We start from the raw sequence: 140,521 nt of genomic DNA, 5'->3' as shown, positions 1-140,521 counted from the left end.
AAAAGCATCCCGATATGACAATGGATTGAAAAACTTGAAAAGTGTCGCAAAGATGGACAAAAGACGCAAATGATGACTCATATAGGCCCGGACTGAAACCGACACCCCTGTGCAGCCACATTAGGACCGTATGACTTGCACAGCATGACAAGACTTGGTAAAAGCCCCTTGAATGAGATTCGAGGTGCTTTGAATTTGAAATGTACTCCCGAGGGTCTAAAAATCTTTGTTAGGCGTGGTGGTTGCCTACTGCTGTCTGACGCAGGGATTGAAGAAGCGCGCGCAGGCTTGAGACCAACGCGCATCACTTTTGTACGAGTGCGTGTGAGCCTCAAACTAGCGCGCGAGATTGCAAAGCTGCTGCAGACGCTTAAAATAAACGTTTGCTGAACTTAGAATAAACTGTGAGCCGTTAGGCCTCATAAGCATTTCGTTCTGTTTTTTATGCTTCAAAATATTTTAAGGCTTTTGCTCAGCTTTAAAATTGAAATAGCAGTTTGCATTAAACTTGAAAGACGAATGGCTTCCCCCTTCTGATTCTCCAATGAATCAATGGACTTCAGCCTACCAGTCAGCACTTCGGCTTGTCTTGTTCTCAACCTTTCTTGACCCTTGATGTGCACCAAAACGTCAACCTTGGATCCAATTGATAAAGTATGACCGAGCCTCGAAGAGAGACTGCCTACGTATCCCTTTCTGAGAATCAGGTCAAAACGTAGTTCAGGCAAAGGTTCACTCGTGTGTTCCACCTCTCTTTTTATGCTCTAACTTTTGCCTAGTACCACCCTTTCAGGTTTTCGGTCTAGCGAGCTTTCGACTTTTTGCCAATTCATTTTTGCCTAGACCACCTTCATAGGTTTTCGGTCTAGCAGGCTGCTCTAACTTTTGCTTGGAATCGCCCACCCTTGTGATTTTCGATCCAACGAGCATCTCTCAGGGGTAATAATGCTTGAGTTGATCTGGGTTGACCGAGGTATTGATGTGCTGCCACCGAGGTCGATGATTTTTGATTGTAGCCCCAGATAGAACGGCTTTGATAGTGGAAGGGTCCTGACTGCTACAATTGGAAATGCCTCGCTCCAGGCCACTTTTGCACCCTTGTAATGTGCGCTTGATGGAACGCTGCTGTTACTGTTTTGCGTATGGTACGAGGCCTGGAGCCTTCTGAGCTGCTGCTTTCTGGCTTGGCATCCGGTAGCAGGGAATTTGATATTTCTTTATCCCATGATCAATGCCAGGCGTGTCTTTGTGAGACCATGCCAAGGTATTGTTGAATTCTTTGAACAAGTCTGAACGGGCGCAATACTCTTATGGGGATAGCGTTGAACCAATTTGAACCATCCGGGGGTTTACCCCATCTTTCAAGTTTATTTGAAATTACTTCTTCTTTTTAGAAGCTGAGCAAGCCTTTTTCCCTTTCGGCGAGGGAACACATTTCCTTGGAGATGAACCCATCGAAATCTATCCCTTCGTCGTCGGGGTCGACACAGTTTATTCAAAAGCCAGCAAAGTACTTAAAAGCAGGATAATGCATATCATAAGAACCCTCGGGGTTGCCAAGTACAGCAAAAAGACTCAAATTGAGAACAAAAGCTACGACATGGAGGGCCAAGAGGCACAAACTCCGACTCAGAGCTAGACTTAGATGACTTGATAGACACTGTGTCAGACTCAGACTCGAAAGTGTCAATGCAAAAGAGACGCGATTTGAAAATGCAACTTTTATAGTTACCCTTGACTTCCTCGCAGAAAGGTGTGAGCTAGAGGACAACAGGCTCAAGCAACAGCACTTCGGCTTCTTCAGCTTCTTCGTCCAAACCCACCTGAGAGAACTCCTTGAACAACAGCCCCGAATTCTCATGATTGAAGGATCTCAGCCAGTCCGTTTTCTCCTTTGATTGATTAAATTTCCTCTTGAATTCCTCCTTTATAGGCTCCTCATCACTATCAACCCAAGTATCGGCGATAAGGACCTCGACTGCACTTATGGCCATCAGGTTAACCTCGGGTTCGGATGGGAGAGACAAAATTGGCTCGGTTTGATTTTCTGGGATAATGAAAAAGGTTGGGTTGAATATGGTGGAGCTAGGTTTGATTTGAGTGGAGCTGGAATTGATTTGAGTAGAGCTGATGGGTATTTGGCTAACACATGGGTTGGAACCGTGCTGGGGTATGAAGTTAGATATGACATTGGGCTTTGACGGGAGTGGAGCTTGAATGGTACCATTATCAATGAGATTTTGAATTTCATGTCGAAGGCGGAAGCAAGCATCGGTGGGATGGCCAGGCATTTGGTGGAAAGCACAATAGGCATTTGAATTGTAAGATGCCGGGAATGTTCGAGGTGAAGGAGTTGGAAGGAGTGGCTTGAGGAAGCCAGCTTCGAGGAGCTTCTCATAAACCGAGGACAAAGGTGTGGAGAAGCGGGAGAAGGTCCTTGGTGGGTTTCGACAACCAGATTGAGGAACATGATGCACTCTTTTGCCTTTGGGATTGATTTCTTTGCCGCGCATATCCTCCTTTTCGGCGTTGGCTTTGAACAAGGATCCAACATTCTCCTTCGGGTGAGTCCTGGCTTCATGAAACTTAGCCAGGTCTTTGAACATGTCCTTCGAGCACTGCTTGGTTCCGACCGCAGGAGTGTGGCAGGCCTGAAGAGGTTCTTTGACTAGCCCCTGATCCGGCCTTAACATGACGGAGGCAAAAAGGCCAACCAGCCCCTGGACCATAGCCATTTGTTTGTCCATTTTCTGGTTCATTTCTTGAACAACCCTCTTTAGCTCAGCCAGCTCTGTTCGTGCTGCCATTTTGGATTGATGATTGAGGAGGGTAATATGGCTTTGGAAGTGAGGGTGAAATAGCCCTGGCAGACGCACCTAAGTAGGTTTGGCTCTTTCCCTCGGTGAAATGGCCTAGAGCTTTCGACAGCAAAGTAAATGAGAACTCAGTGGCGTTCCTGCAGTAAGCTTTTGAAAGAATTTGAAGGAATGCAATGCACATGTCATCGTCGCCGGTGTCCTCCTAGACTCTAGAACTAGAGAGAGTTTGCCTTACGACACTCGGACAGTTGCCATAGAATCCTCGGATTTTCTTTTCGACGGTGTATCCTTGATTGAATCGAATGTTACTAAGGGATGCCAAAACAGCCTAAGTCTTTGACTTCCTCCCTTCTCGAAGTTTCAAAGTTTGATTCTGGAACAACTCGGTGTAGATGGCATGATACCGTAACCGAAATGGCGTAAGCAGCACTGTGCCGGAGCCTGGTGTAAGTGATTAGCACTTTTAACCCGAGCGGTGTCTGCATCATGCCATTCTCTCCGTTGCCCCTAGTTTTTGGTTTGAAACCTCGATGGGTTTTTAGACAAGGACTAAGAAAGTATCGACTTCCCGAAGTCTCATTGATTAAGGACTTGAAAATTTTGGTAACGTGTAACATCGAGATGCACGACTCGTCATCTGTCCAAGGCAAATGCCGGATGGGCGCGAGACAGACTCGACAAAAGATGTCCTAAAAGCCGCCCTAGCATGCTCCTATGCAAAAACGGTCATGAATGTATGTACAGGCATGCGATAGGGAAAGCGGTAACACATAAACAGGATATAGGGGTTAGATGCAAATAATCCTACCCTGCGGGTTCCTGTCCTAGGTTGAAAGGTTCTAGTGCTTTATAAGCGCTGTAGAGGCCGGTTTTGGCTTAAGGGGTTCCTCTGACTAGAGCCGCGATATACCTCCCACTGCAACGCGTAGAGCAAAGCAATGGTCGAACGGTAGTACGACTCATCATCGTCCAAGGTTGTTGGGCGTTCGAGGACCCCGGGCTCCAATAAATTGTGCCGGTTACCTAAAACACCTCAACGGGGCTGACCAACCATCGATCGTGAACGAAAAATGCAGAAGAATGATTTGTATGAGAGAAATGCAACGCTTTTGGAAAAAGATGCCTTTTGAAGTTTGGCTCACTTTTGTTAATTGATACTTGGAGAAAATTACACAAGAGAACAGTAGTAAAAGCCCTAGTTCAGATTGGTCGGATGCTAAGATCCTGTTATGTTACCATTCCGTTCTTCAGCAGCGCGAAGCGTACTGTTTTGACAGACTTTTGAAAATTGTTCGATTATGTATTAAACGCCAAATATCAACCAACGCAATGGTCCCCAGCAGAGTCGCCACTGTGGGCACGCGCCCCGGAAATTTTGCTTGTGAAATCGGGCGCTGGCCCTTTTCATGTTTGAAAAAGCGCTGCGAAATACCTTGATTCAGAGTCGCCACTCGGGTTTTAGCAGTGAAAACACCCAAGGAACCGAACTCGAGAACGTTTGCCACGTTTGTTTGATTTTGAAAAAGGCTTGTAGACTGGTCCGTCGTCACCTTCGATATCTGAAGTTCGGGAGCCAGATTACGAGAGGGGAAGGGTTTTATGGCTCCCCTCTCGCCCAATCCGGAGATCGGTCTCTACTCGGGCATTTTATAAAACGTTTGCATTTTTCTCTCATTTGATCATTTTTTAGCCAGTTAGGGCGGGGGAACAGTTAACGGGGGTTAAAACTATAACAAGTTGTGATTTATGTGGCAAAATGTTTATGGATGACTTGATTGCAATGCTAAATATAGATTGAGAACAAGTACTGAGCAAACTGGACAAATTGCAGTACACTGCCCCGCAGGGGCATGAGCAAGTTCTACCAGTATGCACTGGTCGAGCCACTGCATGTTGGTTCGACTTGCGCACGCCACATCAAGATTGGCGTACTCAACTTATCTGGTTTCACAGTCTTTGTTTGCAACCCTTTGGGCTCTGAAAAAGGACCAGCGCACACCCAGGACAAACCATGCAGTTTGATAGAACATAACATATACATTTACAGACAAGAGATAGGGCTTCAAGCCAAGACAAGTAGCATGGTACCCCAAAAATAGTGTGGGGATATAAAAGGGGCCAAGATTAAACTAAGATGCAAAGGCCAGTCACTGGATCCTAGTTTTAACTGCCGTACGCCAGTCATGCACTGCCGTACGCACGTTTGACCCTAATCCAGTGCTTGGCTTTTGCATCATCTGGGCTCTGGAACATGACCAGAAGGATCCCAGAGGCCTTTTGAATAGACAAAGAGTAGACAATAACTACCATATCTAAGCAGTTCTAAATATACAGAAAGCAGTAAACTGGTTACTTAGCATGCAAGGGTGATTGACAGAAAGAAAAAATAAAAAGGAATAACGATCCATGATCCCCACGCCAGTTGTGCTCGTACTGCCATGACTGGCGTACGGCATGTAGAAACTGGCGTGCGCCACGTATCAGCGCATACGATTGTTGTATTTTACCAGTTTAAGGCCCGGACTAGTATTGTTTACTAGCCTGGGCCTTGCTGGTTCCCCTCAGGGGCCGAAAACAGAAAGGAATACAAAGGTGATATACCTTTTTGGGTGTTGAGGTTTGAAGGTGGTTTTGAGCCTAAAGGTGGAAGATGGATGTTGTATAGTGACTAGATATCAGTGGGGGGTATATGGAAGTGGGTTGCTTTCCTTTCTCTTTCAATAGAAGAAAAGAGATGGAGAGCAAGAAAGAAGGAAGAAGAGAGCTTTTTCTTCTTAATAAGGCTAACCCCTTGTGAACTTGGTAACCCTTTGCAAGAGTGTGAGAGGGGAGTATATATAGAGGAGAGAGGGGTGTAACCAGCCAAGTAATGGCTGGTTGGATTGGTTGGTTTTTGGAGGGAAAGCTTGAGAGGGAAGGAAGGGTGATGGGGTAAATGTAGGAGAGTGGGGGAACATCCCTGCCGAGAGTAATCATCTGGGGAGACTGTGGCCGACGTCAGGGTGGCACAAAAGTCTCGTCCATGTGGCTGAATAAAGTTGATTTGACTGGAATTGACCGGCGTGCGCCACATATGGACCGGCGTGCGCCAGTGATAGCTGAGTCAACGGTCGATGACTGACACGTGGCAGCTAACTGGCGTACGTCATCGGGGTACTGGCATAAGCCAGTTGGGTTTTGCTGGGGCTGTTTGGCTCTGGTTTGAAGGGTTTGAAAAGGGGTTTGAAAGAGGTTTGGGACGCTTAGAGCTCAAACACACCATCGTCCTCAAACTGTTCTCGACCAAAATCATCATTGGGGAGATAAAAGATCGACAAATAACGTTATCTGGATAGTCCAGAATGGGGTGTCTACAAATTCGTAGGTTGAAAAATTCGTCCACTCCTCGTAACGTTGAGAACGTTCTCTAGAGAGGGTATCACTTGAAGGTCTTGACTGTCGTTCCAAAGATCAGCAGGGACTTCCCCCAATTTGCGCTTTCCTTTGTCAGAAGGCGGTGGGGCTATAGGTGCTTCCATGCCTAGATCGAGGTCTTGAGCCAAATCGTTGAACAGCAACGACTCCCAAAAATCTAGATCCTTAACAGTTACAGCCTCCTCAATGGGCTCCGTGTTAGCAATAAATGGGACGTCCCAGAGTCCCCCATCGGCAAGAGAGCGGTTGACAGTCCAAACCTCGGACCCAACTTGGATATTAACCACATCATCAACATCCCAGAGGTCAGCCGGCGGAACAAGGTCTGTAACCATAATGCTACGATCTTCCTCGGTCGGATAAGGCGGTGCGGGGCGTGAGAGTTCCTCGCTAATGATGTAAAATGTAGGGTCGTACTCAGTGTTAGTTACAGAGTCAACCAGCCTGTCAAGAGTAGAAGGGAGAAAGAATTCCCCCAAGATGCGAGTTTCCTCCTGAACGAGACCCTCTTCTATGAACTGAATCTCATGATTGGGCAGAGCGTACCCTTGAAGAGGATTGAGGTCAAACTCTAATGGAAACTGCCACGCGGGCTCGAGATCCCAATAGTACTCCTCCTCAGGCAGAACGGGTTCAGGCTGTTGAAATAGCATGCCCAAAGAGAATCCATCCAAAGGGTCAAGCATATCTGCCTCATAATTAGCCATCCAGGCGTCATACCAAGCATGGTTAAATGGGACATATTCGGGTTCTGGGGGAAGCTGTCTAATTCTAGCTCTGTCCATTCATTGATTATGGGGGCTGCATAGTCATCATTATCGGCAATAGCCCAACCCACTGCTTGCATATCAACCTGCTGTTCCGGTAGAAGAGGGACATCAGACCTAAAATGGCTTATCAAATTCGGAGAGGAATTTGGATCCGTCACGTCAAAATACGGGCTGTCCAAGGAAGAAGCGGAGTTGAGCTGCACAGAAGGGATGGACTGGTGAAATAGGTCGCTGATGGAAGCGTTGAACACAAACGTTCCAATTTGCAGGCGTGCGAGGGGCACATTGGGATTGGACGACTGTCCTTCTTCAAGATGGATGTAGAAGATCTCGGCTTCGGGCTGAGAAGGCATGGGCACAACCGGCTTGGGTTGGTCTGTTGAGGTTATATGGTTGGTGGGGTTGAATATAGTGGAGCTAGGGTTGATATAAGTGGAGCTGATGGATATTTGGTTGATACGGGGAGCAGCATTGTGCTTTGGCAGGGAGTTGGAAAGGATGTTTGGTTTTTGGGTTGGTGGAGGTGGAGCGTGGAGAGTCCCTTCATCTATGAGATCCTGGATCGCATGTCGGAGACCGAAACAGGAGTCCGTAAGATGTCCAGCCCCTTGGTGGTAGGCACAATAAAGATTGGCTTTGAAGTTAGGTGAAGGGTTCTTAGGCAGGGGAGTTGGGTCAAGGGGTTTCAGATGCCCTGACCGGATTAACTTCTCCATGACAGATGACAGTGGAGCTTCAAATGCAGAGAAACTGCGAGGCTGACTGCGGGGCCGGTTACTTTGAGGGGTTTGCACCTGGTTAATCTCAGCGGTGCGATTGGTTGCATTGGAAGAGGAGGCGTTAGTGCCGCTGGTTGCTGTGTTGGAAGATCCCCCACTGCCAAACAACGCATTGGTGTTCCCTGAGTAGACCTGAGGCTTTGGTTTCGAAGGGTTAGAGGACTCCCCTCTCGATAGGATCCCACTTTGTAACGCATCCTCGATAGCCATAGCAGATTCGAAGAAAGTATCAAAGTTCGAGGAGGCTTGGACAAGAACCAAATGCCTAGCATAATCAGGCTGAAGATTGCGAGAGATGATTTGGAGCTGATCTCTCTCACTCGGGCGATCGGTCATCTGAGCAGCCTTCGTCCTCCATCTTTTGACAAAATCCGCAAAGGATTCCTTAGCTTCCATTTTCGTGGACTCAAGCTCTCGGGTTGTCATCTTGAGCTGGGAGTTGTAACTATACTGCGAAATAAACGCAGCACCGATGTCCTCCCACGTCCTCCTTTTAGCGATGTCAAGCGACAAAAACCAGTGAAAAGCAGGTCCCGAGAGAGTCTGAGGGAACAGCTGGGACATGGCCTCTGGTTCAACAGCCAAGAGTTTCATGGCGGCATGGTAGCCGTAGAGATGAGTCTTCGGGTCACCACTCCCATCAAACTTGGCGAGGTCAGGCATCTTAAACTTGTCGGGGAGCTTAGCATTGGGATACAAGCAGAGGCGATCTAGGGCAATTCCCCCAGCGCTGATTTTCTCGGACTTGGACACAGATTCCTCCAGCTTGACGATCTTTGCCATGAGAGCAGTCATGTTAGGATCCAGAACGGGCCTTGCCGCAGCGAGATTCAAATTTGCTGCTTCGAGTGAGCCTCTCTTGGGTTGGGCTGAATTATGATCCGCCCTGCATGGTTGGGGTCTTCAACAAAGATTGGCTCCGCATGGTCGTCCTCATCGACCTCGCCTCCCACTTCTGCAGCTGGCGGAAGACGAGTGTTGATAAGGTCATTGAGCCTAGTGAGATTCGCATCAGTCTGAGCACCCCTTTGCTGCATGGTGGCGATGCTGTTCTGGATGTTCATGAGCATGGTTTCGAGACTCAGTGGTTGCGGATGATCTGCCATAATGGAGGTTCCGGATGAACTTGACGAGGACGGGGAGGTTGGTGACGCCGGAGATTCAATTTCCTGGATGACTGACGGTGATCCTGATCGTAAAGCGGCCAACAGGGAACACGGAGAGTCTTCCGTTGTGACTGACTGAGCTTGCAACCTGACTAGCCTTTGAACGGAATTCTGATGCAGACGTTCCCAAATGGGTTTGGCTTTCTGCCTCGATACTTTCCTTGGTGGCGCAATGGTTCAGAATCCTGCCTTGCTTTGCTGTAAAAAAGGTTCGATAAGGGCCCTGCAGCAACCCTACTCTAAACAAAAGACTTAAAGTGATAACACAGCCATCGTCGTCAGTGTCGCCCCTAGACTCTAAGACTACAGACGAGTCTATCTCATGATGTTCGGACGCTGCCAAAATCCTCGTATTTCTTTTCGAGAGTGTATCCTTGTTTGAATCGAATAATACTAAGAGATGTCAAAGATAGTCTAAGCCTTTGACTATTCCGTTCTTGAAGTTTCAACTTTGGAGTCAAAACAACTCGGTATTGATGACATGACACCTTAACCTTGAACACCGCGGTGTATAGTGACAACGCACTTCAACCTGGGTAGTGCCAGTGACACAACATCCATACTTTGTGGTTCCTTATTTTTGGTTGAAACTTCAATTGGGCATGAGCCAAGGACTTAAAAAGGTTTGATTTCCCAAAGTCTCGTTGATCCAAGGACTTTGAAAATTGACAACGTGTTCCATCGAGAAGCACGACTCTTCATCGGGTCTAGCAGTGTCCTAATAAGCATGAGACAGACTCGAAAGAGAGAGAAAACCTAGAAGCCGCCCTAAACATGCTCCTACGCAAAACAGAATGTATGTATGTACAGTTCCAGAGACGAGTTTGCCTCACGAGTTTCAGACGTTGCCGGAATCCTCAGAATTCTTTTTGGCGATGTGTCCTTGAGTAGATCGACAGATCCTAAAGAAGTCAAAATAGACTAAATCTTTGGCTAGTCCCTTTTGAAGATTCAACTTCGAACTTGGAACAACTCGGCGTTGATGGCGCGACACCTAAACCTTGAACACCGCGATGTATAGTGACAACGCACTTCAACCTGGGTGGCGCCAGTGACACGGCATCACTACTTCGTTGTTCCTTATTGTTGGTTGAATCCTTAATCAGGCATGAGCCAAGGATGTAGTAAATTTTGATTTCCCAAAGTCTCATTGAACTAAGGACTTTGCGATTGTTAACGAACATTCGACAGAATGAACGACTCCTCATCGGGTCCAACAACGTCTTTAGACAGCGTAAGACAAACTCGAAAGACAAAACAACCTTAAGCATGCTCCTATGGATGTACAGTACATGCGATAGGGAAAGCAGTAACACGTAGACAGTATATGGGGGTTAGATGCAAGTAGATCTTACCCTGCAGGTACCTGTCCTAGTTTGGAGAGTTCTAGTGCTTTGTACATGAAAAAGGCTGGTTTTGGCTTGTAACGGGTTCCTCGGACTAAGGCCAAAGATATACCTCCCGTTGCCCGCGTAATCGCAGAGCAACAGTCGAACGGTAGAATGACCTATCATCGTCGGAGGTTGTTGGTCATTCGGGGTCCCCGGGCTCCGGTAAACCGTGCCGGATTGCCAAAACGATCCAACGAGGCTTATCCCACATCGATGCAAATGAGAATGCTAAAAGGTTTGATTATTGAAACATAATTGCAAATTCGCAAATGCCCTTTTCAAATTCGGCTCACTTTATTTAGTCAATGCTTAGAAGAAACTACACAAGAGAACAATCGAAAAAGTCCCAGATTGGATTGGCCGGACACGAGGTCCCGTTAAATCACCACTCCAACCTTCGGCAGCGCGAAGCTCACCGTTTTGACAAACTTTTGTGGGATCGTTCTTCGAGTGTATTGAAATCTAAACATAGACCAATATTGGTTCGATCCCCAACAGAGTCGCCACTGTGGGCAGCGTGCCCTTCGGAATTTTCTGTTTCCGAGACGCGAGGGGCCCGGATCGAGGGAGCGCGAGCGGGGAAGCAAGCGCTCGCAAAATACAGAGTCGCCACTCGGGTTTGAAGGTTCGACACCCAAGGAACCGTATTTCGAAGCACTTGTCGCGCTGTTTGATTTGAAAAAGTTTAAGGAACCAGTCCGTCATAACCATATCTGGGTTCGAGAGCCAGGTTACGAGAGGGGAAGGGTTTTATGGCACCCCTCTCGCCCAATCCGGAGATCGGTCTCTACTTAGGCATTTGCGAAAGATGTTCCTTTGCGATTCTGTTCGATTAATCAATTTTTAGCCAATTAGGGCGGGGGAACAGTTAATCGGGGATTAAAACTGTAACAATTTGCAGGATGTGATAAGATATGGCATGGATTAGCGAGATGATAAGTAGTAAATGGAATAAAGTTCAAAACACCGATCATACATCAAAGCAGTGCTGTGTATGATTTTGGCACGAACAAACAGCCAGCTTGCATGCGTGAATCCATCTACATCCAAGCCAACCATCGCGCGACACTCCCATACACTCGCGCGAGTGTTGATGTTCCACCAATGTTTTGGATTTTACCCCCTTCCGGGCTCTGGAAGGACCAGTGCTCACCCAGGTGCAAACCAAGCAGTTTATAAATACTTGAAAGTAAACAATATTATAGCAAGCAGATGGAAATATTATGAAAACTCAACCCCTAAACAATGGGGGTATCTAAACAGAGGCCAAGGCCAAGCTGCTCATGCAAGGGCAGTCCCTGGAAAACCCATAACCATCGCGCGACAGAGTGATACAGACGCGCGATTGTTCAGACTGGACTTCCAGGAATTGCTTTACATACTCAGGGCTCTGAGACATGTTCCAAAGCATCCCAAGAGCATTCCAAACCAAGAGGAGTTATAAACTAAGCTAAACAATGATTTTTAACATGCAAGAGCAGTGAGCTAATACCTTTTAAAAGACTTGAAAATGACTATAAACACAACAAGAAACTTAAAGACCAGCATCCTTTCCCCACGTGGTCCAATCTCACGCAGACATAACTGTCGCGCGAGCCTATGGGACCATCGCGCGAGGGTACTCCTGGTAACGGCTCTTGAAACCTTGCCAGCTTTAGGGCCAGAACTGGTATCGGTTACCAGCCTTGACCCTGCCAGCCCCCCTCAGGGGTTCGAACAGTGAGCAGAAAGATATTATACCTTTGCTTGAGTGTCTTGGAGATGGCTTGAATGAGGTGGTGAGGCTTGGAAGATGATTATGTGGGAGTGTGTGTGGTATGGGATATTTGTGCTTGAGCTTTGCTTCTTCTTTCTTAGAGAGAATTTTGTAACCCTTTGCAATGAAGCATGGGGGGGTATTTATAGAACAAAGGGTTGGTTTGTGGCTAGCCAAGGCCTTGTAACCAGCCAACAAGGCTGGTTAGAATCACTTGGTGGAGAAGTGGGGTGGCAAAGGTGATGGGAGAATGGGGGGTGAGGTGGTGCAAGGGGAGCCCCCCAGAACGCTGTTCAGCCGACGAAAACGGGGTCACATAGGCCTGTAGCCCCCTGACCACCACGCAATCCGGGTGAAAACGACAGGTGTTGACCATCGCGCGATAAAGTGAGAGCATCGCGCGAGGGTCCAGCCAACCCCACGAGGGTCAATGGTCAAAGCTTTGACTTTGACCACCACCTGGCAAATGGACCATCGCGCGAGGATCCCAGTGTGTTGCGCGACTATCAAACCCAAGGTCCAGGTTCTGATTTAAGGGTTTTAGGGCTAAGGACGGGTTCCACACACGCCAAACTCAAGCCATTCCAAATTCTCGAGACTGTTTTCGATCTGATTCATCATCGGGGAAACAAGAAACCGAAAAACGAAGTAAAACGATCGGGAAGTCAGATTGGGGTGTCTACACTAAGCGAACATATTCCGCCAGACACACATAGTACGTATTTGTTGTGCCAATACAAGTAAAATGCTACTTTTTCAGTAATGATGGCTCTCTGAGATCAGAAGTACTAAAAATGGATATAAAATTTGCATAACTCCATGAGTTATCAGAATCCTCAAACGGTGGATCACAAGGGTGATGATCCAGGGCAGCATTAACTTCTGCACCCATACTCGATAGGCTAGTCAGATGAATAACGTCCAGAACAGTGAGGCTCATGGGGCCATTCGAAAAAACAAAAGCGTTGGATGAAACAGACCAAAAACAGGCGGCAGCAGCAATCAAGTTAGGGTTAAATTCGAAGGCCTGTGTAGATAGGTCTATAGCCTCATAAATATCCATTGCATGCCACGAGAGATGTAAATATCTCTTCATACGATCAACCCACTTTGCCCAAGATGGGAAAACGGTGGGCCATGATCGAATTGTTCCTTTGGTATTCCAGCCAGTACGATGGAGACCTGGGAGCGAAAAGGAGCAAAGGCTTGTTGAAATGCACCGGATAGTAAGTCGGTAATGTCCCAGGGGAATTTGGAAAGTAAATAGGACCCAGTACGAATTTGGAGGGATAATTAACTACAGGAATGAAATAGAGAGTTAACTGATGTGCCTCATGTGTCTCCCTTAGATATTGAGGATACCTTGGAAAGTATGACTCTGTTGGGGTTTCAGTTTCTTGAGAACTCGATTCTTTCTTCTTGCTTGACTGAGGAGTCGATGACTTGGAAGGTGCCTTTGAGGCCATAGCTTTGCTTAGTAGAGCTTTCTTGGGCGCCATCGATTCTGAAGTCGATTGTTTGCAACGGTGCCCTAATTTTTACAAACGAAAGGGTATATATACGTTGGAAAAACCCCGTGTGTTGATCACGCCTTTTAACAGGTGAAGAAATTATTTATTCGAGTAAATGATTTTAACTCAAATAAATAAGGGGGGCATTGTTTGTACCATAACTAAGATTTCCTTTTACCCGTCGATCAGGCAACACGTGGCAAGGGTAAATATGGGCAAATAAAAGGATAGAATGGACTCACCTTAATTAATTAAATTAGAATTGAATCGATGATGAAACTATTAAAAGTCTTGTCCGTCGATTGGCCAACACATTGCATATTTTCATGATCGTTTGGTCCGTCGATCAGGTGACAGATGTCAAAGGGAATTACGTCCCATGATGCCACGATTTAAGAGGATGTTAACCACGATTAACTAAACAGTTTTCAGACGTGGGCACGATCGGCAGTTGAAGAAGTTACTTCGCCAGAATTTGAAGAAGTTCCAACTGTTACTTCGGAGGGAAATTTGAATTCAAAAAGTGAAGGCATCTCTATTTATGATCAAAGTGCAAGACGATTTACGGACACACAAACAACGCCAATCAGGCCTTTATCTTTTCTTTTCTAGGAGTAGAATTAACTTGTAATTGTTCACTCAATCTTTTCGATTGATTGTTCTTTTACTTTGAGGGTTAATCAAGTCCATTTTGTTAATCTTCTTCCATATTTCACCCACTTCATTGTTTGTTTCCAAAGAAGTCCTGAAATACGGCAAAGAACCAAACTCCACTTTTCATACCCACATTCCAGCAAACCACAAACACAATTTCCCGTCGATTGAAAAGAAAACAGAAATTTAGATAACAGCGCCCCGACGATGAAAAAGACAACGTGGTGGGATTTGACAAAGCGATAGCAACGCTAATTGATCGGCTCACTGGAAAAACTGAAGACATACAAGTAATCTCGATCATAGGCATGGGCGGGCTAGACAAGAAAACTCTGGCTAACATCTTTTATAACGACCCTAAAGTTTCACATGAATTTTCTACTCTCGCCTGGATTTATGTATCTCCAACTCATAGCAAAGAGAAGTTGTTCCTTTCCATTCTGAAAGATGTTATTCAAGTCACAAGCGACATGTCTAACCAGTGTCGGTCCCGATGTTTGGGTTGTCCAAGTCCAACCTCAAGTTTGGTTGCCTGCTTATTACTTAAGCTACAAAAAATTTAAAAAAAAATCAAGGTCACAAGGTGCTTTTTGTTTGAATTCTATTAAAAAATTAAATTAAAATAGAATTCAGGTTATAGTGCTTTACGATGCATGATACAATTCAAAGAAAAAAATGATGAGTTTCTATTTATTTTAACTTTTATTTTTTTATTTATTATTTTGATCATTGTACAATATTTAATGATACATTGAAAAAAGAAACATTATGGACCAACTTAAAAAAAAAATACAAACCTGCCTTAAAAAATAGTTAATTTTTTCATTGAAGTATTTTAAATTGGTGCATGTGTAATGTATATGGGAATAACCTTTGTGAGTTCTATGTATGCAATATATACATATGCATGTATATTTTTCATATTTGCATACGTCATTATGTGAGTATGCGCAGGGCCGGTCCAAAGATTTTTAGTGCCCAAGGCCTTTTAAAAAAAAGTGTGTCCTTAAAAATTTAATACTTAACAATTTCTACACCAACAATCATATATTGAAATGATGAATTAAGAAATCTAGAGCGATATCAGGGTCTTTCTTTAAAAACTAGAGCAAGTAGAGCTTTAGCAAGCTAAATCATAAGAAACTAGGGCGAGTGGAACTTTAGCCCTCTCACACATGAAGAATGTGAGGATATCATCAGTTAGAATTGGTATGTAATCTATTGGGATTTGTGGTATATTTGTTAAAACCTTATGGTTGCCTTATTCCACATTGGCTAGTTACAAAACACTTTCTACCATAAATGACAATGCACGCACTTAGTGGGCTTGTGAATGTGGCTAGACATAAGGAGAGGTCTCGCGCGCTCGGGGAAATGGGCCAAGGCCGAAGGCAACTTTGAAAAAATTGATCAGGAAATCAATTAACCGAGTGCGCGTCACGAGTTACTCGTGCTCAGGGGGGTGCAAATCCAGGATTTGAGCCTTGTGAACATATAATTAACCCCCTGTTTTGCTAAAAAAACAGAAATATACAGCCCATTATCCATGTTTTTATTTATTTGGGTTTCTTAAAAAGAGTCGTACTCAAACACACTCAAACACAAGCAGTAAAAATATTTGAGTGCCCCTAAAACTTTGGATTTTGGGGATGCCCGGGCATTGGGGGTGGGCCGGCCTTGAGTATGCGAATGCGAGTAGTTGCTTTTTCTTTTCTTTTTTGAGGAGTTTGCCACGTTCTGTTAAGGTTCTTATTTTTATTTTTATGAGACAATTCATTCTTTCACAATACATCACCTTTAATTCAAAAATAAGTACTTATTTTAGTTAGTAAAACACACCATTTTTTATATAGAAGAAGTATCTCCCAAAATTAAAAATTGACACCAACAACAAATGCCCGACAAATAAAAAAACAGACAAGAAAGTGGGTGCACTGCAGTCAACACAAAGAGAAGGAACAGACTAAAAGACCTCACCGTCGGACATGGGAATTGAACCCGGGCACGCCTGCTCGTTAGGGAACTTAAGCATGCCCTACTATCCAACAAACCAGCACCAGCCTTAAAACTTTGCTTGCGTCAAAATACAAATATAGTTCCTCTGTCCTATATTTATTGTCCATTTTCGTTTTTCATGCCGTTCTTTCAACGCTTATATATTCTAATATGAATCTTCAAAAATATTCAATATGGATCTTGTTTGATAGTTCTCGATTAGATCTATAATACAAAGTTTTCAAAATTATGAAAAACATTGTAGATTGGGAGATATAAGCGTTGAAAGAATGGCACGAAAAACGAAAATAGACAATAAAAATGGGATGGAGGGAGTATATTCTTGTATTTACATGGATTTTTTTTTAGTTGCCCTAGCAGGGGATTGTCCAATCCGACGGCCTTGCCCTGGGCCGGCCCTGGGTATCTAAAGTGATGAGTGGAAAAGCTTGAGAGAATTGTAATGAATATTTGGAAATGGAGAATTGAGGATGGAAGTAGATGATAGGTGCCGTGGATTTTCCCTTCGCCAAGCGGAGTGGAGTGGAGTGTGTGTGATGGTGCAAATGCATATTCTTTTGGATTAAAAAGTCATTTATTTAAAAAAATCACATTTGTTAGTTTTACTTCAAATTTTTGTGACTCATTGATTCATCTCAACTAAAGAAATCAAAAAAGTAAAAAATTACAAACGAAACTCATAATTTTTTTACTTATTTTTGTTTTTATTTAAACAATTATGAGTTTCAATAATAATTTTTTACTTGTTCGATTTTTTTCCTGGACGAATCAACCTGTCACAAAACTCTGATGTAAAACTAACAAATACAAAAAATAAAAATAAAAATGAATAAAAACAAAAAAAATAAGTCAAAATAATTTTTTAATCCAAACCTAGCCTTATCATGTGTTCCGTGTTCCAGAATCCAAAATAAGTATTAGTATTTTTTAAGAAGACAATTTCAAGTTCAAAAATAATATGTTTATGCAAATAATTTTTCTAACAATATAAATTTTGTTTGACAGATCTCATTGAGATTTTTTAAACGGTGAAAAAAAATCAAAAAATTATTTTTTATCTATATTATTTAAAAATTTTAAAATATAAATAAAATATTTATTTCTTAAGAAAATTTGTGAAACCAGAGCTTAAAATAGGCAACACATTGAATTGGTTGACTCTCCACACCAAAGTCTCCTTTGGTGTGCTGATCGGATAGGGAGGAATAGAATGAGAGGAGTGGAGTCACTGCGTGGTCCCCAGAGTCATTAATACTCCATTCTTTCCGCAATAACAATCTCACTTTCTCTCTCTTATCTTTTTTCAAATCAAAAAATTAACTTTCTTTTGTGCATAATTTTTTAAATTTTTTTGCACTGTGTTAAAGATCTCTATTAGTACTTTAATTTGGTGTGAAAAAATTTAAAAAATTATACACGAAAATAATTAATTTTTTGATTTGAAAAATAATATGACTTTTCATGGTAGACTCTCAATATGAAACGGAGAGAGTAGGATTATATACTCACCCATGTGAATTGTGAATTATTAGCTAGTCTTTTTTTTTAAAAGTAATTATTCAATAATTTGAAAATATCGTTATATTGTATTTTGAATTAATTTACAATCACATATTCATTCAAAAAAATGTGATATTGTAAAATAGTTTGAAGTATCACGTGGAGGTATTGCTGCCATAATTTCACCTTTCTTTGTCTTGTGCTGGTAAAAATGTTGGGGTCTCCACTCAGGCTCCGTTCCGGAAACCAAATAAGAACTTATATTTTTGTGTAATAAGAAGGCTTGTTCCGGAAAATAAGAAGGTTGGTACTTATTTTGGAAGAATTTGTATAGGTACCGACCGGCTGGGGAGGGAAATCGTACCGGCGGCCTGGCCGGGCAGTCTCCGGCCACCGGATGGCCGATCCGAGCCGTCCAAAAATTCTATAAAAAAAAACAAAGGGGCTAATGCGGGAATCAACGGCATCCGAGGTGTGTAGGGTGCTTGATCCGAGTACCCATTTTCCGTGTAGGGTGCTTGATCATATATACACGGAAAAATGGTGTTCGGATCAAGTACCCTACACACCTCGGATGCTGTTGATTCTCGCGAAGGCCCCCTTGGTTTTTTTTTTAGAATTTTTGGACGGCTCGGATCGGCCGTCCGGTGGCCGGAGACGGCCTTACGCGGCCGCAGGTACGATTTCCCTCTCCGGCGCCCATTATCATAGCAACAGTCTTATTTTTTGTATAAGGCAATTTCAAGCTCAAAAATCATGTGTTTACGCAAATAATTTTCCTACCACTATGGATCTTGTTTAATAGATCTCATTGAGATCTTTAATACGGTGGAAAAAAAATTGAATTTTTTTTTTTTCATTCATATTATTTTTGAGTTTGAAAATATACAATGAACTTTTTAAGACGGGTTTTGTGGAATGTCCCTTCTTATTTTTGAATTAGAAGTGGCAAAATAAGTACTTATTTTTTAAGAAGGTTTCCGGAACGGAGCCTGACCGGAAACCTTCTTAAAAAATAAGTACTTATTTTGCCACTTCTAATTCAAAAATAAGAATGGGCATTCCACAAAATCCAAATAAAAAGTTCATTTCACATTTTTAAGCTCAAAAATAATGTAAATGAAAAAAAAAATTCAATTTTTTTTGCACCGTATTAAAAATCTCAATGAGATCTATCAAACAAGATCCATAGTGGTAGGAAAATTATTTGTGTAAACACATGATTTTTGAGCTTGAAGTTGCCTTATACAAAAAAAAAGACTGTTGCTATGATAATGGGTGCCGGCAGAGAGAAATCGTACCCGCGGCCTCGCTGGGCCGTCTCCGGCCACCGAACAGCTGATCCGAGCCGTCCAAAAATTCTAAAAAAAAAAATCGAGGGGGCTCACGCGAGAATCAATGGCATCCGAGGTGTGTTCTCGCGCGAGCCCCCTCGGTTTTTTTTTTAGAATTTTTGGACGGCTCGGATCAGCCGTCCGGTGGCCGGAGACGGCCCAGCGAGGCCGCGGGTACGATTTTCCTCTCGACGCCCATTGGTACCTATATAAATTCTACCAAAATAATTATCACCCTTTTTATTTTCCGGACCAACCCTTCTTATTCAACAAAAAAATAAGTTCTTTTTCCCTTTCTGGAACACAGCCTCAATCACCCTGTGGGCACGCGCCCCAAAAATGCTCGATTGGGTCCATTTTAAAAGATTGGGCGCGGCCCCTTTTTCGGAGAAAGCGCGGCGAAACGCCTCGATTCAGAGTCGCCACTCGGGTTTTAGCGGTGAAAACACCCAAGGAACCGAACTCGAAAACGTTTGCCACGTTTGTTTGATTTTGAGAAAGGCGTAGACCGGTCCGTCGTCACCTTCGATATTTGAGGTTCGGGAGACAGTTTACGAGAGGGGAAGGGTTTTATGGCACCCCTCTCGCCCAATCCGGAGATCGGTCTCTACTCAGGCATTTTTATAAAACTTTTGTATTTTTCTCTCATTTGATCATCTTTTTTAGCCAGTTAGGGCGGGAGAGTAGTTAATGGGGATTAAAACGGTAACAAGTTGCAATTTATGTGACAAAATGCTTTATGGGTGATTTGCTTGCAATAATAATCATAGATTGAGAACAAGCACCGAGAGCAGTTTGAGTAAGGTGGAGTATGCTGCTCTGAAGGGATGTGAGCAGGTATCGCACCAGTATGCACCGGCCAAGCCACTGCATACTAACGCAACCTGCGCACGCCACCTCATCGCTGGCGTACTCCACTTACCATGAACTCACAGTCTTTGTTTGCAACCCTCTGGGCTCTGGAATGGACCAGCGCACACCCAGGACAAACCACGCAGTCAATATATCAGCAGTTATATAATTACAGACAGATGAAACGGCTTTAAGCCATGAAAATAAACAGAACACCCCATAAACAGTGTGGGAACTTAAAAGAGGCCAAGACTAAGTTAAGATGCAAGGGTCAGCCACTGGATCTTGGCATAACTGCCGTACGCCAATCGTATGAGACCGTACGCCAGTTACACCCCTTACCCAGTGCTTGGCTTTGCATCATTTGGGTTCTGGAACATGACCAGAAAGCATCCCAGAGGCTTTCTAAAACCGATATGGACAAATATTGAATATTACAACTAAACAGTTCTAAATACAAAAAGCAGTAAACTAGTTTTTAGCATGCAATAAGGTGATGAATAGACAGGAAATAAAGCATAAAACAAAGATCTGGACCCCATTTCACAACTGGAGTACGCCAGTTCTGGAGGGCTTGGAACTGGAGTACGCCAGTTCCAGACAGACTCTAAACAGATCAAATTTAAAACTGTACGTTCTGCCACGGACCGACGTACGCGGGCTTATTACCGGCGCACGCCGATTCTAGTCAGAAACGATTTTTTTGTTTTTGAAGCCTTGACAGCGTTAGGGCCAGGACTGGTATTGATTACCAGCCTTGACCCTGTCAGCTCCCCTCAGAGATCAGAACAGGAAAACAGTTCAAAGGTGTATACCTTTTGCTTTTGAGTTTGATGGTGTGTTTTGAGCTTGAGCTTGAGGTTTGAGGGATGGATAATGAATGTTTGGGCTTGGATGATGTATGAAAGGGGCTGCTTGCTTACTCTTTCAAGTGATGGAAGAAGAGAAAGCAAGAAACTAAAGGAGAGAGATAGAAAAAGAGACTTAGGAACTTTTTTTTTTTTTGTAACTCCCTTGCAAGGATGAAGAGATAGGGTTTATATAGGAAGAGAGGGAGAGAGAGGGGCTAAGGCCAGTCAAAGGGACTGGAGCCTTAGCCCTTAAGCCTTCCTTCTCATTGGATGAGACAAGAAAGGTGATGGGATGGGTGTAAGAAAATGTCCCCCGGCGGAGAATGCTTTTTCAGTGGATTGGAAGGTTCTCAAGTGCTGTAGACCCCTACCCATGGCTTCAGCATGCTTAAAAACACAAGTTTGACCGGAAGTTTGACTGGCGTACTCCAGTTAATAACTGGCGTACTCCAGTTCGTGCTTGGTCAACGGTCAAAGTTGACCGATGATTGACACGTGGCAGAGGACCAGCGCACGCCAGTTTATTACCGGCGTATGTAAGTTGGGTTTTGTTGAGGCTTTTTGGTTCTGGTTTAGAGGATATTGAAAGGATTTGAAAGGGTTTTGAAATGCTCAAAGCTCAAACATACTAACATTTTCAGGGTGTTCCTGATCCATTTCATCATCGGGGAATCAAATACTGTAAGTAAACTAATTTGAAAAGTCCAAAATAGGGTGTCTACACACCCCCACAAAGTCTGATTACTCCTAAAACAAACCAACAGTGCTCTCTGTCTCTCTCTCTCTCCGTCTCTAACACACGCACAAACCCAGTTGGGGCTTCCATTCCATCACAAACCCGACGTCCCTCTTTTGGTCTCAATCACAAAGAACTCCTGTTGCCGATGAAATCTCCGACGACGTTCTGCTCTCTCCTGCGGCGATGAAGTAAAGCTGGGTTTTGGAAATTAAGATTTCGAGACCGTCGTCGGCTTGGCCGCCGGTATCAGGTTCGAAACCACTCCCGCTTTCAAGATCGGAGTTGTTTGTGAGTTCGTTTGTGATTTTGTCGAGTTCGTTTTTCGAAACCACTCCCGCTTTCAAGAGAGAGAGAGAGATGTCTGACGCTGCTGTTGGATTTCTCTTGGACAACCTCAAACAGCTTGTACAAGATAATTTTAACTTGATAAAAAATGTGAGGGATGAAGTTGATGGACTTATACGCGATCTTCCATTGTTGAAAGCCTTAATTGAGGTCTCGACAGAGACGGGCAGCGAGGATAAAGTCGTTGAAGCGCTGGTGACTCGCATCAGAGATCTGACTTTTGAGGCAGAAGATGCCATCGATTGCTATACGGCTGTTGAGGCTACCGGCCAAAAGGGAAAAAAATGGTTCCTGAAAGTGTTCGGTGGCCTGGATCATGCTCCTAAGCTTCATAAAGTTGCAAAGAAGGTTCAAGACATAAGGGAAGAAGTGGACAAACTGAACCAGAACCCGATGTTCGTCTTTAAAGCCCTTCAAGCTAAAGACCCTGCTGGCCGAACGGAGAGGAGGCTCCCTGACGTTGAAAAAGACAACGTCGTGGGATTTGACGAAGCCACAACAACGCTAATCGATCGGCTCACTGCAGATACTAAAGAACTACAAGTAATCTCGATCATAGGAATGCCCGGGCTGGGCAAAACAACTCTGGCTAATAAGGTCTTTAACGACCCTAGAGTTTCACATGAATTTTCTACTCTGGCCTGGATTTATGTATCTCAAACTTATACCAAAAGGGACTTGTTGCTTTCCATTCTGAAAGGTGGTAATCAAGTCACAACCGCCATGTCTGACATGGATGAAGGCAGCTTGGTGAAAGAAGTCCGTGGCTATCTGTCTTGGAAATATCTAATTGTTGTGGATGATGTGTGGGAGGAGAAGGACTGGGATAGCATTAAAGAGGCTTTCCCCAACCACAAAAATGGAAGCAGAATCCTGCTAACAAGTCGAAACGAGCCCGTGGCTGTGCATGCCCATCCGCTTAGTCAGCCTTATAAGCTGGATTTTCTAACTTATCCTCAAAGTTGGGAGCTGCTCCAGATCAAGGTTTTTGGTCAAAAAGAATGCCCTCAAGAGAGTCAAGACTTGATTCCTGTCGGAAAGGAGATCGCAGTAAAATGCTGCGGTCTACCACTCGCGGTTGTGATAATTGCCGGAATGCTTCAAACCAAGAAACGCAAAGACTGGTGGGAGACTGTAGCTCAAAGCGTCAACGCATTCCTAGTCATGAACGAAGAGCAATGCTTAAAAGTGCTAGCTCTGAGCTACAATCACTTACCGCCTCACTTGAAAGCATGCTTCCTCTATTTTGGAGTCTTCCCAGAAGGCTACGAGATACCTGCCTGGATACTAATCCGATTATGGATCGCTGAGCGATTTGTACAGAAAATTGGGGATGTATGCTTGGAGAAGATGGCTGAGGACCACTTGGAGGATCTGGCTGCGAGAAACCTAGTGTTGGTGATACAAAGGAGTTTCAGTGGTCGAATCAAAACATGTCGTATTCATGATATGTTGCGCGACTTGTGTCTGAGAAAGGCTCTAGAAGAATCCTTCTTATTGGAGATCAAAGAGGATGGGAGTAATTCATCATCTTACCCAACCCCCGGTGTAAGTGTCATTAATCGTCGCCTTTGCATTCATTCCGGTGTTTCGAAATACATTTCTTCCAAACCTTGTGGCCTCCGTGTCCGCTCTTTCCTGTGTTTTGCCAAGAATCAAGTTAACCTACGACGTGAACATGTAGGATACATCCCTGAAGAGTTTAAATTGCTTAGGGTATATCATATTCAACCCATTAGTTCTCCCCGGTTTCCCAGCGAGATAGAAAAATTAGTTCATCTCACGTATGTAGCCTTCTCCGGTGACTTCACAACTATTCCTGCTGCCATCTCCAACCTTTGGAACCTTCAAACTCTTATTGTTGAAACGTCCTCACGCACCACGCGCACCATTGACATTAAAGCAGACATTTTGAAAATGTCACAGTTTAGGCACCTGCATACAAACAAGGCCAGTCAGTTGCATAGCCCTGTCGCCAAAAAAAGTAAGGATTGTGATAATGCCTCTTTAAATAAAAGCCTACAAACCCTTACCACTATCACACCTAAGAGTTGTACCGAGGATGTCTTAGGCCAGACTACATGCATAAAGAAGCTTGGGATCCGTGGGAAGCTAGACATCCTTGAGGGGAAGGGATGGTCTCTTTTTGATAACCTTACCAAGTTACAACAACTTGTGACATTGAAGTTGTTGAATGATGCGTTCCCTGACCCTCCTTCTGAATCTAAACTACAAGGTCTTCCCCAGTGGAACAAATTCCCACCAAACTTGGAAAGGCTAACCTTGGCCGATACCTTTCTTGACTGGGACCACATGAATGTACTGGGGATGTTGCCAAAACTTGAAGAGCTCAAGTTAAAGGACAACGCATTCACTGGGGTAAGTTGGACTCTAGTCGACAGGGGTTTCAAGAAACTCAAAGCTCTGCAAATTTGGAAGACAGATCTGGTGTACTGGGAGGCCAAAGCTGATCATTTCCCAAGCCTTCAGCACATTGTTCTTAAGGACTGCAGGAGGCTATGGGAGATCCCTCCTAGTCTGGGCAATGTAAAAACACTCCGGACAATTAAGCTTCATGAAACATCACGTTCTGCTGCAACTTCTGCCAGGAAAATCAAAGAGCAGCAACAAGAAAGCAAGGTGTACAATGGGCTAAAGGTTGATATCTTTCCTCCGGATCTTTGACAAGGCTCATCTCCAGGTTGGTAAAGATTTTACCTTTGTAGAATACATATAGTTTCAGATCATGGATTTTCAATATCATTTTGTCAACTTCTTTTTTCTTCTCATCTCCTAATGTAAACCAATTTAAAAGTACCTTACGTTTAAGGTCTTTTGTTTCTCTAACTAGGTTAGCTTTCTTTTGTTGTTTTAATCAGTAGGAGTACTTCTACAAATACAAGGACAATCAACTATTTAAGAAAGTTCAACGCCATATATTGACCAATAAAAACCCCATAATGGAGAGAATTAATTAATGACACCAACCAGATTATTTCTAGTATCCAGATTGGTTTTGACGACTGCATTGTTCATATTTCTAGACGTAATACACTCTCATCTGTTATGAGTTTGCGTATAGGGAACAGTATTTGAGAGTCTTCTCTCTATTGAATGTGCAATGCTAGTAGCTAATAAAGTCAGCTCGTTGAATATAGTTAAACTTTTTTAAAAGTTTTCAGAAACTCTTATCAATAAATGAAAATATAGAGAGCCCATTGCTCAAGAGAAATAAGGAATAGAGTTTGGGTGGCACATATTGTAAACCCAAAATATTGTTTATACAAGCGCTAATTAAGCATACAACTACGATGTAGGGAACAGACGTGAGAAAGAAGATACATAGAAGATACTTCCACAGGTATCTCAATTTCATTCTGCATATATATCACTAAAATGAAGCAACTAAACTTATGGACCTCAACCGTGACTGACTTTGAGATGATAGTAGATTCATTTGAGGTCCATAAATCATAAATATTGCTCAAGATAGTCAACCCCCAATTACAATAATTGTTTAAGATAGTCTGTAAGAGCTTCCATCAATCTTGCATGTTCAAACTATGGAACTGCTTCACTTTTGTATTCAAATTCGATGATAGCAAGTACTAATATACATAGCTAGACTTTTCGTAAGTAATTAACAGATATTCCTACATTTGGGGGAAGCAATGCTGTGAAGCTGTTCCCCTAGAGTAACCTACTCATGGAGCATTCATACGTCCTGTTGCAGGCGGACAGTGTTCCGCTCCTTGTGACTGCTCTAAAACTGGAGCAGCTGGTAGCTAGGTGGGATGGGCTCGCTGTATATATAATACCCCCAGCCTATCTGATTATATGTTTCTTCGGATGATGACACCCCGAGAAAACAATTGGGCATTTTGTGTTTATGGTTCTCATATTACTGTTGGATATCATTCAGACATTATTGCAATTATTTGCTATTATTTGTGAGCTGCTACCACTTGTGTAATACATTGTTGAGATGCGTACTTAGTTCTAGATACCTTATTGAGATACATATTGCGTTTTTTATAGTAACTGTTGAGGCGCATAATTTTCTTCACATTAGCTTCTTTGAAAATAGTAACAGATTATTGTTCCATTTATTCGTATGCCACATTCATATGCACTTACCCTTGGCATGCTAAATTACTCCATGAGTTTTTAGCTGACGAAATTATTCCGCACATTCTTCAGGTGATAATTTGGATGGCAATTGAGGAATTGCAGCACCTTTGGAACCCACCTGTTGGACCTCTAGGGTGTCATTTATCTCGTATTTGTGTTTTGAATAAGTTGTTGTATTTGAATAAATGGTGAATGTGTGTATTCCACTGACACGTGTGGTTGTTGATTTGAACTCTTGCATTTTGGTATATAATTTCACACTCGTTTACAATCTATTGAGTTGTTTGGTTATTTAGGCTTCGTGGCCTATGGCTGAGGCCCACGGCCCGCAGCCGGTCTTGCTTCCTGAAGGGGGGGGGGGGGGGGGGGGAGGTTGTGTGTGTGTGTGTGTGTGTGTGTGACAGTACTATATGCCATGCCTAATCAGATTTTGCTATGCGCTACCATGAGCTGTTTTATTACTTAATCTTCTAAATGACTTTTTATGTTCTTAGCTTAAAAATAATTACTACTATAACATTTAATCATCAGAGGATGATATTGGGTCTGGAACAGGTTGGTAACTACAACCTGGTATACGCTGTATATTAAAATTGTCTACCAAAGCTCTGAGCTCCCTAGTGGCGGCACTTGTGTTGTTCTTGATGGGACCTAGGTTCGAGCCACAATACCCTCTCTTTCTCTCTCCATAAAAACTAACGTCTATTAATTTACTCGCAAATCTCGTACACACACCACACCCTTGCTCCTCTCACGTCCTGATTTAATCGTGTGGTAAGCTACTATACACAAAGTCCACAAAATTTGGAAATAGAAGATGATACAGGCATAGAAGATTGGACCAACCATTTTTTGAAAGGACCAAGTGAATTGAAGATGCTAGAGGGATTTCCGAGGTGCAAAAAAAAACAAAAAACAAAAGATGCTAGAGAAAAAGTCAGGGAGGATGAAGATAAAGCCACCAAAAAAATCATCACCTTGAAATAACTTGTCACATACAGCCCAGAAAGAGGAGCATGGTTGTTTACACAGAGACACACACACACAGAGGAGCATGGTTGTTTACACAGAGACACACAAACACACAGTGGAGCATGGTTGTTTACCATTGCTTAGCTATGGGGATTCTAACCTCAAAAACTAGTACAACCACCTGCAGGGCACACTTACACAGATTGCCAGGCTAAAAATACAGGTTCTGAAATGTTTTCCAATCTAACAAAACAGTGTAATCAGCACCACTAATTTAAACCTCCGGGTACATATTGATCCTCAAAATACAGCACTACTAGAACCAAAGTTCTCATTCAGAATCTAAAACAGCAACAGAAAACGATCAAATCCACATTCAAATGGAGCAAACATCTCTCACCAAATGTTACTCGAAAATAGATACGGTTCAAATTGGTTATTTGGATGTCCGCAAAACACTTGCTAAATGACTTCACTTCTTGTAAGGATGGAACCTTCCGCTTGCACCACCACCATTTCCATATCCTTTATTGCCACCATATCCACTACCACCACCACCGTATCCTCTGCCGCCACCGCCGCCGCCACCATATCCTCTACCACCGCTGCCGCCATACCCACCACCGCCATCATATCCTTTACCCCCACCACCACCATACCCAGCACCACCTCCGTATCCTTTGCCGCCACTGCCGGCTGCCGCCATACCCAGCACCACCACCACCTCCATAACGTTTACCACCACCATACCCAGTGCTACCGCTGCCCCCACCATAACCACCAGGGGTACCATAATCACCACCTCCATAACCACCGGTATTATTATACATAGGCCCCCAAAACCCAAATCCACCATAGCCATATCCACCGTAGCCACCATAGGCTCCACCACCGTAGTTTCCCCCACCATAACTGCCATAACCACCATACCCATCATAGGGACCAGATTGTCTGCTCATTTTCCCACCGTATCCACCACCTCCATATTCAGCTGCACCTCTGCCAAAGCCACCATTGGACTTTGAAGAACTCCCACCATGACGTGTCCTAACATCACAAGTATAGTCACTTCTAGCTCTTTTCGGCACCGCCTTCTTTATTTCCACCTAAAAAATTCCAAATTGAAGTGGCTTAGCCAATTTTGTTTTCCTCAAAAGAAAAAAAAACAAAAAACACTACCAATTTCAATTCCTATTATGCACTTCTTTGACTTACTTGTTTTGCCATCAGAGAAAATCCTCTCAACAGTATCTTCACTCTCTTTTTTCAACAAACCCAAAGCCTCTTGACCGACCGGTGTCACGATCAATCATAATCTGGTGCTCCGCAACATTACCATAAAAAGAAAAATACTCCTTCAGCTCATCTGCAAAGTGAAATCACATATTCAGAGACCAGCAATTGATTTTGTCAAAAGGGAAGGGAAAAGAAGGCTGGAAAGCCTGGAATAAGTTACCTTCAGTAAAAAATGTTGGTATGCCACCAACAAAGATTTTCCTAGTTCTTTGTGCACCTTGTCCCTGCATTTCCTCCCTAGGGACTGTTCTTTTCACTTCCACCTGTTGGAACAAACTAATGAGAATAAACTTTGGCAGCATGCAAAAACTACATTAAGGTGGCGAAATGAAGTAAAAAAGATCGCAAAGTAGTCATCCATTGAATACAGGGTTCTCACCGCTCTTCCATCTATAACATGCTCTTGCTCCAAAACCCTGTCAGCAACTGCTGGGTCAGCAAATGTCACAAATCCAAAACCCCGCGATCTTCCAGTAACTTTATCCACCATAATCACAGAATCTGTGATCTCTCCATACTTGAGGAAGTAATTGGTAAATCTCTCTGGAAATCAAAATTAAAAAAAATTACAGAATGCGGAAACTACATATGGATCTGATACTTAGGAGAACAAAAGCAAGAACATTAAAACTAAAAATAAGTAAAAGGCAGCACAATCCAACATAACAATTCTCATGTCCCACCTATTTGGACTAGAAAAGTGATGAACGAGCTTCCTCTTGGAACATGTAAGTTCTAAATAACCTCATCCACCATTCAGACGAGATCCTTATGCCTAATAGCTACTAAAACATACTTCCACTAGATAAACACAGATCACAGAGGAAGCAGATGATGGGTAGTTCAACATTCCAACAACAACAAAAGAGAGAGAGAGAGGGGGGGGGGGGGGGGGGGGGGGGGGGTCCATTGCTCCACAGCTCATGCAAATTTACTACATTCCCATATGGTATACTACATTTCCCAATAGTCAGAAAAACTAGGACTGAACCTATCAGGACGACGCATTGCACTAAATGTGGATTAACATAGAAAACAACTACTCCAAAGTAAGTGTATTCGTAACAGGATGCTATCTTCAAGTTACACTGAATAAACTCAGTCAGCCAATATAACGAACACCGGCACTGTCCCATATGCAACAATTGTTGATTGTGTAGAGCGTTTGCTGTGGCCATACTAGAAGTTTATCTGACTTCTATGTAAATTCTATATTACAAGTTTAACAGTCGATGCCTACAACTTCAATCACAGCCCGTTGACCAATGTGACAGTGTAATGTGACACACGTAATTTTTAAATTATGCTGAGAGAAATGTCAGCTATCGAGCAGAGCAAACACCAATTAACAATCAGCAACCCACCCCTCAGAAACGGAAATGAAATCCGTAACCTACTAAGTTACAAATGTTGCTTACACACCATGTTGTATTTCACTCATCAACCCACAATAGATTGCATTTTACGACAATCAACATCACTTTGGAATACAAAGTTCATAATAACCTGCTCAAAGAAAATTGAATAACACTGAAAGCTCTGCTATACATGTCCTAATGAAAGCTGTTCACAGTATTTTCTAACATAACAACTGTTAAATTGCGAATATAAATATTTGACCCTCTATAGTGATACATAAAGCAGTAACTTGAGTATGACTCAAGCGGTTGTCAGTTAGTCTTCCAGGGGAAGTTTGGGATTCATTCTTATGGATAAGACACCTAGCTGTGCTAACCTCAACATACCAACCACTAACATCATGCCTGTGCCAACAAATAAAATTGATATACAAAACAAGTAAAAACCCGCAGGCCGAATAGAAATTACTACATGTCTATATCAATGTTGAGCAATGACAATGCACCATCTAGATATGGTTCAGCGAAATTCATGTTAAATGCAATAAGATGAAATTAATTGATTATAATAGGAAGCAAGAAACAAGAAGTACTAAATTGTGCAGGCAATACAATGACAACCATTCAGATACCATTTATTGGCATAAAAAAGATTACCTTCGGATGTCTCCCATGCAACGCCTCCAATAAAGAGTTTTCTACCACAGAAGAAGAAAAAAATCAACAGTTACCATCTATCTCATAACCCTCAGATTTGTCCGTTACGCAGCCAGGACCACTCTCCCGTCATAAACAATACTACAATCAATTCAAAATTTTCCAAAACACTAAATTGCAAATTCTAACACAAACCCTAGCTAGAACCTGTACAAGCAAAAATATAAAATATATAAAATATTATAGATTGTGAGATATAGACCATTTTTTGGGACGTGCCAAAAAGGAAACAGACAGAACAAAGTGGGACAGAGGGAGTATGAAGTTTTGGATCTCATCAAACTAAGAAGTAGCATTCTGAGTCAAGTTCAAATTGGGTTTAGAAGAATAACTTGTGGATCAATTCGTCAACCAGTTTCAAAGTATTGTGGAAGGCTTAGAATATTGCCCTAGTTACAGCCTCAATGACTGGGTTCCAGGTTTTTGGTTTTTTGGTAGAATGTCTTTAGGTAATTCTTACTTAACTGGTAGCTGTCTTAGTCATAACTCATACTTGCAAATTGTTTTTGTCCAAGGAACTATTGGGCATTGGTAGTCATTGAATTTGTCTGTGTACAATATTCATTCACTTCATATCCTTGAAAATCTAATTATCAGGTGAGTTGTTTGACTATATGTATTATTTTAGCAATTTTCAGTTGTAACATTGATTGTGATTAAAAATGTTCCCTCTTCTAGGATAGACTATGAGTAACAGTTGCCAAAGGTTTGATGGATTAGTACTGAACTATCTTTCTTTACGATCAACAGCTACTTGTCACTCTTTTTTTTAATTCTTCTCACACTTGATTCTGATTTGTTCGTGTCATATATAGGGGTGCAAGCCAGTGGATTTGCAATGCCACAAACAAGTAACAGTTGCCAAAGGTTTGATTGATTAGTACTGAACTATCTTTCTTTACAATCAACAGCTACTTGTCACTCTTTTTTATAATTCTTCTCACATTTGATTCTGATTTGTTCGTGTCATATATAGGGGTGCAAGCCAGTGGATTTGCAATGCCACAAACAAGGAAAAGGCAGCATTAAAGTTATGCCTTGAATTTCAAAAAAAAAAGTGCGTTATGCCTTGCATTGCCTTGTGCAGGAGACGAATCCTAGTTCATTCGATTTATGGCAATAGTTGAATTTATTAATATGCAAATGCTTGATGTTAAAATATTATTTGTTGAGCAAAAGAGAAAAATGCATCTTTCTTTGGACAAGCATAGATGAACGTTTATTAATGTGGCTAACTTTTAAGCACTGGATATAGTGTGAGAATTGACCTTGGTCTCTACTCTCTATGACGTGTCCTCTATTTCTAGTATACACCACAGCTTGCAGGCTCTCAAGTGCATACACTGTGTCCCCATTACATTAATTGACTTGTATCTGTGATACTTGGCAAACTAATTAATGGATGGATATGTTTAGCAGGGTACGAAGGTTTTCTTGGATTGAACTTGCTCAATGAAGTGCGAATTGTATTGGTGAGTAAACTTTGTCGTTCAAAAAATATGTTGAACAGATCTCTATTACATGTAAGTTTCCTCAAATTTCTCTTCTTCAAGCATGATATGGAGCCTGGTGAGTATCTTCGATTCAACAGGTATTTTGAGCTTCTAGGAATAACTCCTTTTGTTCGATTTACGATTAGTTCATCACACTTGCCGAATAAGGCTGGCAAGGAGATAAATCTAGAGGGTCTTTCATTGATGAATCTGATTTTGGTTTTGGAAGTTTCCTTCGGGCATTATTGTTTATTACTCAATGGTCCTTCCAATTCTTTTCATGATTAACTGTCTTCTGTGCATGTATAATGCATATTACATCTTGATGAGTGCTTTGATTTGTTTACTGTTGCGTATGGTGATATTGTGGCACTGCAAGCTTGTTTTTTGATAACTTTGGAGTCCGGGTCAGCTTACTCACACCTTGAGTACTAATCCTGGTGCCAAATCCTACCATCCACTTGCAGGGAGCCCAGTTAAAGCTAGAGCAAACCTCCGTATGGACTGGCCTCAAAGAAATCTATAACACCTGACTGGGTTTCGATTCTGAGATCTTAGTTGATAGCACTGCAAGCTTGTTTTCATAGGAAAGGCCGATGAAGTGTTAGGAGATCGTTTTGTTTGGAACGTTTGTAGTTCTCTTTTCAAGGCTTGAGCATTTGTGTTTATTTGACTCAAAACACAATGATAGTAATTAGAATTATTGTTCTAACTGCTAAATATCAAAAAAAAAAAAGAATTATTGTTCTAACTGCTGGAATTATACACATGTATCAGATGTGTAACTAGAGAAATCTAATAAATCAACATATTCACGATGGTACCCCAAAAAGATGCCAAACAACAGTAATGTATAAATCATTAACTTCCGACTCTACATTACTGCAACATTTGTCCTTTGAATTAGGTAGAAGCCTAAAGCCTTCCCAGCCCTCTAGGTTAATGTAGTGAGGAGCAACCTTGATAGGGTGGAATATGCATGAATCCAGTAAAGTCATCTATTTATATGCTCTGAAGAAACTCCAACAAGGTAGAGGTAGACTCTGTCCTGATTTAACCGTGTAGTAAGCTACCATACACAGAGTCCACAAATTTACCTGATTTGGGAATAGAAGATGATACAGGCCTAGAAGATGATGCATTGGACCAAACATTTTTTGAGAGGACCCAGTGATACATGCGTCATAGAACAATTGAAGATGCTAGAGAAAAAGTCTGGAGTGGATGAAGCTAAAACCACCAAAAAAATCGTCACCAATTATTGGAGGTAACCCTACTACAACAATCTTGTCAACTACAAACTTGACTGGCTCAACAATCAAAGCTTCAACCAAAGACACAGTACGTAGTATGAAAAACACCATTCTAAAGTACAGGCAAATAAAACACATACTGTTACAAACATTTATTGCAAAAAGCTTGCGACTGCAGCTGCCTTTTCTCTTCCCGTTGGACTTATAACGGTTGATTTCTATGGTGTTGAGATAGCATAACCCATCTGGCTTGGAAAAGAATTGAGTCCATTTGAGGGATCATTGTAGCACTACAAAATTCACAAATAGCCATTCTTAGAAACAATAGAAATCATTATAAAATAAGGCTATCAACTTATAGAGGTCATCATAGTACATATTTGACAGAAAATATGAGCTTTATCCAAATTCAATTGTGAAATGAAAACAAGTGCTTCTACCGCACAACTAAATCCCATTAAATCGAAGTTCATATAACTGAGATCGATAATGATGCTTCCAATCAAAGTTCATATTCTGTAGATGTTGGGGCATGAAAAATGACACATTGAGACATGAAAATGACATTGAGTATATTTTTGGGGGGAAAATAAGTGTTTTTGAGATCTTCAAAAAAACTTCTACGCAAATATCTCATCGACCACTGGAAACACCCACCATTGACACTTTGACAGTGATGAGAGCAAAGCATAGCCTATATGGTGGTTTAACAAACACCAGTTAGTTAGCAGGCTACGGGCAAGGCCCGCCATGACGCAATTAAACAATGCACTAATTATGTCAGCAATTAAACAACACGTCGATTATTTTAGTCCCACATAGTTGAAATAACATCCAATTTTTACCCATTTCTCTCTCGGGTAGATGAAGAAGGTGTTGTGATATGCATACCTTCGCTTATCTATTGAAATGGAAGCATGGAATTGAATGACGAATCAGCTATGGCATTGAACAAACTAAACCAAGGTCATGCTTTATAACATAGATTGAAAAAAAGATATTTGCGTTCCTGTTCTTTTAGACTTGTTATACCCAACTTCCAAAAAATAAAAATACAAACACAAAAGGGATTTCATAGACCCCAAACCCATAACCTCCATTAATAGTAATCCAGTAAATGGAGAACCATTTCTCCACCATTAGACGTGGCTCCATTTCCACATCCCCAAATGCAAAACTATTTATTGACCCGACTCATCTCCCCCGACCCCAATGACATTTAGCCCCAAGAAAAAGGGGGAATGATTTTAACACTCTCCCTTTTTTACTAACGGCACTCCTTATTTTGTCTTTTTTTAGTTGGTGCATTTACTAAACTACCCCTAGATGCAATAAATTTTCACAAAAAGCATGGATTATTTTGTAAATTCACACACTGAAAGACAAAAAGAAGAGTGTCATTGGTAAAAATGGGAGTGTTAAAATCCTTTTCCAAGAAAAAAAACTTGCTGTAATTAATTACCTCAATCACCATTCATCCTCTTATGTAATAAGGAGATTTAGGCAATCATCATCTCCTTTTGTATCTCTTTGACCTTCCTGAATCTCCCTGGCCGATTCCTCCAAAGATTGACTGGGGCACACCAGGTTAATTTTGCGAAGGTCGTACAGATTAGCAAAATCAATCGGGATCCCCTTCAGCTTTGCGCAATTTTCAATCACTAAGACCTCAAGTCTCGGAAATTGATCAGTGGTAGCATTCCATTCCTCGATATCCGTACTTCGAATCCTCATGTACTTGAGTACTTGAGAGAACCCCTCCTCAAGTTCACTTGTGTTCCAAACTGGTCCCACACAGGCATAGTCTAATTTGAGAACCTCAAGGCTCGGCAGGGTTTGGAGGATTATTGTCAGCTCCTCCCACTTCAAGCCCATACAAGCCAAAGTTAGCCGCTTAAGAGTCGGAGGAAGCTTCAACCCAGTGCTTACCCTGGGCACTAAATCGTTCAATTTTGGGTCTATGTAGAGATCCGAAAATTTTCCATTTTATTTTAATATTTGTAGTAAAAGAAAATAAAAGAAAAGAAAAGGACGAAAATGGTTTAATTATGAATGTGGGGGGTCTTTTGTGTAAGGAGTTGAAAGTTATGGGGTGTTGGTGTAATTTGTGCATGTGTGCACGTGTATACCAGGGAAATGTTTTCTTTTTTTTACTTTCATTTTCCATTTCTTATCTTAGCTCTCTCCCGATCTCTCTCACTCTCTCACCCAACCACCCAAAAATCCATACCAATCAACTCCCAAACCATCTTTAATTTGCATATTCGAGCTTGTATCGTGTTGGACAAAGTTTGGTTCGGAGTATTTTCGCTTGATTTGAATTCCGGAAGCTAGGGTTTGCATAATCTCTTTGATTCCGGTTTGGATACTCGAGGTAGGAAATTCTACCTCTCTTTATATGTTGTTTGAGTGTTTTTATGTATTATTCGAGCTTGTATTGGTTGTCGTTGAGTTTGAATAAAAATCTGTTATCTGATGAAAAATCGCCAAATTCTGGATTCCTACCGGTAGGCCCGTCCTTTCTACCGGTAGAACGTTGTTGTGTTCTTTGAAAATTTGCTTCCTACCGGTAGAACTTTTCTCCTACCGGTAGACTATCTCAAATTTTTCCTCGTGCAAAATGGTGGCCTTTCTGATCAGTTTTTGTACCGGTAGGACTTGATCCCTACCGGTAGAATCTCGGAAATTTTCTCAACACCTACCGGTACAAATTTTTCCTCTACCGGTAGAATTCTTGTGAACCTGAGATTTGTTCCTGCTGTTTCCATGTTGTACCGGTAGACTCCAATTTCCTACCGGTAGGTCACTGGTCAAAAGTTCAATTCTCCTGGGTCAATGCAATCTTACTTTTCTAATGCCTTGGGATATTTTCATGGGTTTAATATTATTGTATGTGATAAGATGTTGGGCAGTCATGCTTGGTTCTCATGGGTGACGTGAGACACATGGGAATTGTTCAAAATAGTGGAACTACGGAAATGAAAGAAATGTGAGCTTTTTGCACGATATTTGTACGAACGATATACTTGAACTTGTGAATGACGCGCGAACATTCAGGGCCCATCGACGGGTGGGTGCCTGGCAGGGGATATCAGGGTCCCATAATTAGCCTGGCAGGAGCTAATGCTCAAAATAATTTTTCAAGGCCTAGCCTTCAAGGTGGGTGCTTGGCAGGGGATATCGGGGTCCCAAAATTAGCCCGGCAGGAGCTTCGGCTCAGACACATAAATGACACGACATGTTGAGACACGATTTGAACGGATATGATTTATGGGTTGAATAAAAGAAAATTTGGAGATTTTGGGACACTTGTTCATGAAAGTTGTGCTTCCTCCGTTGTCTTGTGATCTTTTATCATTTGTTCATTCGTCTCGCTCATTTGCATATAGAGTTTGCGTAGACTTTTCTACTGGGCTAGTGTAGCTCAAGCCTTATATTATTTTCAGGTGCTAACCCGGAACCCTAGCTTGCATTGCTTGGCGTGCTTGGAGTGTGGTCATTATTTTTGAAAGCTAACCGAAGGAGTTACTTATTCATCTTTGTAAATTTATTTTGAAAGATGTATTCGTAACTTAAATTGTAATTCTTTTGATTTGGAATATTGTAACCCTTAATCCTCTTTCGACATTTGATACTTATGTTGATTTGGGGCCGTTGAGCCTATATTGTAATATTTTGGAAACTTTGTGAATTTGGAAGCTTAACTAAGGAAATGAGAACACAGTGATCTTTTGGGGTACCGTACGGATATTTGTGAGTATTTTTATTATGTAAATCATTTATAATTATGTTCAAAATCGAGGACGTGACAACTTGGTATCAGAGCATAGGTTTAGAACACCTAGAGACCGTGGGGAGACGTTTTGTCTCATGGGTTCAAAATGTCGCGCCTTCTAACATAACTTGTGCATGCTTGTGTGACTAACATTTATGTGATTACGTGGCATTGCATTTTTCATTATCGTAGAGTGTCGGAGAGTTATTAACCCGTGTTAGGAAGTTGAGGGCTTCGACCTCATAGTGATAATGTTGTGGTTAATGGTTTCTTTTCTTATATCGTGTAGTAAGATGCCTCCGAAGACCCGTGTCAGACGAGTTGGGGCTGGAACCCGGGGTGGTCGAGGCCGTGGTCGTGGCCGTGGGGTACCTCTTGAGGACGAGGTTAGTCAGCATGGGGAGAACCCAGGTGGGAATTTGGGGGCTGGGATCGGTCGAGGTGCAGGAGTACCTCAAGCTCAAAATCAGTTTGCTAGGGATCTCGTCGCAGCACTTACAGCTGCAAATCTTCTAAACCAAGCACCTAGAGAGAATGTCGAGGATCGAGCTATGGTGGCGATGCGGGAGTTTAGCCGTAGAAACCCTCCAGTGTTCGATGGGACTAGTAGCGACCCTTTGGTAGCGGACCATTGGCTAGCCCAAATCCGTAAACTTTTCAGAGCTCTTAATATCACAGAAGATAACATTAGGGTAGGTATCGTGGCGGTGCAACTAGTTGGGGAGGCCGGTGAATGGTGGGAATCCGTTCTTGAAAGCAGGAAAGACGCAAGGAGAGCGGCAAGGACCGCAGCTCAAATAGATGAGCCAGATGTTGAGAATTTGACATGGGCTGAATTTGAGGCGTTATTTGAGGAGCAGTATTTTCCAGAAACTAGCCGTGAGCAATTGAGGGACCAATTCGAAAAGTTAGAGCAAGGAAGCATGACCGTGTCGGAGTACGCACAAAAATTCCAATCTTTATCTCGCTTTGCGCCAGAGTTGGTGGCGACGGAAGAGAGGAAATGTAGACGCTTTGAGAAAGGACTGCACAACACCGTAAGGAGGATGGTAATGGTACAACGCAAGACAAAATACGCCGAGGTAGTTGAGTGTGCGAGGAGCATTGAGATACCGAAAGAGGCGCAACGTAATAGAGGGGTTTGGGAACCACGACAACCAACCGTGAACACGAGTTCTTCATCGGGGAGCTTTGGAAGCCAAGGGAGGAAAAGGGCAAGGGAACCATCTCAGACACCGCAGGGTAGTTCGTCGAACTTTAGGCCGCCTTCTTCTTTGGGGGCTCGGGGTGTTCTGTCTGAGCCTTTGCCTGTGTGTTTTAAGTGTAATCAACCTGGACACGTTCGTGCTCAGTGTCCACGCCTCGGGGAAACTTGTTATATTTGTGGTAAAACGGATCATTTCGCAAGGAGTTGTCCTCAGGGGTCGGGAGCGCGCAGTGAGTCAGGTTCTGTGCAGCAGCCGGGAACGGGGCGTAATGTGGGCCAACCGTTTAGGGGTACTCAGAGGCAGCAGCAGCCTTACTTTCGTCAGACTACGTCAGCTCAGAGTTCCGGGGTTGATAAGGGAGCGAGTTCTTCCGCGCCTGCTCAGGGTTCTGGTCAGAGAGGGGGTTTTATGCAGGGTCAGGGTACCCAGGGGCGAGTTTTCAACATCACTTCTGCTATCCCACCTACCACTTCTCAGGTTCCGGAAACTTCTGTTGTGAGGGGTACTTTTCTTTTGTTCAACTCATTTGCTAAAGTACTCTTTGATTCTGGAGCATCGCATTCTTTCATTGCTGCATCATTTGTGTGTACTTTGGAATTGGAATCGGAAACTATTAGTCCTCCTTTGTTTGTCGAAACACCTCTAGGGGGTAGAACACCTCTTGACCGTATTTGTCGAGATTGTGAGTTGGTTATCCGTGATTGTCGTTTCATGTTCGACTTCATCGTTTTAGGAATGTCGGGGTTTGATCTTATCTTGGGAATGGATTGGCTATCCAAATTTCATGCTACCATCGATTGTTTTAAGCGTCGAGTTCGTATTTGTCCACCCGAAGGTCCTTGTTTTGAATTCTTTGGGGAGCGTCGAGAACCATTGGAACCTTATTTATGTGGGCCTCGTGAGCTAGGGTCGGTTTATTCATTGTTGGCGAGTTTGACGTTAGATGAGGATGCCTTCATGCGTGGGGAGTTACCCTTAGTGGTTTGCGACTTTCCGGATGTATTCCCGGAAGAGTTACCTGGTTTACCTCCCAAGCGAGAGATTGAGTTCACCATTGATCTACTTCCCGGTACCGCTCCTATCTCCGTACCTCCATATCGTTTCGCACCCGCCGAATTGAGAGAGCTAAAGACTCAGTTACAAGAACTGGAGAACCTAGGATTCATTCGTCCAAGTACGTCTCCGTGGGGAGCACCGGCTCTTTTTGCGCAAAAGAAGGATGGTTCACTCCGTTTGTGTATTGACTACCGTAAGCTAAACCGAGTCACCATTAAGAACAAGTATCCCATGCCTAGAATCGATGATTTGTTCGACCAACTTCGGGGTGCCACTTGTTTTTCTAAAATCGACTTGAGGTCCGGTTATCACCAATTGAGGGTTCGTAGAGAGGACATCCCTAAAACCGCTTTCCGCACTCGTTATGGCCACTATGAGTTCGTTGTTATGCCTTTCGGACTGACGAACGCTCCAGCTACATTCATGGACTTGATGAATCGTATTTTTCGTGCTTATCTTGATCGCTTCGTCGTCGTCTTTGTGGATGATATTTTGATCTATTCGCCTACGGAGGAGGAACACCAAGCCCATCTCACCATTGTTCTTGAACTCTTGAGAGAGCACCAGCTATACGCTAAACTTAGTAAGTGTGAGTTTTGGTTATCCGAAGTTAAATTCTTAGGCCACGTGGTTTCGAAGGGTGGAGTGTCTGTTGATCCCGGAAAGATAGAGTCGATTATGAATTGGCAGCGACCAAAGAACGTATTCGAGATTCGAAGCTTCTTGGGTTTGGCTGGGTACTACCGCCGTTTCGTTTTAGACTTCTCTCGTTTAGCGGCACCAATGACTAGATTGACACGTAAGGGGACCCGATTCGTTTGGAGTGACTCGTGTGAGACAGCCTTTGAGGAGTTAAAGAAGCGATTGACTACCGCGCCGGTTTTGATTGTGCCCGACCGTGGAGTTGGCTACTCTGTGTATTGTGACGCGTCCAAGGAAGGGTTGGGATGCGTGTTGATGCAGGCGGGACGAGTGGTAGCGTATGGGTCACGACAGTTGAAAACACATGAGCGGAATTACCCGACACACGATCTAGAACTTGCAGCCGTCGTATTTGCTTTGAAAAGTTGGCGTCATTACTTGTATGGTGAGAAGTTTGAAGTCTTTTCCGATCATAAAAGTTTGAAATACTTATTCTCTCAAAAGGAACTTAACCTTCGTCAACGCCGTTGGATGGAGCATTTGGAGGATTATGACTTCGAATTACAATACCACCCGGGGAAAGCGAACGTTGTGGCTGACGCATTGAGTAGAAAACCGACACATCTAGCGAGCCTAGCGATTCATGAGTGGAAAGCAATGAACGACTTGGGCTCCTACGCCATGCACTTTGAGGAAGTTCGGGAAGGGGTCACGTTATGCAACTTGACGGTACAATCGACTTTATCGACGAGAGTGATTGAGGCCCAGCAACATGATGAGGAAGCAGAGGAACTCCGTACTAGATTCCTTAGTGGGGACGCTCAAGAAGGGTGGATGATTCACGCCGACCGAAGCTTGCGCTATCAAGGAAAGTTGTTCGTACCCATTTCGTGTCGGGAAGAAATCTTACGAGAGTTTCATCATTCTCCGTTAGCCGTTCACCCGGGAGGAACGAAAATGTATCATGATTTGCGTAGACAATTTTGGTGGTCCGGAATGAAGAGGGACGTTGTGATTTTCGTGTCCAAGTGTCTCACGTGCCAACAAGTGAAAGCCGAACATCAACGACCCGCGGGGGAATTGCAACCATTACCAGTGGCCGAGTGGAAGTGGGAGCATGTGACCATGGATTTCGTTACGGGTTTACCGAGATCGCCAAGGGGGCATGATGCTATTTGGGTAGTTGTGGACCGTTTGACTAAAACCGCTCATTTCCTACCCATTCAAGTCACCGATTCCGTTGATGCGCTTAGCCGTTTGTATATTCGAGAGATCATTCGACTTCATGGGATTCCCGTGTCCATCGTGTCCGATCGAGATCCGAGATTTACCGCACGTTTTTGGCAGAGTTTACAAGCTGCTTTGGGCACTAATCTTCTATTTAGTACCGCGTATCATCCTCAAACCGATGGGCAATCCGAGAGAACGATTCAGATTTTGGAAGACATGCTTCGGGCTTGCGTGATGGATTTCCGGGGTAGTTGGGAGGACCACTTGCCATTAGTTGAGTTCGCGTACAACAATAGCTATCAATCTAGTATTGAAATGGCACCGTATGAGGCTTTGTATGGAAGACCGTGTCGATCGCCTGTGTGTTGGACCGAATTGGGAGAGGCTACGTTTGTAGGACCGGATATGGTTAAGGAGACCTCCGAGAGCTTGAAAGTAATTCGTCGGCGCCTTAAAGAAGCTCAAGAGAGAACGACCGAACAAGTTAAGGTGATTCGCCAAAGATTGTTAACCGCGCAAAGCCGACAAAAGAATTATGCCGATCGTCGTCGTCGCCCGTTGTCTTTTGAAGAAGGGGATCACGTATTCCTTAAAGTATCGCCGCGTAGAGGTTTGTCTCGTTTTGGGAAAAAGGGGAAGCTATCGCCGCGTTATATCGGGCCGTTCGACATTATTGAGAAGATTGGGGAGGTTGCATATCGCTTGGCTTTACCACCGAGGCTGTCGGGTATACATGATGTCTTTCACGTGTCTATGTTGAGAAAGTACGAACCTGATCCGTCGCATGTGTTGGAATGGTCCGAACTCGAGTTAGAGGCCGATGCGTCTTATGGGGAAGAACCGGTCCGTATCCTAGATTCGCGCGATCAAGTGTTGAGGGGTAAGACGATACCGTTAGTACGAGTCTTATGGAGAAGTCAGGGTAGCGATGATCAAACTTGGGAACGAGAAGATGAGGTTAGAGAGAAGTATCCGCATTTATTCCCGGAGTAACCCAAAGTGAGTACTTAAGATTGAAGTATTTTGATGATTTAGCATGTTGCATAATATTTATGATTGAGGTTTTGCGTGCATAGGTGATATGTGTGTTAGCTAGTTTTGGCTTGAAAAATTTCGAGGACGAAATTCTTTTAAGGAGGGTAGGATGTAGAGATCCGAAAATTTTTCATTTTATTTTAATATTTGTAGTAAAAGAAAATAAAAGAAAAGAAAAGGACGAAAATGGTTTAATTATGAATGTGGGGGGTCTTTTGTGTAAGGAGTTGAAAGTTATGGGGTGTTGGTGTAATTTGTGCATGTGTGCACGTGTATACCAGGGAAATGTTTTCTTTTTTTTACTTTCATTTTCCATTTCTTATCTTAGCTCTCTCCCGATCTCTCTCACTCTCTCACCCAACCACCCAAAAATCCATACCAATCAACTCCCAAACCATCTTTAATTTGCATATTCGAGCTTGTATCGTGTTGGACAAAGTTTGGTTCGGAGTATTTTCGCTTGATTTGAATTCCGGAAGCTAGGGTTTGCATAATCTCTTTGATTCCGGTTTGGATACTCGAGGTAGGAAATTCTACCTCTCTTTATATGTTGTTTGAGTGTTTTTATGTATTATTCGAGCTTGTATTGGTTGTCGTTGAGTTTGAATAAAAATCTGTTATCTGATGAAAAATCGCCAAATTCTGGATTCCTACCGGTAGGCCCGTCCTTTCTACCGGTAGAACGTTGTTGTGTTCTTTGAAAATTTGCTTCCTACCGGTAGAACTTTTCTCCTACCGGTAGACTATCTCAAATTTTTCCTCGTGCAAAATGGTGGCCTTTCTGATCAGTTTTTGTACCGGTAGGACTTGATCCCTACCGGTAGAATCTCGGAAATTTTCTCAACACCTACCGGTACAAATTTTTCCTCTACCGGTAGAATTCTTGTGAACCTGAGATTTGTTCCTGCTGTTTCCATGTTGTACCGGTAGACTCCAATTTCCTACCGGTAGGTCACTGGTCAAAAGTTCAATTCTCCTGGGTCAATGCAATCTTACTTTTCTAATGCCTTGGGATATTTTCATGGGTTTAATATTATTGTATGTGATAAGATGTTGGGCAGTCATGCTTGGTTCTCATGGGTGACGTGAGACACATGGGAATTGTTCAAAATAGTGGAACTACGGAAATGAAAGAAATGTGAGCTTTTTGCACGATATTTGTACGAACGATATACTTGAACTTGTGAATGACGCGCGAACATTCAGGGCCCATCGACGGGTGGGTGCCTGGCAGGGGATATCAGGGTCCCATAATTAGCCTGGCAGGAGCTAATGCTCAAAATAATTTTTCAAGGCCTAGCCTTCAAGGTGGGTGCTTGGCAGGGGATATCGGGGTCCCAAAATTAGCCCGGCAGGAGCTTCGGCTCAGACACATAAATGACACGACATGTTGAGACACGATTTGAACGGATATGATTTATGGGTTGAATAAAAGAAAATTTGGAGATTTTGGGACACTTGTTCATGAAAGTTGTGCTTCCTCCGTTGTCTTGTGATCTTTTATCATTTGTTCATTCGTCTCGCTCATTTGCATATAGAGTTTGCGTAGACTTTTCTACTGGGCTAGTGTAGCTCAAGCCTTATATTATTTTCAGGTGCTAACCCGGAACCCTAGCTTGCATTGCTTGGCGTGCTTGGAGTGTGGTCATTATTTTTGAAAGCTAACCGAAGGAGTTACTTATTCATCTTTGTAAATTTATTTTGAAAGATGTATTCGTAACTTAAATTGTAATTCTTTTGATTTGGAATATTGTAACCCTTAATCCTCTTTCGACATTTGATACTTATGTTGATTTGGGGCCGTTGAGCCTATATTGTAATATTTTGGAAACTTTGTGAATTTGGAAGCTTAACTAAGGAAATGAGAACACAGTGATCTTTTGGGGTACCGTACGGATATTTGTGAGTATTTTTATTATGTAAATCATTTATAATTATGTTCAAAATCGAGGACGTGACAGTCTACTTGCATCCACCCACTGACAAAGAGTGTCTCAAGGCATTTTAAGAATTGTAGGTCGGGGAGCATCAAAACATCATCCACATTAATAGCCAGATTTGAAATAAGTCCAAGCTTCCTAAGATTGGGAGTCCTTTCCAAGAAACGTAGGCAATGCGCACACATACACATTCGGTGCAAGGTCCGTAAGCTATCCAACATATTCCCCTCGTCTTCATCATCAAAAACATGATGATATTCAAATATCGCGCATTTACTACATAGATGCCTCAACTTAACCATCTTAACTATATCGCGAGGCAATGAAATCTTAACATGAGTGAACAATTCAAGAGCCGATAAATTGTCGAACGTAATCGCAACTTGGACGTAAAGGGTTTCTAGGTTCGAGAGGTAGAGAAAAGGAATTGGTGCATGGCGAAGTTCTGTTTCTTGTAACGTAAGTGCTAAGTATCTCAAATGAACCAAATCTCCTATTCCTATTTTCCCTAGGCTTTTTTGGGAGATTAAATGCAACACCCTAAGAAGTTCGAAGTCTTTAACAATGACTGATAGATTATGTACGAACGGTTCACATTGGGGGTATAACTTTTCAAACAGTTCACATTCGATGTATGGTTGGCGGTGCAGAAAAGATCGAAGAGCATGAGACCTTGGGAGAAAGTTAGGAATCCACTTACAGTCAATGAAGAGGCGACGGTGCTTATTTGTAGTAGAAGGTGGAAAAGAATCTCCCTCGCAAATTTTCACAAAGAAATTATCTTCCTCTGCTTTTTTCAAGCATAATTCACGCAAAAGATCATGGATACGGCATGTTTTAATTCTTTCGTAGAGTTTACTTTTCCTAGCTACCATTACGAGACTTCTGTCAATAAGACTGATTAAGTAATCTTCTGCTACATCCTCCAAGCTTTTCCCCCCCTCACTTTGATGAATAAATCCCTCCGCGATCCATAACCATATCAACTCGCGTATGGAGATTTCATAATCTTCCGGGTGTGCTCCAATATAAAGAAAACATGCTTTTAAATGAAGAGGCAAGTGATTGTAACTAAGTTCTAGTATCTCCATGCAGCCCTCCTGCTTTTTGGCAATGATCGAACTTAAATGTTTGGCAACTTCCTCCCACACGTCAATTGTCTTGTCTTCCGTTGCCAGAATGCCAGCTATTGCAACAATCCCAAGTGGTAGTCCTTGACATTTTTCAGCAATTTGCTCACCGATGCCCACCAACTCCAGTGGGCAGCATTTCGTCCCAAATACCTGCTCGATTTATGTGGGCCATGTTAGATGTCAATAACTGGAATCACAGACAACTCGATCCAAGTAATAGGGGTTTAATAGTTCATATGAAAAGAATAAGAAATGTTTTAATGTAGAATTCTTGAAGCGAAAGTATAAATAGGAAACATATGGCAACAGTATAACGAAAACATATGTTTAAATCACTATTTTTAGTTATATTATGTACAATAATTCTTTTTTTAAAATCACTACCTTCTTTTGGAACAACTCCCAACTGCAACTTTTTGGTAAGGGAGCCAAATAATGAGGGACGCATCGGACGCTATCTTGTTGTATGAGTTGTCGGCTAGTGAACAACACTTTACTCCCCTTGCGTTCCTTAGGGAATGATCTTTGGACATCATTCCAGGCTTCAATGCCCCATATGTCATCCATGACAATGAGATATTTCCTACCCTTCAAGCATTTGTGTATCTCTTCTCCTAACTTATCCTCACTATCTTCACGTTTTTGGGGGGAAACTAATTCCAAAAATATACGAATCAACAAATCCCTCTTCATAGTCTTGTCATAATTTTGAGAAACATCGACCCATGCACGAATTTCAAAGGTATGCGACGTCAAAGGATTATCATACACTTCTTTGGCCAAAGTGGTTTTGCCGCCTCCACCAGCACCAACAATTGATATAATCTCTAGCTGTCCACCCTCTCCATTGTCGCAAAGCATTTCCATTATTGTGTCTACCTCCTCCTTGAAACCGACAACCACCTTCTCTTCTACTACTTTGGATTTGTTGCTCCCTGTTGATGAACCTTTTGATTGAAATAAAAGGGAAAGGTTATGATCAAGGGAAAAGCCAAAAGTTATGGGGCGGTAGGAAGTGTCACAAAAAAATTAATCTGGTTTTGGAATAGAACAATTACTCATCCCATTTATAAATAGAAGATAGTCTTGAATATGAACAATCTTTAAGCTACTCCCTCCGTCCCTTTTTTTGTGTCCAGTATTCCATTTTGGGCTGTCCTTTAATAAGTGTCCATTTTGTAAAGTTAGGGGCTAAAAGTTGGTGCATTGTCTATTTTGTCCATAAAAGTATATTTCATTTTGAAAAGTTAGTGAATAAAAGTGTAATGATGATGGGTAAGTATGGAAAGTGGAGGAAAAAATTGATGTGGAAGGTGTAATGATGATGCCTTTTTAATAAGTTGGAGTTACGAAGCAGGACACTTAAAAAGGGACGGAAGGAGTATATATTAAGAATCTTATTGTATATTTCAGTGTTTCACCATTCACTCTCATTTGACTAGAAGTATGTGATTGATATAATTGCCGAGTGAAAAGGAAAACAACTATGGTTGTTATTATCAAATCAATTGAATTAAACAACTATGGTTTTTTGGTGTTGGTGTGTGTAGGTTGGGTTATGTGAGATGTAGTAGTTGGTGTGTGGTGTTGCACTGCTGCTCTTCTTATGTGCGTGTATGGGGTTTGGAGGTGTAAGTCTTTGGATTGCCTACCCGCCTGTTCGGCTATTTTCTCCCTTTGAAAGAACATGCCCTATACTGTAAGCTCTTCATTATCAATGGAAGTCCCAAACTTTTGGCCAAAAAAAAAAAAGCACGGGAAATACAAGGTGTGTAGCTAGCAAAGATGTCTGCATGTTTGAAACATATAAATACGCACAATGAATAAGGGGATCAGAAGGTAAAGATTGAAATCAAAAATTTATGAAGGACACTTGCCAAAATGCGAATATGAATAGAGATAAAACAGAGCGGTTTTTGTCTACACATATAAACCCAACATCCTCTGCAACCATTAGATCGTCTTTACATATTGATCCTAGCCATTCGATTGATAAATGTTTCCTTAATACCCAAACTCCCGATGTGAGAGCCAGCCCAACTAACGCAGGCCCAAGAGCCTCGTCGTAAAGAGTGACACCAAGACAGAGGGCCCAAGGGGCCTACACCAGAGGTCAAGCATCCAAACCACAACGGGTGGGCGAGACTTGGTTGTTTTGAATGAGGGCAAAAGGGTAATTTCACATATCAACTCACCAAGGCAATTGTTGACTAGGGAGAGGTATAATGGACCCTTTAAACATACACACATAATACCCAAACTCCCAATATGGGAGCCGATTAGATGAATTCTGTTTAAGCATATTTGAAAATAATACTTTTAGGAGACGTCAATTGGTTGGCAGCGCGGCCAACAACAAAGAAATGAATTCATTTTGTCCCTATTAAGAACATGTTACTTCTCACTAATGAATAGAGAGGGCAAAACAAAAAATTTCGGAGTTCTGTTACTAAACAATTTAGCTTTCCTTGCTTATGTCATACTTATGATATCAGATTATTTTCAAAAGAGCACGACATAGCTGAAACTAAAAACATAAAAATCTAAAGTTCTATGAAATTAACCTAATTTTGAAGTTTAAAATATTGAGAATTTGTTCGAATACCTCCACTGGATCTGGTAAAAGAGTGCTTGAGCTTTTTGACTGCAATTCCGTTAATGTCATACATATTCTCATCGTAAATCTGCTTCACCTTAGTTGTAAGGGTCTTGATCTCCTTTTTGACACTTTCAAGGTCTAGAGTCTTGATCTCGGCACTTTCAAGGTCTAGGGAAAGATGATCTTGAAAACGGTACCAATGGAACAGTTTGCGAAGACTTAATAACCATTCAGAAAACTTTTTCGAACCGGTAAGATGATCCTGATTGTTTAACCGTTGATGACTAAGAGAATAAGCATGAACTAGAAACAATTCAATGGTGTTCTCTGATTCAAATACCACATCTCTGATCCGCATCACCAGATTCATCACTTCTATATGCTCATTGCGTTTCTTCTCCGTAACTTTGAGAAACTCTCTCAGGTACTTTATCTCCATCTCAAGAGATTGAAGTTGATGTTTCTCGCCTATGATTGATGGGAGCTTGGAGTACCTTATAAGTTGTTTCAAGGTCTCCAAAAAAATATCAACAGCAGTGTCACCCATCTGATCTCTCTTGTAGCAGAGGTACGTAGAAGGGATCGAGTTGTAGTAGCTAGATTGATGGTTGCAGATCTAGAGTACTAGAATTGGGTAATGTGATCTCTTTCCGGCTTTAGATTCCCCCCAACAGTTAATAGTATGGGGTTGCCATATGAAACGGCGCAAGACCCGCAGGAGATGCTGGTAGCTAGGAGGAAAATGGACAGAAAATGATCACCTTCTCTATAATATAAATAAAGACTCGAAATGACAGCCAGCCGGGAATTATATATATATGCAGACTTTAACTTTCACTGACTTGCATTAAATAAATCATTGTAATGATCGGTAGCATGTGCAAGTTACAACCCAGGCCCCACTTAACTTAACAATAGAAGGAATAATTATGTCTTGATTCATATAAGTCTTTAACGTAGAGCTGCTCGCCAGCCGCTCGAGACTCGGCTCGGTAAAAGCTCATTCAAACTCGACTTGAGACATAAATAAACAAGCTCAAGCTCAAAATCTTGGCTCGTTTCGTTATCAAGCCAAGCACAATCCAGTAAAGACTCGTTTCGTTATCAAGCTGACCACAAGTCAGTGGAGCAGCGGCATCTAACTTTGGTGGTGGATTGGAGGTGTGGTGGTGATATTATGATGGTGTGTAGGTGATAGTGGTGGTGGACGTGTGGTGTGATAGTGGTGGCGAAGATTCTGAGGTGGTGGTGGTGGTGAAATGATGGCTTTGAGGTGGTGGTAGTGGTCATGGAAGTGGTGGAGATGTGGTGAAACGATCGCGATTGTGGTGAAATGATAATGGTGATGTAGCGGTTGTGGTGACGTGGTTGTAGTAATGGTAAAACAGTGGGGGTGGTTATGCCGTGATATGAAAAACTAAAATTGGTGGATTGGATCTTTGTTTGGGTGGTGACCGTGGTGAGATGGTAGTGGTGGTGGCGGCGGAGAGTTTAGGTGGTGAGATGGTAGTGGTGATGGCAGCGGAAAGGAGGGAGGAAGAGGAGAGGAGGCATTTTTGACAAGGAGTGAGAAAGAGGAGAGGAGGCCGCACTGTGTATGATGCACCTCAGGCGCAGTTACATGCGCCCCGGGCGCATCCAAGCATTCAGTACTGTTCCCCAGGCGCATCCTCGTACCTGTACATAAGGCCAAACTTCGCAGGTTCACCACGTACACTCCCAAACTCCAATTAGTGTGTGGTTTGAACCGTTGAAACTTTCTAACCCCACTAGTTTGTATCCAAAACTATTTTCACGTGAAATGATATGACAATTTTACCCTCTACGAGTAAAAGAACAACTCATTTTGGAAAATTCTCGCATCACCCATATTTTAAATCAGATAAAAACATATTGTATATCAATAAAGAGGGTATTACACGTAGTAAAAGATGGTGGAATCCAACAATAAATTTGTCTATAAAAAATAGGTCGAAAGCAGACCAATTATTCTTCACTTGTGACATTGGGCCTGAATGTCATGTCAATTTATTCTTCACTTGTGACTTTTCTGCTGTTGTGTGGAGGGGCTTGTTGCAGCAAAATGGCGTCTCTAGGTCCCCCCTTGCTTTGATGGATGAGCTTGTTTGGGCTTCGCATAGTCGTGGTGGTCTAAAGCTGGAGCACATTGTCTTTAAATTGTCTTCACTGCTTGATTCAAACTGGTATCAAATTCAGGTTTTTTCAAAATTAACGAGTGCTCAAGTTGAGGAAAACTCTACTGTTTAGTTTATTTTTCTGGCATTCTAATTTTCTGATTTTCCAATAATGAAACTTTTTTATGTAGGCCTATATTCTAGTTTGTCTGTTGGAGTGAATCATGTCAGAAATTATACTCGTATCTGAGCAAAACTTCGAATGTGGTCTCATGGACGGTAGATGGTCCTATGCATGCAATTAAGGCAATTCCATTTAATGGCTTTTTCTGTAGGGGTGTTTGCTGTGGCTTAATGCCACAGCTTGTGGCCTTTTTCCTGTCTTGGAAGCTCTCTTTGGCACCATTTTTTCTTTTTCTTTCAACTTATGAGACAGAAGCTCGAAATGTTTGTGAAAGTTCGGTTTTGAGAAACTCCATTGTGTTCCTTTCAGCTTATGTTTTCAAGTTTTAACTTCTACCACGAGTTCAATGCTCTCTCTGCCTTGTTGTTACTTACTAAGAAAATATGAACACATTCTGAGAATGATTATTGATTAAATTTTTCCCCCACTAACCAATGTTCTGTCTGATCCCCTCCATGCAGGCAAAAATGACCACCATCAGTAAATCCATTGGTTCGATCGTGAAATCCCTGGAGTCTTCCCTCACTTCGGGCAATTTGCAGAAGATGTTGGAGACAATGGACTCTTTTGAGCTCCAATTTGTGTATATGGAGGTGCATGCCGAGTTCATGGAGAGCTCAATGGCTGGATCCACATCACTGTCAACCCCTGAGGGAGATGTCAACAACTTAATGCAACAGGTGGCTGATGATTATGGATTGGAGGTATCGGTGCGGCTGCTGCAGCCGGCAGCTCACGCGGTGGTTGTGAAGAGCACGGAGAAGGTCGATCGACGAGGATGACTTTTATAGGCGCCTTGCCAAGCTCAAGGCATAATCTTATTCCTATTGGCTCGGTGCTGCTGCTTCCGTTTAGGAATCCGTTCTGTGTTTAAAGAACCCTATTATGTAAATTTGAAAGAATTTCTGTCTCATTTTTAAGTCGTACTTTTGTTGTGCCTGTTAACTCAGGATATATGTCTATGCTACACTGCTACTCAATGCCAGTTTCAGAACTACTTGTAATGCCTTGAGAAGTGTTGACATATGAATTGCTATGTAGCTTTCATATGTAAGTGTGTGAGAATCAATAGATGGCTGCTTTCTTATGATATAGGTCAAGTCGGGGCTCGTATTGTTGCGGAGAACGCTGTGAACGCAGCTTGTTTGTGTGCGGTATGCTAGAATTTATGTTTGTTGGGTGCAGACAGGATTTGTTATGCCTTGAGAAGTGTTGGTATTTGATTGCTACGTAATGTAAAATGGATTGGCTGCTTTCTTATGATATAGTTCAAGTCTTGGCTCGTATCGTTGTGGGGGAACGTAGCTTGTTTCTGTGTGGTCTGCCAGAAATATGTTTGTTCAACAAAAGAAAATTTTTATGGATTTGTATAGAAAGCAGCCATCTATTGATTCTCACACACTTACATATGAAAGCTACATAGCAATTCATATGTCAACACTTCTCAAGGCATTACAACGTAACTTTGTTGCATGCAGAATTGAAAATTTTTATGGATTTGTATGGTTTGGTTGCCATTCCTAGATGTCTTTGCTGTGTGCTTGACATCTTAATACAGGCTTGTACACTTGTTGGCAATCGTAAGGTTGGCGTGTTATTTCCTGTCAGATGAAAAATCCTTGGACTTAATGGAGGTCCTGAAGTTCTCCTTTTTAATTGGTAGTGGCAGAGAGATTTTGGAATGAGGACAAGAAAGTAATTCTACATACCAACTCACCTAGGCAATTGCTGACTAGGGAGAGGCATAATGGACCCTTTAAACACACACATACAATACCTAAACTCTCGATGTGGGAGTCAGTCCAACTGACGTAGGCCCAGAGAGATTTGAAGGGCTAATTTTTCAGGGTTTCTTAATTCTTATGAGCTATAAATTTCGCAAGTTCACTGTTGATGGTGCGTTGTCTGGTTTTTGTGGAGCAATGTAAGCAGTTGGTGGCACCAGCGCCACCAAATTTGATGATCTTTTGTTGGTATGCTGTTTTCTTTCTTCACTTGATTTTGTAGAATTCAGTTCTGGACCTTGTAGGTTAATCTAACCTTCTTGATTTTGGGAACTGGTCATATATGCTTAAGTTTTCGGTTCGTGGTTTAGTTTTAGTTTTAGTTTTGTTTTCAATCATTACCCTATTTCTTTCTCTAATCAGTACCCTATTTTTTCAATTATTACTTTCCTATCTCTCTCCAATCATTACCCCTATATTCAATCATTACTCTATTTCTCTCTCCACCCACTACCAAAACTAAACTAAACTAAACTCTTAACCAAACACAACCAGTATTTTTCTAGATGTGAGTTGCAAAATTTCAATGCTTGCTGCAAAATTTCAGTACTTGTGATCTGTGTCGTGAGAGGTAGAGCATTAAACCATTAATAAAGAAATTTGGGAAAGGTTGGGGGCTTACACACACACACACACAGAGAGAGAGAGAGAGAGAGAGAGAGAGAGAGAGAGAGAGAGAGAGAAATTTGGGAAAGGTTGGGGGCTTACTCAGAGAGAGAGAGAGAGAGGAGCATGGTTGTTTACCATTATGGAGATTCTAACCTCAAAAAATAGTACAACCACCTGCAGGGCACTCTTATACAGATTGCCAGGCTAAAAATACAGGTTCTGAAATTTGTTTTCCAATCTAACAAAACAGTGTAATCAGCACCGCTAATTTTAACCTCCGGATACATATTGATCCTCAAAATACAGCACTACTAGAACCAAAGTTCTCATTCAGAATCTGAAACAGCAACAGAAAACAATCAAATCCACATTCAAATGGGGCAAACATCTCTCACCAAATGTTACAAGAAAATAGATACGGTTCGAATTGGTAATTTGGATGTCCGCAAAACGCTAGTTATATTACTTCACTTCTGGTAAGGATGGAACCTTCCGCTTGCACCACCACCATTTCCATATCCTTTATTGCCACCATATCCACTACTACCACCACCACCGTATCCTCTGCCACCACCGCCGCCGCCAACGCCACCATATCCTCTACCACCGCCGCCACCATACCCAGCACCGCCATCATATCCTTTACCTCCACCACCACCATACCCAGCACCACCTCCGAATCCTCTACCGCCGCCGCTGCCACCATACCCAGCACCACCACCTCCATAACCTTTACCACCACCATACCCAGTGCTACCGCTGCCCCCACCATAACCACCAGGGGTACCATAATCACCACCTCCATAACCACTGGTATTATTATACATAGGCCCCCAAAACCCAAATCCACCATAGCCATATCCACCGTAGCCACCATATGCTCCACCACCGTAGTTTCCCCCACCATAACTGCCATAACCACCATACCCATCATAGGGACCAGATTGTCTGCTCATTTTTCCACCGTATCCACCACCTCCATATTCAGCTGCACCTCTGCCAAAGCCACCATAGGACTTTGAAGAACTCCCACCGTGACGTGTCCTAACATCATAAGTATAGTCACTTCCAGCTCTTTTCGGCACGGCCTTCTTTATTTCCACCTAAAAAATTCCAAATTGAAGTGGCTCAGCCCATTTCGTTTTCCTCAAAAGAAACAAGAAAAACCACTACCATTTTCAATTCCTATTATACACTTCTTTGACTTACTTGTTTGCCACCAAGTTCATGAGTTTTGCCATCAGAGAAAATCCTCTCAACAGTATCTTCGCTCTCAAAGGTAACAAACCCAAAGCCTCTTGACCGCCCAGTGTCACGATCAATCATAATCTGGTGCTCTGCAACGCTACCATAGGAAGAAAAATACTCCCTCAGCTCATCTGTGACATGAAATCACAATTCAGAGACCAGCAATTGATTTTGTCAAAAGAGAAGGGAAAAGAAGGCTGGAAAGCCTGGAATTCATTACCTTCAGTCAAAAATGTTGGTATGCCACCAACGAAGATTTTCCTTGTTCTTTGTGCTCCTTGACCCTGCATTTCCTCCCTAGGGACTGTTCTTTTCACTTCCACCTGTTGAAATGAACGAATGAGAATAAAACTTTGGCAGCATGCAAGAATTACATTAAGGTGGTGAAATGAAGCAAAAAAAGAAAATAAAAAATATTTTGTAGTCATCCGTCAAACACAGGGTTCTCACCGCTCTGCCATCTATAACATGTTCTTGCTCCAAAACCCTGTCAGCAACTGCTGGGTCAGCAAATGTCACAAATCCAAATCCCCGTGATCTTCCTGTAAGCTTATCCACCATAATCACAGAATCTGTGATCTCTCCATACTTGAGGAAGTAATTGGTAAATCTCTCTGGAAATCGAAAATTACCAAAATTACAGAATGCAGAAATTAGATATGGAACTGATACTAAGGAAACAGAAGCAACATCATTATGACAAGAACTAACTAAAAGGCAGTAAAATACAAGAAAAAAATTCAGAAGTCCCACCTATTTGGACTAGAAAAGTGATGTACGAGCTTACTCTAGGAATATGAAAATTCTAAATAACCTCATCCACCACTTCAAATGAGATCCTCATGCCTAATAGATACTAAAACATACTTCCACTAGATAAACACTGATCGCTGAGGAAGCAGATGATATGCATTGAGTAGTTCAACATTCCAACAAAAGATAAGAGCAGTCCATTGCTTCACAGCCCATGCAAATTCACTACATTTTCCTAAAAGGTTTGCAAGTTCCACCGAAAAACTCATGGAGTTAACTGATATCTAGACTGTTTTACATCTGGGCAATGACTCGACCTATGATTTTGAAGCAAATGACTTGAGGACAACCCAAGTAATAGTCAGAAAAACAAGGACTGAACCTATCAGGACAATGCATTGCACTAAATGTGGATTAACATAGAAAACAAGTACTTCAAAGTAAGTGTATTTGTAACAAGATGCTATCTTCAAGTTACACTGAATAAGCTAATTCGGCCAATATAACAAAGACAGCACAGTCCCATATGCAACAATTGTTGATTGTAGAGAGCTTTTACAGTGGCCAAACCAGAAGTTCATAAGACTTCTATGTATAAAATTTTGTATTACAAGTTTAACAGTCAATGCCTACACTTCAATCACAGCCCATTGACCATTGTAATGTGACTCATGTATTTTTCACATTATACCAAGAGAAATGTCAGCTATCAAGCAGAGCAAACACCCACCGCTCTGAAACGGAAATGAAATCTGTAACCTACTAAGTTATGAATGTTTTTTTTTTTATCGGCAACTAAGTTATGAATGTTGCTTACGCACCATGTTGTATCTAACACATCAACCCGCAATAGATTGCATTTTACGACAGCAAAAAACACTTTGCAATACAAGTTCATAATAAACTGCTCCAAGAAAAATGAATAATATTGAATGATCCGCTTTACATGTCCTAATGTAAGTTATTCGCAATAATTTATAACCTAACAACTATTAAATTACAAATATAAATATTTGACCCTCCATAGTGATACATAAGATAGGAACTTGAGCATGGCTCAAGTGGTTGTAAGTTAGTCAGTTAGACTTCTAGGGGAAGTTTGGGATTCAAGATTATGGATAAGACAGCAAGCTGTGCTAACCTAACGTACCAACCCACTAACATCATACCTCTGCCAACAAATAAAAGCGATAAACTAAACAAGTAAAAAACCCACAGGCTGAATAGAAATTTATTAAATCAATGTTGAGCAATGACAATGCCCCATCTAGATATAGTTCAACGAAATTCATATTCAATACAAGGAGATGAAATCAATTGAGTATCATAGAAAGCAAGAAACAAGAAGTGCTAAAATTGTGCAGGCAACACAATGACAAGCATTCAGATACCCTTCATTGGCGAGAGAGGATAAAAAAAGATTACCTTCGGATGTCTCCCACGCGACGCCTCCAATAAAGAGTTTTCTACCAGAAGAAGAAAAAAAATCAACAGTTACCATCTGTCCCATAACCCTCAGATATGTCGGTTACGCGGCCAGAACCACTCTCCGGTCATAAACAATACTACAATCAATTGAAATTTTTCCAAAATACTAAATTGCAAATTCTAATACAAACCCTAGCTAGAACCTGTACAAGCTACAATACAAACTAACCCTGAAGAAGAATCACCACCACGATGCCGGTGTCCTATGTCATTGCCTGCACTACCATCTACGTTGTTACCATATGACTCGATCCCACGACGGCCCGATGAGAACTGTTGTTGGGTTTGTTCCTCACCGTATTGTTCATCATCGTATTGTTCTTCTTCTTCCTCTTCTATGCCGTCGTTAAAGGCGACCGAATCATAGTGTTGTTCAGCGAAACCGCCACCACCGTCCATTGTTCAATAAAAATCCTTCTAGTTCTATGTATCTATCTCTACCTAAGAACCTGCACATGAAGAGAAATTGTTGTTTTCAACTAGCCCTAGCTCAGGATTCGAGCTTATGATATCGCAAAACCCTAACAAACACCTGATCTAACCCGTAGTGATCGTAGCTCTAGGGTTTTAGATGATTCCAAGTTTGTTCTTTTCGGAGAGTACGAAACGAAACCCTAGCGCGTAGATGGACGCCGCCGTGCTTGCTCGAGGAGGAGTCGTTTGACTCGTTGGCGTTGTGATGTCAAATTGTTCGTTCGATTTGGGTATTTATTTGAATCTCGCTTGTCCGCATCTCAGTTTTGGACTGCAAAAGTGCGGTCGAAAGCGATCACAACCGGTATTTTTAATAGTTTAGATTTGTTTTCGATTTATAACCGGATTATTACTGATAATAGATTCAGCAAATTTAAATCATTGATTCTCATGATGAATGGTTCAGATTGAATCGCACAATCTTCTTTTCAGTTTGACTATAAAAAAGCCGGATTCTATTTATTTCGGGGCGATGGGCGAAGCCTTCTCCACGACGTCGTATTACTTGCTGACAAATACGCCCCCTTGGATTGACAGATCTGATTAAAAAAAAAAAGGCGAGACTATTTATAACTGCGAATTTGCTATACGTAGGTAATTCATAAAAATGAATCCAAAATAAGAAAAGCAAAGCTACGATATTTCTAGTCAAATCATTCATTTGGATTTAGTATTTTGGTAAGAAATAGAGAAAAATTAAAAAAAATTATAAACTTTTTATCGGTTCTTCACCTTAATTGCCCGATCTCAAGAGCTACCATTTCTTATCTCATCGGTCACCCTTTCTTGCCATCCAAAGAGAGCATTAAGAAGGTGTTCCATTCCAAAATTTGAACTACCACTGGCTACTCGACTCATTTTCCACCCAAGAAAACGAGCTTCAACGTGCATATTATTCTCCTGCTTACGAACGAGTAAAATCTTCCTCTACTTGCATCACCGGAGCCGAGAATGTTGATTTAATGAGTGGCTCAAACGAGCTTCAACGTGCACATTCTCCTCCTGCTTACGAGCTTCACCATTAGGGATGCACATGCACATTTCAAATTCCAGCATCGTTACTGCAGGGAGGTAAGGAAAAGACTAGTAACTCATTGGGATTTCCTCCTTAGAAAGATTTAATTCATCGAAAATAAAAAGCATAACTCAGATTTGGAGTTTCCATACATTTGCATTACTGGGAAAAGAACGCCATATCACCGGAAAATTGAAAATGATTTAAGTCAAGATGGAAGTAGAAGTATGGTACAGGTACACAGTATATTATACGAAACACAAAATAACTTTCCAAGTTTGTATTGTACAAAACATCCATCACCAGAGTATTTACATACCTGCGACAATCTCAAACCCGACAAAGCAACATTCCCATCCCTCCCAGAAAAAATAAAAAACGTTTCCATCCCTCCTAGAAAAAAATAAATGGAACATACTCCACCAATCCCAATCTTCTTCTTAATCTACTTCGTCGTCGTTGTCTTCTCCTTCTTCTTCTTCTTCTTCTTCTTCTTCCTCCTCCTCCTCCTCCTCCTCCTCCTCCATGTCATCATTTTCAACGATAAAGCCTCCCAGGGCATCATCGTCTTTATTTTCCTCATCTTCTTCATTTGTATCGAAAGTTCTCTTTTTGACAGAATGTTTGTTAATTCCTGTGTCCTTAGTAGGTTTGTCATGGTCTTTCGATCTAGTAGAGTATTTTGGGTTCCACACCTTTCTTACTTTTGTAAGTGCTTCCTTGTCCTCTTCACTCTCCCCCGTCCACTCATCATCATCATTGCCTTCATCCTTTTTCCTTTTTCTCCTTAACCCTTTCTTACCTTTCTTGTCAGAAACTTCATCATCATCGCTGTGTTCGTTAGGTTCCTCGAGGAACCAGTTCCAAGTTTTCGTGTGACGGATCATTTGTTTGGGGAAGTGATTGAACTCTTGCCCCATTACAAGAAAGCCAAACTCTGCAATTTCAACACAGCTACTTTGTGAAGAAAGGCAATGTCATCATATCTGAAGCTACATGTGAAATTTCTGTCGGGAAATATGAACTACGAACATTCAGATACAAAGATGCAAATATGCTAAACAACTCCATAGAGAATAATTTATAGCACAAAGTGTGCTAAATATGTGTCTGAATCACAATAATATTTTACCAAAAGAATCAGAAAAGACGAATTTTTCAAAATGTTCATGTTTCACATGAACAATTTCAGGAATATGAAGCCTAAAATAGAAACCACCGTCCAAACTACAAAATAAGGCAAAAGGTAAACAAATGGGGACATGAGTTGTAACTCCATTAATTTCTGCCCCAAAACATAAAAAGAACACGCTATACAGTATACATCAATTAAAAAAAAAGGCAGCATACACTAAGCAAAAGAAGAGGACATAGAAGAGGACATGAGTGGGGTTCCAAGTAAGGACCCAAAAGAAAAGACAATTAAACAAGAACACCAAAACAGGGCACACTAAAGCAAAGTACCATTAAGACCAGTCATAACTGATGGTATATACAATTGTCGTTGCAGTTTTCATAAACCACCCTGCCCACCTGATTTGTTATTCTATATGCACACTGATACCCGAAAATCAGCTTTATAAGGGTAAACCATCTTATGTAGTAATTTCAACCAAAAGGAAAAGCTTTCTCCCTTCCCCTGATTTCCTATTCAGGCAAACAAAATTTTTGTGATGATGAATTTTTCCAGCATAAAACTCAGATGAAGTAAAAGATCACTTCCCTTACTTTATCCACTGAGGGGAAGGATGTTTTTTTGATCTGGCACCACTGCCCTAATGGTACACATATTCAGTTAAATCGGGATACCAGCAAGCCCTTTTTCTTCTCAAGCACAAACACAAGGCCGAACCATCAACTACCATCCACACCCCACTAACCTTTGGCCTTTCATTTGGAACCTCAAAGTCCCTCCAAAAGTCAGACATTCTGGTGGCGAGCATGTTGCAATCTCCTGGCAACAAAGGATAATCTGAGTAAGCGCAACCTAGCCTTCCCCCCTTCCTCTCCCATTTGCCATAAAGAATCAGATTCCGTTCAGCATCTTCTGTTTGGTTGCTCTTGTGTGTCTGCTGTTTGGTTTGGGCGTAATCTTCAATAGTCCATCCCCAAACTATCAGCTCAGACATGAATGGACCACCAGCCTGATGGAATCACGGAATGCATTGCTGACAATAAGGTGGTGACAGAACTGGTTAGTTTCTGTGTTATGTTGAGTTGGGCTGTTTGAAGATCAAGGAATGAATCAGTTTACAACCACGTCCCAGTCTCTCCTGCTGACACCATCAAGAGGGCGTTCCTTTCTTGGGCAGAATTTTTATCCTCTTAAGTCTCAACACTCCTCATCCTACCATCCCAGTCCCAAGTGGTGTCCACTTGCTGAAGGACACTGCAAAATCAACTCCAATGCAAATAACATATTGAATGCAGCTGCGCATTTGATAGGGCTTGTATGGCTTGTCAAACGGCAGAGGGCTTCTATGGCTTGTCAAATGACATAGGGCTTCTATGGCTTGTCAAACGGCTGCTGCCTATAAGATATCACATGTGGAGATATAGAGATAGCCAGTTGGCCATTGATCTGTGGGTTTCTGAGAATGTTCCCCCCTGGGCATCATCTGTTATCTTTGAAGATATTTGGGGAATAGAAAGGGAAGTCAGTCTCAGTTTCAGGTGGACACACGGCGAGGGAATTTCCTCCCTTTGAATTGGCTTTCATGCCTTGACCCCTCCTTTACTTCTATGTTGTATGTTGATGCCTTTGTAGCTTCTTATGCTAATTTCGGATGATCAAAGAAGAAAAAAAGTGATGAGGACTTCTAGGCCGTCATAAGGCACTAAAAGTAAAATTTAAAACCAATCCAAGGAGTCCTTGTAGCTCTCTCTCTCTGAATTTGAGATATTTTTTTTGTGGATGTTTTGGGATTGGCTGTTACTTAACAAGTTCCTCTAAAAGATATAGGCTCTTCTTGTCCCCCATGTTTGTGACAAGAATACATGCAAACGACAAGCAGTCCTTGTTATAATCGTAAAACAGCTATATCCTTTTGTTTGATAATGAATCTCATTTTCATATGGATGGGAATTTCACCTTTTCCATTCTCTTCATTACATGTCTTGTGAAAAGGCAAAAATGTTAGCCGGTTGCCCTTGGCAGTGGTTAAGAAGTCTTAAAATATTGTGCATTCCTCCTAATTGGAATGCTAAAAAGTAATTTTGGGGCACTAACTAGCAATGGCCCTTATTATTAATGTTATATGAAAAGCCATGTAAATGATGTCCTGTCTTCCTGGGGCTGGTGAAGAATTGTAGGGGAAAAGCTTACTGCTGAAAGGTCTTAAGTGATTGGGAATTGTAGGGGAAAAGCTTGTGGTGGTCGTAACTTGGAGCAGGTATTCACAGGGCTTCTCTGGTCTCAGTTCTTTTATCCAGCTGAGGTGGCTCAAAAGATTATGGCGTTGTATGTGCCTATGACAGCTGCGTTATAGTACGTTATGCTAAGTAGGCACTGTTAACTGCACTCCAGTTTTTGTGCTAAACAGTATAAAATTTTCAAAACGGAAACGGACCCTTGCTCCGTATAGTGTTACCTATGAATCAAAAACTATAAATACCTTAGAAAAAGGGAGTAATATTTTACTTGTTGCAATATCAACATAACAATCTGTATATACAGCACATCAGTTAAAAATTAACATGCAAATAGGTACAACAATGGTTCTGTATGTATCTACACACTTATGTATACCAAGAAAGGATATACTATTTGTTAAAGCATCCAACTCAAGACCAATTGGCAATGAGTGGAGAGGCCGCCCAGGCTCATACTAGTTTTGGAGGAGATAATTAACTGATGTGGTACAATTTCCAACAAACCCCATCCCCTCCCACCCCCCCCCCCCCCCCCCCCCATCGTGCAACCCCCGACTCACACGTGGAGTGGTCAACAAAGGATCCGGAACACACAGATCACATCGAAACAAAGTGCAATTATGGCACAAACAAAGGAGAAAAGCCTCCAAAAACCTAGCTCTAATACCATGTGACATAACATATGGGCGAGAGAACTGATCCGTATTACTGAATAATGAGAGTAAATGGCTACAATGCTAAACAAACTTAAATAGAGAAAACCGTAGAAATCTATACCTAAAATAGAAGATTACAAAGAGATATGACTACGATATTATCACGATAAGATTCTATGCCTAAAATACAAGATACGATGAGATCACAATGCATAATACTGTTATAGAAGCCACTCAAGAAGCAACCTTCTAGAGCATGATGTGTTAGATCGACACAGTCTCAAATGAACTCTAATTTTCGAAACAGAAAACCTTGGTCCATACAGTGCAAATGCTACCTACGAATCGAAAACTACAAATGATTTACAGAACAAAGGTGGCAGGTGCAACATTTTTCTCCCTGCATACCAACTTCACTACTTGCACATACTATCAACTTCACTACTTGCGCATACTGCACATCTATTAAAATTAACAAGAACATTTTTGGCTGTGCACGTATCTCCACACCCATGTCTATGTCAATTCACCTATGTACAACAAGAAAGCTACACAGTTATGGATCCAGTTAAGAAGCAAACCTTTTACTGGGTCAATGCCTGAAACATCACCAGAATCCAGCCCCAACTCTCCAACACTTCTCAACCCACATCCACTCTCTATTCCCTCATCCAATTCTCTCTCGTTTCCAGCCGCTCTCTCGTCTTCCCCTTCACCAAGTTCCAATATTTTCGCAGCAAACCAAATGGGTTTCTTCGCAGAAACACAGAACATGTCCCCATCTTCAATTTCACCTCCCTCCCACCTCCTGAAGACCCTAATTTCATCACTCCTGCTGCCTTTTACCCAAATGGGATTCCTTCCAATGACTTCGAAATGAACCCTGCCTGTGTTCTTTGGTTCGAACGACACGTGTCGACGAGAAACGGTTCGGTCTCTTGAATCGAACCCTAATCCTCTTCCGAGCTCTGTTTTCAGTCCCTTCTTCAACTGGGTTTTGGAACCGTTTTCCCCCTCGATTTCCATGGCCCTGATTCACTTGAATTTCGACACCAAAACGTACCTCCCTTTCGCTGGTTTTTTCTACTACTCAATAATCTGTAATTTTCAACACTAAGCCCAGTCGCGTTTGTGAAGTGCGAGTTCTAGCCGATTCAGACTTCTGTTGAACCTGAGAGGTCTAACACAGACAAGCTACATCAGTATCAAATATGAACTTATATTAGGTTTATTTCACATATCTAAATTGTTCATCTCGTAGAAATCATCAAGAGCCCTAACCAGAATAAACATCATACTAATCGAATACAAATCGATATCTTATTGGGAAGTAAAATGAATTTTTGCGTTCCTAATAATGCATTTGGCTTCATTGAATCAAATCCAAAAGAACTCGCGAACGTACGATAAGGGTAAACTTCACTTCCACCCTTATATTTTACTCAAATCATATTGCCTGCCCCTTTATGCTATAAACTCACAATGCGCCTCCTTATATGAGTTATATCTGTGAAATTGTGTTGCACTTTGGACCCACATTTTCGACGATTTTTCCCCCCAAATACCAACTTTGCCCTCATTTTCACTATTTTTTTAATCACCGCACTCATTTTTTCTACTTATGTATATATTCCAAACGTAACAAAAACAAATTTCAAAGACAAAACCCATATCTCTAATTCTATATACATATCTGACGACATAAATATATTGCCAGCCTTCATAACCACTAACATCAAACCAAGAATTAAACACAAAATGATTGTAAAATCAAGCTAAACAACAATTGAATTAAATAAATCAAATATACAAATTCAATTGTATAGGTGGATCAGACCCAACTTATGTATAATCAAACCATAAGCAATAGCATTCCCGAAGTCTCATATTAGATTAAATTTAGTCTAATCATAACATAACAAAATGAATTCACTCATTTTTAAGTAGGTGGCATGGTGATATGGTGATTTTGAGAAGTGGGTACATGATTAATCCATTTTGTCCTTTTTATTTGTTGAAGTTTTTTAAAATTCGGTTCGCACTTTTCATACTTGAACAATACCCCGTAGTTTTTACACAAACTGTTTACACCTTTTATTATTGATTTTTTTTTAGTTGGAGGAGGTTTTGTATTGTTTGGTTCTCTTCATCTCTTGGGATTTCTAGGGTTGTCGGTCTTCATCTTTAGGTCAATGGTTTAATCAAACAAATGGTAAGATGGGTGAACAAAACATAAGTATTTCAAGTTGCGTGCAGAGATATACAAATCTTGTGTGTTTTCATGTGTGTGGACTAATTTTTGGTAACAAATCTTAAGGGGGCCAATTATCTTAAGGGGGCCAATTAACTTGTACCAACTATTAAAGTATCCACAATGAACTAATTAAAATTGAATAGTCAAAAGTTGTTATGTTACCTTTTGGTTTCATTTAGTGCATCGCTAACCATCATTTTCTCTTCCAAATTCATAAAGCTACTACCCAAATAAATACTCCCTCCTTTCGTCCAATTTCCATTGTTTATTTTTGAATTGCGTGTTATTTTTGAATTGTTTATATTTTTCAATCTATAATATTTTTCATAATTTTAAAAATATTGTATTATAGAACTAATTGAGATCTATCAAACAAAATACATATTGCATATTTTTTAAGATCCAAACTAAAAGATATATAAAAAAGATATAAAAGAAACAAATAGAATAATAGACAATAAAATTGGAAGGAAGGGAGTACATGATTAAATATTTTACAATTCATTGGATTTGGAGATGCACATATTTTTTTTCTTTCTGAATCCCACGGAATCAATTTTTAATGCGGACCCAACATAAATATTTTTCCAACAAAGGACATCCAGTAGCAACTAGCAAGTGCCAATCATATTATTTACGAATAGGCGCATTGTTTCTTTTTTGATAACTCAAGTGTCTAGAGACTAGAGTTACATGTACCTCCACTAATCATGGAGACTATAATCTTACTGTTCACTTGCGAATAGGCACACTCAAAATTCATTATTTTTTTACGTCTTTTATTTAGCAAATATATTATGCATACAGATAAAAGTGTATAGATCAAGATACAAATGCGTTTAGCATCATCTGTTGCTTGAATCTTTTATCGACAGTGTGGATCCACTTGCATTAGACATTCCGAGAGACTTATGCATCCAAGCATTTACATGTTCGTCTGTATTCTTAACATTCTCAACACTTATAGTTATGCAACCAGTACCACTCTCTCATACCAATGGATGACATACATCATCAGCCGAAGAGACATTATACATCTAATAATTTTCATTGATTTCATCAATTTTTAATTAAGACTTGTAGCATAATTATTTTCTTTCAACGAAACAACTTTGGAGAGTTATTTTTTTATGGTGTATATAAGTATTTTGTTAGTAGAATATGATTTTCCATGAATAATTTGTTTTACAATTCTCCAACTACTTATGGCACCATACATGTAAATATGACACTATATACATATAAAAGTGCTAGATACGCACACATTTTTTATTTATAAAGAAGAAACTCCACATGTTGTTAGTGTTTGTGAATAATTGTGTGTCCTTTCCTTACTTTTATAAATTGAATTATCAGACCATGTGAAACAATTAATGGAGAGAAAGTGCCCAGTTCCACTAAGAACTTATTTGACTTTCAGGACTTTTTTCTAATTTTTATCATTATTTGAATTTTTTGGCATTTGTTTGTTTTATACCAATTTTTTAAGATTATTTTTACTTTTATCCAAATATTTTGAGAAATAACCATTTTTAAGTAAAAAAAAAAAATCAAAAAATTACTTCTAGCAGCAAAGTTTTGCTCTTGGTTGCGAAGAATTGCTCTTGGCCGCGAAGAATTACTCCTAGCCGCGAGGAATTGCTCTTGGGCGCGAAGTTTTGATCCTAGGCGCAAAGAATTGCTCTTGGCCGCATAGAATTGCTTTTGGCCGCAAAGAATTACTCATAGCCACGAAGAATTGCTTCTTGCAGTGAAGAATTGCTCCTAGTTGTGAAGTTTTGCTCCTAACCGCGAAGAATTATTTCTAGCCGCAAAGAATTACCCTTAACCACAAAGAATTACTCTTGGCTGCAATGTTTTGCTCATGGCTGAGAATAATTGCTTTCGGTTGCAAAGAATTATCCATGGCCGCAAAGAAAGTCGATTTTTTATTTTTTTTGCTTAAAAGTGGTTATTTCCCAAAATATTTGGGAAAAAATAAATTTTTTTTGTATGTGTTAAATTTGCGCTAAACTTATGTGAATTATTGATTCGTTTCGGCTCGACGAGATGAATCTGAAAAGTAATTTTTTTTACTTTTATCCAAATACTATTTTGAAAATATATACCACTTTGTTTAAGCATGAATATTTTCCAAAACATTTAAGATAAAAGTCAATTTTTTTGAATTTTCTGAATCTTTTTGTTGAGATGAATTAATAATTCATAAAAATTTGGCACAAAATTAACACATACAAATTTTTTTTTTGACTAAAAACAAAACTCACTTTTTGCATTTTTGCTAGGTGGAACTCCACCTAAATGTGGGGAGCCGAAAAACCCGTTAAAGTGAGGTGGCAATGACGCGGACGCCAGCTAACCAGTAGACCCCTGGCGTGCTTTTATTCGACAGATCACCGCCTTGCAGAATCATCACACCGCTCCGGGAGCACCGAATAATTGATCTTCTCCCTTTATATAGTTTTCCCCTAATCCCTTTCGCTCGCTTGCCTCTCACCCAAAACCCTGCCGTGTTTCTCTCCACTTCCCTCCTCCTCCTCCTCCTCCTCCTCCTCCCTCTCTCCTCTACGTTCCTCCTTCTCTAGGGTTTTCCTCCTACTCTCTCTCTAGGGTTTCATAAAATGAGCAACACCAACAAAGATCAGCTCGATTTGTCCGATCTCGGCGCGTCCCTCCCCGCCGCCGCCGCCGGTAACCTCCCCGACTAAACCCTTCTCTCCGTCTCTCTCTCTCTCTCTCTCTCTCTCTCTCTCTCTCACTATATACATATACACATATATGTTTATCCTTACCTCATGTTCAATTAAATTTTGAACTTTTGTGTGTCTATTTCTGTTTGCAGCTCTCAGTGCAGAGGATCGTGCCGGTCTTGTTAATGCCCTAAAGGTTAGTTTTTTGGGAAGTTCTTTATTTATCCGATTTTGGTAAGTTAATTTAACGTTCGATTTTTTTGCTTAGTTTGATTTGGTGGTGTGATTATTATTAATATTTTTTGCAGGATAAGCTTCAGAATTTGGCCGGGCAGCACTCGGACGTGCTGGAGACTTTGACGCCGAAAGTTCGCAGGCGGGTTGAGGTTCTAAGAGAGCTGCAGGTTTGCTTTCACATATATAATCTTACTGGTTGACATGAATGTGATGCTATATTTTGTTTCTGATGTGTGTTTTTTTTTTTTTAAACTTTTAGAGTCTAAAGTATGTAATTATGTGGCCGTGATTTAGCTGTGTGAGTTATGTTATTGCTCGTTGTTTAGTGTTGGGAGTCTGGGACTTTGTGTGATTTAGTGAATATTTCTTTTGTAGTCCCCCATTCCTCAAACCCGAAAAACCCCTTGCTTTGTGATGTGTCTAATAAGTCATGCCCCGATTTTGCTGGCCGAGAGAATAGATTCCTTGCTTCGTGATGTGGTTGGCTCATTCCTTGATTCCTTATGTCCTCTCCCCAACTACAAAAGCCAAGGATATATAATAAGCTAAAAATTTGATTCTTTGTGATGTGGTTAAGTCATTCCTTGGTTTATTATGTTTGTAGCTTTGCTGGCCAAGATAACATATTTTTAAATCAGTTCAAAAGTTTGCTTTTCGAAGAAGTTTTCCACAATCATCTGAGTCATTTTAAATCTATTGGAGTTGCATGCTTGACGGCGAGACACTGGCTTTGGTATGGTAGTCCCTTTTGCAACATAAGTTGTTCGTGGGAATGACTTTGATTGAGTGGAAAGTTTCTTGCGCCAGATCATTCTGAAACTCCAAAAGGACAGCGCGTTCAGTTTCTGAGTTCATTGATTGGGTGGATCTATAAGCTCCAGGGTGGTTAGACAAGGTGGCGATTAGATGAGTATTTTTTTTTTGGTTGAGCAACCTTGATTTGGGTCTGTAATGATTTGTTAGTGATGGGATACATGGTGATACACATAGTTATCAAGTTGCGTATTGAATTTTGTACTGTGTGTCGTGTACTATAGACACGGATCAATGCCTGTGTTTCCTAGTTACACAAGACTTTGTTAATGATCAAGCTTGTAGAAATTTGGGATGCTCTGGTGCCAAAGATATTTTAGGATGGATTTTCTAGTTATTCTTTTTGTTTTTCATGGCATCTATTCATTAACAATCTATTGGGTTGAGCTTCTTTTGACCCCCATAGGCCATAAAAATCTAGAAAGGGTTTATAGTTTGTGGAGTAAAGGCCTGACATTTAGGGTGTGCTCTAGTTTGGGCTTAGGGAAAGAAAGGGATGTTAGGTTGCACGGGAAAATATTTCAACGGAAAGTAAGTTGGAAGTTACATCTCACTTTTCGTCTATGATGCACCGACACGGATACCGACACGGACATAGGAATTCTAAAAAAATGGGTACACGGACAAGGCGGGGGACACGCCACGTGTATATTTATTTATTTATAAATAAATAAATAATTATAGTTTGACACCCATAAATTTAAAAAAAATTACAATTTGGCCCCAATTTTTTTTTAAATTACTATTTGACCCCCAATTTTTTTTTAAAATTACAGTTTGGCCCCTGCCGTGCCCCCCTAAAAAAATTTATATTAAATTATGGGATCCCCAAGGTGTCTCCGCCGTGTCCCCGTGTCCGACACTGCGATACTTCAACCTCTAGAGGTGTCGGTGCTTCATAGCTTTTCGTCATTTCAACTGTTGCGTGAGATGTTAGATTAGCAATTGATTTCCTTTCCGTGACTGGACAAAGAGAAGTACTACTTTCTCTAAAATGTCTCCCTTGGGAATGAGCTCACCCACCACTTCTATGTTGGGGTGATAATTTCTGGAAATTATAGTGGCTTGTAGGTGCTAAGAGGTGTCTTAGAACAGTTGGAGTGGCGTTAGGCAGTTGTCTAAGTTATGGGGAAATAAGGATTAATCTGTTTAGGTTTTAGCCATATCTTCGTTGGTGCTAACTGCTAAGTTAGTAGAGGTCAAGATGTAGTATTGCAACAGTTTTCTTTAATCAGCCTTATAGCCAAGTCCATAGAAACTAGAATTGAATTTTCAGATACTGGAACTGGTTCAAATTATTTGGGGACTTGCATGGATTGCAGGATCTCTTTAGTAAACCACCATAACATTGTTTTTCCAACAAACTTAGATTGTTTGAGAGCACCAATTGATTGCTACCCCTTTATTTGATAAAAGGGAATACTGCTTCAGTCTGACTTCATTAGCCTTACCCCTAATACTTGCACATGGATGCAATCTTGTGACCTCATGTGCACTTAAGCTGGTGCTCTCAATCCTGAAATGTCTAAACATCTGATTGTCTTGAGTTTTAGTTCCTATTCATGAAACCCATTAGCGATACTATTGATCTGGCTAGCTGAGTATTATGAGAATGTCCTTGTTGGTAATTGTATTCGATTTGGGGTATTGATTACTTGAAAATGTGATATATCAAACGGTTGCTTAAAGGTTGTATGTTGCTTGGGTGTGTGAAGTGTTGTGATTTACTCTGGCCTTAAATGTTCTAAATGTGCAGAGCCAACACGATGAGTTGGAGGCCAAATTTTTTGAGGAGAGAGCAGCCCTTGAAGCTAAATACCAGAAGCTTTATGAACCACTTTACACCAAGGTTTGAAATACTGTGATCTTAATACAACAGCATTGCTTGTATTAGTTGTAATTGATGTTTTGTCCAAATGTCTGAAATATTATTGCACATATCTTTTTGAGCGACTCATCAATGTTGTTGGACGTGTTACAGAGGTATGAAGTTGTGAATGGTGTTGAAGTTGAAGGTTTTACAGCTGAAGCGACAATGGATGAAGAGGATAAAGAAGTAGAAGGTGACTCACTCATTTGCAAACTGCTGAATTCTTTTCATTTGTTCTGATGTAAAATAGGGCCATGTAACTCTGATGTTAGCAATGTGTCTAATGCAGAGAAAGGTGTTCCCAGTTTCTGGGTCACTGCGATGAAGACAAACGAAGTATTGGCCGAGGAGGTAAGAGAGTAGGACATAACTATTTGCCGCTGCCTATTGTTAATCTTTTATTTTTTTTAATGGTTTGTGGTGAGTTGATTATTTTTCCCCCCTTGTTTAGATCTCAGAGCGAGATGAAGAGGCCCTCAAGTATCTTAAAGATATCAAGTGGTATAGGATTGACAATCCCAAGGGATTCAAGCTTGAATTCTTCTTTGATACCAATCCTTTTTTCAAGAACTCTGTTCTGACAAAAACATATCACATGATTGATGACGATGAGCCTATTTTAGAGAAAGCGATAGGGTAACTTTCTGTTTCCTTGTCCTAGGGTGGAGCTTGAACATTGAGATTCTCCTGGAAAGTTCACATTATGCTTGTTTGGTACTATGTAGGACGGAGATTGAATGGTATCCAGGGAAGTGCTTGACTCAGAAGATCCTTAAGAAAAAGCCAAAGAAGGGATCTAAGAATGCAAAACCCATTACAAAGACTGAAAATTGCGAAAGTTTCTTCAACTTTTTCAATCCTCCACAGGTTCCCGAAGACGATGATGATATTGATGAAGATACTGTAAGCTCGTAGACTACACAACCAAATACTAAATGAAACAGAATTGATTAGTCTGGTTTTCCCTCTCTTATCCATACATTTTATGCATGGACAGGCAGAAGAACTTCAGAATCAAATGGAGCAAGACTATGACATTGGGTGGGTCACACACTACCTTTCAGTAGGGACAGTGCATACAATCTTTAACTGTGATGAACTATTATTCAAGAACTTTGACGTGGGGTTTCTGTTTAGCGGGACAACATTTGACATATTATATGGTGGTTTGAATTCACCCTGATTTGTTTAATACCCCCTTGGTATGTGCATGATCATCAATGCAGAGGTAGTCATGAATGATTTTTTGGGATTTTGGATTATTCTCTCCATGAGGATATCCTTGTGTGAAATCTGGTTTATTGGAACTTCAGTAAGCCCATTGATATATGTAAGTGTATTTTTGTATCATTCACCTAAGCTGAGGGTGTCGGCATGTGCAGGTCAACAATTCGGGACAAAATTATCCCACATGCTGTGTCGTGGTTTACGGGGGAGGCCGTTCAGGGGGATGAGTTTGAAGACATAGAGGTAGATGATGAAGAAGGTGATGAGGATGAAGACGAAGAAGACGAGGATGATGATGAGGAGGACGATGATGATGAAGAAGAAGAGAAGGGTGGCAAAAGTAGGAAGAAGGTAATTCGTAAAATTTTTAGAGCAAAATTCAAAGCTGTATCTCCCTCTGATATAATCACTCTCTGGACTTGCCAACTCTTTGATTTCCTCCCTTTCTCCTTCGGTCTCGGTTTATTAAATTTTCGAGCAGTCATCTGGATCGAAGGTGCTATGAAAAAGCTTTTAAATTTTTCCCTTCCTCTACTTGGTAAAGGTAAATTTTTTTATTCCCATCTAACTGTTTTGTGGAATTAGAGAGAGATTTTGAAATCGGTAATGATTCCCACATATACTTTTGTGCATATATCATGCACATACATTTTTGTGGGGCCCGTATCGAGGTCCCACAAAATGATCCGAACCGCTCATCTTTTTTAAAATATTTTTGGAAGGGTTCCTGTAAAAAATCAGCTCCAACGGATATCGGTAAGAGCTTTCTCAGAAATTGTAGGGCAAAACATTTATATGGGCCCCACAAAAATGAATGTGCATGATATGTGCACAAAAGTATGTGCAAGTAGCGTTGTTGTTTTGAAATTCTGACTGTTTCCATGGACACATACTGCAACATTTATGTCCAATGCATTTGACTGGGTTCAAAACTCACTAACTACAACGCTACTAACTTTTATCGAGCAAGAGAAAAAATGGAACACATACTGCAATGTACCCAAAACATGTCGAATCCTACTAAACATCTCGAAACATTGAGTCGTTTTCACACCTACTAGACACCTGCGAGAAATATCTAACAAAGAATATCAAAATACGATCGGCATTTTGGCTACTTTTTTTTTCCAACTGTTTCCTTTTCCTGGTTAGATTAGGAACATATCAAAATGTAAATTTCCTCCTTGGTGTCATGGATGTGCATGTATGAGCTCTGTGCTTATACTTATCATGTTGCTTGCTGTAAATTTACAGAAGAGTGGAAGAGCACAAGCTGGAGAAGGTCAGCCCGGCGAGCGTCCACCGGAATGCAAGCAACAGTAAGGTATCAAGTTGCAGACAACATCGAATGGGACAGGTTGGGGTGATGGTGACAGTGGTGGGTTTTTTTTTTTTTTTTAATGAAAAAGTTATGGGTCTTTGATTTGCCCCCTTTGTTTATTTAAGGTTGCCTTTTTCTTTTCTATTTTTTTATTTGGGGAAAGATGTGTTCTTATTAGAGGAGGTTTTTATGTGGGGTCTCTTCGTCTCTTGGGATTTCTGGGGTTGTCGTTGGTGTTGTGAATCTTCGATGATACTAGTCGACCATGTATTTATGCATTGGTCTTTTAAACAAATTTGATTGTCCAGTTGAGAATCTACATATTCCTAGAGGCTGAAATAGGAAATAAAGTTTGATTCTAAAGAAGTTGGGTTTTACGGCATCAAATTTTAGATTCTAAGCACTTTGTTGAAATTCAGCTTTTTATCCGGTTGTTTGACTTTAAGGATCTGAAATAAATTGAAACGTGCGTAAACTTGACCGGGACATATCAAAAGAAAATACATCCTCGCTTGCAGTGAGAATTAGGGAGCTTGTTGCCCAATGGAATTTGATAATTCTGTACCGCTTCCGATCTGGCTTAAGCAGAATTGCACATCCATTTTCTATATCTACGTCGGGTGTCGCTTGGAAAATTGTTTTTCTGATTGGTTGTTTGTGTATTTGGATTAATAGTAAAAATCAACACCGACGGGGCAGTGGATAAAGTTGGAAATGCAGCGCCAGGCGGTTTCATTAAAGACCATTTCGGGAATTTTCTGTTATTAAAGACCATCTCTTGGAATTTTCTGTTCCAAGAGACAAACAAGTGCACATATAGATCTTTTAGCAAAGATAGTTTTATGAGTTGTGCTATAAGTACCGACCGGCCGGGAGGGATTTCGTACCGACCGGCAGTCTCCGGCCACCGTACGGCCGATCCGAGCCGTCCAAAAATTCTAAAAAAAAAAACCGAGGGGCCCATCGCGGGAATCAACGGCATCCGAAGTGTGTAGGGTGCTTGATCCGAACACCTCTTTTTTGTGTATATACACGTATAGACATATATACACGAAAAATGGGTGCTCGGATCAAGCACCCTACACACCTGGGATGCCATTGATTTCCATGAGAGGCCCCTCGGTTTTTTTTTTTAGAATTTTTGGACGGCTCGGATCGGCCGTCCGGTGGCCGGAGAGGGTCCGGCGCGACCGGTCGGTACGAAATCCCTCCCCAGCCGTCGGTACCTATATTATTTCTGAAGTTTTATTTACTGTTATTCCTCATGTTTTGTCATTTCAATTGCAAAAAAGATATTATAGGGGCTAAATATCCCGAACTTATTATATTGTAGGGGCTAAATATAATAAGTATTCCGAATTTATTATATTGAAATGACAAAACATGAGGAATATTGTAGGGGCTAAATATCCCGAACTTATTATATTGTAAGGGCTAAATATTGCAAAAAAAATATTTTGCCAAAAAGATATTGTAGAGGCTAAATATCCCGAACTTATTATTTTGTAATCTAATTTTCCGCGGTTATTAGAAAAAGAAGAAGAAAGGACCTCGTTCACGCGTAACTAAACAATTTATCAAATTGAGTGGGGTCCTATGATATCTCAATCATTCAATGAGGGGCCCGATGCCTTTTCCCATTGTCTCCCCGTGAACTCTCTCACCTAATCACCTTGCACAAAATATTCTCTCTCTCTCTCTCTCCCTGCACAAAATATTCTCTCTCTCTCTCTCTCTATCTCTCTCTAAGCCCAACACTCTTTCTCCCTCTCATGCATTGCACAAACTAGAGATGATATCGGTTCGCTTCGGTTGATTTTTTTTCCATATTTTTCACCGAACCAAAACTGTCGGTTTCCTCATATCCCAAACCGACACCGATCAAAACTTTTGCAAAACCGTTCGGTTCGGTTCATCGTTTACCGGTTCGGTCAGTTTAGTCGGTTTTGTCAACAAAAATTATAAAGGAAAAATATTCTATAGAGAAATTTCAGAAATTCCTAATCTATGTAGCAGACAAGCTTGATTTACTGTGAGGCCTTCAAACGAGTTTGATTGTCGATCTGGTTATCGAGGAAAAGAAATGGGGAGAAAGAGAGGGAGACGACGAGAGAGAGGAGGTGACTGAGAGAGATTCGATGAGAGAGAAAAAATTGGGAGAGGGACGAAGAAAGAGGAAGGGAGAGAGAGAGAGAGAGAGATGTCGGTATGGAGGTTCCAACTTCCATGGCTACTTGGTGGAGATATCAGAGAATGGAAGAATTGAGATGTGGCGTGGAGATTGGAGAGGAAAATATTAGGGTTAGGTATATATGACTAGATGAACGGCTAAGATTAAAGGGCTAAAAAATACCCACATAATTATGTTCGGTTTGGTGCATTTCAGTGTTAATTTTGTACAAACCGAAACCGAAACCGAAACCGAAACCGAACCGAACTGAACCGGAAAACTTTAAAAAATGAAAACCGAACCGAACCGAACTCATATTTAGACTGACCGAATCTACTAAAAATCGATCAATTCGATTGATCGGTTCGATTTTTCGGTTAAAATTGTCACTCCTAGCACAAACCCAACTTTAGATTCGGCCATGTTGCATTCACTGCAAAACTGGTAAATTCCCATTAGTTAGACTCAAGTTGCTAGTTAAAGTTGAGAATAAATTCAATAAAATACTAGCTGATGGAAAAAGCTAGTACTACAATTAAAAGAAGTGATACCGTATGAATTATCCTTTATTACGAAATTTTTCAACCGCTCTTAAAAGCCCCGTCGGCCCATGCAATGCTTCATAACCCTTTTTAACCGCACATTGATTTGAAGTGTATAACACATGCATGCAAGTTAAGTGGTAGCTAGCTAGCCTCATTAATTTGTAGGCACTTTCTACTTCCACACATGCAAGCCTTTCGAATTCTTAGTGTCGAATGCATATTCTAATCGGAAAAGGACATTGCAAAAATGTCAATATTTCTGGCCCCTTAAATTGTAATGTAATCTAAGGTGTTTTATTCAACTTTCTGTTGGATGCTTTTCTTTTCCGGAATTTCGAAGCTCTTTATGCTTAGATAGTCTTTTCTCGATGTACCATTTCGAGCTATATAAAATGTTTCGTTTGCTGAGAAAAAAAATATTTCTGGCCCCTTTTTTGTTGCTCAAAAATATTGTTTGCTTTAGTGAAAGTCATGAACTGGACGATAAACAAAAAATAATGTGAAATAAAAGAAGAATTTCCCTTTAGCCATTATCATAGTGTTAGGATTCAATCAACTGATTAATCATGCTATGATGTAAAATATAAAATATAAAAATTGGGAAGGGTCTACATTCTATGATGTAAAATATAAAATTAACATCTCTCTTTAATTATATCTCTCTCTCTCTCTCTCTCTCTCTCTCTCTCTATGGAAAAGTAAATTCTCTTTGCACATAGTAATTGTTTTTCACCTCATGATCATTTCCTTGAGTTCACGTGCAAGTGTACAACCAAAACCCACCGAAAAAAGAAAAGAAAAATTCAGCTTCCAAAATAGTGATTCAAACCATTTATTTCATCGGCCGGCTCATCAAGTTTGTGTTTGCAAAAAAATCACATTGATATCATAAATGAAATTCCTATATCTTTTTAAATATTAAAAAGCTAGTACGATTTTCAAAATAATTTCTTATGACAAAAGCGTCTCCAACAAGTGACAATCGATATCTATTAAATAAAATTTCTCATGATTAACGAGCCGAACATATGAATGGCTCAAATCACTTTTTTTAAAGCCAAAATGTAACCCGTAGGATGGCACAACAGCCCCCAACTCCCCAAAAGTATAAGTAAAGGGAAAAGTATGGCCATTAGAGATGAAAGTGTGTTTTTTAGTAGAAAATTGAACTTTGTATTTGAAAGAAAAGCCAATAAAGAAAAGGCAAAAAAATATTTTTGTAATGGGGATGGGAAAGATAACAAACAAAGGAAAAAGACAGAAAGTGCACGTCAGAGAATTCAGCCGTAGGGTTATGGTCTCATGCCTCTCGGGGTATGATTTTAGACAGGAGGTAGATAAAAAAACACAGTTTATCTTTATCCCTTCTCAATGTTCTCATCCACATCTCTCTCTCTCTCTCTCTCTCTCTCTCTCTCTCTTCCAAGTTAAGTCCAAGTTCCAACTTCTAAGATCTAGGTTTAGTTTGTTTCTTGAGTTTTGTATTGTTGTTATTGGATTTCTTGGTCATCAAACCATGAAAAGGTTGAATAGTTGCTGACTCTCTCTCTCTCTCTCCCCCCTTCCTTTTGTGTTTTGCCAAAACCAAAATTGTCTCTTGGGTTGGTGCCAACAGCCAAATAGCTAGAGTGAAAACAGAAGATTTTGGATTCAAAGATATATACCCCTCGTCAGCTCAAAATTTTAGCTTCTCTCTCACTCTATAATTTTCTCCCACTTTATCAAAAATCATCTAGAATGAGATGATGAACAATTAGATCTTCTAAAAAAAAAAAAAAAAAACTCAGGTGTGGAAGAAGGGAGCTGAGATCGAGCATGTCTAATTTGACTTCTGTCTCTGGTCATGAGTCAAGTTTTCCTTCTGGGAGTAACACCATCTTTCCTCAACAATATTTTTCTCCACCAAGTGCTCAAACTCAACCAGCCCCAAAGAAGAAGAGAAGTCTCCCAGGCAACCCAGGTTAAATTAACTAATTACTAACTAATTGTTTTTGTCTCAAGTCTTAATTCTGCTGGGTTAATTTCAAGTAGCTTCTGATTATTTTTTTGTTTTTATTAATTATTTTTTGGTGATTTTATGGTTGTTTTGTGATGTGGGTTTTCATATTTCTTGTTTTCAAATCAAAACAAAAATGATGCAGCTTTTGTGATCCTTACTGTAATAATTGTAAGCTCACCCACAAATCACCCACTATAGTACTAATAAAATTCTTTTTGCCGATCAAAAAAAAAAATTGAAAATATGTACTCATCGTATTAGTTATTACTATAGTGGGGTACGAGTTTTCATTTATCGATAACGTTGATCGATTATTCTCATCTAAAATTTGAACTTTTGTTGGTTTTGAATTCAGACCCAGAAGCAGAAGTGATATCTCTATCACCCAACTCTCTCTTAGCAACAAACAGATTCACGTGTGACGTATGTAACAAAGGGTTCAAGAGAGATCAAAATCTTCAGCTCCACAGGAGAGGGCATAATTTGCCATGGAAGCTCAAGCAGAGAGTTACAGGCAAAGAAGGCATAGTGCTTATAAGGAAGAAAGTGTATGTGTGCCCAGAATCTAGTTGTGTGCACCATGACCCATCTAGGGCTCTTGGGGATTTGACAGGAATCAAGAAACACTTTTGCAGAAAGCATGGTGAGAAGAAGTGGAAGTGTGAAAAGTGCTCTAAGAAGTATGCTGTTCAATCTGATTGGAAAGCTCATTCCAAGACTTGTGGCACTAGAGAGTACAGATGTGATTGTGGCACCATTTTCTCGAGGTAACTAATCTAACCCACGTTATCTTGGGGGAAACCTCATGAGTTTAAGTGTCGTTGAAACCTCAATGGTTATAGTTTTTTTTTTACGAATATACAATTTTTTCCCTCGGTGAATTAAAGTCAGAAGGATTATTAGTTATAGTTAGTGAGCAGCGGAGTATATGCCTACCAATTGATTTTCGCTCTACTTGCTATTTTACGAATACATATGGGAAGGACCTAGGTACGTAGTGTTAATTACAAACCTCTCGTGTGAAGAACAAAGGTGCAAATTTTGTCAAGGAAAGATGGAATTAAACTCGAGATACTAGATACTCCATTAATAAATTTCCACCATGAATTGATCGATTAGCTAGGTTGTTTAGTTTTTTACAGTAGAGTATGAATATTAGCAACATATATTTGTTTAATTAAATGTATTTATCGGTATGTAGGGTGTCTTAAATTTTGTTAACCATTCCAATGAAGGGTATGAATTATGGTAGTAATTTTCACACTCCCTTTTTTTATAACCACTGTTCTTTTTTATCCTCTTATGATGAATTTACAATATTGTATTTTCAAGTGTAAAAAGGTACTAAAATTAGACATTTGTTTCGTAAAATTACATCACAAAAAAAGGAGGTGTGAATTAAATCAATTACCATGACTTAAAGTATTAAAGTATCAGTATTGTACACTTAGGGCACGAGATTCTATGTCCTTAAACATTTACTTCCATTTGATTTGTCTCAATGCATAGTAATAGCACGAGTCACGATTACATCTCAATGCGCATATTATGTGAATTATGAGAATTTATTTATTTTAGCTAGAGTAGTGTATATATCTCCACATATATTGGTCTGATTTTCATCACAAAGTGTAGACCGGCTCTATTAATGCATATGCCTTAGCTCAAGACCAGCTCTATATTGGGTACTAAAAATAGTTGGGACACCTATTTTCTACACTTTAGGTGGGCTAGCGCCTAGCTGCCTTTTATGCCTTAGCTCAAGACCGGCTCTATTAATGTATATGCCTCAAAAACTACTACTATTAAACTCACCAAACACAACAATGCGAGTAACAAAATAATTTACATACTACTTTTGTTCTGATTAGGGAAGAAATTTTGTTAACCCAATAAAAGTACAACGAGTTGAAGGAAGAGAGCAGACTGCCACACACACAAAAAAATAAAACTACATCCTAACTATATATATATATATTCCGATCAAATCATATGTTAGCCAATATTTTACACACTACTCTAATCCAAATGGTGGATCTAGCTGATCATCCCTAGCTCTCACTTTTGTATACCCAGTTGCACAAAGTTTGTGTAAATCATTTGTCTACATTGATAACATTATTCTTATTCTGGCAAATACCCACATGCACTACTAGGACATTGTGAGGGTGTCTGAGAGGAAGAGGAAATATGGAAAGTTATCATAGCTTAGAGAAAGGCAGGAAATGGTACAATCGAGGAAAAAAGAAACACTACATCTGCATTGTCTCATCACTTTCTCTATATAATGATGGTTTCGATTCTGTCTTCTTGTGTCACTTTTTGTGATTCCTTTTGGTTTGTTTTCTTGATGATGATGATCAGGAGGGATAGTTTCATCACTCACAGAGCCTTCTGTGATGCTTTGGCAGAAGAAAGTGTAAGGGCAATCTCGTCAAACCCACTTCTTAATTACCCCCTGGTCCAATCCCAATTCATCAACAACACAGATCATGACAACACGATGATCAAGAAAGAGCAGCAGAATTTCACTAACCCGAACCCGGATAACACTATCCCAGTGTGGTTATATCAAGATTTCCAGAACCCTAATAGCCCTAGTACTGTGGGACCCTCCCCAAACCTGTCAGCAACTGCGTTGCTACAGAAAGCATCTCAGATGGGTCATCACGTGTATGCGGATCCGTGTAACCAAACAGCTGGTTTTGGGCTGAATTTTTCATCACGTGAAGGGAGGGCAGCTGCTGGGTTTGTCCATAGTCCTTTTGGTGGTGGTAATAGTAATAAAGCTGCAGTTTCTTCTGGGGTACTTAGTAGTATTATTAGAGGGCAGGAATCACCTGCAATGGCTGGTACTGGTGGTGCGGGCACAGGTGCACCTTCTTCTCTGAATATTCAAGATATGGTGGATTCAGTACTCTCTTCTGGACATGGGTTTGAGGGTATGACTAAAGATTTCTTGGGGCTGAGGCCTTTATCACATAGTGAAATTCTCAACATGGGCATGGCTGGATTTAGTAGTCATATTGATGGTCTTAATGAGAATCAGAATCAAACCCAAAAATCATGGCAAGGTAATTAGTTCTAGTTCTTGCATTGGACACTTCTTTTCGATGTGCTTAGTTTTGTAATATTTGTTGTTCTTGAGTTTCTTTCTTCCAAAGGGAAGAAGATACTATATATGTGGAACCCTAAAGGATATGACTTGATCTAGTTACATATGGAGTAGTGCTCTTTAATATTGGTAGCAATTTCCATTGATAATGAGGTTATAATTAATTCCTTTGCGTTTTTGTATAATAAGAGAGAAAAGACAAGCCGTAGTAGTTTTGTCTTTGTAGTACATACACTTGTACACTTACCAAGTTGATTTGCATGGGTTTCACATGCATTTTGTGCGGCCACATGTATTGTACGACTCTACATACATGTGTCCGAGCCATTCTATGCCACTTTAATAAACTCCGAAGTTGTGAAGTTAAGAACTAAACAAATTTTCAAGACAAATCCACAATATTGATTGAAGCATTATTATATTTATTCGTGGAATGTGAGAAAGCGATCAATGTAAGAATTTTTATCTGCTTATAAGGGTGTCATAAATTAGTCAATCATCAGATAAAGTAGCTCCACGTAAAATTAAATACAAAAACTTACAACTAGGGAGAGGTGCGCGCATATATATACGGTATACCCATGTTAGGTGATTAATATTGTAGATTATGGGCTTAATTAACTTCAAAAGTGGTGTTGTTTATTATAAAGATGGAAAAAAGGGAAACTAGAATGACAGGAGATTCCTCTGAAACCCACACGCCACAGCTCTCATCACTCTCTCTCTCATTCTCTTCACAGAGAGAGAGAGAGAGAGAGAGAGAGAGAGAGAGAGAGAGAGAGAGAGAGAGAGAGAGAGAGAGAGAGAGAGAGTTGCCATTATTGATATAGTCATAGAGCAGATGGAGGAGAAATATATCATTTTTGGTACCCGGTTATGTGCTTGCCATGAGGTGCTGAGAGGTTGGTCGTAACAATTTCTTTTCTGTTAAACAAAAAAACTTATGATCTGCTAATTAGTTAAAGTCAACAAAAAAACTTATAATTAATCTGCTAATTAGTTAAAGTCAGAGCAACTGTTTCATGAAATATATATACTTTATGCGGTTAGGCATGCAACTAGGGCGGATAATTTGGGTTAGGCATGCAACTAGGGTGGATAAAGAGCTGTGCTACGTGCACAGCAGCTGTGCACAGCGGCCGTTTTTTCCCGCCTCGGGTCGCACAAAGATGATCGGAGCCGCTCATTTTGTTCAAAATATGTTGTTTAAGGTCTCTGTAAAAAATAAGCTTCATTCGATATCGTTAAAGGCGTTAATAAAACACCCAAAATCACTTCAGAATTTAAGCCTAAATTCTGAAGTGATTTTGGGTGTTTTATTAACGCCTTTAACGATATCGAATGAAGCTTATTTTTTACAGAGACCTTAAACAACATATTTTGAACAAAATGAGCGGCTCCGATCATCTTTGTGCGACCCGAGGCGGGAGAAAACGGCCGCTGTGCACAGCTGCTGTGCACAGCATGCTGTGCACGTAGCTTTTCTGGTGGATAAAGTAGTTTAAAGTGAACTATCCGTACATGGTGAAAGTTTTGTGATTGAAATTCATTTTGATAGGTTCTTCCATTTAATTAGATTATAGATGAAAACTTAAACACTTTATCCGTCTATGGGTCTACTTATTTTTATAGCCATGCCACCACAACATTTCAAGTTATAAAAAGTCATTTCGGCAACACACCTCTAATTAATTTTCTCCCATTGTACTACCGTCATACTTGGGTCATTTAATTGTTGTAATCATAAAATGGGAGTGCGCATAATCTTTTTATCCTTGGCAAATAGAATTTAGTGAAAATTCTATGTAATTATTTCACTAAAAGTAACAAAAAAAGAGTGCAGTTATCCAAAAACAAAAAACAAAAACAAAAAGAGTGTGAAAATTATTTCCCCCGAAATATTTACCAATAAAATCTGTCTACACAGATAATCTGTGCATAGATTGTACATAGATTTTGTTGTGGGGCCCATCACGGATCCCACACAAACGATCCGAGTCATTCATTAAACGTAAAACATTTTTTCAAAGGTTTCCGTAAAAAATTAGCTCAATCCAATACCTATAGATACTTGATCTAATCATCTAATTTTTCATTACTAGAAAATCTGAATGAAAATTTAGATAATTGGATCGAGCACCTATATGTATTAGATTGAGCTTATTTTTTACGGGGACCTTTGAAAAAATATTTTACATCTAATAAACGGCTCAAATTATTTGTGTGGAACCTGTAGTGGACCTCACAACAAAATCTGTGCACAGATGTATGTGTGATTAGCAGAGTTCAATATTTTACTAGTACCACCTGCATATAAGAAAATACATTGGGGGGAAAACGAGATTTTTATAAAAGTTCAGGGTTCTAAACGTAATGCACCCGAAATTCATTCCTCTTGTCTGAATGGCAATTGCGAGGCATAAAATACCGATTCGACACCATACGGTGGAAAAAACCGATTCGATACGAGTCATACGACACGGTTGACGTGAGAACCGGACAGAAGAGCACCGCCACTACCAGTGCCAGTAGTAACAGCAGCGGAGGAGGCCCATCGTTGATCAGCTCCGACGCCAAATTCCCAACCATGGCGGCGGAACCAAGTATCACACCAAAAATCTTCCTCTTCCTTCTCTCTCTACTCGCCTTCGGAGCTTTCTTCGCCCCCGTCTTCGCTCCCCTCCCCTCTGGGCCCTCTCTCTCTTCCTCCTCTCGCTCTTCCCGCCACAAAAAAGTAATCCATCTCTCTCTCTAGAAACTTATTTCGATGATTTATGCGAACTGCAATTGTAGTTATCTCTATAGTTCTGGTTAGCTCTTGATACGGTTTAGATTATTCAGCTACAGTTGTGTTGAAATGTTAAGTAGGAAAAGGATGCGAGGTTGAATTAAGCTTTCTGATTTTTTGGCACTCGAAGAAAGTGGAAATTTTCTCGACTAACCATTTCACAATTGTAATTCTGGACCACATTGTTTGACTCAGTATAATTGAGTTGTGATCTGAGTGTATTTTCAAAATTCAGGGACTATTGTTCTTCACCTGCTGTTCTGAATTTGGAATCGATGGTAAAATAGGACGGGAAAGCAGTTTCCTTTTGCGAAAAGTTATATTTTTTAGTTTTATTTGCTGCAATTGTTTTGAAATGTTAAGTAGGTGAAAATGAAGGAACTTATGATCCTCCGTTGCTGTTTGACCGATCAGCGATAGTAGGGAAGGTTAGGAGGTTAAATTAAGCTTTCTGATTGTTTGGGGCTCGAAGAAGTGGAATTTGCTCGAGTTGACTATTTCACAATTGTAATACTGCACTGCATTGTTTGACTCACTGTAATTGAGTTGTGATCTAGATATATTTTGAACTTCAGAGATTATTTTACTCATCAATCATAATGGGTTCGGATTGTCATGTTTATTTTGCTTGTTCTTCACCAGTTGTTCCGAAGTCGGAATCGGTATCAAATAGAAGAGGAAAACAGTTTCTTTCTACTACAATTGCTTCTTCTTTTTTTTAGTTTTTTTTCCGGCTACAATTGTTTTGAAATGTTAAGTAGGCAAAAATTATGAAGAATGTTCTGATCCTCGGATGACAAGTTGGAAAGTCATAAATTCTGATTTCTCAAGTTGATCAGTCACCATTGCAATCCTGAACCACATTGTTTGACTCAGTGTAATTGAGTTGTGATCTAGGTATATTTTTGAAATGCCTGGATTATTTTGCTAATCCTGACTTTGGATAATCATGTGATATTTGCTTGTTCTTCACCTGTTGTTCCGAATTTGGAATCTGTAGCAAAATAGAAGAAGAAAACAGTTTGTTTCTACTTATCATTTGACTGGTTAATATATAATTATGTAGAAAACCAAAAGAAGTAGTGATGTCTAGAATGAAACAATCCATGATACTGCTATTGTAATATTTTTGTCATGGATATGAACAATGAATGGTGATTTCCTTTGCAGTTATTTTTATTCCCTTGCCTTATCCATGAACCACAGACAGAATGAGTTCCCTTGTCTTTGTTTTGTTGATCAAGTTATGTTCCTGAGATAGGACTTAATCATTGTCTTGCAATGAAATAAACCAAATCAAACCAAACCAAACCGAGCCTTATGTCCCAATCACTTAGGGTCGGCTACACGAATCCTTTTCCTCCATTGAGCTTTGTCAAGGGCCACTTGTTCACACAAACCCATTATACTCATATCTTGGCGCTCAACAGCATCTAATGTCAATTTAGGTCTATCCAAAGCTATCATATCCGCTCTCTTAACTACTGCATCTCCTGGTCTACAGTAGCTCTTATCTTTTTCTTCCAAAAAAGAGTTCAGTAAAATTGTGATATCTTTTGTCTTGTATGTCCCTGAATGGATGGCATTGTTTGGTTGAATCAGGTAAATGCTCGGCAGTTTGGGATTGCCGATGACATGTTCTGGAAGGATGGTAAGCCTGTCCAAATTATTGGTGGGGATTTGCATTATTTCCGGATCCTCCCTGAGGTACTTCCCTTTTGTATTTTGTAAACCTTTTTGTTATAATATATTGCATCGTGTGTTTGACGACGAGCATGATGTATTCTCGGATAATTCTAGGCATAGACAAAAACAAGGTAAATCGCAATACAAATAAGGAAAAATCCAGGATTTCTACTACCCCAGTTTAGTCCTGTCAATCTGGGATCCCCTTTTTTCCATCGGTGGACTCTGGGTACAGAGTCTGCCGAGCCTAGCCTTTGCCGTCCAACATTGCAATATATACTCAAAGGTGGACCTACATATTTTTGTCTTGGGGGTCCCTTAGAGTACATGTCCTTCTAGAACTGTATGCAGAGAATATGCATAACAAGATCTTGATAATTGATAGAAAAACGACTGTTATGTTGGAAATATTTTGTGCTTGAGAGAATCTGTGGTTTGATTTTCTGATTTGGTTTTTGTTTTTGATGATTGAAGTACTGGGAAGATAGGCTGTTGAGGGCAAAGGCATTTGGTTTGAATACTATTCAGACTTATGTTCCTTGGAATTTGCACGAACCAAGTCGGGGGGAGCTTGATTTCGAGGGCATTGCAGATATAGTTTCTTTTTTAAAGCTATGCCAGAAGCTGGATCTCCTAGTTATGCTTCGAGCTGGACCTTATATATGTGCTGGTAAGACAAACTTTCAGTTGTTCAAGGAATTTGAAACAATGCTTTGTGGTATTTGCAAAATTTGTCAATGTTTCGCATCCAGCCTGTACTCAGCTCATGAAGCTTGAATCCAGAATGCCAAGATTGGCTGAGTATTTGATTTTTCGTTCATGCCTTGCCTACATTATCTTGACATAGTGCCCAAGAGTGGATAGGTTGTTTGTTCTACAATAGTGAAACTTTAGAAGTCCACGGGAGTTTATGTAGTGTGTTTGTCTGGCAACAAAATCGGGCAAGAAACTTGCATGATAGTGATATTTCGTACTACTTTATTTCCCCTGCCTTTAATATGTACTCTTAATCTCATTGCTTCCTCTTGAAGAAAGCATTAGCTTTGTTTGAACTTTACGGTGCAACACCATGCATTTGGATTTTCTACCAAAATGATTGTCTCCATCTTTCGTTTTTCGTTTAGTTTCTTCCGTTCATTCTCTTCCTCTTTACTTCGACTCCAATCGGCACTGTTTTGAAGGCTGATAACAGAAAACTGGGAAATTTCCTGGAAGTTTGGCTCTGACATTCTTTTTTTCCCCTTATACTTGAAGCTCATCATTGTAAATAACTTATGTGTATTATGCATATGTATTTTTTGCTTGAAGCCATTGCTACTGGCATTCTTGTACTGTCCAAGTTATATTTTTCACTTCTCTTCCTTTCAAGTTCACCTGGACTCATACCTGTGGCTATATTTCATAGGCACTTCTGAATAAGTGAAATACCCTGATGTGATTCAGATTGGCATGATATTTGTATCAATCTTCTGAACACTTTCCATTGTTTTGTGTTAACTTTCTTTTTGTAAACTCTTGTCACTACTGAAAGTTCTTGGTTGTAATTTTCATGACTCGTGACTATTTGAATTTCCTCTAATTTTCAGTTAAATTGTCCCCATTAATAACATCTGTTTTTTGCAGAGTGGGATTTGGGGGGATTTCCTCCATGGTTACTCGCCGTTGAACCAGCTCTCAGATTGAGATCATCAGACTCTGCTTTCCTTGACTTGGTACATTTTCCATTTGTATAAACTCATATGTTAGATATCCTAGCATATGAAGGTTGTATAAAAAAGTAACTGAGTTCATGTGACTGGTCGAGTTTCAATAGCTAGTGTTGTTCAATAAAGAAGCCATTGTTTGCTCTGTTTTAGAACCTCAGATAATTATGCTTTGGAATCCTTGTTTTGAAGGTTGAAGTAGCCATTTTGTGCGCGTAGTTTGGGATCTTTTTTTTTTTTTTTTTGTCCATTCCTACTAGAACCCTATATTGTCGGTGGGCAGCGCTTAGCACTAGTAATAGTCCTTTCCTACTTCACCTTTCTTGAAAGTGCATTTCTATGAAAGTAGGGGTTAAGATGGCTGAACAGATTCAGTTGCACCGTTAGATATTTCCAACTTCTAAGTATGAAAACGAATTGTGTCAGATCACTATTCTCTAATAATTGTAATCTCTGCTACCAAAGGTTTATGTATCCAGGAAAAGGATGGAATGCTGGTGGTTACATTGCTCTTAAGGTTCTATGCAACCAGTTATCTCACATAATTTACCTCATAAAGTGGATGGGTTAGAATAAAATTTTTCGGGTTTCACCATTTTACTTGCCAAAAAGAAGTCATACTAGTTTTTTTCTGTTTGCATAATTAATCCTGTGTTTGTGTGAGTTCACTAAATGTCCAAAAAGCTTAAGCTATTAGAAAAGGACCAAACAATTCATATGATGCAAACGTCCTAGTTAGAGTGAAACATGTCAAATGGGGCAAAAAAAAAAACCCTAAATGGAGAGATTTGTGACCTCCTCCAATCTGTGCTCTCATACCGTGTTAGAGTACTACTTGCTCCAAAAGCTTAAGCTATTAGGAAGGGTCCAAACTATGCATTTTAAGCTTTCCAACAATATGACGGATACAATAATATCCACCAGGGGAGGAGGTGTTAGCAATTCCTACATAAGATGGATAGTGGGATTTGGATAGCAAGGAATCTGATGGCAACAAGGACATGGGGCATTCCTCATTATGTTCCTTATCTTATCCCAACTCCCAAGCGAGTAAGGTTGAAAATATTCCCAAGATTCGATGTCCCAAGACAAACATTCCTGGACGTCCAATGCCCCTCAATCCTATCTCTAAAACAAAACCAGCCTTATATTTATGACCTTTATCCTTTTTGTTATGATAGTAACTGTAATGGTGGAACTTGACATGCATGTAACTTTTACAGGTTGAAAGGTGGTGGGGAGTATTGCTTCCACTGATAGCCCCTCTTCTTTACGGTAACGGAGGCCCTATTATAATGGTTCAGGTAGTGTTTCGCTGCTTGTTCTTCTTTCCTTTAGATACTTTAAATAATCGTTAAAGGCGAAACCTCGTTAGACCACGAGGGTCTGGGAGAGACATTTGGAGCTGTGTTGGGTGTCCATTTAGGTTGGATTTGGACCATTGAAGCTTAGTTTAGTTTGGTTAATTGGAACCATGGAGTTCAGCTGTTGCCTTTTTAGTATTGTTTGACTTCTTGTACCTAAAGAAGTTTTTGATCTATCATTGGAAAGATTCTAAAACATATATGATATAGTGATATACCTTGAATAGGATTAATATCATTTACAGAAACGTGCAAACTATTCGGCAATGCCCATACTCCATTCTGGTCACGACCAATAGCTAAGGGAACCGAGCAATAATGGCTGCTTCCTCCTTGTCTTGTGAAAAATCCAAGAAAGGGAAATATTTGTATCGAAAAGTGAAAATCAAGATGAGGTGGTCTGGTCTTCTATCCGTGGATGCTTCCTTCTCTAAGTACTTTGACATCCCTTGATTCCATAAAAACAAATCGAAAATGTTTGGACAACATTTATAAGGACTGGATGCCTGTGCCTAATGGCACGTCAGAAAGTAATATAGTCTCAACTCAAATAAACTACCTGCTCTACCGACTGATCTCCGCGACAAGTGTAATTTACACATAGCGTTAGTTACCATTTTGAGATGTTTTCCTATTTTATCATTGAAGGCAACATTTAAAAAGTAAGGAGAGAGATGGTTAGATTCATTACGCGAATATTTTATAGATCTTTTGAAAAAGGAAGGATCTGACGACTATAATTAAGTTAACTTAAAATTATGATTGGACGGTCGTGGATGTTACTTTGTATGTATAGACATTTTTTTGAAAATTCTCTCTGCTTTATAATATAGATTGTGCAATAAACTGTTACATTGCTGACTGTTAGGCATGCGTATTGAACTTGATAGAGTTCTCATAGTTATGCTGAGGTTGGTTATGGCTGGGATATGTCCTTCAAGGCATCTTGACTCTGGAAAAACTGCTACATTCTACATGTAATACTGAAAAGTTTTGCACTCTAAAGGTCCATTAAAAAAGAGATATTCCTGCAAAGTTTACATTTCTTCAACTTGTTTCATGGGATTTCTTAATGCCTTCAAGCTTGCAACTTAGTGATGTTCCAATCAATGGACTTTGTTATGACAGATTGAAAATGAATTTGGTTCCTATGGGAATGACAAAGTTTATCTTCATCATCTTGTCACATTAGCTCGGGGACATCTTGGGGATGCAGTAATTCTGTAAGTGGTTTTTATTGCCCGAGACTTCTCAAATATTTGAGTTAACTTCTGGCATCTGTACTGGTGTTCTCAAAGATTCTGATGTTGATTGGTTGTTAATTAAATTCTTCTTCTTTTATTTGGATTCATGAATAAGTTTTCCATTTGTACTTTGTTCAGAGCAAGTTGTATGTGCACCTGTGTGGTTAATTTCTTTAGATATTTATTTTCTGAGGGGGTGTTGATGATCTTTCACCATTTGGCTGAAACTTGTTGCTTACTATAAAAGTTTACGTCTCCATTTTCCTTTTCCTCTTCATGGTTTCTGTATGCATGGGTGAAAGATATGCAGTTTGAGTCGTGATGGATTTGCTCTAGAACCTCCTATGTATGCTAATGCCTAGCTATCTTGAGCTAATTTTCAGCTCATTTTCGTGTCAAGTCCTTTCTTTTCAGAGTTCTCTCTTATCTTTTGTGTTGTTACACTTTGTTGGATGCACAAACACCAATGAAGTAGCGCATGCCAGTGAGGTTACTCCTTATGATGCCAATTATGTCTTTCTTTAAGTTTTGTGATCCATGACATAGCGGGAATAAATTCTCCTTCCATAGATTGACCAAACTAAAGTGATCTTTTAGGACAATGTTGTCTATTCATTTATCTTCAGTCTTTTTCTTGACCAGATAGTTTTGGTTTCCATCGTCCAGGTATACTACAGATGGAGGCTCGAGGGAAGCTCTAGAGAAAGGAACCATACGTGGAGATGCTGTATTTTCTGGTTATTTCCCCCCCCTAGAAGCTAGATATAGCGGCGCATTGATGAGGTGTTGATGACGAGGTTCTGTGCTATTTTTCCTTGGATCCATGCTCTGATACCATGTTAAACCACATTTGGTTGCCAGACTGGATAAAAGGGCATAGGTTGACTATCCTGGGGGTATTGTAGTTCCCATGCTTGGCTGGGAGCAGGTTGGACAGTGATAATTATACCATAAGTGTTTGTATCAATTAATTGTTATTCTTTCCCACTCTAGCCCACCTTCACCATGTGATGGAGTTATACCGCCTTCATGAGATAATGTGTACTATTCTGCCACCCTTTCCAATTGTCAAATCTCATGGATAACTCACCCAATCCCATCTCCGTTATATACTGAAACAACCTGCCCTTAAAGTAAAGAGAGGAGATTTAGATGAATGAGAGAGGTTCATTCCTAGGGTTGCCTACTCTAACTATTTGCACTTACAAAATGCGCTAATATATTGCCATAAATGCCCTTAACAAGGAATAGAACAGAAAATTTAGTCATGTTCCTTGTGGAACAACTTATGTGTTTTCCTTTTCCACGATTCCGTAGGAAGTTGTGTTAACTAACCTAATAAGTTATTGATCTCAATTTGTGATTTGTAGCTGTTGACTTTACGACTGGGGATGATCCATGGCCTATCTTTAAGTTGCAGAAGGAGTTCAATGCCCCGGGCAAATCACCTCCTCTTTCAGCGTCGGTATTTCATTTTGTACTCAAATAGTCTTACAGTGTGATCGGTTCAGTTTGATGTTGCTCATTACATTTGTTATTTCAGTGAGTTTTATACAGGTTGGCTTACTCACTGGGGGGAGGAGATTGCAAAAACAGATGCTGATTTTACTGCAGCTGCCCTGGAAAAGATTTTGTCAAGGAATGGATCTGCTGTGCTCTATGTATGTTAATTTTATTATTTTCAGGCTGCGAGTGGTTATCAACATGATACTGATATCACTTTTTGCTTTTCCACTTTATAGATGGCACACGGTGGGACAAATTTTGGTTTTTATAGTGGTGCTAACACTGGTGCAAATGAGTATGATTACAAGCCTGATCTTACTTCCTATGATTATGTGAGGAAAATTGACCTTGTTATTTGAACTTGCTTTGCTGAATTTGGAGCTTAAGTATCCCACTTATTCAATTCCTCATGCTCATTAAGTCGATACCTTCTTTCAGGATGCACCTATTAAGGAATCTGGTGACGTGGACAATGCAAAGTTCAAAGGTATTGAGGGTTTTTTTTTTTTAATCTCTTTGGTGCTATCTTGTACTGATTGTTACTTTGGAATCTTGGACGAAAGCCTCTCCGTCATCTAAAAGTGAAAGTACGTTTAGATTTACTGGTGTTGTATATGGCTTCTTGGCTTCTTATGTGAAGTTTTCGCTCATTAATCATTATGTCTTCCAAAGTTGGTCGACATAAATTTAGGACGAAGTGTGGAGACTTGCTATGTTGATGTTTGATTGAGAAATTCAGTATCCTTTGCTCACGTGATTGGATATTCAGTGAAGGACCATGACTGTCCAGACTCAAGTATCAAAGCATAGTCACTACTAGCAGAGATTGCATTAGCAGAAGCTTCGGATCAGCCTCTGCTATTGTCTAAAAGTAATGGTTCAACAAGGGGAGCCCCAGGATGATGATCATTTCCGTGTTTGCATAGTGTTTGGAAGAGCTGAAAGAGCATAACTTGAACTAACTAAAAATTCTGAGAGATTAACCTAGGTCTGTACTGATTGCTACTATGCAACAAGCTTATATAGCTGGCTTCTTTGTAGTGATCCACAAACTGTGATTTCATCGTAATGTCTGACCATTTACTCCAATTATCCATGTGGTTCTACAGGCAGCCTGTTACCTATTAGCTAAGAGCATCCGCAATGGGGATAATCAAAATCAATAACCAAAATGTGCCACGTCAGCATTTGATTATCCATTTTGTTCATAATCAAACTTAACAAACTTTACTTCCACATTGTTATTTTTGCATCCCTATAAAAAAAAAACCCCACAATACGCAATGCACCTATATCCAATTACATACGAGTTTTAATCACGCACCCGACCACACCAAATTATTCTTCTCGATGAGACGATTCTAATGTGTGGTGTTTTTTAGTTTTTTAGTTTTGAATTTGGTTAGTGGGTTTGATTATTGAGTTTTAGTTATTGGTAAAAGTTGTTAAGTTTGATTATGGAATGGGTGGAATTTGATTATTTGCTAAAAGACTTGTAACTTTGCTTATTACAATGTGAGGTATTTTTTTAGCATTGTTGTTAAGTTTGCTTATCCATACCAATTTGCTTATTACAATGTGGATGCTCTAAGGTCATGATGTTTCACAGCTATGGTAGCAAGTCTCGTTCAAATTTGTTGACATTGGTTCTATGATCCTAGTTCTTTTGTCATTCTCGCTGTCAAGGGCAACAAGTTCAGCTGAACTATACTTGACCATATGTTTCCGTGCTATTTCAACTCAAGGGCCACAAGTTCAGCTGAACTACCATGTTTTTCCTTTCAACTAATGGTTTTTTGGGTATCAATATTAAACTGCATTTGTTTATGATGGTATTTTTCGTATTCTCTTCCAACTTTTGAATATGGTACTGCATGCAGCTCTGCATAGCGTTATAAAGAAGTACCATGCAGCGTCTCTTCCTTCTGTTCCTTCTGATAATGAAAAGACAGGATATGGTCGTATCCGGCTACAGAAAAGTTCAATCCTCTTTGATACACTGAACATCAAAGGTGCTAGTCATGTCGCTCAATCTGAAAGTCCAATTTCAATGGAGTCTGCGGGCCAGGTACATGATGTTAATGCTCTGTTTCTTGTAAAGTTCATCATCTGTGGAAGTTCGTACTGGTCAAAGTGGTGACTATGTACTCTGCTAAAAGTGAGCGTGTTTTCTGCTCACAGATGTTTGGACTCATGTTATATGTATCTGAATATCGTGCAAGCAACAATGGTAGCATTCTTTCCATACCAGAGGTACCAACCTTCCTCCACATACACACGTCACGTGTATCTTGATGTGATTTCTTTAAAATTAATATCCTTTGGGCTGCAGTAGTTCTATAGACTTTAGAGTTTGTAAAAGCCGCGCTGTTCTATCAATTACAGGTGCATGACAGAGCTCAGGTGTTCATTTCATGCCCTTCTAAAGTTGATGCTCAACGACCAACGTACATCGGTACAATTGAGAGATGGTCAAATAAACCTCTTGGTCTCCCTTATACTGGTTGCCATTCCAACACTAGCTTGTTTGTTCTGGTATTTGGCTCGTCTCTCACTCTTGCTTATAATTAAATTGCCTTTGGGATGGGCCAATCATTATGGGCAGACAATGTTACAAACCTCAACCTTAAATGCTAGCTATTGAGGTAAGGTGCCCTCATGCTAACATACTTGTATATTATTTTGAAACTATTCGACATGGGACCACCCCCTGCCTCTCGCGTACAAGCACTAGGATTCTCAATCACATGTATATGATCCTATTGTTCTCTCTATTTTGTGCGTAACTAGGAAGCTTATCGTAATTGTATAATGAGAAATACAGTAAAATATGTCTAGCCCTAGCTGAAAACTCAACTTTGACTGGCATTTATAACTCCAATAGATGTTGCAGTATCCATTAGGCTTTGCTAAAAGGTCACTGAATAGGTTCAAGTGAAAAGTGACTTTGCAACACAGCAAGGGGTTATCAACAAGCTTCTCCTTGCCGCTTAAAAATATCAAAATTGTCATACTTGGTACATGAAAAAGTAAATGGTTTATCTTTGTTTTTAATCAGATTCTTATCCGATCTCTTGTAGGTTGAAAACATGGGTCGGGTAAACTATGGGCAATTCATGTTTGACAGGAAGGTAAAATCCCTTATCCAATTCTTATACTTCTTATATCTGGTGTCCATGAGTGAGCTCTTTCACTCGTAAATAGTTCTGGTCATGCTTTTGTCATGCTTGGTTGTTTCCAAGAAGTTTATGGTGATTTGGCCCTATGGGTGTGCCTAGTTATGTAATAGAAGACTTCCTGAATCCCTTGCCATGCTATAGTCCTTTATGCTGGTTATACTACCTTGGTAGACCTGTCTTAGCTAAAAAAGGGATGTCATATTCCCTGAGGTTACAATATGTTGGAAAGTTCCTTTCAACTTGCCATGGCATTGTGCTAGCCAATCATCTCAGCTGTACTGTGCGAGGTGATAATTCATGTGACATCTATCATCTGTGTCAAAGTGACGTTAGCATTTTACTATATCAAAATGAGTGATTCTTGTATTGACCTAGGTTGCAGTGGGAGCATCAGGGTGCCATTGGACATGAGATACCCTGAGGCACTTGAGAGATTCCAGTTTAGAATCGTTCGTCCCAACATCGCAAGGCCTGAGTAGGAAGATGTAAGAGGTTGGAGAACAGCTTGACCTGGTTTAGATCCAAGCATATTGAGGCAAGCAGATCATCTGTGCCTTTTTGAAATTGTCCCTCTGAGCAGCTAAGTTGATCAACCATGGAGGGTAGAGTGCCAAAGCACATTTAGCAGTGTACCCTAAGGCTCATTTCTTTACCATATTTGAATCATCGGATTGGACTACAGACTCCAGGGAACCACATATCCGATGTTTGGTTGAAACTTTTGCAGTTAGGATTAAAAAATCGTCACACAAAAAATAGGAGATTTATTACCCAGGGAGATGTGGTATAATTTATTTGTCGATACTGGTATGATGGCAATACATATAAGATAGGATGATGAATCCCTTCACTATTATCCCGGCCGAACAAACCGGGTTTAAGTGCACTTGTCACCTTGATAGGCTGACATTTGGAAACCTAAGCATTGATGTGGCATGCCACATGAACAAATTAGGCCCATATACCTTCTCACTCAGTCATAGGGCATCGTCTCCATCAGTAATTATGTGCTACTGTTCCTTAGTGCTGTTGACACATTGCACCTACAATTTTCATTTCTCCCGAAATCTGTATAATGGAGATTGCTGAGATCATGAATTATCCAGTTTTCTTTTACAGGGTATTTTGTCTTCTGTTTATCTATCTGGAAAAGCTCTACATGGGTGGAAAATGTTCTCAGTTCCTTTTTCGAACTTAAATGGAAAGCAGAAAGTCAATCCTATTTTTCAGCTTGCTTATTCTGAAATCATCACGTCTTCTGCCCACAAAGAATTGAAACACAGCTTTGGTACGTTTTCGTAATTCTCCTTAATAGGTTGCGTAGAAGCAGATTTATGAAGAGTACCCAGTGACTAACATTTTACCAATTTTGAAATTCCTGATTCATTTCTTTTTTAATATTTTGAACACTGTTTGTTGATTGTTTACTTGATTTGCAACTCAATCAATGATAAAGAAGAGTGATATAAAATGTTGCAGTGATCAGCATTTGATCTCTTTCAATGTTGTCTATGCATTTGTGCAGACAACTCGCAGAAAGAACCAGCTTTCTACGCTGGTTATTTCACAGTTGATGAAACGAGCCAACTGAAGGACACATACATCTCATTCAGGGGCTGGGGGAAAGGGATTGCATCTGTAAACGATTTTAATATTGGAAGATATTGGCCGGTAAGATACTAATTCAATTTTAGTTTCTTCCTTCTCAGTTTTCTTTGGCTTTTGTCATTTGTTCGAAATAAACTTTAAATTGCTATTTTTTGCAGTCATTTGGACCACAATGCAACCTTTATGTTCCGGCTCCAGTCCTTCGACATGGACAAAATGTTGTGGTAGGCATTACTTTACTTGGAAAGATCTTGACTTCTTAATTCTCTTGGTAAAAAAAGGACATGAAGTTTATTAGCACCTCTAATGCAGACATCAAGAGAGACAATCGAGAGAGAGATGCACAGAAAAATACCAAAATAATGTTCTATATCTTCCTTGAAACTAGGATCATGACATACGTATCCAGCCTTATGCCTGATCAGTGTTTGATCTTCGAATTAGTTCTTTCATCTCCATTTAAATTGGAAGGGTTTTTCACTTGTCCGGGGGTCTGTCACTCGAGTGTTTCAACTTTTAATCTCCCTTCTGACATTTTTAACTTATGGAAGGTTCAAGGTGCGATACATAAACTTTCGAGGATAATCTGTGTGTGAATTGTAGTCTTTGGGATCACAAAATATACTTACACATGTACCTTGAATGTCTATCATCCTAGATGATTTTCTCTGGTTGAGATATCAACATGTGCTTTCTATTTCTGAAGTCCGTACTGGCATGCATTTATGTTTGAAATGAACAGTATGCTATTGTCAATTTAACTTCCTTAAAGTAATCAAGTGTAGAGTTAGTTAGGGGATCCCCTTTTAGTGCATTTTAAAACATTAAAATTGCAATATGATTCTTGAATGTCCCCAAAACAAGTGGGAATTCCTTTGGTTTTTAATTTCTGTATCCTCTCTAAATTTACCAGTAGTGAGTATCTTTGACTCATGATGGAGTACAATAGATAAGATATATATATATACAGTCAGGATCAGGTCAGGAGGTGTGGACCGGAGCTCCGGTCCGCACCTCCCCATTTCTCACATTTCCCGATTGAATTTCGATGATCTGAGCCGCTCAATGTGTTCAGAACGTGATTTTAAGGGTACCCGCGAGAAATCAGCAAAAAAAATGACCGGGAAGGGCTTGATCTGAGCAGTTTTTTTCTGAATCGGGAAAGGGGAGGTGCGGACGGGTGCGGACCGTAAGGGTGTGGACTTGATCTGGACTAATATACAGTCAGGATTAGGTCAGGAGTGTGTGTGTGTGTGTGTATATATGTGTGTGTGTATATATATATATATGTATATTCCTTTTTCTAGAAGAAAATAGATTAGATTACTAGATGGGAAGAGAGAATAAGAAACAAATGTATGTGGTCGGGATTTGCTGAAAATTTCAATCCATCTAGATACTGCCGTACAAGTTTGCATAGAGCTCCTTCAATGGTCTTTAATATAAAGCTTAAACATTTTCAGAGTATGTCCACACTCCACACCTAAAACATGTATCCGGTTTATTGTTTGTCAGATATCCTGATTACTAGTGATGTAGCGATTACTACTCCATTTGTGTTTCAATTTGATTTAATTTTCTTTGTTGGTATCTCAGGTTATACTAGAGTTAGAGTCCCCAAATCCGGAGCTTGTGGTTACCTCTGTTCATCAGTCAGACTTCACGTGCAGTTCAAGTAGTTCAAAGGTGCATCAGCTTTGAAAGCATTGATACTAATCATACATTAATTCGCTGTTCAAAAAAAAAAAAAATACATTGATTCTTCTGTGTGATGCACGAGCGCATTAACCAGCTAGGATGATCAAGTTGGCTGGAGCTTGAGTTTCAGCACCATGTTCATTAGCTTCCGCTTCTGGCTTCTACAAATCTTCCACCATATTGGTATATGGAGTGCGTGACGTAGGGTAGGGTATTGTATCTTTTTCGAAGATTAATGAAATTTTTTCGCCGTTAAAAAGAGAGAGAGGGTATTGTGTGTGCTATTTCTGAGTCTTTTGTGGAGGACATGAGTGGGAAGAACTGTAGACAGAGCAGGGCACCAGACCAGCACACACATCGAAAGGCAACAAAAATTTGTAGAGAGAGAGAGAGAGAGAGAGAGAGAGCAGAACAGCACACACATCGAAAGGCAACACTAATTTGGAGAGAGAGAGAGAGAGAGAGAGAGAGAGAGAGAGAGAGAGAGAGAGAGAGCTTGTATACCATTGATTCTTTGACAATGAAGGTCAAAACAATCGCTACATGGAAAATAAGTGCGGTTTGCTTTCTTTGCTGCACTGTAGTAAGTTGTAACAGGATGTTGGTAATTTGCAAGATCTCAAGACCCTTAATGGGCTATTGTCCAAAATGGAGATTTTCCATTAAAGAAGTCATTCTCCCTGTAAGAAGTGGTGCATGAATGACTCATCTTGTCAAAATTCCATAAGAGAACAGATTGCTAGTTTCTGTTATAACTCATGAGCTCAAAGCAAATTTTCGAGCTCTTGTCGAATTTTTGTAATGACTGTTAGATGGACACCTGTTAAAGTTGCTCGACTGACAAAGGAATAAATCAATAGCAGAAAATCCCTGTAAAGACCAAGGAAGCTCAACTTCCATGAAAAACCAATGATTTGTTACTGTCGTGCAGCCTGAGTAATGTTACGGACACAGATGGGAGTGATCACATGTCCGGAATGGTCCGATGCATGAAGTGGATGGCCCTAGATTTATGCAATACTGTCTGTGCCCGTAGCATTTATGCATATAACCATGAACAAAAGTAATTTAAAAAGCTTTGGATAACAATTAAATTACAGGCTTGCTATTTTTCAGTTGCTTATACATCCTAATACAATTATGGTTACATTTCGATGTACCCAAAGTACAACAAGAAGCTCACTGGGATCAACCAGCTCTGGAACATGCTTGTATTATTAACTCCCTATATCTTTCAAAACGAAATAGGGGAAAAAAAGAAGAAAAGTTCACTGCATAGATTGCTTAGAAGAGTCCTTCTCATCCTGTTTTGATCCTGACACAGCTGCAGTCGCTGCAGCTGTCATGGCAGCCGCAGCTGCACCCAGCTTTACACCACCAGCAGCCTTCATTGCACCAGCGATCTTTGCAAATGCAGCTATACCTCCAACGAGCATTGCCCTCAGGGCAACTGTTGGTTTTACTTCCATGTTTTATGGTACCTGGAAACCGCGCATAGTACATTAGAATTGCGTAAACATCATATCTATACTCTAAACCCGAAACAGAATGTCAGTTTGTCGAAGATGTAGTTGTAAAATGTGAGGGAATCAGGGATATGCTGCAGCATCCCTTGAGCAACAACCAGTGCTTTATATAAACTTCATGTACAACCAAAAAGGAGAAAGGATGATTTTCCGTGTCTAAGCTGAAAAATAACCAAGACAAACCAAACCAAACTAAACTGAGCCTTAAGTTCCAATCCATTGGTGTTGGCACTGTGCCTAAGCTGAGAAATGAAAAGAAAAAAGATCAACCCTGCCAAGCAGCAACTTCAATTACCAATCTCCAAAAAGTAACTGAATTCGTCCTTAATACCAACCTCATCCGAACAGAGGTTGTGTAATCAGAGAGGCAGTTGGTAGAAGGTTCCTGATTCTGATTAAACATCTTTACTCACTAAGGAAGAGAGCTAGGAATTTTATTAGTAAGATTATAGGACAGGGTTCTCTTCACGAAGAATGTCATTGACAGAAAAAGGGCTAACTGTGATAACCTACACAAAATGCCAAAGTACTCGACAAACAATAAGGATCTTGCTTCTACAATCATCATCTTCATCAGAAGAATAGTCGTCAAAATCTCCTCTGAGAATTGTCTTTTATATGCTCATTGTTGCGTGTTCTGCAAATGCTTGTTATTTTTAGGATGCGAATAGTAAAGTAATTACCAACAAATTAGGAAGGAAGAGGTAGACAAAAATGTACGTAGCACCAACAGAATTATGTCGGAGATAATTAGAAATGTTAATTGGTGACTAATAAGTCAGTTAAAAATGGTGGTTCAAAGGCAGTTGAAATAGTTAGCCAAAATTTGGCTTTAGCACCATTGGAGTAGCTCAGTTAAATCTGGCAAAAAACACAAAAACACGGTAGCAAGCTAAATTCAACTTTAGTAGCCAAAAAAATAGCTAGAACCATTGGAGTTGCTCTAAGTCATAACTCATAAGCGTAGACTATCCACCAAATGGCCCAGGTAGGCCTAACAACCTCATATTGAACCATAAAAGATAGCCAACAAACAAAAATAGCTCTTAAGCCTGTACATAGGATAGCTCGGAAGGTCCTTTTGTTGCGCTCCATCCAGAACAGCCACATCACGCACAACTGAGATGAATTGCCATGGCTTCATATTCGGGCTACAAGACTCTAACGTAAGGGTGAGCAAATCCCATTTTAACCTGTTCAACGTGACTGATCCAACCAGCCAAACTATGCCGCAATCAGTCAGTTCTGACAAGACATTCGGCTAATGGCGCACCCCCTCAACCTGAACCCGTTCGATCCAACATAATTCTATAAACTGCTACAAGACACGTGCCCTAAGAAGACTATGACAGACAGTAATCTCCATAAAGGAGGGAGCAAATTTTACTCTCTTTCACGAATCACGAAACCCTCTCTCTCGCACACACGAGTCATAGATCAACATCAACATGCTATTATTAAGCAAAAGTTGAGGACTTTAGAAAGAAAATATTTGTTTTTTCATAGAATTAGAAAGCTGTAAGAGTACAGAACCTCATACATTTTCCAAAAACATTGCAGGGTTTTTCTTTCTTCATACTCCTCTTAAAACCATAGTGTTATCAGTTGACACAGCTTCAAAAAACAGGGTTTTTTTTTTGTTTGTTCAGAGGTTTCCTCCCTTCCAGCTGCAGTTTTGGTTTAAATCAATTGTAGCAATCAGAACCCTAGACAATATAAATCAATGGCATCAATGCGAAAAACAACCTCCAGGGTTAAAAACAAATGTAGCCAAATTGGCATAAAACACCTGCAGCTTGATAAAGATCACGTTCACGTTGGTACTAATAACAAAGAATTATTGAAAGTAAATCAACATTAGAACAGATTGCCAGATATAATCATGAAAAGAGAAGGAGAAATCAAACACCAACCTCAAGCGGAGGAGGTTGATAAATTCCAATTGAAGGCGGAGCACGCGCCTTCTTTAGTGATAAGATCTTTAGGACGAAGAAATCTCACCTCCTATCTCTTGATAGTAGAATAGCAAAGAAAATACTCCCTTGGAAAGAGCGAGGGAGAGCGAGAGAGGTGTTCCCCTTTCCCCTTCTCAAATGGAACTAGAACCGAGGGTTGCAGATGCGCCGTCGACAGACACGTCTTTGGTGAGATTTGACCAGGACCTGCTCATAACCGGGTAAGGTTTTGAGCTTCAAAACGGCCTTCTGGCAGATTAGCGATGGACTGGGGAGGTGCTGTCCGGGTTGAGCGGGCTCCGCTTCGGTCTTATTTTGATAATAAATTTTTTTTACTTTACAAAATTCGTTGAATAGATCAACTATAAAAAAGTGTTTTAGTTAACAAGCACATAACTTTTTTAAGCTGCGATAATAAGCGTAAAAAAAGAAAGTATTTACGTGTTCAAATGGGTGCCGCTATTCGCAATCTTTTATTTTCTCCCGTAGCCCACTACATTTCGGTAAATGGTTGTTAAAAATCATAAATAACATTTCGGTAAATTGTTGTTGAAAACAAGATTATATTTTGGTAACTACATGTCGAAAATATGTTCAACTTTCGGTAAACAACTGCCGAACATGCATTTTCGGTAAACATCTGTTGAAAAAAATATTATATTTCGGTAATTGGATGCTGAAAATATATCTCAATTTCGGTAACTAACTGTCAAGTATAATTGAAAATTTTTAACGGGCTATGGGAGTAAATAGAGGGCTGCGAATAGCAGCGCCTTTAGTTGAATCACTATTTGAAAAAAATTACATAATTTTAATTTGTGAAATAACAAAGTGTAAAAATTTATTTCTAATTCTATTCTATCAAACATTTCGTCCAAGTAAACAAGACAAAAAATTTCCAATATACTAGCAAAAGCTACTCTGTAACTCCTTTGCTTATTTTATTTACTATTTGTTAAAGGACGAGTTAAGAGTTTGGTGCACATCGTTCAATCACAACATCAACCACTCGTCTTATCGTATCGCCCTGCTAATTACTCCGTAAAAGATAGTGCATAACTAAACGGGGAGTTATGTGCTTGTTTTCGAACATTGTGGGTAAACTGCATACGGAATATACCACAAGGGGGTAAACGGAATTATTTTACCCTCGTTCTTATGAGCGCCTCCTGTTTCTCGAACTTCCATAGCCTTCTCTCTCTCTCTCTCTCTCTCTCAAAATGGATCATTCATTCGGAGGAGGAAGCTGGTCAATGATCCCAAACATTCAAGTCCACAGTAACCCAACTACACCCTCCAATCAGGACCATTTATTCCTCCAACCCCAACAACAACAATTTCAACCCCAGCAACAGTTCCATCATCAACAGCAACAACAATTCCATAATCAGCAACAACAGCAGCAGTTTTCCCAGCAACAATTTCAACCACCACAACAACAACAATTGCAACAACAGCAACAGAGATATCCACAACAACAGCCACAGCCACAGCAACAGAGCCATCACCACCCATCACTCGCTTCTCACTTCCATCTACTTCATGTATTACTTCTATAAACCCTAATTACCTTAACTTTTGATGATTTGGGGAAAACTCAGGGTGTGTTTTGGATGCCTGAAAGTTCAAGTTTTTGTTGTTGTTGTTGCTAATTTTGGGTTATTTTTTGTAAGAAATTATGGGTCAAAAGTTGCTAGTTTTTGGGTTCCTCTAGACGAAAAGAATTATTTTTTGAGATTTTTTCGTCTAGACAAACGAAAAAGTATCAAGTTCTGGGTAATTGCAGGTGTGTTTGGGATGTCTAGAAATCGAAGGTGGGCAACAGTTTAAACCCCAATTACCCCAACTTTGATTTGGGTAGTGGAAGGTGTGTTTGGAATGTCTAAAATTTTTTTTTTTTTTGAGGGAATTTTTTTTTTTAGTAAACAATTTTCAGCTCCCGGTCAAAATTTGTTTGCTTTTTTCCCCCTTCGTCTTGATGAGAAGAATGATCTTTCCTGGTTTTTTGCTTGTAGAATATTTTTTCTCAGGTTTGGGTTAAAATTTGTTACTTTTTTGGTTTGACTCAAAATTCAAATAGAAAATGTTCAGGCAAGGCAATGGCTAAAAGAAAACCAGCTTTGTAGATAACACAAGCATAGCCTCATGTTTTCCGCTGTGTATTTTGTTTTGAATGCCTAATTTGTTGCAGTTAGTGGAGAATTTAGCAGACGCTATCGAGAATGGAACTAGGGATCAACACTCTGATTCATTGGTTTGTACTATCCCATTAATCTCTAGCTCCATAAGGTTATATCCAAAACTAGTGCAGTCTTTAATTTCTTCTTCTTTGTTGTCTATTTTTGAAGGTTACTGAATTGACCAGCCAATTTGAGAAATGCCAGCAGCTTCTGAACTCAATATCAGGATCAATCAATGCAAAAGCAATGGTATTTATCTGTTCATCCTCGCAATCTTGGTTAACATACCTTTCTATGGAGAATCTTTGTAACTCAAATTGAGTATTTAGAATTTATACCGTTTTTCGAGACTTTGGGTTTGGTTCCTTGGCGTGATGATCGGGTACTTGCTACAATTAAGGTTTAAGCTTCGAAATCAATGTTTCTTAGCCCATGGAATAAACTGGCTTCAGGGGAATGGGATGCCTAATGCCTTTGAGACAAATAAGAGACTAATAGTTTATTCTTTGCAAATTAGAAACTGGAAACTATGTTGGTTGGGACGATTAAAGGCAAAAATTAATGGGCTAGATCATTAGGAAAAAAATCTGTTATGTACAGGACACGTTGTTTGCACTGGTACACATTAATGGGCTAAGATGGAAGAGTAGTTAAATAGCACGGGTGTTCTTTGCAATTCAGTTGTGTATAATGCTACTGCATTGAGATGCCCCATGGGATGAACACTTCTGATTTGCATGCTTTCTGAATGCTGTTTACAGACTGTAGAGGGGCAAAAGAGGAAGCTTGAAGAGAGCGAACAATTGCTTAATCAACGGAAGTATGTCGCATGTTACTTGTGGTTTGTTATTCGCTTAGATGTTCTCATTGTTGGAAAAAAAAATGTTCATTGTGACTATCCAATTCCAGGGATCTGATTTCCAAGTATAGAAACTCCGTTGAAGAGCTTATCAAGTCCGAACCCTAGTTGCTTGTCATATTCGCCAAATATGGTGAGAATTTCTCTTTCAATATTGTTTTTCCCAATACTAAAATACAAAGCCCAAGCAAAATGTGTAAAACAGTCAATCCTTGTTGTGCGCGTCAATGAACCTTTAGTCATATCTTGGGAAAACCTTTGTGAATGACAGTGAAAGAAATAGGAATACATGTGCTGATCTTGGCTAATTCTTGCATGGTTGCATTTCATTTGTTGAAATTTCTCAAAATCTCAGCTCCTTGGTTTGGTGCAACGTTTTTTTCCTTACTGTGTTTTTCAGTTTAGTGTTTGCCGTTTGGCTCTTCCACATTGTCCGTGAGGTGGATGTTGGCCAATTTATTATGAAGTCGATAACATTCATACCTCAGGCAAAAACCCTGCAATGCATGAGAATAGCATAGAAAATTGCAGCTGCTTAGCAATGCTGAAACAAATGCTTTCAAATGTTTTTCCTTGAGGTTCATCCTTCAAAATGTTTTTGATTGCAACTCCGAAGTCCTAAACGACTCTTACACATGTGATAAGTTTCAAACTAGAATTTGGTTCTCATGTGTATCTATATATTCTGTTATCTGCATCTTTGCAATCACATTTGTATGATTTGAGGTTCGGATCAGTGTGTTACTTATGGTTCTCTGTGTAGAGTTGCATTGGCTTGAAAGGAACTACTTTGTTGTTCATTTCTCTAATGACAATCGATTTTATTCTCTTAAATTTCTAGATTTCCTGTATTTCTAGGGCCAACTAAACAAACTTTTCAATTTTCCAGAAGTATAGCAGGCTAGGGCTTTTGATGTTATATTTGTCTTGTTATAAACAGATCACCACAGGAGGGTTAGAAAATTGTGTCATTTCTTAAACCTAGAGTGAAAATTGACTATCAGTTCACTCCACAACGAAAAAATATAGCTCGATTTGTGTCAGATGCAGTTCTTGCTGATATCATTAGCAGTCTGCAACCCAAACCAAACAAGTCTTATATCCATTTTGCTATATGATTTGTTTTTCGCCATTCTGCTCTTTCGATGGCTATATGTATAATACAACAAATCCATATATTCTCTTACTATGGCCTTGCATAGCTATTTAGGTCTGTCTTCCCCTATCATTTCCATCGACAGGAATATTAAAGCTCTTCTTTACTATTAGCTGTCCAAATCCGATTGACAACATCATTCGAATGATGGACTAAGACTATAAGCAGCTCTTTTTTTTTTTCCTGGCATGTGTTTATCTGTCTTGATCTCTCTGTTTTGAATCATTCCAGGCAGATGGCAATTTTATGACATTCTAAGTGGCTCCTGGACTTTGCCGATCTGGAGGAAGACAGTTTCATCAAATACGACCAATTTGATGGATTAGATGTCTGTTTCATGGATAACATCCATATTGTAGTATGACCGTTGGATAGAGTCGTTTCTGGAGTTTTTGACAAAGCATTGCCATCTTTCTGTAGTCATCTGAAACTATATTTTTTTGTTTTTGTTTTTCTTTTGTAATGCCTCCTTATTTTGGCGTTAAAAGGCTGCATATCATTTCTGATGAACTACCTGTGTCTATAGGGGTGCAAATGAGACGAGCTGAGCTGAGCTTTGTATTGTTTGAGCATAATTTGTTTACTAAATGAGCCTAAAACTCTACCTAACAAGCCGAGCCTATATAATGAGCCAAGTCGAGCTTTTGAGTGTAGAGCTTGGCCAGTTTAGTAAACGAGCCTAAAACTTGAGCTTGAGGTTGGCTCTTTTACCAAATGAGTTGAGTTCTTGCCTCAACGAGCTGAGCCTAGAGCTGCTCGTGAGTAACTTGGTTCGTTTGAAGCACTACCCGTGTCCGGCAGACAAAGCTGTTTGCTATGAGGTTATTGTAATTTGGAAATTCTGGATTAGAATTTAATCTTCATCGTCAATTGAAAAGAAAAGGGAACATTAACTAAATAGCAGGAATTTCTAGTGCGTTAAAATGGAATTTTCAATGATTAACAAACTTTGCGTCCTTGGTGCAGTGGAAATTGAGTGGGAATTTCTGCCTGATTCGGCCGGTTCGGTGGAAAGTAAAGCAATTTAATTTGGAGTTTCTGCGTTAAATAAAGAACACGAGGAATTGAGTAGATTTAATTTCTTCTAATTTGATCAGGAATAGTTTTGTTTTTTTCTGTTTTGTGTGAGTTTAGTTCTGGGTAATGATGAGCTTAATGGTGAGTGAACTGTGTAGCTTGTTAGAGTTTCAAAAATGTTGTGTAACAAATTCTGGCCGTCCAGATGTGTTTGGACGGTCTAGATTTTAAGTAAACTATTTGCGCGAATAATTTATTTATTCCCTGAGCGAATCTGGACCGTCCATTACAACAATGGACGGGTAGCGATTGATTGTGCAACGGTTGTGCATGTAGCATTTTTGTTAAAGTTTTGGAGGTGTAGGTGGTTCCTTTCGAAGCTTACCCACCTGTTTGCCTATTCATTCATTTGAGGGAATTTATTTTAAAATGATATTTGTAGAAATCCTATTAACATGATTTTGACATGATTGATGTTGTTTTGTCGACGAGCATTAAAAATTCAATCGATCATATCGTCGTAGTAGCTTCAAAAGGAAACCACAAATGGCCCAACACGACGACGGTTCAGTCTAAATAAACAAAGCTGATATCATCCATTTTGTATTTCTATTTTTGTCATATCATGACTTCAAAGCTCACCACAATTTCACATTTCTATTTTAATGCAATGTCCAAACGCACTCATTTTACACGACAATTGCCTGGCATCTCAAACAGATTGACTCAATTTGTTACTACTATAATTAGTTAATCTCTCTCTCTCTCTCTCTAACATGCATGCCCTTCCATTTCTCCCCATCTCCCATTTTTCAAACTCTGAGTTTTCTTCGCATTGAGAAAAGAAGGGCGAAACATCAGAAACCCTTCCCAGTTTTCCTCCGCCGGAAAGGCGGCCGAGATATCTCACACCCACCCAAAATCCCCATAAAAACACAAATCCAAACCCCAATCAATGACCAATCCCACCACCAAGGCCAACGCCACCTCGGCCTGCGCCGCATGTAAATACCAACGGAGGAAGTGCGCCCCGGACTGCATTCTCGCCCCTTACTTCCCCAACGATCGCCAACGCCAGTTCCTCAACGCCCATAAATTGTTCGGCGTCAGCAACATCACCAAGATCATCCGTAGCCTTGACCCTCCCCAGAAAGACCAAGCCATGCGCACCATTGTCTTCCAATCGGACGTTCGCGCCAATGATCCTGTAGGCGGATGTTACAGGATCATTCGCGAACTCCAACGCCAGATTGAATACAACAGGGCCGAGCTAGTCCTGGTCCTTCAACAACTGGCCATATGTCGCGCTCAAATTGCTGCTGCTGTCGCTCAGCAATATGAAATCACGACGTTGCCTCATGGCATCGAGGATTCATCGACTGTTAAGTGCGAGGCATATAATCCGATGAGTAACGATCGTATTGAGGAACCGCATGAGGATGAATACTTGTTGCACGATGAGAATCACATCGGGCAATTGCAAGACATTGTTGCATGGGCCATGCAGGATACCGCATCGTCTTCCGTGCATGACAAGCAAACTAATTTGGTTAAAGAATGTGATGATATCAAGCCAACCGTTTTCGATATTGGTGATCATGAAAGACTCGATCTCAAGTTCGATTATGAAATTGAAAACAGGTTCGTTTCATTGATATTGTTATCAGACCTAAATTAACATGTTACATTAAGATTAATCCTTTTGCAAAATGTATTCCAAAATTTATCTTTTATTTCTCAAAAGATGAATTTTTTGAAAAATAAAAGACAATTTTTTTTCTTTTTTTTTTTTTTGGGGATTTAAGTCAGGCTTTTTGGACATCCCAAATGAAGACTTAAAACATATGTATCCATTCTGTTAACCTTAATCTCATCGCTAATTGGAACTCTACTTTGATATCAGCGACGAGGATGTCTCGAAAGACGAGAAGGAGATAGTGAAAGATGAGATTGTCTCTTTCATTTTGAATGACGACGACAAGGCCAGATTGGATGAGAGAAGCTGATGAGCTAAATCAAGAGCGCTTTTTTATCCCTCTTGTAACAGTTATGCTGTTTAAGATTAGGGTTATTGGATCCTATTTCACCACCGATCCTTCGGCAAATTCATAATCCAAAACATAATTATAGAGAATGTAAATAACCTTTTTGTACAAGCAGGTTGCAGCCATCCTACACATTTTGAATTTTTGGTACTTTTCGATGTAATTTCTCTGGGTACACAACAATTTTGTGTCTATTGCAAACTAGTAGGAAAGGAAAGGAATGCATTTGTAAGAGCTAGGCACAAACGTTCTATATCTATTTGGCCCAATTGGCTGCAATGTATGAGGAAAATTCTCTCTGTTTTTGAGATGTCAAGAGTGTCAATTCTCTGTTTTTGAGCTCTCGAATTAGCCGATCCATTCCAAGTTTAGAAAAGAACGCACAGAGACACCAATCGTGAACTTCGTGTTTTCAAATCAAACAGAGGTAAACAGCAATGCTCTGTTATCGATCACATTTTTTTTTTTTTCCGATTTATTAAAACCGGTTTGCATACATGAAAAATGTAGTATTTCCCATCACTATATCGTTAGTGATTATTGCATAATAGCATACCAGTAATGACTAATGAGCATTCCGAGTTGGGTGCAATAAAGGAACTCCTGGACTAAGAATTTCAGACAAATGAAATGAATCCATTGCCACCATTACAAAACCGAGCCCCCTGCTTTTCTTGTGCTCCTACGGTTGCCCTTGCCTTTATATACCAGCAGATCTTCCTAATCTGTCTCTCAAAATCTTCACCCCCATGTACCTGCATAACCCCACAATCAAAGCAAACCATATTACTGCATAAGATTTCATTGTGGGTGTGGTTCCTATTGAACTGAATTTGAATTTGGACCACAAGTTAAGGCGCTCGCAGCCACACGATCGAGTCTCCAGGTTCTTATATAGATTGGGGTTAGAAAACCAAATCATGAGGCCGCCAGTGCATTGGGAGGAGGCGACAACATTTCAAGGGACGGGGACTTCTAGCCTTAACAACATGTCTATTACTCCCTCCGTCTTGAATTGTTGGTCCTTGTTTGGATAGTGCGATCAACGTTCAGATAATATAATGATGCATATTTGTAAATAGAATTTTTGAACCTTTTTACACCATTCAAAAGATCTCAACTCGAATTTTTCAGTGGTGTAAAAAGTACAAAAAATTATTCACGAGAATACGCTATTCTTTTGTATGTCCAAATAAGGGTAAAAACATGGAGGTTTTGACCATTTTTAATTTACCTGCCCAGCATCATCACAGTGGCTTGAGGATTAGTCCCGGGCGATTCGCTAAACGTCGATCCATCGATGACTCGGAGCCGGTGGACACCTAGAACCTTGTACTCAGGGCTCACAACTTTCCCCACATTGCACCCCCCATGGTAATGCCAAATAGTAACCACAGTGTCTTTGCAGAACTGCTCAACTGACTCTGTATCATTTGTGTGTTTAGGTATGAAGTTGACATTAGCCGTGACACTCATATTGAGCAGCTTCTCCACGGTTTGTTTGTCACTACGGCCTGTGAAGTTCGTGAAGTGTTTGGCAGTCACTAGCTTCTCCACCATCCGAATCCCGTCCACGCACCGGCTGAGGTCGTACGGGTGGGCAAAGTAGTTGAAGGTGACCGCCGGGTTGTTGTCGACGTCGGTGTTGATTAAGTTGAGTTGGCCTCTTGAAATGGGGCTGGCAACTTTTTCTAGAATGAAACCTCCCTTGAATGCTTCATGGGGTAGATCTTTCTTGCTTTTGGTGTAGGCTTGTATTGCTTCTTGTGTTCTTTGCTTTGGGGGTATGGTGGAGAGCTGCCCAATCTGCTTACAAAGCAATATAAAGATTGGTAAGATACCACTGTAAATTGAACTAAATCTATCATTTAAAAAATAAATAAAGTGCACACAAAAAACCAAACCAAACCAAACCGAGCCTTATGTCCCAATCACTCGGGGTCAGCTACATGAATCCGCTTCCTCCATTGAACTCTGTCAAGAGTCATTTGTTCACACAGACCAGTAATAAAAAAGTGCATAGAAAACGATTCACATGAGATGAGACCCACACGTACGTACACCTTTATGGTCTATACCCAATGTTAGTTTTCAGTGCAATTTCTTGAAAAATTGAAGCTAACCTCTGCCGATACGATTCCATGGTTACAATGAATGCTATCCTGAGACTGCCCAAACCCACTGCTAGCCTCAATGTACACACCCATCTTGGTAATCCCCACAGTCTGAATCAACGACTGCACCACCGGCGTATTCGTGGGGATGAAAACGCAGTTGAGGGGGTTGTCCGCCATGCCTTTCCCGACAAACTCATTGTCTAGCACTACCGATATGTTCAGCTTTTTAAGATCAGATTTGGGTCCAATGCCGCTCAATAGCAGCAGCTGTGGGCTTCCGATCGCCCCGCTTGAGACGATTATTTCACTCCCCCGCCGTCTGGCGATATGTGCTTCGTGTTGGTTCCCGTTTTCGTCTTTGAAGATCGCTCCTACGGCCCTTGGTTTCTTCCCTGCAATTGCAAACATTACCAAACTTAGACCAGCACCACTTGTCACTAAAATCACTCAAATTTTTTTTTGACAACAAGTATGCAAAATCGGTGTGCCAGTAGGAGAGACCCACCCAATTTTAAATAATTAGATATTCTTTCGTTAGAATTTATTGGTTATCGGCGTATTGCAATCAATACGCCGATAGACTTGAAAATTTTAACGAGAACTGAAATGACAATCTTTCAGAAATTTCACACCATTTTAGCCATTGCAAATAGTAACTCTGTACAACACATAGACGGAAAACACCCATACCTGTTGTGTCAAAGACAATCTTTTGAACTGTGGCCCGGATCAAAACCTCGAGTTTATCAGGGTTGGCGGAGGCGAGCAACTCTGCGGCGGTGTGCCGGCGGCCAGACTGATCGAAAATGGTTCCACCAACCTTGGTACCGTACTTGTGATCATAAGTGAAGCCGTTATAAGGGGAGACCCCAATATCCAGAAGACTGTCTCTAACAGCCTTTTGCCATGGAGCCATGTTGGGGGGATGAACAATTTGGTTCTCAATCCATGGGAATGACTCGTTCACCAGTTTAGGATCCCATCCTGCTTTTCTAACATCCCTAATGCAAGTCCAAAAAGGTTTTCATCATTAACATTATCCAAATTTTCTTGAAAAACGATTTCTTGGACTAGATAAGATTTTATTTTTCATCAGTATCGCCGAGTAACAAAAAATCTTCGTGTTACTAACATTGCCGGGTTACTTTTTTTTGTTTATCGATAAGACTTGATTCGGTTACTTGAGACAGGGAATGTCCATCCAGTTGCATTGATTATGGATTTTCAACAAGTTCTCTGACACTATGTAAAATAGTGTCACTGTTGAACTCAATATGACCGCCATTTTGTTTTTGTAGTGCTAGACATACCACCAAGCGGGGTTGCCAATAGGCCGATACGCAATCAAATTTTGAAATTGACTTAGATACAGCTACATATTTATGTTACGACGACAGCAGTGGGCGTCACCAATTTGGCCAATCTAAAACCCATTTTCCGTCGCTAGCTTTGAAAAATAGAAAACTAGCTACCATCTCAGTTCAATAGTACCATCTTAAATTGGTACTATTATTACATGTCTCGATACATTCATTTCACAACTTGAATATGCCACCAAGAATTTACAACTGTTGAATTAATGGGTCCCTCGGGGTACTAGTCTAACCACCTCGGGCCAATTACAGGTGGTACCAACGGGCTACTCATCTAACTATTCACACTCGTACCATCTCATTTAGGAATTGATTTTCGCACTTCCCTTTTAAAGTGCGGTTAGTAATTGGGGGAGTGCGAACGTGGAGTGTATGTGGGGTCCCATATGAATGTGGTTGCACGTGATAGTGGGTGTAGTTCTAGACTTTTGGGCATGTGAAATGTCACCAACACATTGTTGAAAAGAATCCTAAGGTTTGGCCAAGTGGGTATGAGAAAACAACTAGAAGGCTTGTCCCAAAGAGATCGCAAGTTCGAATCGCACGAAGTCTAAACATTCTAATTAAACCTTGAGGCCTCCGGAGATTTGCCTGGTTGAGAACTTCATAGCCCAGGAATTAATCGAGGTGTGAATAAATTAGTCCAGATATCTGGTTATTAAAAAAACACGATGTTGGAAAGAACTTTTAGCTATAAGCAGCTGTCTGCATGGCCTAGGAAATTTTAGAGTTGAATGCTAGTCTTTGGGTAGTTGGGGGTGGACCAACCAATAGTTGGTTTTACTGCTATCTGAACGACAGGCTACAAAAATAAATGACTTCTAAGACAATAGTAGTATGCATGTGATGTGAAGGTAGAAGAAGATCTTTAATCATCTTGTTGGAAAGTACTAATGTCTAGATAGTAACGGAATTGAGTTGTACTTTACTTACTGGTCAACCTATCAAGGGAAATGCTAGGTACAAAAAAAATTTATCCCAAAAGTACTCCGAAAACAACAATCAGTAGTTGAGAATCACTTTGATAATTGGGTCACACACGTCCAAGTGACCCATTAATCGAGGTAAATTTTCAGTGGTTGAAAATCACTTTGATAATCGGGATAAATTTTCTTTGTCCCTGGCATTTCTGCTAAACTAAACCCAAGGACAAAGAAAGATCGGAGACGTGAACATATTAATTTCGCTATTGACACATGAAAATGCCAGTTGGCTTATCGTATCTTATCTTTCTTTATCAAATTTTTTTTTCCCCAGATTTGTTAGTTTCGTCAATGTACAACGGATGATTGATATTTAAACTAGTGTAGTGGGAATCATCTCTAGAAATATTTCGTCCCCATGGTACATGGATGCGTAGAAATTGAGAGAGAGAGATAGCGCACCAAGGTTAGTCCCGTTGATTGGTCAGTTTGTTTTCCTCACATTTACCAAGTTTTGATTTTTAGAGTCAAGCCATAAGGAAAAACAAATTCTTGTGAATCCCCTAGTTTCGGCGTGGACTGGAATGGGAGGGGACTAATCTGTGTGCCCGCATGTTAGCCCAGATAGGCCTATCAATGGGCCTGATTTGATCCGAATCCGACAAACCCAAATCTGATAAAACTCGAATCCGATAGTGATAATCTGAATCTGAAAAATTCAGATCTGATCTGAAAACTTTTTAAATAAAATAAAATAAAAATATAACTTCTTAAACATTTTTTTTTCAAAATAAAAAAATTTACAGTTTTTTAAAAAAAATAAAATTTCGGATCGGATTGATAACAAATTTAATCCGATCCGTATTTGGATCACCAGATTTGGAATATCAAATTGACGTTATCGGATTCGGATCGGATCCGGTCCATTGACAGTCCTAGGCCAGACACCTTGATGAGAGAGAGAGAGAGAGAGAGAGAGAGAGAGCGCATTGTACCTTGAGCTAGCTCTAGTGTAGAAGCCAGCATTGATGCTAGTAGCACCACCCAAAACCCTAGCCCTAGAATTAATAACCCCATCGGTGGAAATGAAGAACTGGGAAGCAGATTTGGGTGAAGTATCAGCCAAAGAGATGTGAAAATTCTGCAAGTAGGATGTGTTTATGTTGCCAAAAGGGACACCTCCTCTTTCAAGCAATAACACGCTGAAATTCTGCGACAACGTGGTCGCAAGGGGGCAACCCGCCGTGCCGCCCCCCACTATAATGTAATCATACGCCTTATCTCTGCCGCTTGATTTTGATGAGGATGAAGATGATGCTGGTGGTGAGGGGGAGAATGTGCTTGCTTTCTTTATGAATGGATATTTCTTTTCCCAGTTTTTCTTACCTGCATTCCAAGTAAATAAATTGTGATTTCAGTTTTTTGCAAATCCAAATGTTAGTAACTTGAAGAAACAGGATTTAATTCTGCAAGCGGTTTGGTACAAACGAAGAAATTTCAAACAGATTAAAGGATCAGAACTAGCTAATAGGAAAAGAGAGAAAAACAAAGCAATGCCAAGAGCTCTGTCAATCCGATGTTCATCGATAGAGGAAGAAGCTCTCTCTTTATCATCTCGTGCCAAATGCAACAAAGGATGAGTCCTTTTTCCTTCTCGCCTTTGATCGGAAAAGAGAATTGGAACACTTTTTCAATGGAGCCAACAATCAAAGCGATATATTAGCGTATGGATTCTACATGGATTAGAAAGAAAGAAATACTACCGAGAATTCGATATGCGGTACAAATTCATGAGCAACACTACGTGCACAGATTTATGTTTACATCTGCCGATAGATTTGTGCTGCGTCATATGATAATTTTTTGATATCTATTTTGATTATGGACCACATGCATTAGTCTACATAGTTTCCTTAGCCTTTCCTGTCTTGTTTCTTTCAGATAGGAAAATGATTTTGGCACTCCAATTTTTTATGATGACACTCCAAAATTTGTCTTTTAGTGTACCTTACTATATATATATAATTTTTACACTAAAAGTCAAGTTTTGAAGTGCCATTATAAAAAATCGGAGTGCCAAAATTATTTGCCTAAAATAATTATCGAAGAAATTAAGTCGGAAAAAATAGCTGAAAGCTCCCAAAACATTTTCCTTGCCCAGCTACAATTAGCAAAATTTTGCATTAAAATTGCATATGGCCTGTCAAATCAGCTTAAACTTTAGAACAAATTATCCACATCAAATTAATAACCATCGTACATTGTTCCAATTTGACCATCCATTGATTTCTTTTCACAAATTTCTTCGGACATGCAATATTGTCAAATAATCTCAATCAAAACAAGAAAACAAATAACAGACCAAACATAGTAAAAGGAAAAAGTAGGCTCCTTTTTGCTAACTGATCTTCTGCAACTTATCTTGATCTCCATTGCAATATCACATACTCAATAGTGTTCTTTAACTTTTCTCGATCCAATTAAACTCTTGGTTATGATCGTGGGCTTAGTTAGCCCAGGTGGTCATGTAGCCCGTTCCGTGACTAAGGTTCAGGGTTCGACTCTCATGAACAGATATCAAATTTATTTGTAACTCTTTTAACATCTGCTAACAATACCAATCGTATGTTGTCTCGATTGCCGAAAAAACTCAATAAAGAAAAGAAAAAAAAAAAAAAACTCTTGGGGACAAACACATTCAGAAATGAAAATCAGAGAGAAGGTCAAATGAATATCATAATGTATATGCAAATGTACACACAGGATGTAGAGAGAGAATAAAACAAAATGAAAGGAGAGAGAGAGAGAGAGAGAGAGAGAGAGAGAGAGAGAGAGAGAGAGAGAACCTTGACAGAATGTGAGTGCATGGAGGCAAAGAAATATAGTAAGAAAGAGAGAGAGCTTCACTTCCCCAAAAACCAAAGAAGCCATTGAGAGACAACCCAACCAACTCCTCTTCACCTCTGCTTTGAGCTGGCTCTCTCCTGTTGGCCTTGTTCTGTGTGCTCCACTGTTTACTAAAGCCCCATTATTGAACTAAATATACTGTATAAAATATTCATAAAAGAAAATTAATGTTTTCGGAAAAAAGGAACTAGCTGGGAACATTAATGAGGGGGGGGAAATTAAAGCTAACTGTACAGAAGGTGATCGATCTCACAACTGTATTTAATGGTCACAACCAAGAGGTGATGAAAAAGGACATGTATTTGGTGAAAAATCAGGAATTAAATGGGGTGCGGTTGGTGATGCAATAAATGGACCTCTGATCACTCTATCCCTTGATCTCCGTTCATTGGGACAGCTTGCTCGCATAACTATTCAACTACCCGGGGCCGGTAATGCAAACGGGAGGTGGCCGTCTACAATTCAAGTGTTTTATTTGCGGTGAGTACAAAAACAACAATGGCGTATAATATCAACCTACAAAGATGGCGGACGACACTGAGGACCAGTGGGGAACCCACTGGATTTTTTTGAGTTTTTTTTTTTTTTTGTCTTTTTTCATTCGTGAAAAAATACGTTAGAAGTATTAGGATGAAGCGTTTACTATTTTACCAAAACCCGCGGGTAGTGATAAAGGCGCAACTTTATTTCCTTATACTAAAGCGTAGCAAGCTTCAAGCGTCACGGTTCGACCCGCATGGGCAAGATGCTGGCCCACGACCAACAAGAAGTTTTATTTAGACAGGAATATCGATCATTCATTTTTTTGAACTAATTTGTATATATCATCTTTGAAAAGAAAAAGTTATTTGAGTGCTCTTGGGATGCCATGATATGGTGTCACAATGTCATTCTCCTCCACACAGATTCATGTGGAACCCAATACTAAATCTATGAGTCTCATCTAAATATGTAACGCCCCGACTTTTCGGAAGCAATATAAAATAAAATTTTAAAAAAATTTGCTAAATAAATATAATTTTTCAAAATAAAGTTTAGCTATTACAGTCACAAGATAAATTTACTAATTCAAAATACATTAATTTCAGAGCTGACTTTAGGCTTGATACAAATCCGAAACATACTTGATCTTCGTTCCTGATATTTTTTCCGTGTTGAACTGCAACATTTTTGAATCATCTCCATTGAATCCTGCGCCTACTGGCAAATTGATCGCCGAAGCAAACATTTGCTAGTATACAGACGTATCCGTGAGTGATAAATCACCCAGTAGAATAATCCAACCCAACTACCCCTCTTACCTTACAGTTAGCAAGCAGCAGGATAAATATGGTACAAAGAAGTAAAACAGAGATTCACAAATATCAATTTGTTACCATTCATTATTCTAATGTGAAATCTAAGATCTCTCCGCGAGATCTTTCCTCCCCAACCGCTAGCCATGTCCTGTCCCATGAGATCACTTTCTTTTGTTGTCTCGGATTGCACCTCAATTATGTACCTGGCGTGTATCTCTCTCATTACAACAAAAGGAAGTTTATCATGCCCGAATCATAACTAGGGTTCGCCTATCTTATGCATCACTTCACAATGATCACAATCATCATAATCATCACTAGGCTTACTTTGCCAGTCTATCAATTCATCACTGGACACCCGCCAGTTTCAATTCATCACTAGGCTTACTTTGCCAATTTCAAACCATCACATCCAACTCATCACATCTCAAAATCCCGCCTGCAGGCATTCTAAATAAAACAAAACTTTCCTATTCATCCATTACCTAGCATCGTCTAAATGAACTCTATTCGCATATCACCCCATGTCTCTAGGGTCCAATCTAGCATTCAATCAAGCAGTGGTGTAACATACAATTAATCAAATAATAAACAAAACAATCAGTAAGTAACGTAATCACGCATCTTTTTATGAATGGGCCGTTGCCCTTAATCTCGTGTGGAAAAGATGATAATAAGTAAGAACTTTTTTAAAAAAATTTAAAAAAAATATTTTTCTAAGCTCTCATTAATTATTTCTTAGTAATTAGATTAATTAAAAACTAATTTAATGCATTAATTAGGTAAAAATATTAAAATAATTAACGTGACCTGATTAAGAGTCCGAGAGGTCCTATGCAACCAGTTGAGTATCAAAAGTTGGGTTCGGAGGGTCGCGGGATTATTTTAAATAAAGACGTTAAATAAAGTGGCCGAAAGTGAAGTAAATAGATAATAAATAATTTAATAATTAAAATATATTGAGGTTAACAAAGTTTCATCTTCGGAATATAGGGAGTCTAAATAAAATTACTCGAGCATTAATAATATGGTTTATAAGGTTGTAAGGAATTTTTTATTGGAAACGCTATAGAAATAACAATAAATGGTAAATTAAATAAAAAAAATATTAATTTAACAAGATATTATCTTTGAAATGCAAAGAGTCTAGGAAAAATTATTTTGGGTGTTAAAACATTGTATGGAAGGTCGCAAAGATTTTTCGTTAGTAAACTTGATAGATAACTAATAAATAATTTAATAAATAGATAATTAAATAATAAAAAAATGATCTTAACAAGTTATGATATTTCAGGTGTGAAAAGTCTAGGAAAAATAGTCTGGGCATCAAAAATGAGGTTTGAAAGGTCGTAAAGTTGTTTCAAAACATTTAAAACCAACTCAGGGCTTGTTCGGACAAAAAAGTCATTGGCTTTCCCACCAAAAATAAGCCAAACAAACCCACATAAAAACAAAAATAAGCCAATAAGCCACTTTTTTCGTCTTTATTCAAAAAATATTGGATTTCGATCAAAATTTTATACTTTTTAGATTTCTCTCGTCATGAAGATGTAATAATCCCCAAAAAAAATGAGGATAAGCCAAGTGATACGAAAAAAATTTGAATAAGGACAAAAAATAAACCACTTTGGCTTATTTGTCCGAACACCCCCTCAATCTACCAGATAAATTAAATTGATATAATTAATACATTTTATACTAAGTTGATATTATACTGTACGAAAATAATATCAAGTCAGTAGTTTTTCATAATATTAATATCAGAAAGATTGTAAAATAAATATCATAAGGGTCATCTTCTTCATACATAATTACAAATAAAGTGTCGGGCTCAAAAATAATATCAAATTGGTGAATACGGCAGAAAATGCGCAATGAACTATGTTTTTTATTTTTTTCGTTCGGGACATAGGGTTAAGCATATAAACACTTAATATACTTGGAGAAGAGGTTGGATAGAATTATAGTACCTTTAATCGAATCGAATTGATTTAAAAATGAATCTTGAATTTTGGGAAAGAAGACTTCGGTTTTTTTGATCGGGAGACTTTGGGATCGGATTGAGGCTTGTTTGGGGATGCTCTGGGTTGTAGGAGGTGATCGGGATAATTGAATTGAGTTTCGGTTGGGTGTAGCTATGAAACCCACTTTTCTCTCTTTTTCTTTCTCTCTCTAAAACTCCATGGATTGGAGCTCCGTTTTCTCTAACTTTTCTCTCTCTTCTAGACTGGTAGGGCGTGAGAAATATTGTGGTATTTTCGTGGGTTAATGGGGTAGGGTATTTATAGGAGAATTTTGGTGGAAGAGGATAATAGTGAATTTAATGGGGTTGGGTTCATGGGATTTGGAATGAACGAATTGGGCTTGATTTTAGGGTTAGAAAGGAAGTAGATACTGAGTAGGAGACGGAGAGACGGAAGGAGTTTGAGGTGAGGGAGGAGAAGGAGTGTGCATGCAAGCATGTGTGTGTAGAAAAAAAATTTAAAAAGAATGCATGTATATATTGCATGAATAATTGTATTTTTAAAAAAAAGAATTGCATTAAGGAAAATAATTCTAATAATATTATATTTAAAAAAAAATTTGGGTCAAAAATCCGGATCGTTACAAAATATGTAATGGAGAAGGGTGTTAAGGTGCCACGTAACGATACCCAAGACTACTAAAAAATTAATTACTCACAAACAAGCCTTTAATTCAATAAAGTTATGACTCGAACACGTGTTTACGAGTTATAAATATATTACAATAAATTGCAAGTCAAGGGAGACTTCTTTTTACACTCTCTCTTATTTGAAGAGTGCTAGGGACAAAGAAAATGGGCAAAGAAAATTCCCTTAAAGTGTACATGAACAGCTCAGATTCACTATAAAGTGCATCTGAGCCGTTTATGTATACTTTAAGGAAATTTTCTCTGCCTCTCTCTCTCTCTCTCTCTCTCTCTCTTCTCTCTCTCTCTCTCTCTCTCTCTCTCCTTAAATCTATCAATAGCTCTTCTCCCCATTGTGTTGAAGATAATTTGTTGAGAAATAAATATAGAATGAGAAAATCTTATTTTCAAAGTAGACGTAAATTAACAAGAGTTTATAACTCTCAATCGCGACTAACTCTTCCCCGAAAAAAGTTTCATTAACATCCAAACCGTTCAAAACATTTTTAAACGGTCGTAATGGACCGTACTCCTGCTATAAACAAGTTGTTTATGGTTGCTCCGGAAATAAGTATTTCTCATATAGAATTATTTTACATATGAAAATTATAAATTTTTCTTCCTGTTCTTTTTGTTCTATTTTAGATTCTTAAAAATAGATTTGTTTCTTTTTATATCAAAGTGGCATACATAGATTATGCCCCACTGGTATAAATTTTTGGCTACGCCAGGAAAGCCAAGGTCCTTGTTCATATTCCAGTCCTTGTTCTACGGATTTGTTCTCCGCTCTCCGCAGTGCTTGCGGACTCCATTGACTTCTTCCTATTCTTCTTCCCATCTAGAAGCCTTTTTCAATTTATCACATTGATTTTTTTAATTTTTTTTGCCAAAGTTTAGGATAGTTCCATTGATAGGAAAAGAGAATAGTACATTAGAAGGGGGATACAAGTCATGCGGGCTTCACCAAACATACCCTAAATGTAGCAGTATTTTGTTATAGTATTAAGCCCTTAATTCTAATTTGAATTTCTAAAGCAAACGTACAATATGTACTAATTCGTGAGCAACGACAAAGGTTATGATGATTTAAAATAGCAATTTACTACTCACTCCGTTCCCATTTAATAATTTTTTTTGGGAGTTCATGTCATTTTTCAATCACTTACGTATCGTAATTCATAATATTTTATGTAATTTTGAAAATATATTCTAATAGAATTAATTGAGATCTATCAAATAAGATTCATATTGGATATAAAATTAATTACAAATTTAAGTTTTTTACCCAGTTAGAATAAAATGAGAGACTATTAAATGAGGACGAAGGAAGTATTGTGCCTATATGTGAAAATTTTGAACTAATTATAACCCGTACAGTCGCAGCAAAATCTTCCTCAAACCCTTCCCAACAATGCCTTGTACTTGGGTTTTCCCTCCAGAATGGTTTGATGTTGAATCCTTATTATGCAAGTGATTTAATGGTTTTAAGTTTATAGGGCACTGTTGCACATATGTTTGATAGATTGGGAAAGTTTTTCAGTGTCGGGTGGGTACCACGTGGTGTCCGTTCGGTGCATCCGAGCCGTCCATTACGTTTTTGGACTGCCCAAATTTGGAGAGAGAGAAAAAAGAGAAAAAGTGTTGGGGTGAGGTTGTGCACAATATGTACTAATTGGTGCAGCGGAAATTTCATTAACTAGCTAAACAGCAGCAGAGTCATAGAAACAAACATGCAAACTACAAACCAAAGCGTTAGCCACCTGCTAAAGAGCCTAGGTTCTAAGGTGTCCAACTCCAAGGCGATCTACAAGCTCAAACTCTCTCGCAGCGAAGCGAACTTGCTCTAAAACTAAGCTTTCATCTTGTCAGCTCCCAAGCGAGCAAGACAGCTCGCGGTTTGAGTTGCTTGGCGATATGTAAGCTCAATCCGGGTATTAGTTCTAGCTGCCAGCATTTTTGCATCTTCCACTAGAGGGCATTGGGGATGATGTAGTTTTTGGCTCGTTTTGGACTTCTGGGCCTCCGTGGTCCGGACCAGCGCTTGTTATAAGTTTCTGGAGCGATCTGTTTTTCCTGTTCAGACCATCGCATATCGTGGTCCGGACAAGCGTGGAGGGGGACAGATTACTATATAAGCATTTTTTAGGGTTTTTTGCTTATGTTATTGCATTCACAGCAGTTTTTCTGTGAGAGGCAAAGAGAGGAACTCTGAGACAATCTATAGTCATTTGGGCATTCGATTACTTTCGTTTCTGTGTTTGTTAACGCTTCCGCACAACAGATGATCCATAGGGCTGTTGGAACTAATTGTAATCCATAATTTTCTTATTAATTGGGGATGCATGTATCTCTAGTAGATACATGATAATATTTAGTTTTATCACATTGGAAGATGTAAAGTCATCTAGGGACTAGTGATTCATATTCTAGATTCATCCATGTAGTCCTATATAAGGACGCTCTATGTTATTGTTTGAAAAAAACTATCAATCAATCAATCAGAAATACTATCAGAATCATATTCTCTGCTATCAAGTCTTTCTTTGGTAAAGTTCTAGTTCAATAGGAGCTCTGCAGGGCTCTGCCCTACATCTCCAAAAACTTCTCTGTTTTCTTTCTTTTATTATTTGCTTCCGCTGCCCCCAAAAATTCTAACATGGTATCAGAGCACGTTGCGTTCATTATCTGGGCGTAATCAAGTGATTACATTCCTACCCCTTATTTTTTGTGCTCAGCCTCATAAATGTTTTTTGCCCGCATCATCGGTTTCTGAAAATTTTGAAAAAAAATGTTCCAATGATCCAATACAAAAAGTTTTTTAGAAAAATCAAAAATTTCTTGGTAGCCAATTGCTACAAAGTTTAAAAAAAAAGCCAAAAGGCAACGAGCATGTTGGGAAGTCGATCTTTTTTCGCTTCTTCGAAAAGAAATTTGGGTTTGTCAGATGACACCCAAAAAGGGGGCTAATCTCCCAACAACAAAAATGGGCCGCAGCCAAATTGAAAAGTTGTTTGAGTATTCAACTATTTTTGCAGGATCATGGAGAACCAAAATGCGACCATCGTTGTCAAAATTTCATTCAAGAATCTCTTGAATGAGATTGTGAAAAAATTTCATATCGCACCACCAATGTGGAAATCCTACCAAACTGTAGGGAAAAAATTCTTGGCAAGTGTTGAGATTCGAGATAATGCTGTTAAAGGCAGTTCAATCATTCTTCACAGCTCTCCTCACACAGAGAAGATTGATGCAGAGCAAGAGACGGCTAAAATTGCTATTGAGCACTTGAAGGATATGTTCAATTTTGAAGTTTATGATTTCAACCTTCATGACAAGGAAATGTATCGTCAACATCTCGAACAAGTTGACTTCGCGTTGGTCGAAGCACTTCAAGAAAACAAGGCTCTTAAGGATGAAATTGCAAAAATCTAGACAAAGGCAAAGGATGCGAAAATTATAAATTAAGGGGGGGGGGGGGGGGGGGGGGGGGGGGGTGGGTGGGGGGTGGGGGGTGGGGGTTGGAACTAATTGTAATCCATAATTTTCTTATTAATTGGGGATGCATGTAATTCATAATTTTCATATTCTAGATTCATCCATTAGTCCTATATAAGGATGTTCTATGTTATTGTTTGAAAAAAACTATCAATCAATCAATCAGAAATACTATCAGAATCATATTCTCTACTATCAAGTCTTTCTTTGGTAAAGTTCTAGTTAAGTAGGAGCTCTGTAGGGCTCTGCCCTACATCTCCAAAAACTTCTCTGTTTTCTTTCTTTTATTATTTGCTTCCGTTGCTCCCAAAAATTCCAACAAGGGCCACCTTCGTTCTTCGTTGATGAGTTTCACTGCGACACTCTAGTCAGATTCATTTTTAAGTTTTAACATTGGGTAATCCTTTCTCAAGGATGATCATTAGGTCTCTGCAAAAGTGCAAATTGCCCAAATTCAGCTTCAAGACTTGAGTTACAGTCCAGTCTTCCATAGAATCCTAGGATCCATGTTGCAGTATGATCTCTGAAAGCTCCTGCAAATCCAGCTCTATTGTTGAGGTCATACTGGCATCCATTAATATTTAGTTTTATCTCACCTACAAACGGGAAAATCCAAACAATCAAAGGATTGCGAAGTGTATCTTTCAGTTTAAATAAGGGCTTTGAAATCCTCCACAATTTCTTTGGCATAAGCTTTGATGATATTGATGCTCACAAATGTGGGAATGCCAACATTATCAAAGCTTCTTTTTTTTTTTTTGTTTCTATCTTGCCACATCTGCCAAAGAGTGTCCTCAAACACCACTCTCTAGGGAAGATCACCATCTAAATGATAGGGACGAGTGGATTTCGCATCAACAGTGACCCAAACAAGGAGAGCAGTGACCCAAACAAGGAGAGGTCTTTCAAGCAAGCTTCTAGTCCATCCTGCTCCACCTATGTTCAAGGGCGGAGCTATGTTAGGGTCCGGAGGACCTCGGCACCCCACCCCGATCCCGAGTTTTAATTTTTTTTTTTTAATGTTTTATACACTTGATTTTGAATATTATCAATAATTACTCAAGTATAGGTACTTATAATCTTAATAATTTTAGTTTGATTTGATAAAAAATCGATTTATTTTACATTCTCATTTCTCAATTTCTTTCATAAATAAAAAATAAACACGTAACTGTTGAAGTAGCCTAAAGAAAAAAAATAAAATGATTGGTATGAGATGTATAAATTTAATAAAAAGCAAAAACTTTATAATATAGTAAGTATACGTTCCCATAAATAATATGTCTATTAAGCCGGCTCACCTCAGATCAAAATCTTGGCACCACCACTGTCTATGTTGGACCACAGATTTTTTATTTTAGGGCACTCAGGGAAGAGATGGGTGCGTATGTTTTCTTTAATTTTATTTGCTTGTGTGCTATATATGTCAGCTTTGCTAGTTATAAATCGATTTTCATCATCTCTCAGTTGGACGTTGCTAATTGTGGAGAGCATGGAGCCATTGTCTAGATATATAACAGCTTACAATCAAGCAGTATACTCTGCATAATTCGTCGCTGCATAATTTCTCATATTTATAAGCAATGAATTATAGTAGTAGATATAAAAAGAGACGTGTAGGCTAATATTCTGCTAATACCCATATTTATAATTAATTAAGTGGGGTTGCAACTTGGACCTGCTACCAATCAGGATATATGAATTCTTCAAGGGGCAATTATGCAAGTCACCAAAAAATAAAAAGAAGAAGAAGAAAGAAGTCACCAACTAATATTTTAATTACCTTACAAAATTGAATTAAACTAGTAAAAAACAATGGAGGGATGGGTAGATGAGAGACTTATTAAAGATATAAACAAGTAGTTGTAGCCTTATTTAAAAATTAAGTGGGGTTGCAACTAATTGCGCGGGCTACCAATCATGATAATGAATGATAAGCTAATTATCATGGTAATTAAGCCGCCTTTGACTAAAATTACAAGCATACAATAGTGAGTTAAATTAATTAATTAATACAGTAAAAGACTTCAAATTTTAAATTAAAAATTAAAATGGATGAATAAGTAGATAAGTAGTTTCGATATATGAGCTTGCACATGCAGGGTCCGAACTTTGATATATAAGAACGACTAATTTGATTCGCCACTATGCTTGTAATTTTAGTCAAAGGCTTGCCTTGCATAATTTATCATTACTCGATTGATAGCCGGGGCAAGTTGCAACCCCGCTGAAGATTATCTAATAAGGCCACAAGTACTTTCATTTACCCCTCATCCCATTTTGCTCATCCGCTAACCCGATCAATCTGCTGCTAGAGAGAGAGAGAGAGAGAGAGAGAGAGAGAGATGGGTGACACTGCTTTTGAATTTTTCCTGGAGACCTTGAAGAATCTTATAACAAGCTCCAACCTCGATTTTATCATAGATGATCAGAAACATCAACTTCAATCTCTTGAGGAAGAGATAAAGTACCTAAGGGGGTTCCTCAACGCTACGGAGAAGAAACGCAACGAACATTCAGAAGTGATGAAACTGGTGATGAGGATCAGAGATGTGGTATCCGAGGCAAAGAACATTGTAGAACTGTTTGTAGTTCATGCTTCCAAGCCCGATGATGCCTCTTATTCTCTTCGTGAACATCAAGATCATCTTTCCCTTAACCTTGATAGTGTCAATCAAGAGATCGAGACTCTTAAGGCTGAGATGAAGCAAATTTATGACGAAAATATGTATGACATCAATGGAGTAGTCGACAAACAACTCAAGTACTCTTGTACCGGGAGTGGAGGTATTGGTACATATTTGAAAAATCTGTCAGCTTTGAAAATTTTGTTTTGTCCTCTCAATTCTTCTTCTTTTTTAAACAACAAAATTACATAGTAGTTCATGTTACCCCAGAGGCGGCTGCACCTTTGGGGTGAGTGGTCAAGTGAACACTCGGGTAGTAAATTTGTTTTAGGGTTTATTTCAACACCCGGCACTCTATATAATATATTATGAATATCCATCCATTCAGGTAACTCAAAAATGAACATGTTCACATTGACAAAAATTAGAAGCCAACAAAAAAAAGAATGATCTATTGCTATCTGTATCACGCTCTTTTTCTGAATGACAAATGACTCTACATCTCCAAAAGGAAGAAAATATGTCCAAAAAGCTCCGTGCCAGGCTATTCGCCACAACTTCTCCTAAAAGAATATTAGTAAATCTATGCACCATTTTAATCTTGGTTTGCTCGAAATGTAAAAGTTCGTTGGGAACAATTGTAAAATCATATGTATTTTTTGTTTTCTAATTGCACTATTGATTCTATAATATGAATTGTTCTGTAAAATCAACCATAACAACACGTACCATAATTAAGGGTAATATGAACCATAAAATTATGCAGGCGAATGCTACAATACACACTTACTTTAGCATTGAAGACTGTTTACTGACAAATATTGAGAAATTGTTCGTATTGAATAGCTCAAAAATTGTTCGTATTGAAGATCGACTGTTTACTGACAAATGAGAAATTGTTCTATTCCAAAATGCAGATTTAATTTGTTGCAAGTTGTAACATTTACGTACTATGGTCTCTTCCATAACTTTTGGCTTCATCATTCTGTTTTATTTTCAAACAGGAGATTTAGGTTCATCAGGAGGGAGCAACACATCCAAAGAGGAAAAAGAGAAGGTGGTAGTGGGTTTCGAGGAGGAGAGAAAGATACTAATGGAGCAGCTTCACAGCAATGGAGAGGGCGGACGGTTGGAGATTATATCAATCGTTGGCCCACCTGGAGGCGGCAAAACCACTTTGGCCAAAGAAGTGTATCAAGATCCTCTCACGTTGTATGCCTTTCAAATTCTTGCATGGGTAGTTGTTTCTCAAGATTATGATAAGAACATGAAGAGGGATATGTTGATTTCTATTTTGAAGTCAGCTTCCCAAGAAAATCATGGAGAGTATGAGAAGAGTAGTACGGATATGTTGGGAGAAAAGGTACACAAATGCTTGAAGGGTAGGAAATATCTCATTGTCTTGGATGACATATGGAGTATTGAAGCCTGGAATGATATCAAAAGATCATTCCCTAACGAATGCAAGGGGAGTAAAGTGTTGTTCACTAGTCGACAGCTTGTTGTTCAATCAAACGACGACGGTTGCGTCCATCGTTTGGCTCCCTTACACGAAAGTTGTAGTTGGGAGCTGCTACAAAAGAAGGTACTTGTTTCAACCCAAAAAAATAGTAGTAAATAAATAACTGTACGTATACTGCTGTCATATAGTTCTAATTTCTTTTTTCGAATTTTTTTTTCAAAACATTTCTTATTCTTGTTATTATGTTATATGAATTGTTAAACTCATATTACTTGGATCGAGTCGTATGTAATTACAACTACAGATATCTAACATTACCCATATATATCCACAGGTATTCGGGATGAAATGCTGCCCACCGCAGTTGGTGGATATCGGTAAGCAAATCGCAAAAAAATGTGAAGGACTACCACTCGCAATTGTTGCAATAGCTGGCATTTTGGCAACGAAAGACAAGACACTGGACGTATGGGAAGAAGTTGCTAAACATTTAAGTTCGATCATAGCAAAAAATCAGGAGGGCTGCATGGAAATACTAGAACTTAGTTATAATCACCTGCCTCTTCATTTGAAAGCGTGTTTTGTTTATATTGGAGGATTCCCCGAAGATTATCAAATTTCTGTACGCGAGTTGATATGGTTATGGATTGCGGAGGGGTTTATTCAGAAAAGTGAGAGAGGGAAAAGCTTGGAGGCCATAGCAAAAGATTACTTAAATGATCTCATTAATAGAAGTCGATCTCGTAATGGTAGCCACTAAAAGGTCCTTTGGAGGGATTAAAGCATGTCGTATCCACGATCTTCTACGTGAATTATGTTTGAAAAAAGCTGAGGAGGATAATTTCCTTGTGCACATTTGCGAGGATGAATCTTTTCCACCTTCTGCTACAAATAATCTTCGTCGCCTCTTCATCAGCGGTCAGTTCCTTCTTAGGTTTTTATCAAGGGCTCGTGCTCGAAACCTTCGTTCTATTCTGTGCACCAGATTGACAAACTCCTCGCAATCAGTGATTGAACAAAGTTTTTCATTCTTTGTTGAAAACTTCAAACTTCTCAGGGTGTTGAGTGTTATCCCCGTGTTATGCCAAGGAGAAATAGGAACAGGATATCTAGATCACTTGAGATACTTAGCATATCATCTACCGACGACTTGGTTCACAGACTTGTACAGTGCAGTGAAATTTTCCAACCTCTTGAACCTAGAAACCCTTAACCTCCAAGGTCAGTGGGAAAACAATTTCATTCAGTTGTCTGCTGATATATTTAAGATGGTTAAGTTGAGGCATCTTTATTCTACGCATGGCGTATTCATATATCATGTTTCTTCCGAAGAAGCAACAAGATTTGGTTTTGATCATTCCTCTAAGTTAGATAGCCTACAGACCTTGAACCGAATATGTCCTTGTGAGGAATGCCAAAGTTTCTTAGTAAGGACTCCCAATCTTAGAAAGCTAGGAGTTCATGGAGAACTAATATCACAGGATGGTGTGTTGATGCTCCCTGACCTAGAGTTCTTAAAATGCCTTGAGACACTCCGTTTTACCAACACAAAGTTCTTCAGCAAAAGCGGGGCAACTCTTCCGACAGGGCTGAAGCTTCCTTTGAATGTTACGCGACTAACTTTGAAGCACACCTACTTACAGTGGAAGGAGCTGTCAATCCTCCTAACAGGCCTGCCGAGCCTTGAGGTTCTCAAATTATTAGTAGACTCCTGTTGTGGGCCAGTTTGGGACACAAGTGAACTTGAGGAGGGGTTCCCTCAACTCAAGTATTTGAGGTTTGAAAGTTTGGATATCGAGGAGTGGAATGCTTCCGAAGATCAATTTCCAGGACTTGAGGTCTTAGTTCTTCGATCTTGCCAAAAATTGGAGCGGATCCCGATTGATTTTGCTAATCTAAACGAACTTCGCGAAATTACAATGAACCAGTGCAGTCCCTCTTTGGAGGAATCGTCCAGGGAGATTCAGGAAGAGCTAAGAAATAAAAAAGGAGATGATGATTGCCTAAATCTCCTTCTCAATAATAATACGGCGCAGAAGACACTTTCGTTTACAATTGATCTTCCCGGCATCCCCAGTATTGACGGCATTTGTATTACACTTGCTAGCGGTAAACGAGTACTCCTTTGAATTACAGGTAGATTTTCAACATCTTATCCTCTTCACCTCAAACGACGTGGTTTAGAACTCAAACAAAACATTATTGTTAAGCCCTAAACCTTCGTGTTTTCTCAAAACGACGTGATTTAGGGCTCAAAATATATTTAAGCCCTAGATCGATAAAAAGAAGAAAAAGTAATGTTTTGTGTGAGCCCTAAACCATGTCGTTTGAGAAAGCAGATCAATGTCTGTTGTCCCCTTAGTTACAATGCGTGAGATGAAATCTGAGCCGTCCATTGCAAAGCATGGATGGCCCGAATGGGCCAACACACATGTTGTCTCCTTAGAGCATCCGCAATGTAATAATCAAAAGTGAATAATCAAAATTTGACACGTCAGCTTTTGATAATTCATTTAGAGGGTTATTAAAGTTAGCAATGTGAAGTCCCACATTGTTAGTTTTGATTATTCAAATGCCCAAATTTGATTATTGGTTAGGAGGTTACTAACTTTGATTATTACAATGTGAGCACTTTTTTAAGCATACATTACTAATTTTAACAATCTTTTAATTTTGATTATTACATCATGGATGCTCTTAGGGTCAGCAGGCACCCTAGCAACGCAAGTATCTCTATTTATTTGTTAAACCACAATCTAGCCTTTGCTCTGCTCTCGTCACTGCTGTCAATGGTGCATGCGTGTTCCGGTGGTCGACAAGATACTTGCGTAGAAAATTCATTAAAGATCTAAAAAAAAAAAACAAACTCTTTTTTTTTGGATTTTTTTAAGAAGTTAATGCCATTTTCATGCCCCAACATTTAAAAGAGTACAAACTTTATGAGTAAATTTAATGACTTTTATTTTGTGGGACTTTGTTGTATTGTAGAAGCACCTGGTTTCGCCACTGAATTCAGATAAAACTCATATTTACTAGCAAATTTATATCTGGGTGGCCTATATAAGTTGATAGCCTTGTTTTTATTGAGAATGGGTATTTGCGTTTTTTGTAGTGCTTTGTTGATCCTTCAAATGGACTCAAATTCTATTCCAAGCCAGATGGTTACACTATGTCAACAACATAGAAACCAACCGTTATAAGTCCAACGAGAAGAGAAAGGTAGCTGCAAGCTTTCCGCAATAAACGTTTCTACCTTATCAGTATGACTTTTTATTTGTCTGTGGTTTTGTCTCTACTTTAGAATGGCTTTCTTCATACTATGTGCTGTGTGTTTGGTTGAAACCTTGATTGTTGAACCAGTCCAGCTTGTAGTTGACAAGATGATGCAGGAGCATTTTAATGGTTATTGGGAAATAACATGAAGTTCATGCTGAAGTGACTTTCTAATTACTAGTCAAGAGTCTAATTACTTTTATGAGTCTTTCTTTCATTCTCTATGTCTTTAGTTGTCTTTTATTTTCTCTAGGAGTCTTCCTAGTAGTTTGGAGTCATAGTCTTGTTTAGCATTTATTAGGAGTCTTGAGGAGTCATCTATTGTTATGCCTATATATAGGTAACCTAAATGAAATGAAAATGAGAGTTTGAGTTTATGAAAAATATATGCAAGTGTTTTCTTGCTTGAGAGTGAGTGATTCCTCCGACAATCAAGTGTGTGACTTGGTCACGTGAGTGTCTTCCGCGATTAGCAACGTCGAGTGATTCCATTGCCCCCGGTGAGTGGCTTCCCGGGACTATCCCATCCTTCACGGGTTTCGGCCTGCATCAAATTGGTATCAGAGCAAGAAAAAAAAAAAAATCCAGAATTACGGGAGTTTTTCTTTGTTTCCAGTGACTATGCCTCCAAGGCGGCGACGAAATGTTGAGGATGTTACTCTGCGTGACCAGATTGCTGAGTTACGTCAATCTAATCAAGCTCTTCAACAAATATATGATGAATGAACTCCTTCAACGATTTCCAGTCACTAATCAGTCTACAGTTCAAAGCGAAGGAAGTGGACGAACAAATTTTGATAATGAAGAAGAAGATGACCATTCAACTTCTTCTACTTCTAATACCGTTGCAGAACCAGCTTTTGTCAATCCATGGTCTATGGATTGTTTGGCTCGTGCTTTGGAAAATTCAGATCGAAGCATACAAGTTCATGTCCCCGATTTTGAAGGCAAACTTAATGCAAATGAGTATTGTGACTGGACAGCGTCGCTGGAAGCTTTCTTTGATTGGAAAGACCTCTCGGATGAAAGAAAAGTGCAGTTTGTTGCTACAAAATTGAAGGGTCATGCTCTAATTTGGTGGCAGCAATATCAACGTAGAAGGGATCGGAAGGGAATTCCAAGAGTCAATACATGGACAGAAATGAAGCTGAAACTTGATGAAAAGTTCTTGCCGCTGGATTATGCTCAAACTCTCTACCAGAAGCTACATCAATTGAACCAGCAATCTGATCAATCTGTTGCAGATTATACAGAGCAATTTTACCAATACTTGAGTCGCATTAATTTGCGTGAAAGTGGTGACCAGCTTGTTGCAAGGTATGTTAGTGGGTTAAGGGACAACCTGAAGGGAGAACTTATCATGCACTCTATCAGTTCTCTGGAGGAGGCTTATCAAATGGCCCTCAAAGCAGAAAAAAAGTTGGAATGGGGTTCCTATCGAAAGCCCGAAAGTTTAAAGAATGTGAAGGACAAGGCCGTGACGGTGGTTGCACCGACTTTTGAAAGTCCAGAACCACAAGGGGGAGGAAACAAAGATCCAAGAAAGGGTATTTCCAGCTCCAACAAGTGTTTTCGATGTGGTGAACCAGGGCATAGATCTTATGAATGTCCTAAAAAGAAGGCTGAATTGAATCTCGTGAACGAGGAAGAACAAGAGCCAACTTATGATGAAGAAGTATTTGAAAAGGTGTAATGTGAACCAGATTTTGACGCTAAAAGTCTCCTAATTCAGCAAGTTTTGGTTGCACCAAAGGATAGAGCTGAAAAAATATTCGACAACGAAGCATGTTGTAAAACTGCAGCTATGGTTGATTGGTCCAAGCCTCCTATCTACGATGAATACCCCGAAGATGAGGGCATTGCATTGGGAGACCTGACCTATGTGTTACCAGTTCACAATACCCAACAAAGTTCAACTTGGGTTTCCAACAAACGCAAGTCTGATGATTCAAACTGGATAGACGAATCCGTCTATGAACAGCGCACCAAACTTTTTGAGACTTATGGCATCATTCACCGATTCGAGTGCCTCTTCATTATGGATTCAGGGAGTCAAGGCAACTATGTTTCTCAGCAATTGGTCTCATTCTTAAATCTACCAACTGAATATCTTTCCAAGCCTTATCATGTTAGTTGGGTGAATCAAGGTTCACGAATACCCTTAATTAAGCGTTGTTTGGTGGAGTTTTCGATTGGTGGCCAATATTGGGACAAGATTTGGTGTAATGTGTTGCCGATGGAGTCGTATGATGTCTTGTTGGGCCGTCCATGGCAATGGGACAGAGACGTTAATTTTCAAGGAAGGAAGAATGTTTATGAATTAAAGATGAACGGCAAATCCATCAAATTATTTCCAAACGTGGAGAACATGAAGCGGGAGAAAACTTTATTCCTCACAAAAGAATTTGTTCCTCCCAAGAAAAAGAAGAAACGCCCTACCGTGTCGTGGCAAAGAAGAGCAAAACTCGAGGTCGAATTTTTTTCCGAAGAAAGGGAGAATGATGCAGGAGCATTTTAATGGTTATTGGGACATAACATGAAGTTCATGCTGAAGTGACTTTCTAGTTACTAGTCAAGAGTCTAATTACTTTTATGAGTCTTTCTTTCATTCTCTATGTCTTTAGTTGTCTTTTATTTTCTCTAGGAGTCTTCCTAGTAGTTTGGAGTCATAGTCTTGTTTAGCATTTATTAGGAGTCTTGAGGAGTCATCTATTGTTATGCCTATATATAGGTAATCTAAATGAAATGAAAATGAGAGTTTGAGTTTATGAAAAATATATGCAAGTGTTTTCTTGCTTGAGAGTGAGTGATTCCTCCGACAATCAAGTGTGTGACTTGGTCGCGTGAGTGTCTTCCGCGATTAGCAACGTCGAGTGATTCCGTTGCCCCCGGTGAGTGGCTTCCCGGGACTATCCCATCCTTCACGGGTTTCGGCCTGCATCACAAGATTGTTGCGGTAGGTTTACCTCCAATAACTGGTGATGATTTCTTTGGTGGCTTCATATATCTTCATCCTCTGGGAATTGTAAAGTCGGCTTGGAACTTGTGATTCATTCCTATTCATCTTTGTAGTCCTGTAAAGGATATCTTATGTTGTTTAACACAATTAGAATTATCTATCAAGTCTCAACATATTCTTTACTATCAAGGTTCTTTTGTAAAGTTCTAATTCTATAGAAGCTTTGTAGGGCTCGGCCCTACATTCTCCAAAAACATCTTCTTCTTTTTCTTTTTTTTTGTTTCCGCTGCCCCCAAAATTCCAACATCCAATTGGTTCTTGTACATATATCAGTGTGCATATTTGAAATGCAGTCAGTTATGTGGAGAGGAAACCGAGTGAGACGAGCATGCCCCAAAGGGGTTCCATACCCACCCAGTGTGAGAGAGAGAGAGAGAGAGAGAGAGAGAGAGGGAGAGAGAGAGAGAGAGAGAGAGAGAGAGAGAGAGAGAGAGTGTACAAGATTTGTGAATAAATCAATAGACGTTAGTTTTTGTGCGTGAATTTGCTTCTTCCATCCTCCGAACACTAAAATTCAATATATGTTGAACTTGTAATCCATAATTTTCTTATTAATTGGGGATGCAATGAATCTCTAGTAAGATACATGATAATGTTTAGTTTTATAACATTGGGAGATATAAAGTCATCTAGGGACTAGTGATTCATTCTCTAGATTCATCCATGTAGTCCTATAAAAGGACGCTCTATGTTGTTATTTAAATCAATCAAATAGATCGATATACAATCGAAAATAATATTAGAATCATATTCTTTACTATCAAGTCCTCTTTGGTAAAGTTCTCGAGAGCAAGAGCTCTGTAGGGCTCTGCCCTACATGCATCTCCAAAAACTTCTCTGTTTACCCTGTTTTATTATTTGCTTATGCTGCTCCCAAAAATTCCATCAGTATATACCAAGTTGTAGTTACGAATTTACCTGTTCCAGACCCAATATCATCGTCTGATGGTTAAATGTAAGAATAATTATTTTCAGCTAAGGACATAAAAAGTCATTTAGAAGATTAATAATAAAACAGCTAATGGTAGAGCATAGCAAAATCTGATTTAGGCATGGAATATAGTACTGTGACTACTGTCACACCCTGATTTCGGAAGCAAGACCGGCCGTGGGCCACGAAGCCTAGATAACCTAACAACTCAATAGATTGTAAACGAGTGCTAAATGATATCAAAATGCAACAGTTCAAATCAGCGACCATATGTCAGCGGGATACACACATCCCCCATTTATTCAAATACAACTTATTCAAGACAAGCAATGATACTTCATTAAACACAACTACGAGATAGATGACGCCTTAGAGGTCCAACAGGTGGGTTCCAAAGGTGCAACAAGTCCTCAATTGCCATCCGAATTATCACCTGAAGAATGTGCGGAATAATTTCGTCAGCTAAAAACTCATGGAGTAATTTAGCATGCCAATGGTAAGGGCATATGAATAAATGGAACTATAATCTGGTAGTACTATTTTCTAAGAAGCTGATGTGAAGAAAATTATGCGCCTCAACAATTACTATCAGGAACGCGATATGCATCTCAATAAGGTATCAAGAACAAAGTATGCATCTCAACAATGTATCGCACGAGTAGTAGCAGCTCACAAATAATTGCAATAACAACTTCTGAATGATATCCAACAATAACTTGTGAACCGTAAACACAAAATGCCAAATTGTTTTCTTTGGGTGTCACCACCTCAAGAAAAATATAATCAGATAGGCAAAGGTACATATACAGCGAGCCCACCCCACCTAGGTTGGATGGAGTATGACAGTCTCCCCAATAAAATAATTGGTGTTCACTTATGTTGTTTACAGAAATCAACATCGCACTTGCTGCTCCACAGTTTTAGAGCAATCACATGGAACGGAAAACTGTCCACCCACAACAAGGACATATGAATACTACTCCCTCCGTCCCCTTTTTAAAGTCTAGTATTCCATTTTTGGTTGTCCCTTAATAAGTGTCAATTTTGTAAAGTTAGTGGGTAAAAGTTGGTACATTTTCCATTTTGCTCCTAAAAGCATATTCCATTTTGAAAAATTAGTGAGTAAAAGTGTAATGATGATGTCTCCATAGAGGTTAACTAAGAAAAGTTGAGGTAAACGTTGATGTGAAAGGTATAATGACGATATTTTCTTAATAAGTTGGAGTTACGAAGCGGGACAATTAAAAAGGGACGGAGGGAGTACATGAGTAGGTTACTCTGGGGAATGCTTCCCACAAATGTAGGAAAATCTAATAACTTATGGAAAGTGTAGCTATATATATTACTTGCTATTACCGAATTCCAATACAAAAGTGAAGCAATTCCATAGTTTGAACATGCAAGATCGATCATAATTACTATAATTTGGAGATTGACCATCTCAAGCAATTATTATGGACCCCCAATGAATCTACTATCATCTCAAGTCAGTCATGGTTGAGATCCATAAGTTCAGTTGCGTCAAATTAATTAGTGATACATATGCAGAATGCGTTGGAAATCTACAATGGGCCTAAATCACTCACATGGTTGGGAAGAGCCGTAGAGGATGAGATAACATGCTATTTGTGTAACAAAATACTTCACATTACTCCATTAACGCTTGACTAGTTCATTGTAGTTCATTCACTCTACTTAACCTCACGCTTTTCTCTCTGTCTCTACGTTGGCCACTGGATTTTGGAAGGTATTTCTAGGCTCCTAGTAACATGAACCTAGCCAAGTACATGAATCTCTAAAATCATGACCCTTCATCTACATACATAAATACTTCAGAAGACTATTGAACTACATACATGAACCACAACGTTTATGTATCATGTGTCTACACAATTCCTCAGAATTCATAATTCCTAAAATCAAATTTACTTTTCAACAAATGAAATTGAGATACCATTCTATCCATCATAGTTTTATGCTTAGCGCTTGCATAATCAATATGTTGGGTTTCCTATAAGTACCACCCAAACGCTGTTCTTTATTTCTCCATTTACACATCTGTAACAGATTAGAGTATATTACGTCTAAACATATGATACAATGCAGTAGTCGTAACCAAACTGGATCCTAAAATCCTACAGTAGTTGACTAATCTGTTTTGTGTCATTAAATTTTCTCCATTATGAGGTTTTTGTTGATACATGCCGTTGGACTTTCATATACAGTACATTGATTGTCCTTGTATTTGCAGAAGTAAAAAAAAGTGTATATATGGTCAACACTATTGCTTGATGTTGATTAAAATCAGATAGTAGTATGCATGCAACATGGGGGCAACCCTGGACCAACCCTGCATGATTCCCATTTCCATTTCTTCTAATAAGCATTAAAGAGGAAGGACAAGAGAAAGAGATACATACCAACTACATGTTACAACCAAAATATGGGTGATCAATATTAGCCCTGGTTCTCTTGCACTGGAGACAATGCAAGGCTTTCCTCATTTGTTTAATCGAACTTTTAACCAAAATAATTCATGAGAAACAATGGAACTCGTATGTATGATCATCATGAGAAGTAACTCAATTAAAGCCACTATTTAGTATGGCTCCAAAACCTAAGAAAAGAAGGGATTCCTCAAGAGGTTTTCCTAAAATAAGGCCATGTGCATGGTTTTTATTTTCACAAGGAAAACTTCACTAGATAAAGAACCCAAGGAGTTGGCATCAGGTCAGGCAATGAAATTTAGGAGTTTCGATCTCTATCATCGATCTCAGGTTTTTAAACGTTCTACGTGCTCTTTTACTCTTATGGAGCCAACCCATACAGGATATGCTTTGGCTTAATCGGACCCCATAATAGTACTGAACAACGTGACTAATTCCTCAGATATTAGTTGAGGTGGTGCATAAGCTCGTTCAGAGTGACCATAACAATTTATAAGATAAGTAATCATGTCGAATTATTTACGAGGGAATCAATAATACTATCAATCTTTGGTATTACATATCCCATATTTTGTGAAAATTCCTATTGGATAGGTACTTCAACATGATCGCCAAAGTTCCAACCAGACACAAATATCTGGTCCTTTTTTTGTGAAAAAGTAATAAATTCATTAATAACAACAAAGTTATCACAATTCACTGTGAGTAGCTATTGCAACAAGAGAGTAAATACCTAATACACACCGACAACACGTACGACAATAACAAAAAGAAAGGCGCCGGAAAAATAAAGAATAAGCCATGCAAAAGATGCAAATGGGGAAAAAAACCGAAATGGTCCTTGTAGTTTAGTGTTTGTGTCAACTTGGTCCCTGCAGTATGAATTGGCTCGATTTACACTCTGTAAATTTCATTTTGTTCCAACTTGGTCCAATTACTAATTGCGTTCGTTAACCCCAGACATGAATGGGCCCCTTTCCTGAGGTTAAAACCGTAACCTGCCATTCTCCTCTTGCCCTAATATACCTCTGAACCAAAACACAGAGCCTCATTGTTCCATTCTCTATTTTTTTCACGACTTCCATTCTCCATTTGTCGCGCCCGGGATTTTACCTTCGACCGAAACGTGTCTCGTTCACCTTCGGGGGAAGGAGTGAGGGGGATTAGGGCCTTAATAAATGATCTGATTCCTATGGATTGCGACGTGGTTCTTGAAAACAAAGGAAAAATGAGGAGTTTTGTGTTATATAAAAGTGGTTCAAATATTTTTGAAAAATGTTTGAATTTTAGAAAATGAAGTGGGTTTTATTTTAAAAAGGGATTGAGCTTTCATCAAGCTGCCTACATATCTCCAAGTAAAGGAGAATCAAGTCCGACCATAGTTCGGGCCACAAAAGGGGTTTAGAAAAAAACTTAAGTCTCCACCGGGCATAGAGTTTAGGTGTGTCTGGTCATCTCTTGAATATCGGAAGAATAATTCAAGTATTTTAGAAAAAAGAACACAGGCCAGAGAACCCGATTTTTAGAAAAAAAGTGACTCTGTTTTGCATTTTAGGAAAAGGCTTTAGGTTTGCGAGGTTAGAGAAGAAAGGGTTTGGTAATTCACTAGAAAAAGGGTCTCATTTGTGTCTAGGGTTAGTGGAGGCTAACGGCAGTTAGTAATTAGACCAAGTTGGAACAAATGGAAACTACAAAGTGTAAATCGAGTCAATTCAAACTGCAGGGACCAAGTTGACACAAACACTAAACTACAGGGACCATTTCGGTTTTTTTCCCAACAATTTTTGTATCAAATGATTATGTAGAATGACAACACTAACCTTGGCCAATGATACCCGAGCCCTTGGAAGTAAATCACGGTGATGCGTGGCAAGCTTTGCTATAGCAGTGACAACAAAACAAAGAAGTCTTGACTGCAATGATTTTCTTGATGCTGAACTGCCAGAGCTAAGAGTTGACTTCATTAGACCCAAACGACTGCCAAACGAATGGTAGAAAGAGAAGATATAAGTCAGCATGCCACAGAAAAAACCATGAAGCATATCTCTGACTATGAAAAAAGCTATATTTGCAACAAAAATGTACCTGGAGGAGAGGTTTCCATACAAAAGTAGTTCCAAACTCTCAAAAAGTTCACGAGCTGCATCTTTGTGAGATTCACCACCCCCTCCATGCTCTCCAATGGCCGAACACAATTGTAATGCCAACTCTGTCTATGATGAGAAGAAACTTATTGTTGAATAACTCCAGCATCTACAAAACAAGGGAATAACCATTTCTTTCTTTTCTACTTTTTGTTTCTGGTCCTTCTGGATATACTGAAATTAACTGACCTTTGCAGGGCCGTCATAAGCTTCTCCAAGTCTGTCTGTTATCGGTTTCTGCAAAGGGTTTAATGCAAGAATCTTCAAACCGTTGAATAAAAGAAATGATCATAACCTTAGTTACACGAAGCGGGAGTGGGGACGGGAGCGGGAGCGGGGGCGGGGACGGGGGAGCGGATGATCACAGAAGTGTGGGAGTGCCATTGGGAGCGGTTAGGAAAAATTATTAAAATTATAAATATATTTTGGAATTTTATATTGTTAAATGTCAATATAAAAATATTATTCTACCACATAAAATATTACTATTAAAATTATAAGTTTCTAGTTATATTTCAACATTTTTATTGTAGCACATGATTACACAATAGAGCTCTTTGTGCATATTAAGTAGGCGTAAAAGTTAAGGACATTAATATGACTCTAGAAGGTTAATATCAGATGCGCTCACTAACAAAATCAAAACAACTTTAAAGGTACCAATTGCAACTTGAATAGTAAGTCTCTCAACCGTTTTTTGGGTGTAAGTTCCCATATAGGTAAGGAACGAGTTCCCGTCGTCATTGGGACGGGTTTCTTGGAGTTTCCTTCGACGAGTACGCGGAAACGCGTTTCCGTCGAAGAAACGTGGGCATAGTTGAAGGTTCCTGCAACTAAGCCACAAACACCTCACCTTCAACTCAAGATGTGCTTGGCAGCGTACATGAACACAAAATCATCTTTTAACGTTTTAAAAGTCTGAGAATTAGACAAAATCGCAAATCTATGGCAATTTTCTAAGGTCTGTAGATACTCCTCCATTTGCATCTCAAATAAGTCAAAATATGTTGATGAGATTTTCCGCAAGTGGAGTGCTCACGCACCTCAGCCAACACTAGGCATACAAAAAGGAAGGGTTATGAGTATGTTTCACTTTCTTTTTTGTGTGTGTGTGTGTGTGTGTGTGTGTGTGGGGGGGGGGGGGGGGGAGATTATGTTATGTGAAACAATTTCTATCCAAACAAATCAAAAAAGGAAGAAAAGGAAAACAGCTTTTGTAAATTTGTTCCCTTCTTCATTTGTATCCGTTCTTAAGTCATTGGAGAATGGGTGGCACTTGGCAGTAACCTGGAACTTTCTCCTTGGACTCCCTACATTTCTAAACCGAAAAAATTCCTTGCTTTATATTCTTCACTCTCTCCAAATGTAATTCTTTGCTATTATGCTCACGACAGTAAAGAACTCTAATTTCCAAATAGTTCATGTGATCCGTCAAAACAAAAAAGACAATCATTGACAGATGAAAACATAATTTCCCGCATATATAAATTATTCAAGAAGTAGAAACTAAACAATTTTATACCGGCTCAAGCAGGAACGAAAGAAGGTACTCAGACTAGGATCAGCATCATGCAAAACGACCTCTCCAAAATCAAGGAAAAATTGAAGTATAGCCTGAGTAAAGAAGGAGAATAATAATTACATTAGCGTACATGGGAACTAAAAGACAATGGCAAAATCAGGCACCAAGAAAACTTCAATATTTGAAACAAATGGAGTAGTAACTATTTAGACGATGTCTACAGGTAAAAGCACATAATTTCTAGCCTCTTAAAAGTACAATTCAACAAGTAGACGAATCCCATTGAGACTCTGGTTGTTTTCCCATGTTTATGTACTTTCTGGTGTTTGGATTACACAAAGCAAGACCATTACTTTTTGCATCAACTAGGTGTAAAACGACTAACGCAGTAAACTTCCAGAAGTCCTTTTCCAAAATATACCAGATCATTTGACCACACGACACTTCTTTCTACCTAACATCGCACCTCATGGAACTGGTGCACTTGATTCTCTTTTGTTCGCTGATTTCTTAAATGCATCTTAATCAGATTACAAAAAATGCAACTTGATTATTAGATCCTTTTTTCTTTTTGTAAATCATTAGATCTCAGCAAGCAAGAGGATAACAAAGTTTCTGCCATAAAAGGCTTTACATGAAATGTATTTGCCCGAGTAAAACATTTACTTGTTTGGTTTGTGTTTTGAAAAGTGTTTTGAAAAATAGTAGGGATAATAAGTGGAGAGAGATAGAGAGAGAAATGTTGGAAGTAGGGGGAATCTAGGGGGAATTTTTTGAAAAATTCTTTTTGAAAAGGGAAGAGAATAATTAACAAAAAAAACTTAGCCATTATCATAAACATACAAAATGAAATCAGTACAATAGGAAAAGAAAAGCATAGAGAGAGCTTCAAAGAGTACACAAGACTCTTCCAATGCAGCAACTCAACAAAATCTCACCCTACCCCTTTACCTCTCAAGTTTTTACAATAACAAAAAGCATATAATAAGAATACAAAATACTAGAACAGAAGCACTGGAAATTAAAAAACCTTTCAAAATCCATCCATATCGGCAAAAGAGCCTAAACCACCTCAGTAAACACGCTAAACGCAACATACAACCTAGGACATATAAAAAAAAAAAA

At 39.7% G+C, this 140,521-nt stretch overlaps 15 protein-coding genes and 1 pseudogene across 21 annotated transcripts; 10 read left to right on the top strand and 6 right to left on the bottom strand.

Annotated features, from left to right (window-relative positions):
* Positions 1–21,533: 21,533 nt before the first annotated feature.
* Positions 21,534–26,301, top strand: LOC131310750 (putative late blight resistance protein homolog R1C-3). Of its 2 annotated transcripts, XR_009195296.1 has the most exons (3): positions 21,559–24,598; positions 25,215–25,258; positions 26,098–26,301. XR_009195296.1 is itself a non-coding variant. In XM_058337939.1 (2 exons), the coding sequence occupies exon 1, from the start codon at positions 21,910–21,912 to the stop codon at positions 24,580–24,582; it is 2,673 nt and encodes an 890-aa protein (XP_058193922.1). In that variant the 5' UTR covers positions 21,534–21,909; the 3' UTR covers positions 24,583–24,598; positions 26,098–26,301. The 2 variants fall into 2 exon arrangements, 1 of the variants encoding a protein (XP_058193922.1); XM_058337939.1 differs by lacking the exon at positions 25,215–25,258 and having other exon boundaries at positions 21,534–24,598.
* Positions 26,302–27,469: 1,168 nt separating this feature from the next.
* Positions 27,470–28,100, bottom strand: LOC131310759 (uncharacterized). Its single transcript, XM_058337954.1, has one exon. The coding sequence runs from the start codon at positions 27,935–27,937 to the stop codon at positions 27,473–27,475; it is 465 nt and encodes a 154-aa protein (XP_058193937.1). The 5' UTR covers positions 27,938–28,100; the 3' UTR covers positions 27,470–27,472.
* Positions 28,101–42,848: 14,748 nt separating this feature from the next.
* On the bottom strand, positions 42,849–48,282 carry LOC131309712 (putative late blight resistance protein homolog R1B-17). Its single transcript, XM_058336309.1, has 4 exons — positions 47,742–48,282; positions 45,521–46,083; positions 44,030–45,286; positions 42,849–43,004 (listed from the first exon to the last, which is right to left on the bottom strand). The coding sequence occupies exons 1-4, from the start codon at positions 48,280–48,282 to the stop codon at positions 42,849–42,851; spliced, it is 2,517 nt and encodes an 838-aa protein (XP_058192292.1).
* A 2,161-nt stretch (positions 48,283–50,443) lies between these two features.
* On the top strand, positions 50,444–50,870 carry LOC131310760 (ESCRT-related protein CHMP1B-like; annotated as a pseudogene).
* Positions 50,871–52,557: 1,687 nt separating this feature from the next.
* LOC131310752 (heterogeneous nuclear ribonucleoprotein 1-like) lies at positions 52,558–56,669 on the bottom strand. Of its 2 annotated transcripts, XM_058337942.1 has the most exons (7): positions 56,469–56,669; positions 56,106–56,385; positions 55,874–55,914; positions 54,146–54,309; positions 53,916–54,018; positions 53,657–53,826; positions 52,558–53,550 (listed from the first exon to the last, which is right to left on the bottom strand). In XM_058337942.1, the coding sequence occupies exons 2-7, from the start codon at positions 56,333–56,335 to the stop codon at positions 52,915–52,917; spliced, it is 1,344 nt and encodes a 447-aa protein (XP_058193925.1). In that variant the 5' UTR covers positions 56,336–56,385; positions 56,469–56,669; the 3' UTR covers positions 52,558–52,914. The 2 variants fall into 2 exon arrangements, with proteins under 2 accessions (XP_058193925.1, XP_058193924.1); XM_058337941.1 differs by having other exon boundaries at positions 56,106–56,648.
* A 940-nt stretch (positions 56,670–57,609) lies between these two features.
* On the bottom strand, positions 57,610–62,651 carry LOC131310742 (transcription initiation factor TFIID subunit 7). The gene is made up of 2 exons (XM_058337923.1): positions 62,035–62,651; positions 57,610–58,362 (listed from the first exon to the last, which is right to left on the bottom strand). Exons 1-2 carry the CDS (start codon positions 62,477–62,479, stop codon positions 57,866–57,868), a joined length of 942 nt encoding a protein of 313 aa, XP_058193906.1. The 5' UTR covers positions 62,480–62,651; the 3' UTR covers positions 57,610–57,865.
* Positions 62,652–66,123: 3,472 nt separating this feature from the next.
* On the top strand, positions 66,124–72,172 carry LOC131310738 (nucleosome assembly protein 1;4-like). Its single transcript, XM_058337916.1, has 11 exons — positions 66,124–66,398; positions 66,550–66,593; positions 66,706–66,801; positions 69,204–69,296; positions 69,429–69,510; positions 69,607–69,668; positions 69,769–69,953; positions 70,043–70,220; positions 70,315–70,358; positions 70,700–70,895; positions 71,799–72,172. Exons 1-11 carry the CDS (start codon positions 66,329–66,331, stop codon positions 71,865–71,867), a joined length of 1,119 nt encoding a protein of 372 aa, XP_058193899.1. The 5' UTR covers positions 66,124–66,328; the 3' UTR covers positions 71,868–72,172.
* A 3,726-nt stretch (positions 72,173–75,898) lies between these two features.
* On the top strand, positions 75,899–79,818 carry LOC131310737 (protein indeterminate-domain 11-like). The gene is made up of 3 exons (XM_058337915.1): positions 75,899–76,540; positions 76,935–77,346; positions 78,944–79,818. Exons 1-3 carry the CDS (start codon positions 76,396–76,398, stop codon positions 79,659–79,661), a joined length of 1,275 nt encoding a protein of 424 aa, XP_058193898.1. The 5' UTR covers positions 75,899–76,395; the 3' UTR covers positions 79,662–79,818.
* A 2,283-nt stretch (positions 79,819–82,101) lies between these two features.
* LOC131310734 (beta-galactosidase 17) lies at positions 82,102–97,156 on the top strand. 3 transcript variants are annotated; one of them, XR_009195294.1, is made up of 20 exons: positions 83,427–83,528; positions 84,085–84,189; positions 84,643–84,838; positions 85,792–85,880; positions 87,095–87,175; positions 88,364–88,458; positions 89,146–89,216; positions 89,850–89,940; positions 90,023–90,140; positions 90,222–90,317; positions 90,424–90,472; positions 91,866–92,053; positions 92,167–92,238; positions 92,371–92,520; positions 93,066–93,116; positions 94,284–94,452; positions 94,690–94,835; positions 94,931–94,996; positions 96,369–96,676; positions 96,735–97,156. XR_009195294.1 is itself a non-coding variant. In XM_058337912.1 (19 exons), exons 1-19 carry the CDS (start codon positions 82,282–82,284, stop codon positions 96,471–96,473), a joined length of 2,085 nt encoding a protein of 694 aa, XP_058193895.1. In that variant the 5' UTR covers positions 82,105–82,281; the 3' UTR covers positions 96,474–97,156. The 3 variants fall into 3 exon arrangements, 2 of the variants coding, with proteins under 2 accessions (XP_058193896.1, XP_058193895.1); XM_058337912.1 differs by lacking the exon at positions 83,427–83,528 and adding an exon at positions 82,105–82,428 and having other exon boundaries at positions 96,369–97,156; XM_058337913.1 differs by lacking the exons at positions 83,427–83,528; positions 94,931–94,996; positions 96,369–96,676; positions 96,735–97,156 and adding an exon at positions 82,102–82,428 and having other exon boundaries at positions 94,271–94,452; positions 94,690–94,831.
* A 378-nt stretch (positions 97,157–97,534) lies between these two features.
* Positions 97,535–100,186, bottom strand: LOC131310741 (uncharacterized). Of its 2 annotated transcripts, none has more exons than XM_058337921.1 (2): positions 99,910–100,186; positions 97,535–97,951 (listed from the first exon to the last, which is right to left on the bottom strand). In XM_058337921.1, exon 2 carries the CDS (start codon positions 97,937–97,939, stop codon positions 97,739–97,741), a length of 201 nt encoding a protein of 66 aa, XP_058193904.1. In that variant the 5' UTR covers positions 97,940–97,951; positions 99,910–100,186; the 3' UTR covers positions 97,535–97,738. The 2 variants fall into 2 exon arrangements, with proteins under 2 accessions (XP_058193904.1, XP_058193903.1); XM_058337920.1 differs by having other exon boundaries at positions 99,904–100,185.
* Positions 100,187–101,049: 863 nt separating this feature from the next.
* LOC131310740 (mediator of RNA polymerase II transcription subunit 9) lies at positions 101,050–104,759 on the top strand. 2 transcript variants are annotated; one of them, XR_009195295.1, is made up of 7 exons: positions 101,050–101,495; positions 102,143–102,205; positions 102,300–102,380; positions 102,893–102,951; positions 103,041–103,123; positions 104,378–104,474; positions 104,522–104,759. XR_009195295.1 is itself a non-coding variant. In XM_058337919.1 (6 exons), exons 1-5 carry the CDS (start codon positions 101,172–101,174, stop codon positions 103,096–103,098), a joined length of 585 nt encoding a protein of 194 aa, XP_058193902.1. In that variant the 5' UTR covers positions 101,050–101,171; the 3' UTR covers positions 103,099–103,123; positions 104,378–104,759. The 2 variants fall into 2 exon arrangements, 1 of the variants encoding a protein (XP_058193902.1); XM_058337919.1 differs by having other exon boundaries at positions 104,378–104,759.
* Positions 104,760–105,942: 1,183 nt separating this feature from the next.
* Positions 105,943–107,466, top strand: LOC131310739 (LOB domain-containing protein 22-like). Its single transcript, XM_058337918.1, has 2 exons — positions 105,943–106,804; positions 107,067–107,466. The coding sequence occupies exons 1-2, from the start codon at positions 106,119–106,121 to the stop codon at positions 107,167–107,169; spliced, it is 789 nt and encodes a 262-aa protein (XP_058193901.1). The 5' UTR covers positions 105,943–106,118; the 3' UTR covers positions 107,170–107,466.
* Positions 107,467–107,595: 129 nt separating this feature from the next.
* LOC131310736 (protein HOTHEAD-like) lies at positions 107,596–114,697 on the bottom strand. Its single transcript, XM_058337914.1, has 6 exons — positions 114,468–114,697; positions 112,617–113,007; positions 110,016–110,326; positions 109,332–109,717; positions 108,443–109,014; positions 107,596–107,963 (listed from the first exon to the last, which is right to left on the bottom strand). The coding sequence occupies exons 1-6, from the start codon at positions 114,550–114,552 to the stop codon at positions 107,909–107,911; spliced, it is 1,800 nt and encodes a 599-aa protein (XP_058193897.1). The 5' UTR covers positions 114,553–114,697; the 3' UTR covers positions 107,596–107,908.
* LOC131311510 (uncharacterized) lies at positions 113,066–114,459 on the top strand (the record flags this gene model as incomplete). The annotated part of the gene is given in 2 exon segments (XM_058339008.1): positions 113,066–113,128; positions 113,130–114,459. Coding segments are annotated over 2 exon segments (195 nt in total), but the record flags the coding sequence as incomplete, so codon positions are not given.
* A 10,853-nt stretch (positions 114,698–125,550) lies between the features above and the next one.
* Positions 125,551–129,422, top strand: LOC131309711 (putative late blight resistance protein homolog R1A-10). Its single transcript, XM_058336307.1, has 2 exons — positions 125,551–126,183; positions 126,395–129,422. Exons 1-2 carry the CDS (start codon positions 125,551–125,553, stop codon positions 126,818–126,820), a joined length of 1,059 nt encoding a protein of 352 aa, XP_058192290.1. The 3' UTR covers positions 126,821–129,422.
* LOC131309710 (putative late blight resistance protein homolog R1B-8) lies at positions 126,845–129,482 on the top strand. Its single transcript, XM_058336306.1, has 3 exons — positions 126,845–126,849; positions 127,118–128,169; positions 129,421–129,482. Exons 1-3 carry the CDS (start codon positions 126,845–126,847, stop codon positions 129,480–129,482), a joined length of 1,119 nt encoding a protein of 372 aa, XP_058192289.1.
* The last annotated feature ends 11,039 nt before the right edge of the window (positions 129,483–140,521 follow it).

Source organism: Rhododendron vialii, chromosome 12a (genome assembly GCF_030253575.1).
Source record: "Rhododendron vialii isolate Sample 1 chromosome 12a, ASM3025357v1".
Classification (NCBI taxonomy): domain Eukaryota; kingdom Viridiplantae; phylum Streptophyta; class Magnoliopsida; order Ericales; family Ericaceae; genus Rhododendron; species Rhododendron vialii.
This window is presented reverse-complemented; position numbering and strand designations above follow the sequence as displayed.

Bases quoted from the DNA above. Each gene is read 5' to 3' on its own strand.
- LOC131309710 (XM_058336306.1), top strand. The intron at 128,170-129,420 runs GTAAACGAGTAC...TTGTTGAACCAG, and splicing joins TTGTATTACACTTGCTAGCG to TCCAGCTTGTAGTTGACAAG.
- LOC131310737 (XM_058337915.1), top strand. From the start codon at position 76,396: ATGTCTAATTTGACTTCTGTCTCTGGTCATGAGTCAAGTTTTCCTTCT. The intron at 76,541-76,934 runs GTTAAATTAACT...TTTTGAATTCAG, and splicing joins AAGTCTCCCAGGCAACCCAG to ACCCAGAAGCAGAAGTGATA. The intron at 77,347-78,943 runs GTAACTAATCTA...GATGATGATCAG, and splicing joins TGTGGCACCATTTTCTCGAG to GAGGGATAGTTTCATCACTC.
- LOC131310752 (XM_058337942.1), bottom strand. From the start codon at position 56,335: ATGGACGGTGGTGGCGGTTTCGCTGAACAACACTATGATTCGGTCGCC. The intron at 54,019-54,145 runs GTGAGAACCCTG...TCATTTCAACAG, and splicing joins ATGTTATAGATGGCAGAGCG to GTGGAAGTGAAAAGAACAGT. The intron at 53,827-53,915 runs GTAATGAATTCC...TTCATGTCACAG, and splicing joins ACCAACATTTTTGACTGAAG to ATGAGCTGAGGGAGTATTTT.
- LOC131309712 (XM_058336309.1), bottom strand. From the start codon at position 48,282: ATGGGTGACACTGCTGTTGATATTTTTTTGGAGACCTTGAAACAACTT. The intron at 45,287-45,520 runs GTAGTGATTTTA...TAAATCGAGCAG, and splicing joins GGGAGTTGTTCCAAAAGAAG to GTATTTGGGACGAAATGCTG. The intron at 43,005-44,029 runs GTAGACTGTCAC...ACCTACCGGTAG, and splicing joins TTGTCAGTGGGTGGATGCAA to GAAATTGGAGTCTACCGGTA.
- LOC131310739 (XM_058337918.1), top strand. From the start codon at position 106,119: ATGACCAATCCCACCACCAAGGCCAACGCCACCTCGGCCTGCGCCGCA. The intron at 106,805-107,066 runs GTTCGTTTCATT...CTTTGATATCAG, and splicing joins GATTATGAAATTGAAAACAG to CGACGAGGATGTCTCGAAAG.
- LOC131310742 (XM_058337923.1), bottom strand. From the start codon at position 62,479: ATGGAAATCGAGGGGGAAAACGGTTCCAAAACCCAGTTGAAGAAGGGA. The intron at 58,363-62,034 runs GTTTGCTTCTTA...TTGAAATTGCAG, and splicing joins AGGCATTGACCCAGTAAAAG to AGTTTGGCTTTCTTGTAATG.
- LOC131310750 (XM_058337939.1), top strand. From the start codon at position 21,910: ATGTCTGACGCTGCTGTTGGATTTCTCTTGGACAACCTCAAACAGCTT.
- LOC131309711 (XM_058336307.1), top strand. From the start codon at position 125,551: ATGGTCTCTTCCATAACTTTTGGCTTCATCATTCTGTTTTATTTTCAA. The intron at 126,184-126,394 runs GTACTTGTTTCA...ATATATCCACAG, and splicing joins GGGAGCTGCTACAAAAGAAG to GTATTCGGGATGAAATGCTG.
- LOC131310740 (XM_058337919.1), top strand. From the start codon at position 101,172: ATGGATCATTCATTCGGAGGAGGAAGCTGGTCAATGATCCCAAACATT. The intron at 101,496-102,142 runs GTATTACTTCTA...AATTTGTTGCAG, and splicing joins CTCACTTCCATCTACTTCAT to TTAGTGGAGAATTTAGCAGA. The intron at 102,381-102,892 runs GTATTTATCTGT...TGCTGTTTACAG, and splicing joins CAATCAATGCAAAAGCAATG to ACTGTAGAGGGGCAAAAGAG.
- LOC131310734 (XM_058337912.1), top strand. From the start codon at position 82,282: ATGGCGGCGGAACCAAGTATCACACCAAAAATCTTCCTCTTCCTTCTC. The intron at 87,176-88,363 runs GTAGTGTTTCGC...TTGTTATGACAG, and splicing joins GCCCTATTATAATGGTTCAG to ATTGAAAATGAATTTGGTTC. The intron at 94,997-96,368 runs GTAGGCATTACT...TTGGTATCTCAG, and splicing joins GACATGGACAAAATGTTGTG to GTTATACTAGAGTTAGAGTC.
- LOC131310738 (XM_058337916.1), top strand. From the start codon at position 66,329: ATGAGCAACACCAACAAAGATCAGCTCGATTTGTCCGATCTCGGCGCG. The intron at 66,399-66,549 runs GTAACCTCCCCG...TTCTGTTTGCAG, and splicing joins CCTCCCCGCCGCCGCCGCCG to CTCTCAGTGCAGAGGATCGT. The intron at 70,359-70,699 runs GTGGGTCACACA...CGGCATGTGCAG, and splicing joins GAGCAAGACTATGACATTGG to GTCAACAATTCGGGACAAAA.
- LOC131310741 (XM_058337921.1), bottom strand. From the start codon at position 97,939: ATGGAAGTAAAACCAACAGTTGCCCTGAGGGCAATGCTCGTTGGAGGT.
- LOC131310759 (XM_058337954.1), bottom strand. From the start codon at position 27,937: ATGATGGGTATGGTGGTTATGGCAGTTATGGTGGGGGAAACTACGGTG.
- LOC131310736 (XM_058337914.1), bottom strand. From the start codon at position 114,552: ATGGCTTCTTTGGTTTTTGGGGAAGTGAAGCTCTCTCTCTTTCTTACT. The intron at 110,327-112,616 runs GTACAATGCGCT...GACTTGCATTAG, and splicing joins TACACTAGAGCTAGCTCAAG to GGATGTTAGAAAAGCAGGAT. The intron at 109,718-110,015 runs GTATGGGTGTTT...TTGCAATTGCAG, and splicing joins GATTGTCTTTGACACAACAG to GGAAGAAACCAAGGGCCGTA.